At 46.0% G+C, this 144,179-nt stretch overlaps 1 protein-coding gene and 2 long non-coding RNA genes across 3 annotated transcripts; 2 read left to right on the forward strand and 1 right to left on the reverse strand.

Moving 5' to 3' along the window:
- Positions 1-12,687: 12,687 nt before the first annotated feature.
- TNIP2 (TNFAIP3 interacting protein 2) lies at positions 12,688-21,504 on the reverse strand. The gene is made up of 6 exons (XM_006262644.4): positions 21,007-21,504; positions 18,109-18,414; positions 16,218-16,301; positions 15,103-15,384; positions 14,470-14,589; positions 12,688-13,819 (listed from the first exon to the last, which is right to left on the reverse strand). The coding sequence occupies exons 1-6, from the start codon at positions 21,403-21,405 to the stop codon at positions 13,520-13,522; spliced, it is 1,491 nt and encodes a 496-aa protein (XP_006262706.2). The 5' UTR covers positions 21,406-21,504; the 3' UTR covers positions 12,688-13,519.
- A 131-nt stretch (positions 21,505-21,635) lies between these two features.
- LOC109281029 (uncharacterized) lies at positions 21,636-81,451 on the forward strand. Its single transcript, XR_002087537.2, has 3 exons — positions 21,636-23,178; positions 77,908-78,000; positions 81,198-81,451. It is a non-coding gene; the product is annotated as an uncharacterized LOC109281029 (long non-coding RNA).
- An 11,583-nt stretch (positions 81,452-93,034) lies between these two features.
- Positions 93,035-120,440, forward strand: LOC132248494 (uncharacterized). Its single transcript, XR_009459692.1, has 4 exons — positions 93,035-93,160; positions 103,963-105,298; positions 119,600-119,713; positions 120,282-120,440. It is a non-coding gene; the product is annotated as an uncharacterized LOC132248494 (long non-coding RNA).
- The last annotated feature ends 23,739 nt before the right edge of the window (positions 120,441-144,179 follow it).

Here is a 144,179-nt window from a genome sequence, read left to right on the forward strand (position 1 = left end):
ATAATTTTGTAAGCATTTAACAGAATGTTCAATCTGTTCTCACAAACTACAGCAAACTGGCGGCTGTAATCCCAGCACTCTTAGCAGCAAGTGGCTATTCCGTATAAAGAGTTCTGTTTTGGCCAAGATTAAGAATATGTGAATGAGTAAATAAATAGAAAGCTGTAGAAAACACAACTGTCCTCCAACACTGAGTTAAGTGTCACTAGCACTAGACTTTGAAAGTCAAGCAGAGATGAAGCTTAATTTAATCAATGTATATTAATGAGTGTATATTAAAGCGTAATGTTTCTTAGTTGTGCATGTCAGGACATTCCAGTATTTTAGTTTTTCTATACAAAATAACGGCGTCATTTTCAGATCAAGAATTTTGAACATGATGGGACTCGAGAGATGAAGGCTCAAGGAGTCCTCAGTTTGCTGTATATGCAGGTACCAGAAATACTTGGATGGAAATAAGATATTGGCTGAGATGAGATGTTTCAGGGAGCCCTGAAAAGGATTCTCTGTCCTTTGCTTCAGAGGAAAGACATGTGGCAACACTTACCACTTCACAGCTTTCAAAGCACTTGACCAACTGTAGTTAATCCTGTGACAGGTAAATATTATTTCACCATCGCTTTATACAGGGCAGAACACCAGTCAGAGAGAGGCAGTTTATCCATGACCATGTACTGTGTCTGCCTCAGAGATAACCTAGGGTTACAATTAATAAATTGCCTACCCCATGCTTGTACACTAGATCATAGTAACATTTCAAGTATAGCTGAAGTAGGCAAGACCATCACCACTTGTGCAACAGGACCTAAAACAGAGGCAGGCAATTATTTCAGGCAGAGGGCCACTTGCTGAGTTTTGGCAAGCCATTGAGGGCCGCATGACAGGCAGCCAGGGGAAGATATATATTAATTTTCTAAATTTTTTAGGGGCCCCGCAGGCCAGATACAATGGCCTGGTGGGCTGCATCTGGCCCATGGGCCGCACTTTGCCCACCCCTGACCTAAAGGCTTGCCCTGGTATTAGCACTGTTATATATTAAAGTCTAGCGGCATTCATGCATCTCACAGCTTAAAATACCAGATGCATATGTTAACACTTAAAATATCAGGCCCATATGTTTTCAGTGGGTTGGATGATGTGGAAGGCAGAAAAGCATGGGAATTTACCATAAAAAGTCAAGCCAGAGCCTAAATCTATCAATTGGTATAAGATCCTAAAACGGTATACAATCCCACAGAAAATATTCCCCAAAAACCCAGGAAAAGCACCAGAAGTGCTTTAAAAATAGTATCTCCAACCCTCCAGACAAAACCAAAACCTCATTCTTTATGAGTGTTGTGCTCTTTCCTAATAAGGGGGAGACATCTTATTCCTTCTCTTTTCTGGGTGGATGTTTGTCACTTCCACGTGGCTATTGCACCGCACCACAAAGGTCCCCATAAGAACAAATAAGTGCCGAGCCCTTTCTGGCAAGTCTTCTACACGCAAGCCGAGACAATATCTTGTAGTGGCCCAGATTTACAGTTTGAGGATTGTAATGCAGCTCTTTAAAACACGTGAGAGTTCAGGAGTAGTCCTTATAGCTGAGGGTAGAAATACAGCTACAGCCAAGATTGGCAAGGCTCCCTCCAGCCCACTTGCCTAACCTGTAGAAGCTACTTTTACTGTTATTCTGTTTCCCAATCTGTTGATGCATAGCTCGTGAGACAACTGCTTTAATGCAGGCACGAACACACAGTGCAGGCAGAAGAGAGTGTCTCCACACTGTATTGCAACACTGCAGACTCAAACTTCCTCAGCTGTGCTAAGAGGAAGTGGTTATTCAGTTTTGTTGCCATTTCGGGCAGGATGAAGCTCCAGCAAACTTTCCCTGTGAGAGTCACCTGGGTTACCACTAAAGTGAAGTGAACGTTTGTTGCATGTTTGTAAGGAGCTGCAGCCAGCCTAGAAAACTAAGGCTTAGAAAAAAGGTTTCATGTGAACCCTGGGATTCATGTGAGGGGGTGAAGGGAAGCCCATTGAAAGGCCAGTAAAGAAGAGTTAAGTTTTACAAACACCGTTCATCTGGTTTTCCCCCCTGCTGGTTATTTTGAGAGTTGTAACATTTGACATTCTGTGGGAGTTGGCACTGCTGCCACTTAATAGATGTGTAGGTGCTGAACAGAACAAAACTTAGAAACAGATCAGAGAACAAGTCACCGCTCTTGATGTGTCTGTCTGTGATGATGTGGATATACTAATCAATTTTTTCCACCGAAAGCTGTAACTCCCCAGAAGCTGTCACCATGGCTGGTTAGGGGATTCCGTGTCCAATTATAGATGGATATGCTTTGTGTGGGCGGGGGAACCCTATCTTTTCATTCTAGTACTTTTAGTGTCAGCCACAGAGCTGCTCAAAAAATGACAGGTCCCTGGGGTTTGAAACCTGTACCTTGACCCCTTCAGTCTGTCATGACTTTACCTTTTCTTCTTTCAAGTATCTTTCAAATAAGTTCCATTTATTCTGCCTTAACCCTGGGAGAATCACATCACTGCATCTTATGCAGGTGAGGAGTTCTGCATCTCCGCAGAATCACGCGGTGTCTGGCATGCAAAGTGCCATGATGCTCCCCGAAAGGGGTCCAGGTCTTGCATCTTCCCCACCGTGAGTGGCACATCTTCTGGCTAGTGTTTGGTATAGCATTCCCGTTTATGCCTCTTCAGTTGCCTCTGACTCTTCCTAAACCACAGATACTTAACAATCTGCCTGAAAGGAAGAGACCATTCCCTGTAATACCTTCATGCTTTCAGATGTCCTGGGGAAGAATTACCCACCACCTCAAGCACCACCATCTTCAGAATGTGGAAAGTGCTAATGCACATTTTTCTAGTACCTCATAATAGAGTTACTAGATTTAATGCGCATTACCTAAAGCACATTAATGAATGTGACTCCCTATAAAGATATTTCACTCAAAAAACACACTTGCTGTTCTCCCAAGCCACCACAGAATCACATTAACTTCCCCTTCTGGCACCTTCTTTCTGTATGATCACCTCTAGCTGCTTGTCCTTTTTTTGACTTATGGCCTTGTCCTGCTGCAGACTTGGCATTATGCTCATGTTCCCATTTAACAATTGCTTGCAGGGCATTAGTCTATAATGGGAGAGCTATTTTTTATTTTAAATTTGTAGTTCTTTCCTAATTCAATGCTTGAGTTGGCATTAGAGAAGTAGCTAGGCCAGACATACAAAATAACATTATCAGAGTTGTTTGTTTTTTTTTTCCAATGAGCTTTCAGTATCAGCAGGCTTAATGCCATGATTTCATAGAATCCTCTACCCTTGATTCCACAATACGTGATACTGACCCTCTCTCCCCACCGGCCTCTCATATGACTAAGAATATCTCCAGCCAGATTAATACTAGAAATTGGATGAGTTTCTTTTTACATGTAAGAACGAATACTTCATTTGAGTAGTCTAACAAGGGGAGAATCCACTGTGACTTCATATTATTACGGTAAAAGATAGGGTTTGAAACCTTTTCCCCATCTGCCACAGAAATGGAGAGTGAGAAAGAGATGTTCTCTGCCTCTTTTTCAATATTTTATTGTGAAATAAAAATTATGCAAAATATTAAAGCATAATATATTTTAATATATAGTAAAATATATAAACAAAAGGTGAAAGTGCAAACGTGTGGCCCTCCTAAGGGCACACTGGTCAGTAATAAAACATTCATATCACCAGAGATTGACATCCCCCCAAAACCTACGTGGGGTTACACATTTAGAACCAGCTCTCCATCTTCCGCCTTGCAGAGTCTTCCCCTCAGTGGACCAGGACAACACAAACTGGTCCACATTTTTTGTTACAAGAGGAAGCATGTTGTGTCGTTCCCCCCCTCCCCCGACCAAGAAACAGAAGAGTTGGAGGGTGTTGTCGGAGCCAGTCCATGCAAACCAATTTCTGCGGCTTTTCAAAGAGTGAAAACGATTCACTCTGTTGTGGCATTTATTGGTATCTTCCCCACTCCCTGCAAGCTCTGAAGCTTTGTAAAACTATAGGCACAGAAGTATAAAACCATGTGCGACAAACTTCCTGCAAGCTTCAGTGCTTTCCTGGTAACTCTTACCCCATTCAGTATGTTCCCAGTATTTGACCTAGCTTTTACCTTCCAAACATGGGCTTTGTTGGCTTTAAATCCCATGGATCATATGTTCCTGGAGAGCTGTTGAATGTTCAGCATTAAACAAGTACGTGTCGCCCTGGAACATCTACACTGATGAACAAATGGGAAGATGTACTGAAAGAGGTAAACCTACCCCACTGATCTCCGTTACACTGATGCAAAGTATCATTCCTGTTCTGCACTGGGAAGCGTACTGCACTTTAGAAGCAGCGTGGCCCAATGGATCGGGCACTGGACTACTCTGTAGTCAGATCTTTGGGTCCTAGTCCCAGCTCTGCTATTGAAAGGGAGAGCTTTGTAGTGGAGAACTGGCTCTGCTCTCATTAAGGTTGCCTGTTTTAAGGTCACTTCTTCCCTTTAAGATCCCTTTCTGTTTTAAGATCACTTCTTCCAAGTGCTCTAAGTTATACTTCCTTGGATTTGTATTCACATTGCCTTAAATGTGGTGTATCTTGTGGCAGTGAACAGAAGGGATTTTCATGAATATTTATGAAGATGGGTGCTGAATTATAGCCTCTTCCCCCCCCAAACTAAACTGTTTCCTGTCAGATTTGCGAGAGGCAAGGATTTCTTAGGGTCATCCACTGTACAGCTGGGATAGAGTGAGATAAACTCTGAATGTATGACATTTCTTATGCTAGACAGGCTAGCAATATGTCTGCTCCAATCTGAGATCAAACCAGCTCTGGTGTAAGCCCCATTTTTTGTCCTCCCCTTCCCCCACTGTGAGCCTAGAGGTGTCAAAGCCACACTACCTGTCTGCTTGCATGAATCGGGGTGTGAGGAAGCCTTGTTCTTCTGGAGACGTTAGGCCAGAAGCCTTCTTTTTGCACCCATCTGAGCTGATGTTTGAGGAACCCCTACCCCTCTATATAGGGAACTGAGAACAGGGACACTGGAAGCATGCACCAGGCCACACAGTGCTGAGTCTGGGGTGAGGTCAGAGCAGACCTGGCTGATGCCTATCATGAGCTCAGAAGCACTGATGTTGGGTGCGGGGATGAGAAAAGCTAGTGAGATGAACTGAAAAACTCACATCTGTAGCGAGGCTGGGGTGTTGGACCTCAACACGGCTGTTTTAGGCTGCATGCATCTCCTTCCTCAGGCAGCCTCATGCTTCTCCAGGAAACCCTTTCTACTTACAGAGCAATTCTGAATGCTCTACAATTTACCTACTTGCTTGCATTGTCTTGCAATATAGCATGTGACGTAGGTGTATGGCAGGGGGTGGGGGGGGAAGCATACACTCTTTAACATTTCTTATGGTTGACTTATCTTTAGAAACCCAGCCTTACCTGGACTTTAATCAAGCCTAAAGCATCTCAAGCACTTGACATTTCCCCCAACTAGCATGTGACACCTACTAACCCTGCTCTGAGCAGGGGGTCGGACTAGATGACATCCTGAGGTCCCTTCCAACCCTCGCTGTCTATGGTTCTATGAACCCTATGAGGACAAAAAATTGAATACAGAATCAACTAAAAGTTAAACCTTACAGACTGGTGTGAACCTAGTTTTCAGGATCTGGGGGAGGGGATTTCTGACTCTGTGGGGACCTGGGCTCTTTTCCCTGTCTCCTCACCCCCATGTCTCTCAAGTGGTCTGAGCCCACTTCCCTGCTCCTTTAGATGGTGCCAGGATCTCTAGTCACTCTGCCAGTCTGAGTGTCTGGGTCTCTCTCCCCCCCCCCCCCCCCCCCCCCACCTCCAGGGCATGTGGTGAGGTCTGGGGGGCAGGGAAAGCATCTTGTTCTCCCTTTAGTCTGAGCCCCTTTCCCATGTGAGGTAGGATGGTGCAAGTCATCAGGAAATACAAAGTTAAGGTACCCCCCTGCCACCTGGTTAAGCAGAGGTGAGGGAGGTGGACAGGCATGGAGTGGGGGCAACTGGTTCAGACAGGGCTGAGATGAGGGAGTCTGAAGGGGAAGCAATGAATTATAGTTGGTGTTAAGGCCTGAATCCCATTGCTCAGGGAAAGGCTCTTTCTCCATTCTCACCCCTCAAAAAATTACAGCTTCATCCTCACAGGCAAGGCAAGTTAGCCTGTCCATGAAGACAATGAGTTTCACTCTGAGAGAACTGAACTTTTCCTCCTGACATAATTACAGGCTCATGTTGCCCATGGACCTACTACCTAATGACAGCGGCCAGGCCGTGAAGCAGCGAATTTTCCACAAGGACCTGCAGGAGGAGCACAGAGACTTGAACTGGCAGATCACCCACCAAGGACTCTGTGTGGGCTTGGAAAAACAATGAGGGCCTGTCAAACTGCCCCAGGCAAACCTGCCAGTGGAAGGTGGAAACTATCAACCACCTCCTCTGCTACTGCCCATACACCAGGGAGTAGGCATATCCACCCTGATGGTGACACGGTTCACAACCCTGACCAGAGAGGTGGTTCTGTATGGGCACTTGACCAAGCAGCAAGGCTTGCTTCAACCAATTTATCTCCTGCTTCAGGAACGCCCTTTGGAAAACTAGGAACCTGCTCAAGAACAGACGGACAAATCTGTCGAGGGCTACATAAAAATGGGACTGAGTGAGATGTACCGATAATACAGAAAGATGGTAGAAGTTGATGGGGAAGAGATGGCGAACATTGCATGGAAGAGAGGGGACTGGCATAGACTCTTCAGAGGTGAGTCCTCTGAAGAGAGTAATGATGACGATGACAACAAATACAATGGCAGGTGAAAAGACTGGGGAAGCAGGCAGGGGAGTGGGCAGGGGGGAAGACACTGAGGTGGTCCTTTGTGTAATTGTGATGGTTAAAGGTGATGGTGATGGGCACATGGGAATGCTGGTGTGCAGTGCAGTTTCATAATGGGAATAAGGATGTGCAACTGTAAAGGTGTGCTTTGGACTGTCAAGTGAATCATAGTGGTCAAAAGACAAGTTGGTAGAGGAATGTGTGTGTAATAGATCTATATAAATATTTTTGGAAAAAAAAGATGTAATTATGGGCATGGTTAGCAGTAGTCGTAGCCTGGCTGGCCATTGTCTAAGAATTTATTCTCATGAAAAAAGGTGGGTTTGAACACTGATAATTTTGTGATGGTTCTTAACCAACTGCTCTGGTTAGTCTGCACTTAGCTGGCATGTTTCAAAGAGCTCAAAGCACAAAAGCAGACAAATCATCTCCGTCACAGAGCACTAAGAAATATTACTGTAGAAATACTTTGAATTCTTACATTAAATCATTGATCTTTTGCAGAGAAGTATATATGACTTCCCTTTTCTAGAAGAAGCAGCTCTGCTGTTCTGAGTCTAACAATGTGGCATGTTGTTTGGAATTTCCCTTGCTTTATATATATAATATATATATGCGTGTGCACACACAAGCCACAGGAAATGGAAGTGTTTTTTTTAAGTAATATAAAACCTAGGTGACTGCTGCCAGATTCTTATAGCTGGTTTTATATGTTCTGGAGACAACTGCATTTTTATTTATTTTTTTTTAGACAGTTAAAAAAAATATGTAAATGACTTGTTCTCCTCAATCATTGAAAAATGGCACATTAAATGTGACCCACACATTCACGTGGAAGAACTGAAAACCTTTGTAACCTCCCATTTCCAAAGTTCTGTGTTCCCCCTGTGAGAGGATACCCTGCTAATTATTAATCTGAGTGCACAGTGGCCTCTGTGATGTATTCTTTAGGGACCTGCTCCTGCAAGGCATACTGAGGCACATTAGCACCTCTAGACTCTACATTTTTATTTGTATTAATGTTCTATATTACCTATACTACTAATACTAATATCATCTGGGAGTACTGAGAACTGGTATGACATTACCTTGATGATCTATAGTCTAATAATGTGGCCTGTTGTTGGTGAGTTATGAAGTGCTAGCCACTGCACTAATGTTCATCCCTTGTTTGCACTCGCTATGTTTGCTAGGATGGACATTAGTCAATTGTTCATTGCTCATGGGCTTTGAGAGGCAAAGGATGGGCTCATTTCAGCTTTTGGGATATCACGGTGACAGGAGGAGTGCATCAGTGAAGGAGCATTTGTAGTGACACTGAAGTTTGTAGCGTGCCTTCTAGGGCTGTGCAAAATTTCAATAGGCGTTTCATTTCGAAGCAGTTTTGACGTGTTTCAAGCTTGAAACAGCAAAATCGAAACAAAGGTTTCAAAACAGCTTCAAAACTAAATGAGGGCACTCAAAACGCTTCGAAAGTTTCGAAGCAGCCCGGTGGCGGGAGGCGGGGAAGAGCCAGGGCTGCGCTATGGAGCTCAGCCCAGCAGTGGGAGAGCTAGTGGTGGAGCTGCTCCAAGAGCAGCCTTGGCCAGTGGCTCTCCCCTGCCTCCCACCCCCAGGCTCAGCTCCATGGGGCTGCAGAGCCTCCTGCCGCCAGGCTGTGCTCGCCAGAGCTGCTCTCTGGGCGGCTCTGCCACTAGCTCTCCCACTGCCTCCTGCCACTGGGCTGAGCTCCATGGGGCTGGTGGAGCTGCTCAGAGTGCAGCAGGAGGCAGGGAGAGACTGGAGGCTGGGCTCCAAGTGGCTCCACTGAGCTCAAGCAGCCCTTCCAGCACTGCCGGACTCCTCCCGGGCTGTGCCCAGTGCTGGTCCCAAGTGTCAACAGCAGCCTTCTGTCACCCCGTGCATCGATCTGAGGGTCCGTACCCCCAGGAGGAGTCCAGGATAGCCCCACAGTCCTCCAGAGGGTGTGGGCCCCCACATCTGCATGCGGGATGACAGGAGGCTGCTGCTGCTGGCAAGTGACATGAGTTTTGCTTTTAGCAGTTTGAGGTGTAATTTCACAAAAACACTTGCACCTATCTCCTTGAAATGTAGTAGGCTTCATGCTTTCAGAAGGGGTTACGATCCCTTCAATTTTCATCTGAATCAGGCAAGAAATGACAAAGTTTTAGGTATTTTCATGATTCCCCATTATAGCCTATGGGCAAAACATCAAAATGCATCAAAACAGCGAAACAGTTTCAATTAAATGAAACAGAAGTGCTTTGAAACTAAACAACAAAACTAAACACTGTCCCTTTGAAACCAGTGAAACAGAAGTCAAAATGAAATGGTGCAGTTTCAGACAGCCCTAATGCTGCCGCCTTCAACCTGGGTAGCAAGGAAGAGGCTCTTGTTACAGCTCCTAGGATCCATCTGACAGGAATGAGTGGATCCAATGTAATGTTGCTAGTTGCAGCCCCTAAAGTCTCATACAAACTTTGGCTGAATCACATGGTCCATGTTATCAAAAGTTGCAGATATCTAGCGATAGAAACTGCAGTCAGGCTTAGGGGAAAGTCTCCCATCAACACAGGCTTAATTATTTCTCCACCATGTCTTGGTGTGAAAACCAGTTGTGAGGGATCTAAGCTGATATGCTGTTTTCAGTAGCTGTACTGGAGAAGAAGATTCACTCTGAAAGACTGCCTGAAGGTTTCCAGCCATAGTTCCCTAGTGGTTTATTACAATGTGAATTTTCTGAAAGCATTTTGTGTTGTACACTTAAAAACTGACATTGGCATTTCCAAATGTAGGCCAGGGGAATGCATAGTTATTTTTCCTTATACATTACCTTGCCCTCATCTCAACATGGAAGTTCACTTGCCATTTTTTCCCCTCACTCAGATTTGAGATCTTTCTGCTGCTTTTCTCCATCACTTTGGGACTTGACTACCTGGAATAAATTAGTATCATCTGCAAATGTGTGGAGATTTTACTGTGCACCCCCCACATCCAGGTCATTTATGAAAATGTCCAGTAAAACTGGGCTGAGCACAGCTCCATGTAGGACCCTGTTTTTGACATCCCTCCTTCCTAAAAAGTAATCATTTAGCCCTACCCTTTGCTCCCTATCTTTTATATCAGCCCTCAGTCCATAAAAGAAACTTCCCTCTAAGCCTGTAGCAACTCAGCTTTGTAAAGCTTTTTGAAATGTCAACTAGATCTCCCTTGTCCATGCTTGTTAACCCCCTCAAAGAACTCTAGCAGATTGAGGCAGGACTTCCCTTTACAAAAGCCACGCTGACTCTTCCCCAGCAGATCATATTTGTTCACAGGACTGATGATTTTATTCATGATAAATGCTACTAACTAACCAGGGATGGAAGAAAGACTTACTGGTCTGCAGTTCCCAGGACCAGCTTTTGGAGCTGTTTTTGAAGATGGGTTATTGTCAAAGACAGTCTGTTGCATACTAGACATTAGGCCTGTGCGAGTCGGCAGCAATCCGATCCAGCTTCGGATCCGGCAGCTTTGGATGGCCATGATCCGATCTGGAGCTCTGGACTGGGTTTCCACCTCAATCCGGATGAACTGTCTGCGAAGCTTCAGAGGCGCCCCAGAGATCCAGCCATAGGGTATAATGGGGAATCAATTAAATATCTATAACTTTGTTGTTTCTTGTCTGATTTGGATTTGCAGGGATGATAGTCTCTGCTGAGAGCATGAAACCTGCCAAGTTTCGAGAATATCGGTGTAGGGGGTTGGGGAAACTGTACCCCAAATTCTTGAAAGCCAAACTCATGTCACAGCTGTGTCACACCACAGGGGGGTGAAAACTGCAGGGGTGGTAGCCCTTACTGAGGCCACAAAGCCTGCCAAGTTTCAAGGAGATTGGTGCAGGGGTTTGGGGGGGGACTGCACTTCAAGCTGCAGACAAGCAAAACATGCAGTGTCACCCATGGCACAAGTGTTCAGGTGCAGCAGGGTGACAGCTGCAGGGATGGTGGCCACTGCTGTGACGCCTGCCAGCTGTGGAGGAGATCGGTGCAGGGGGAGTCTGGGGCCCTGCACCCCCAGCTGCTGACAGGCAAAACTTGTGCCAAGCTGTCTCTGGCTTGGGGCAGTTGATTGTCTGCATTGATTCTTTCCGCTCCTTAGCCTGGTTTTGTTAGGTGCTAATTGATGCTCATTAAGTCATCGTGTAGTAGCTAGGTCCTGTGTATTGAGCCGGCCCCTGAGTGAATCATGACTGATTGATTGGTAACTGGTAACACAGTAGCTTAGCAGCCAGGCCTGCAGTAGTGTCTCCTGCCCCAAGACAGAAAAAGTCAGTCCCATAAGCACCCATGGCACGAGTTTTGCTTGACTGCAGCTTGAGGTGCAGTTCTCCCCAAACCCCTGCACCGATCTCCTTGAAACTTGGCAGGCTTTGTGGCCTCAGTAAGAGCTACCATCCCTGCAGTTTTCACCATGCTATGTTGTAATGTTTAGATGGGACAGGAGTTTTGCTTTCAAGAATTTGGGGTGCTGTTCCCCCCAAACCCTTGCACCAATCTTCTTGAAACTTAGTAGGCTTCATCCTCTCCGCAGAGTCTACCACCCTTGAAAATTTCATCCAAATCAGACAAAAAACAAAGGCATAGATACTTTATTGTTTCCCCATTATACCCTATGGCCGCGTCTCCTAGACAGCTCCGAAGCGGTTCGGAAGCTCCGAACCGCTTCAGGAAGCCTAAGGAGGCCAGCACTTTGACCTGGATGTGCCACTTCGGACCCCGAAGCTTCTCTGGATCAGAAGCTCTGTCCGAAGTCTTGCACAGCCTTACTGGGCACGTCTACGAATGCAGTTACAGTGCCTGAACAAACTGCAGAGCTTATTGTTCTGGAGTTTAAAGCTTCCAGGTGCACTTGTTTGAACCTAGTGCCTGGACAAAGCAGCCCTGGGTGGTAGGGGCCCCAGGGCATCAACTATTCCCATGGTGCTCCCTCTGGCTCAGTATGCTGTGGAGTGGCTGCCTGGGACATGAAGGAGCTTCAGTGTGAGGCTAGCCAGCAGGCAGGCCCTGCATTGAAGCACCCTTGTACCTGCTTGTTGGGCAGTGCCTGTGTGTGCTACTGCGGAGTAAATTAATGTATTCTAGCCTAATAGGGGTGCAAGTGTAGACATTGAGACGGTTACTGTGCAGCTAATTAGTCAACTGCACAGTAAATGTCTTGTGTGGATGCACCCACTGGGTACATCTATACGTGCAACTAATGCAATGCAATAAACTTCAGAGCAGTTTGAGCAGGAGTAAAAGTTCAAGATCCAGAGCAGTTTGGATCCCCCCCTCCCCACCAACTCCAGCAGTGCTGGAAATACTCTCCCTTCCTTTCTCCCCCTCCCAGAGACAGCAGCCACAGACAGAAATTAATTAAAGCTGCTCCACTCAATAAGGGTTAACTTGCTGCATGCTCAGAGGACTCTGCAACCAGGCTCTTCTGTTTAGGCCCAGCTTTAGAGCAATTTCAAGGGGCCAAACATATGACAAATGTTACTTCTGTTTATGCCCACAAGTGTTCTGCAGCAGCAGGGAAAATGGATGGTGGTCTTCCACATCCCAGCCCAAAACCCTGGTTGGGAGCTTGTCCATCCCCATATGTAAAAATTCTGTTATTTTTAACTTAATGTTTGGAAGTGGTGCATGACAAGACTATTTGTGAAAACAGGTTTCTTATTTTTATCTAATACAAACCTATGTTTGAAGTTATAAAACACTGAGCCAGACACAAGTTCAGCTATCTTCCACTAACATTCTTGCAATAAAATAGAACTCTTCCAATATTTTACCAACACAGCCTTCACTGTTATTTTTTATTATAAAAATAATATTTAGGCAGTTATAAAATATATTACACACACACACACACACACACACAGACACATGCATGCACACAATCATTGAAATAATTATACAATTATTTCAGACAGAAAAAAAAAATAAATAGCTCTATGCACTGTTAAGTGCAAACAAACAAGTTTAGTTCTAGTTGGATTGACCATCCTCTTGTTTCTACCTCTTTTGCTGAAGTACTTCTCATTGAATGTTTCTGGATTTCAAATTTAACTTCCTTTTCAGAGTTTTACTCTCATTCTGACAAGCATTGAGATCCCCACAAGGAACAATAGACTTTCAACCTAGCTTCCACTCCTGTGGACTTTCTTGTTGTAGGTGATTTTGGTGGTCCTCATGTTTGTTGAAAAGTTAACTGTTTTTCCATCCTTGGTCAGATCGCATGCTTTATCCTGAGGTCTTTTGTGCAGTCCAACAGATGGCGTGAAGGAAGAGGTAGACAGTTGATAGTCTGGTTCTTAGCATCGTGTACTGTATCCATTTAAAATTAGTTGATTCATTTTAATTACTATTCTTCAAGTCAGTTATCAACTAACTTCTTTCAGTGATAGAACCATAGGTATTTTAAATCAAAGATGCCAAACACTGAAATGGATAAGCATAACAATGTATTTTGATGTCAAACACCCAAACAGAATGATATGGTTATCAAAAGGATAACCAGTATTAATCAGTACTGTAGTTTACATGTTTATCAAAGTGTTATTTCCTTTGTTCTTTTAGTAGTGGTTATTATCCTGGCATTCCCCAGGTCTTATGATCACTGACAACATTCAGCAACATGCTTGAGAAATTCCTCGCTGAGTTCATCACTGAAGAACCTCATGCAATGTGGACATCGAAGTTCACCTTGGCCTCTTCCCTCTGCTGCTGAACTCCCATGGTCTATGGCTGCAGCAGCTTGTAATTCACCAGCCTGCAATGCAGATTGTGACCCTGCTCGCCTCGCACCCGACTGGGTCTGACTGGTCCCCAGAAAGTGTTCAACGTTTGTCTGTATGTACATGTGATTTTGACTGTCAATCTGAACTCTGAAATGACCAGCTGTCTCTCTTGAGTCCTACAAATAAAAGGCAAAGATTCCAGAGAGAAAAAAAGAAGTCAGAAAAATCTAGTTCTGGGACCAAGAGTAAATATATTTTATTATTATTGTTATTATTATTATTAATTTTTTTTTTACAGACAATGCTGAAAACTATTCAAGTGACATATCCTTTGTCTAAGAAGTGTTTGTAATAACATCCGAGTAATAAGGGATGTTCTTTTAGTCTCTACTTTTAAAAAGGTTTAAATGATCATAAAGAGAGCTATATAAAACACAAAGGATAGGCATTATGTATTTTACTTGTTTTTGTCTTTATAGTTGTTGTAAGAGTCTTCCTCCCTTCCCCCCACCCTGGCATTACACTGAACCAGCCCAAGTGTATAAGACAGCATTATTTCCAATTGTGCTGATTCAGCACAGAAGGAAACTTGAGACCAACAAGGGGGAATGTAAATGAATGTGGAAGCCGCTCCTTTGAAACTTAAAGTAACTCCTCCAGAACTGAAGTTCTGAGAGGGATACGAGTCTTCCAGCAGCTGGAGAGCTCTGAAATCAGGCTTTAAAGCATATTTAAGACACCAGGGATTAGTAAATTTCAGGTTTTTCACACCTGTTTCTGTAGGACCCCCAGCTAGAATATTTTGCTTTTTTTTTTTTTTTTTTACCTGTCTCCTGTTTAATTGATGCTGTAGACAAGCATTTTCTGCCTGCAGTTCTTGTATTTTACTCTGTGCACGCTCTCGATCTGCTCTTTCAGATGTAAAATCATCCTTGTAAACGAGGACCTGGAAGTGAATGTTCATTTTACTATATTAGTAACTGACTCAAGACTAGCAAGTTAGCACAAGTCATGGCTGAACTACAGACCCACCTCTAATACTGAAATAAATGCTTTACAAGACCCGCTCAAAGTACAAATATTATTTTCTATGCCAGACCTGTATTTAACAGCACTAGAAATACAGAATTAAAAAAAAAAAAAAAAATGCTGATATTCTGTGTTGGAGAAGAGTAAAGCCTCCACCAACTTCCTTAAATACTACATTTTAATTCTAATGTCTATATCCCTTTGTGTCTATATGCCAACCATGTGTCACCGGGGGGGGGGGAATAAATCAAGAAAAGAAAAAAGGAAAAAAAACAACAAAATACAACACCTCCCTCCCTCCCCCCCATTTAGGGGAGAAAAATCATCATAAAAAAGTGCAGCGAGTTGGTATTCGATATTCCATTTGTCTGAGAAACGCTGGAAAGTTACTAGATCGATCAAACCTGAACAAAGATAAAGAGTTAATAACCTGCTGCTCCAGCATCTGTATGCGTTCACTATCTCCAGCTCTTGCCTTCTGCACATCCTCTAACTCTCCCTTTGTTTTAATGCACTCATTCATTTTTTCTTCCAATAACTTGTTTAACCGAACAATCTCTTTTTGCATCAAATCTGAATTTGTTTGCAAGGATGTTATGCCAAGTTGTTGCTCTGGTTGTGACTTCAGTTCTTTCAACTGCAGGTGAAGTCGCTTCACATACTCATCTCTACTGGCATCATACTTCTGCCATTTTGCATTCAAGTCTTCTACCTATGGAAAAACCAAGAGAGACAGGATGACATTATGTATTTTAAAATGTTGTAAGCAAAAGCATTTCAATTTGAATACAGGTACACAAACAATTACTGCAAAGAAGGCTATGACTTTACAGCACATCAGCTACTCTAGTTAGTTGCCCATGCGTGCTCTTACCCTGTGGTACATATAAAATTGTTTGCCCAAAATGAAATTGAGCTAAGTTACCTTGTATGCATCACAGGGTAAGGAACTGAACCCCAAAGTTACCTCAGAGTGGCTGATGTACTACATGTTCACAAGCTAGCTTTTCTCCTGGTAATTAGTTTGTCTTGATGGGGTACTTTAGATGTGTAGTGAGGATTATTTTCTATAAGATAGGGGTTTGCAAAGCATGGGCCATGACAGTGGCTAAGGGTCCCCAGACAGCGCACAGATCACACCAGGCCCTGTGCTCAAAGCAGGTCTGCTAGGTGGCAAACCCCTCGGCTATAGCTAAACTTCTGCTGGCCCTTGAGAAAACAGACACCAAACAAGGGTTGGGCAAATGTTGGGGAAACCTCCTCCCCAGATAGTATGCATCAGGGGGATGTTTTCTAGGTATGGAGGGGAAACCTATCAGGTGGGAGGTTGGGATGGGTGGGCTGCCTGGAAACCACTGCTGCAAGTCAAGGAATCAGTACATGTTAAAAGATTTCAGAGCCCACTCAGGCACTGTATGAAAAAGTGGCATTATGGTTAAAATCCAGTAGTATTTGGATAGTAGGAGCTTATTATAGCTTAAATTAAAAATAAATAAATAAATAAATAAAATCTCAAAAAAAACTGTACCAAACTAAAGTACTCACATGAACCACTTTTTGTTTTAACATCCTGTTCTCCTCTTGTAGTTTGCAGATAATTGTTTGGAGTGAAGGTTCTTTTTCTGACAGCTACAATTTTCAGACAAAGTAAGTGTTACTTTAAGCAGAAACCCAGAAAGTTACATTATTCACAAATTCGCTAAATCATCAACCCCCTCCATTTTGCTCCTCTAAGCTATTCCCCCATGTCCTGCTTGCTTTTAAAAGCTATTGGGGAAAAAAAAAAAAAAGGCTTTTTACTCCATGAGATTAAGCCATACCATGAAACACGAATGATAGATTGAGAATTTAAGAGTCAAAATCTAGTTAATGAAAAGCATAGCAGAAAACAAGTGATATCAGACTTTCACTACACCAGTATTGCTTTTAAAGAAATCTAATACAGTTAATATACAAAAAAACTTGATGGGCCAAGTTCTTGTAATTAGTCTCAGTGAGACCAAACTACTGTACACTTCAAGGGGACCAGAATGCTAAGCCAAGGAACAGTTGCTACATGATCAGGACTTGCAAACAGCTCCCCTATCCACCTCAAAAAAAGCCCAGTCACAAACATTTCTTTATTTTGGATTTGCCATGTTGTTTCAAGTAAATGCCCACAAAAAAATAAAACTTCTCCATAAATTATTTTAATTTTTCAACCTTTGATTCAGTTATACGTTTTTGGATTTTTTTTTAATTGCTACGTCTGTTTAAAAAAAACCCACAGCACATGAGTAATATAGAGCATTTTAGTACAAAATTCCCTAGAATCATCTAGTAATTGCATCTGAATTTCTCTTCTGCAACAGGGAAGTCCCCACTGTATAAGGTATGCTAGATGAGAGACAGGAAACTTAACAGACTGATATCAGCTACACATAAAACAATCACAAGGCTACAAGTTTCAAGTCCCATTAAACAATCTATTTGTCCTTCCACTCAAGCCAACATTACCTATTTAATACAAATAGTCACACAAAGTCTCTTTGCAAAGGCTTCTATAATATTTAGAAAACCTGAAATATGCATAGCAATCACATGGACTGAAACATATAGAACACAGCAGCTCTTATACAATACCACTAAACAGTATATTAGTGTCTGAAAAATTGTTCCTTCATCTTTAAACTTCAGAAAGAATCTGGATGGATTGGTACTTTAAGCAGTGTTTGGCCACTGCACCATATTTAACCACTCCTACTTTTGTAAAGGTGATACCAACACATAGATATTTGTGTGCTGATATTTGTCTTGAGAGCAACTCATTGTTTCTGGAATAAATTCAGTGACATTCAAATATATGCTATTATTTTAGATCAGCATTTTTTGATTCTCCATAGTGTATTGTTTGTTACTATTTCACTTAATTATGTGTTGCAGGGGAGTTGTTTTCCCTTCTTTCAGAAAGAGAACCACATAGGACATCTGACAGGTCAAGGAGCTATGCCTATATGTTCAAAGTTTCCAGGCCAGTAACTTAGTTCTTCCCCATAAAAATAGTCCCTCTCCAAAAGGGAAGGCGAGGCCAAAATTGTACATGTATGCAAGCTGAACCTGAAACAATGGCAAAGTGGCTCAAAATTTATGTTTTCAATTTGTTTTTGTTGTAAAATGGTGATTAAGGTATTTTTGTTGTCCAAAGCCCTCATTAGTGAGTCATCCAAAAGATGTCACCTCCAAAAACATGGCACCCTCTAGCACTATATTCTAGGATCCATTCACTTGTTTAAGCACATGCAAATATGCATGATTTAGGAAAAGATGCTAACTGTGGCCTAGCTATTAAAGATAAAAGGATAAAGACATTGACTGTTAAGACAGAAAAATGAGTAAGAACAGTTTTTACCCTTCAGTTCTGAAAGCCAACAGTTCAAGTTCTATAGATTAAGTGTACCTGACTGGATCTTTCAATAGGAATCAGTTCCTTGGAATGCCTTCTCTCTTTTTTCTGTGTGTCCTCTAGACATTTTGCCAGGTGTTGACACATTTCTGCTGTTGACGCCAATTTACGCTGAAGTTGGTGAGTTTCATCAGTTAGAGAACGGCACAGTACTTCACTAGTGGCCTGGACTTTTTCTCTTTCTGCCAAGCTTCTCTTGAGTCTTAAGATTTCTCTCTCCCTTTCATGCGGAGGCTGGCTTACAATCTGCTGCATCTCTCTTTCTTTTTCTTCCAGTTGCTGTTTCAGCTGCTGCACTTCCTAATTAAGCAGAAAGAAGTTAGTGTATTTGTCAGAGACCTAAAAAAAACAAACAAACAAAACAACCCCAAAACCCCAATCCACAACTATTTAAATTTTAAAATTGTCTATTCAGGAATGTCAGCCATAGTAATATAAATGGTTAAATACCATTTATATAAAAAAACCTTTTCCATAAAGTTTTTGAACATGGAGCTGGACTTGGTCAATGAACCACTGCTTTTTCCAGTTTCCTCCTTCATTTTAGTATGCATATGGTTAGACATACTCTAGACCAGAAAGTGACTGGTATGCAGAAATGGATGTACCCCTAAAACTTAACTGCAAACTGTTTCCAACCTCTTACTTATGGACACACATTAGGTTTTGCATTTGTATTCCATTTTCTTAAAACACACTGTAGTTTGTCAGTAAGTCAGGACAACTGATTCTTAGTATTTTGAACTGACTAGTAATGACCATTTTCTAAACATATTTAGGTTTTTGGTAAGAGACATCAGAATTAGTATTAATGGTGTTCACTATCTTTATATGAATAACTTGGGTCACAAACACTGAAATAATCTGTTTTAAGGCAATAGCACCAGCCTATGGTAATCTGCCCACATTTAAAATACAATAAAAGATCCACTTCTGGCTCTGGGAAGAATATAAAATAACAAGAGTCTGGATTGCTGAGGATCACTGGGAGAACCATCACACACCACCTCCCCAATGGAAAACGTACCACATCCAGCAACACTCAAGTATTATGTAAGCAACAAATACAGATTATTAAGGAAACTTGGAAGGGCATGAAATACAGAGTAAAGAGGAATGACAACAGGTAAGGTAAGGTAACAAGACCAATTAAGAGAGAAACTGTCTATTCCCATTACCCAGATTACAAGGTAGTCTAAGGGAATGCATCAAACTAGGGATTTTAAACCTCTCCTCATAGTACTGAGGAAGCACTGTGCCTAACCCTGGGGTACAAATCCACTTATTTACAGGCAGCAACACTGCCACATTTCTTAGAAGTAAAATGAAACAGAACACTACAAACTTGAAGGAGAATTGGCAGTAAAGACAAGTGGACAGAATCAAACCCCCAACATCATGCAAGCATGGCCTTTCCTAGATGAGCCATAGTTGAGCAGACACTGTGTGAAGCTTCTCATGCCAACAAGGGATTCAGTGAACTGTAAGTTTTCATCTCCTTTGACATATGGGGTCCCTCTGCACTAGCTCTGAAGAGGCAGGGATCTGTCAGCAGCATGAGGATCATCAGCCACTCTTCTGGCATCATCCTGTATTCAAGTGTCAAGGAGGCTTGGCATACATCAATGGTGACTAAATCAGTCACCTAAACATCCCTTCTTCCTGTACACTCAGAGGCTGAAGGACAGCAGCTGTGAAGGAAGCCTGTGGAGCACAGCTCCTCCAGAATCAGCAAGTGTATGTACCCTTGGGGCGGGAAAAGGAAACAGAGGTATACCAATTCCAGATGGTTCTTCAGGAACTCAAATCTTAACATTGTGGAAGAGTGCAACGAAGACACAAAAGTAGATATTCTTGTTTCTAAGCTTCATCATTATGAATCTTTGTAGAAGCAGTATCTTGGCTTGGGAACAGTATTCTAGTACCACCGTGTACATTCGCTTTAAAAGAATGCAATCATTACAATATAGAATCTGCAAGGAAACAGGGCCTGTGATCACTTGAAAGAAAAGGGGATACTGCAAATGGAATTCATAAATCCAAAAAGTCCATTTTAAGGTCAAAAGGTTCTCTAGAGATGGGGGATTTTTTTGTGCTAAGTTTACACTTAATAGGCAGTTTGAGGCATGACTTCAACTCAAATAATAGTCAGGCAAGAGTGCCAGAGGGATCATTTGCAAGTTTCAAAACCTGAACTCATCCGTGGTGCATTTGAAAGTCTGTGGTGCTTGGGAAATGTTCTTGTTCAAGCATTAGGTCAAGAGATTGTTTCGTTTTGCAGCATTTTCTGATTTGGAAATTCCTTTGTGCAGCTTCAGACAGGAAAAGGGACTTTTAAAAATGTTCCCTTGAGAATATTTGAGCATATCCGTAACCAGAGCTGATCGGCAAGGGTCTAAAAAGTCCTCGTTTGTCCAGGCAGCTGGAAACAAAGCCATTTCACTCAGGAAGAAGGAAAATGCAAACACCCGCTGTTTCAACTTAAAGCAACCCACTACAGCTAAGATACAATCCTGGTGTACAAGGGTGTCAGGGAAAGAAAAATTAATAGGAAAGCCACCTAAAAGACAAGGAAGAACTCAGATATCCTGCTGAAATACTTCAGTAGAAAAGCACTGGCCCCAAGGACCTGCACATTGTTCCCACTGCAATGTCTCATCTCTCTCCATCCTTACACGTACGCCTTTCCCTCCACCTGTGCCAAAGTCCCAGGTACAGCAGACTGTGCTGCTCTCAAGCTGGCTCGACTGTGGCCAGCGCTGCCCTACCCGCGATGCTGCCTGGAAACTGCCCCTTTCCTACAAGGCTGAAGTGCAGGGGTGCCCCTGAGGGACACCTGGGAGGAGGCGCATCCACTCCCTGGCAGGTGTGTGCAGCCAGCCCCAGCCTTACCTGGCTCCGTGCCTCCGCCTCCTGCGCCGCGGCCCGGTCGCGCTCCCGCAGCTGCTGCTTCACTTGAGACAGCTGCTCCACCAGGCTGTCCACCAGCGACCGCGCCGGCGCCGCCGCCGCCGCCTCCCCCGCCAGCCCGGCCCGCAGCTCCCGGACCAGCGCGTCCTTGGCCGCCACCTGCACTTGCAGGTGCTTGAGCTGCTGCCCGGCCTCGTGATAGAGGCCGCAGAGCGCGTGGTAGCGCGGCACCTTGGCCCGCAGGCTGCGGTTCTCTCGCTGCAGCTTCTCCAGCGCCTCCTGCAGCGCCTCGGCGCCGCCGCCCTCGCCCATTGCCCGGCCCCGCGCCCGCTGCTGCTGCTCCAAGTCTGCCGGTGCCAGCGGGGTCCCCGCCAGCCGCATGGGGCCTCGGCCGCCGCCGCCACCCCGCGCCGCTTATCAACCCGCCCGCCCCGGGGCGGAGCCCGGCCGCGACTCGACGCGAGCGGGGAGCGGCCCGGCCTTGCGAAACCCTCGCGGGACCCGCCGTCTTCGCGGGAATTTCCTCGCGGGACTCCCCCGCCCCTTCCGGAGGGCGTGCGCAGGCGCAGTGCGCGAGGACTCCCTGCCCCCCCCCCAACTGTGACGCCTCAACCGTCGCCCGCCTGTAGGAGCAGCTCACGAAGGATGGAAGGGGGTGTGCGCAGGCGTAGTGCGCGAGGACCCCCCCCCCCTTCTCCGTCTCCCGCTCCTGTTCAACTGTGACGTCTCAGAAGTGCTCGCGACGGTTGGGGAGCCGCGTGTGCGCAGGCGCAGCGCGCGTGGTCACCTCTCCCCCACCTCAACGGCGGCGTGTCAACTGTCGCCCGCCTTGTGGGGTGTCGCGCGACGACCGTTGGTGGCAGGATGGGCGGGCCCCCCCGCACGGACCCCGCGGGACACAGGCAGGGGAGGCCACTCGTAGCCCCTGGTGCTCAGTGCCCCAGGCTGCCCTGAACGCCTCCCAAGGTGGCCTTAGGTTTTTTGGGGCCCTGAGTCTTTTGGAGCCCCTTAGAGGCATAAGTAGAAGAAGGAAGGAGTTTTTAATAAGTTGAAGAAATAAAGTTTTTTAACACTGAGCTATGTTCTAGGGTCATTGCATCTTCCATATGGGCCCGTCTACAACACAAACGCCTCCCAGGACATAAGCTGATAGCCTGCGTGGGACCTGGGGCCCTCAAGGCCACGCTGTGAGGCGCGCAGAAGGGATAACCCCAGAGTCTTCAAATAGGAACTGGTTGCTGCGGTCTTCCTCCAGTCTTTGAGAAACTCCTCTATTACCTTTCTGTAAACAAAAAGAATAGTGAATGCTAAGAGCTGGCACTTCCCAAGGTGCCCCCAGCCTTCCCAGGGTTGCCTCCAGTCTAGAAAGGTTGAGATCCACTCACCCAGTGCACACCTAGTTTGGCTGCTGCAAAGGAAATGCCTACGGGAGGCCCTGAGATCCTTTCAAGGGTGCCGCAGGTTGCCACGCAGCACTAGTGGTGCTCGGTGTAATGGCACAATTCATGTGACGGACGAGGAATCTGCAGCATCAAAAGCATGTTGACCTGGGATCTCTCCTGAGGTCTTTGCAAAGGAAGAATTGCTCTAGTAGTTGTCTGCACTCAAAGAACGAGCGAAAGCTGAGAGCTGGCATTTTCCAAGGGGGGCCTCAAATCTATCGAGGGGCACCTCAAATCTCCTGAGGGGTGCCCCGAGGCTAAAAAGGTTAAGAGCCACTAGTTCGCAACCTCTCAACCACTAGTTCTCGAGCTTTGAGGCTAAAAATGTTGAAAACACCTAGGAGACGTTTGTGTGAGCAAATGGACAGCAGGCAGTGTATTCTGGATGAAACAGCAGCCTATCTAGTCCTTTGAAAAGCACTATGAAGCTTAACCCCTGGCAGTGAAGCAATGGCTCCAAACAAGGGAGGTTGCACCAGTGCAAACTGGAGTAAAGATGCCAGCATTTGGTGCTTCAGAAAGAAACTTTAGGATTTGGGTTAGCAATGAGACAAAGTGGAGGAATTACGTCATTCTTTTGTCTCAAAGATTGCCAGCAAGAATCTCAAGCTTCATCAGAATAGTGTTGCTAAACACATTCAAAATACTGTACTGGTACAAACAGGTACATATGTATTAACAACACTTACGGGAAAGAAGACCCCTGGAACGAGTAAGTATAAGACATTTGCTCAAGATGCAGATTTACAATGCATTTAATGTTTATCCCAATAAATTATTTAGTACCATCATGAATATCTTTATAGTGCTAATCATGGTCACTGAAATATTATTAGAATGAAAGGTTATGGAAATTACAATTCTTGACCCTTATTAGAGAAGCATTTATTTTCGGTCTTCTGTAACATTTAAGTCCTTATCTTTGGAAGGAAAACAGTTTTTTTTTTTTTCAACCGAAGTTATTTTAAGGTAACATTGTAGGAACGATAAGGTACTTTGTAGTTTTTACAAATTGAGAGGCAGCGTGAAAGAAAACACAAGCCTAGAATTTACCGTATTATTATTTTAGAGTAGGCCTTGAATCCCGCTAACCCAAATAATATACAAATATTCTACACTTTATTTAAACAGCAGATTATTTTAATATGTTAAATATTGAAACCGATTAAGAATCAAACAGGAAGTTTGATTTGATTGGAATTTGAAATAGTTTTTTATTTGAAATAAAATATAAACATATTAAATATTGTATTTGATTATTAGGTTACAATAGTGTTGGTGAGACCTGCCAGCTTTCACCCAAGGAAAATACTATTAAGTTCAAGGGGAATTTGTCCTGAGTAAGAGTTTGATTCCGTAAGTTCTTGGAATGGTCCTGGGATGACTATCACCATTTGTTAAAACTAGGATTCAGACTTAACAGCCTAGGAATTCAGTAATAAGAAGCTGAAGCTAGAGAATGAGTCAGCACTTAACATTCATTTCTGTTACTGTACCTGGCTTTTCCTGGATTGCCTTGGGCATATCAGTTACCAGATACTTTTTCTGAGGTTTTTCATGGTCTACTGCATTGCATGTTTGTGCTTTTCAGTTTTATGCAATGAGATGCTGATATAGTCCGTTGCATGCTTCTCAGTAGCAGTAAGTGTGTGAACTCAAGGCACTCACTGCAACCCCTCTATATGATGAGACACCCTTATTTTATTTTATTTTATTTTATTACATGTTACCAGCTTCACCTGAAAATCTGACATGGACATGGACTGTGGTCCCCCTCCTGATGAGAAAAGCTGACTAAAATTTATCCGCAAACATCCTCAAATATAGGTTTTGTAGAAACCAATATTTACTCTTCAGATAATGATGGATAAAATGTTACCATGACATTTCAAAAAATTCCAATCAAAAGTTATTTTTAAATAAATAAACATTCCCCAGGAATGTTGCCACCGAAACCTTGTCATAGCCCATGAATAGTAGTGTCACAGTTCACAATAAACAGAAAATGACTAACTAGAAGCTCACTAGAAACAAAAACGAGAGTAAGTCTACTTTAACTGGGAAATGGGGAAAGAAAGTAGCACAGTTCTGTGTAACATAGTTTAACATAAATTAGTTTAGCATTTATTAAATTTGTTTTTAATGGTTTTTAATAAATTTGTAATACAGTACAGGAATATTTTTTAAAGTGCACTGCTGATAGTGAACTGATTCCAATTTACTAATGTAAATTGAGAATAATTGTACTGAAGTCGGTAGTTATACTTACATTACACTATCGTAAGTGATATCAAAACACATGCCAAGATTTTTTAATTGTGATTCTTTGAATAGCCTGTAAAAATAGCAGCTCAGGGTTCCATCTGTCTCTGTGATTATGCATCAGCTGTGCTCTGTTTGCAAGAAATCATGTTTTTCTGACTGCAAGTCATGCACATGCAACCTGAATTCAGAAAGCCAGGCTCAATGTTTTTTTTCTTTCCTGCATACCATCCCCTGTAATAAAATTACCAAATTATGCCCTCAGTGATACCTGTGCAACCCTATTTTCCAGAATTGATTTACAGAGGTATAATTGATAGAATTTAAAAAGCAATCCTGTGGAGGCTATGAGGTAAAAGAATAAGCAACAGCTTGTGATTCCTTAATTGTTGTCTCTGCTGGGCCAATGGGATTAAAAAGCAGTAAAAATGTACTTATGTCACTAAAGTCAGTACATACTTCCAGGCATCCAAAACTTATCATCTGTAGCACTCAGGTTGCTCATAATCTGTTCCATTGTACCAGAAAGAAATTTTGCAGATGGGCTTCCCTGTCTGTCTGGATACTTTTTAGTTTATGTTCTAACAGAGATTTAAGCTCCTATCTCATAGGGTACATATACACATGCAAGCACGTGCATTTGCAGCAGCTCAAATAGAAGTGGTGCAAATTTGAGCCAGGGTTTTTTGTCTCAGCGCAGGTTGTCAGACATGAACTTTGGTGTGGGACAAATTGTGCCACTTTGGGCCTGCCTGGCTCCTCCCAGATCTGCAGCCTGGGGCCAGCACCTGTGCTCTTGCTGTTGTTTCTGCTGCTGCCCCCTCTCAGGAGAGAGGGAGATTCCCTGCTGCACCACCTGACACCATACCTGCACTGGATCACTTCCTAATTGACTGGCTGCTCCTACCCTCCCACACAGCTACCTCACTGCATCTGATCCTGATTTGTCTTCTTGCTGACTGCTCTGCTTTTAAGTGACTGGCTGGAGGCCTGAGGGGTTTCTGGACAGATCTTCTACAAACAAAGCCCCTTCACTGCTCCAGCCATCTTTTACACCTGCCTTAGCAGCCTTCCCTGTATGCTTTTTTGCCCTTGTGTGGTAAGTCCTGTGGTCCACTCCCTCTGACCTGGTGTTTGTTGTGTGGCTGAGTAAGCTAGCTCAAGTTTCCCCAGCCCTTGTGTGTGTGGTTGTTTTTGTTTTTGTTCCCCTCCCCCCTCCCCCCCTCCGCCTCCATTCTCAAAGCATAGGCCTCCCATTTTTTTCCTGTGGGGCTGTGGCTCAGTGAGCTTCAACCCCTTTCCTCCCTTCCTCTCTAAACCCCTTCTGTCCCACAACCCCAGCCTGCACCTACTAGATTCACCAGCCCCATGGGATATTTTGTTTTTCTTTATTGTCTTTCCTGCTCTCATGTGAAACAATGGCAGGGCAGGAACCTTCAGGGGGGAGTTAGATGCCCCCACAGAGCTTCCCGCAGCCCCCAAGGTTTCCACCCCAAAGGCAGAGTCCAACAAACCTCTTCTGGGGGTGGAAAAGCCTGCAACCTCCGCTGCAGGGGCAGGTGGGACTCCGGTATGGAGCCAACAGGGCCAGGGGGTCACCCCTGGCCAGGCCTCCCCCAGAGGAGTTCCCAAGCCCCCTTTTCCATCACTGGGGACTAAGGGCAAGGGCAGTGGGAAGGGCTTCTCTTCAGCCTCCTTGACAGCTGGGGGTGGGAAGGACAAGGGCCCTGCCTTGAAGCCTAGACCACCAGTGCCTGAGGGGACCAGGTGCGCTATACTAGCCAGCACACCCACTCAGCCTGTCCCTGGCCCTAGTTCAGACCCCACCAACATGGCCCCCCCCGGGGGAAAACCACAGATATACACAGGCAGCTGTAGGGAGATGCAAAGCTAGGGGCCCTGGACCCTCTACTGCCAGCCCTTCCAGCTTGGGAAGCGGGGCCCCCTTTCTGGCACTCACCTGCAGGCATGGGGTGAAGTGCCAACTGCCCAAGTGGGAGAACCTGCACTTTGAGACCTGGGTGAAGGCCCTGGCTTGAGTAGTGGAGGGGGCCCCCAAAATCATGGTGACCTCCCATTTTCATGGCAAGGGGTCTTTTTCCTTGCCTCAGAGGCCGCTGTACAAAAGGCGGTGGAGAGGGGGCTCGTGGTAGAGAGTAAGTATGTTCTCCTCGAGCCTCTAGAAGACCTGGGGACCAGGGTGGTCCTCAGCTCCATCCCTCCCTAAATCCCCATTTGGAGCTGGAGGAGCAGGGCCTAATGCTGGGGAGAGTTATCTCCCCGGTGATGGCCATCTCACTGGGGTGCTGAGACCCTGGAAAGAGCGCACATGGTGGAGGCCATCACCAGATCATGATTCAACTGGCGGCGGGAGCGTGGCTGGAGGCTGAGCAGTGCCTGGTAATTCCTTAACAGGGACCCTGGTTAAGATTTTCTATACACTGGAGGACCTGTGGTGCTTCCAGTGCCGTGTCCCAGGGCACTCGCATCATGAGTGCCCCATGGGCCAAGCGGAGAGGGCATCTGCAGGTCCCACTGGAAAAAGGGGTGCCCCTACCATTGGTGCCCCACCCCTCTCAGGCCCCCCTGGCACCACCCACAGCTACAATTATGAGCAGGGCACCTGTGAGCACAAGGGACCCCGCCCCCCAACCAAATCTAATGGAGTCCCAGGGAGGGCACCAGCAACTGGGGGGAGAGAGGGAGCAGGGCCCTTCTGCCCCTAGTCATACCCCCATCGTGGCTGCCTTATTCCCCCAACCCTCACCTTCTCTTGCTGGACCCCTGTCCCAGGGGGCTGCAGAGCTCTCCCAATCCCAACCAGAGTCCAGGGTCTTAGTGGACTGGGGGGTTCTGATGGTGCCAGAAGAGCCCTCTGAGCTCCAGGACCAAGAGGAGGACACCTGAGAACCAGGAGGCTCCATGGAGCCTACAGACCTCTCAGTCCCAGTGGTCCCCAGGGATGAGCTACTTGCATTTGTTGACCGTGACTACACCTGTCGGTCCACCAGCAAGGTACAGCTAGCCTTGGACTGCTGGGGAGATTTTGACAGCATCCTTGCCACTGCGAGGGTGCTGGCAGGGGGAGGCAAGGGGCCCAAAAGCTGCAATGCCCGGATCTATAGGCAGGCCCACGGTTTCATAGATGCCCTCTATGCGCATGGGAGGGCACTACGCCAAGTGGCGGACTGCTCACCGGGCATTAAGATATGCGAGGCCCCTGCTGAACCATCTATTCCAACCCCCCAGCCATGAGGTCATTTAAGATTGCGACCCTCAACGTCCATGGCTGCAGGAAGGGTCTGGGGGGAGCCAGGTGCTCTCCTTCCTCTGGGCGGGGGGGTGGTACCCCATGGTACTCTTGCAGGAGACCCTGACAACTCCAGCCGGTGAACCAAATTGGCAGCTGGAGTGGAGAGGCAGGGTCTTTTTTAGTCACCTCTCAACCACCTCATCTGGTGCGGCCACCCTGTTCTCCCTGGGCCTGCAGCTGGAGGTTTTCAAGGACATTGAGGTGGTGCCGAGCCGCCTGCTGCATCTCCAGGTCCAGGTGTGGGGGCTGGTCCTGAACCTTCTGAACATGTACACCCCTGCGAAGGACCCGGTGTTGGTGGATTTCTTCCACCACGCGGCCACATATATCGGCACCCTCAACCCTTGTGAGTGCCTGGTCCTTGGCAGGGACTTTAACGTCACCCTAGATGCGCAAGACCGGTCAGGCAAGGTGTGGAACCAGGCTGCCGTGGGCATCCTCGAGGAGATCTTGGTGGACGTCTGGCATGCCTGTCACCCCACTGAGCCCCCTGCCTTCACTTATGTGAGAGTGGGGGAGGAGCAGGCATACCACTCCCTGTTAGACCGAGTTTATATCACTTTGCTCGGGCCCACTCCTCTGGCATCTGGCTGACCCCTTTCAGCGATCACCACCTTGTCTGGGCCCAGGCCACACTAGAGCCTGAGCATCCAGGGTTGGCCTACTAGTAGGCTTCAGGGAGGCTTTCCGGGAGTTCTGGATTGCGTGGTGGCAGCTTTCCCCTCAGTTCGGAGATTGTGGGATGTGGGGAAGGTGCACATCCAGCTTTTTTGCCATGGCTACACTTGGGGGCACACTCAGCAGAGGGAGGTGGTCCAGGAGCAGCTCGAACAGGAAGTGCTAGAGCTGGAGAGGCACCTAGCCGCTGACCCAACCAACCCGTCCCTCTGCGGAGTGTCGGGAAAGGCGGGAAGAGCTTCGTGCTCTGGACGACCTCCGCACCCACAGTTCATTTGTCCGCTCGCACATCCAGCTCCTTTGGGAGATGGACCACAGCTCCCACTTCTATGCCCTGAAGAGGAGATGCTGCAAGATGCATGTGCATGCTCGTCTGGATGCACCCTTAGACTTTTTTGGGAACACCCCCTAGTGCTGCTTTAATTCCTTTTATGAAGCCTTCAGTTCTGGTTTTGGATCTCGCTTTAACTCCTTTTGTAAGGTCTCTGACTGTTTAAAGTCTTACCTTCACTTCCTTATGGACATTTTTAATTTATATAAACATGCCATCTTGTTTCAGCTGGAATACTAGCTCACAATTTTTCTCCTTGGAAACTGGGCCCCAACTCTGTCAGTAGAGTTACACCTTTGACCTGAAGTGCTAGCCAAGCTTTGGGATCATTTTGGATAAAAAAAGAAATTGGTGCTGGATCCGGGTATCTTTGAAACAGTTCTGTTTGCAACAGTGTAGAGAATCCTGTTTTCTTGAACACAGAAGAAATTATACAAGAAAAGACACTTTCCCAGCTTGCAGACTGAGAGCTGTTCACCTTGCGCCCTTGTCCAAAAGCTCACTTCTTGCTTCTTCCAGGGTCACACATCAGTGTTGGTTTAGTGCTGAAGCTTCCTTCTCTACCTGTTCCTGAGCTCAGTCTGTCCTCCACCTGAGCTCTCTGCTCCATGGATATCCCTGCCCCCAAAACAACACTTTATACGCCTATCCAGGTCACTTACATTTCTGAACAGACTTGAATCCTTTGGGTAGAAACATCTATAGCTATCACGTAGAACTCTCTTAAGTGGTAGCTGAACCTCCAATTTCAACAAGGTTTAACCCATTTAATTGGAGTGCTCTTGAGGATCCTATGGCACATTGGTTTTGTGTAAAGTACTCAGCAGCTGCCACATTTGTCCAACAACAGGAAGATGATTTCATTAAGCTCATTTCATCAATTTTATTTAGAGGTTTGCTTGTGAATTAATAAAAGTTATTTTTTCTAAACTTGAGGTCAGAAGTGTTTCTTATCCAGACCAATCTTCTTAACTTGAAACAAAACAATTCACTAATGATTAATCTGTAATTATCAAACAGAGACCCATAAAAGTGCTGGAAGAAATTCAGTTAACTATATAATTTAGAATAGGGGTTAGCAATGTTTTCTGACAGCTTTTTTGATCAGCGGTTCCCAAACTCTGACAGATCGCGCACCAATTTAAAAAGATGCAGCCTTAAGTACCACCAGCAAGTTTTTCAGTTCAACCTTAAGTATAATATAACTTTTGTCGTATGAAGTAATTATAATAATCTGTTAATTTGTACCACTGACAGGTTTTCTGCACACCACTGATGGTACCTGTACCACAGATTGAGAACCACTGCTATAGATAATAGCACATGATATTTCTAAATATAGTGGAGTCTAGTTTTACAGTAACTTTGAATTTGGAAACAACTCCTATTAGACAAGCATTTTAATATCTGCCTACCTCTGCCTTTGCTGTCTTTGTGAGAATTTGTAAAATAAGGGTTCAGATAAGTGAAAAGGGATAGTTGCTCATAGGAGCTGACATATCAGCCTCCACTGAGACATGGGGTAAAGATAGTAACACACTCATGTTAATAATTTAGCAAATGGTGCAATATTTATTAACAGGTATTTTGATTAGAAATAAATAAAATGGGATGTGACAGGAAAGCTCTTACAAGGGAGTAAAAGATTTGCATGACCTGTTTCAATACAAATAGCATTATATCAAGCTTCAGTTAGGAAGTGCTCGCTCTATGATGAAGGGATGTTTATATACAGTTAATGATTGGGTGCTATATATAACATAATGTAATAGAAGGCAAATGACTGGCAATATGATAGCATTCTTGTAATGTAATTTTACCCTAAATCTGACCATATTACAGAAAGGGCCTTAGGGTGCAAAAGTTAAGTCCCTCTGCCCCAGGTTAAGCTAGCTGTCCCATTAGAATTCCAAGAAAGCGTTTGCTTGACCATGTGATTGGCTCCAAGTCTTCATTTAACAGACTGCCCTGACACTTAATTTTTCTTGCAGAACATACTGAACTTCCCATCTGAACAAAACACAGATATAATTAGGTCAGGAGCTGTCTCCTTGTTCCTAGAACTTGACTCCTGACCCTACTTTGACTGTCATGTGTCTGACCCCACTTCATGACTTCAGATGCTGACCTTGCTTGCTTCTTGGGTTCAGTACTCTGACTCAACTTGTTTCCTGGTTTCCAGTCTCTGGCTTTAGACCCTATTTACATATCTTCAGTTCCTGGTCTCAGCTTGCTATCCTAGATGTGCTTCTTGGCCTTGTTCTTCCCCAGCTCCCACTTACTTGCCCTGATCAGGCACTATGGCTACTGACCTTCAGCTCCAGAGCTCTGCTTGGATTCTAACCACACACTAGGGCAGGTGTGTGCAAAATACAGCCCACGGGCTGGATCTACCCCATGGAGGGACTTTGTCTAGTTGATGCCAGATCCCATAGTCCTGCCTGGCCCAGGCGCAGTCCGGCCTACGGCGCAGGGGTCACAGCCCCTAAAGTACCCATCCCAGACTCATCTGCCTAGGCTATGATGAGCAGTGGCAGCAGCAGGCAGGCAGGCAGAAGCTGCTGCTGAGTGTCAGATAAAAATGGGACCTGGCAGTGGGTGTGGGCACCTCTCCCTCATTACTGCTGGGCCCTTCTCACTGCTGCTGCTTGGAGACCACACAGGGTCTGCCCTATGGCTCCTCCCCACTGCTACCACCATTGCTGCCTCCAGGCTGTCCTGGGCCCTCACACCTAGTGGAGCAGCAGCAGCGGGGTAGGGAGTGGGGAGAGGAGAGCCCTGGCACAGGCTTTGGGCAGCAGCAGCAAGAAGGGCCTGGCAGTGGGGAAGGGGAGGCAGCTGCACCTGCTGTCAGGTCTCACTTTTTTCCCACACCCAGCTGCTGCTGCAGCTCATACTGGCTGGGTTTAGAGGAGGCACTGCAGAGACTTCAACCCCGCCTGCATGAGGTGGGCCTGGGCCAGGGCTGTGAACTCAGCCCAGGGCCAGACGGAAGCTGCTGCTGGGCACCAGGAAAAAGCAGGATCTGGCAGCAGGCACAGCCGCCTCCCCCTCACTGCTGCCAGGGTCTTCTCACTGAGGCCTCCCAGAGCCCATGCTAGAGCTGCCCTGTGGCTCCTCCCTGCCAGGCAAGGGAGCCCAGAGGTGGTGCTGGTGGCAGTGGTGGGGAGAAGAGCCCTGGCACAAGCTCTGGGTAGCCACGGCGAGAAGGCCCTGGTAACAGCCGGGGGGAGTCAGTCATTCCCACCGCCAGGTCCTGCTTTTTCCCAGTATCCAGCATCAGTTTCTGACCAGTCACCACTGCCTCTGTGCCTGGGCTACTGCTGCTGAAGCCAGGCAGCAACTCTAGCCCTGGCTTGGTGTAGAAGGGCAGCCCAGATGCAGTGCTGTTGGTGGCCCTGCTGAAGTTGCTATTCACCCGCTCCCATGCCAGCTCCCTACCCACCAACTGCCCAATCCCCGCAATGGGAGGTTTGGTACACTGTTGCATGGGAAAGGGAGGCTCTGACCTGGCTTGTGACAGCTCCCCAAAACTCCCTGTGGTGGGCCAGTAGGGGGTGTTCCTGCACTGAGCCGCCCACCTTACTGTGCCGATCCACCTACCAAGCTCTGGGTGCCTCATGTCCGGCCAACCCCCTTCCCAGAGCACACCTGCAAGCCTGGGGGTACCGCCGCCACCACCCTGGGGTTTAGACTGTTTCAGGGCCCTGTGCCCCCTCGGGTACACAGGCCTTGTAGCCCGTGAGGGTGCTTGACCCACTGTAAAAGCTTGGGGTACTTCCTTTAGCCAGAAGCACAAAAGGCTTGGGGAGGCTAGTAGCCTCCCCTAGTCAGCCGGACCCAGGGGGCACAAAGGCGTGCCTCTCCCAACAAGTCCACCATGGTTGGGGATGGGCACAGGATAGAGAAATACTACAGAATAACCTTAGAGTAAGCAGTGGTGCTGCAGCCTTTGATCACGCATCTGTGTTACTGCAGGCTATCTATCTAGTTGGCTTCCAAGTACTTTACTTACAAGTATCATTCAGAGACTGATATAACTTTCCTCTGGAGGCAGGCAGTTCATAGTGTGTCCATGTGTTTCAAGAAAAAGAGATGGAGAGCTGCAGATGTTCAGCTGCTCTCTGTGTCTTCATCGTGGCTGCTGCCACTCGTCCTGGGCAGTCTTGGCATATACAGGCAATCCTTGACTTACAACATTTCAAGTTGCAACGTTTTGCATTTACACTGTTTATAAATGGACAATGTTTCAACTTTCTGACGTCAGTTTTGACTTTGCACTTGATCCGACACGACGCAATGCCACACCAGTTTGCTGTGTTGCCTATCTCCCTGGAGACCATCTATCCAAACTTCCTTGGACAGTTTCTTTAAGAAAGCAGACAAGACCTATGATTCTATGACCCCAGCTGACTTCCTGCCCTTCGGGTGGGGGGCTGGAGTCAATGATCATCCGAGGTCCGTTCCAGCCCTAATGTCTATGAAATCTATGAAGACTCCAGAAAAACCTGCAGCCAAGACTCCTGAGAAGACTCCAGCCAAGAGACCTTCAAAAAGTCCAACCATGATCCCTTTAAAAAGTCCATAGATTCATAGAAGTAGAGTTGGAGGGGACCTGAGCAGATCACCTAGTCAACAGTCCAACCTCCTGTCCTGGGCGGGAATGAATACAGGGCTCTTATGACCCCTGCTAAGGTTAAGCTCAAATGACCCCAGCTAGGTAGTTATCAAGCCTCCTTTTAAAGATCTCTAAGGTAGGAGCTAGCACCACTTCCCTTGGAAGCTGGTTCCAGATCCTGGCTGCCCTGACTGTGAAGTAGTGCCTCCTGATGTCTAGCCTGAACCTACTCTCAATCAACTTGTGGCCGTTGTTCCTTATTACTCCGGGAGGTGTTGGGGGAACAGGGTCTCACCCAATCCCCTCTGGTCCCCCCTGTTAAGTTTATAGATGGCCACTAGATCCCCTCTCAGCCTTCTCTTGTGAAGGCTGAACAGATTCAAGTCCCTTAGCCTCTCCTCATAGGGCCTGCCTTGCTGCCCCCGATCATGTGAGTGGCCCTCCTCTGGACCCTCTCGATGCTGGCTCCTGAAGTGCGGTGCCCAGAACTGGACACAGTACTCCAACTATGGCCTGACCAGTGTTGCATAGAGAGGGAGGATCACCTCCTTGGTCCTGGTCATGACGCATCTGTGGATACACGACAAAGTGCGGTTAGCCTTGCTGACTGCGCCCTCACATTGGTAGCCCATATTCATTTTGGAATCAATAATGACTCCAAGATCCCTCTCTGCCACTGTGCTTAGATCCCTTTCTGCCACTGTCCAGCAAAGTCACCTCAAAGAAGTCCTTCCGAATCAATATGATTGCTATTTACAATATGAATACATTCATATAGCTATATTACTCATCTATAATTAATTGATTGAGTTCAAAATTCTAGGTTATTTTTGGTGAAAATAAGGTAGTGGGCCTTGGTTCAGGAACCAATCCCCCATTTATACCATTGTTTCCTATGGAAAAATTGGTTCCGAGTTACAATGTTTCAACTTAAGACATGGTTTTTAGGAACCAATTATTGACATCATCTACCTGATCTAATGAAGGCCAGAAGTTCATCCCCAGCTATGAGGTCATTGCTAAAACAATAGAGAGCTTAAGCCCCCACCCTGGTATCTGTCCCCAGGCACCTAGGCCAGGTTGATGGACAGGTGAGGAGACAATGCCCAAAGAAAAAAAAACTGGTAAAAGAGGAACTGGGAGGAGGCTGGGATAGAAATCCTCCATACTCCCTATGTGGTCTGTGGACCCAAATAATTGCTCGCTTCTGTGCTAGGGCCTTTAACCACTATGCTGAGCTACCCTAGCACTCTATGGCAGTAGGAATCCCACAGATAATACCCCCAGATATATAGTTTTCATTCAGATTCTTACTGAGTGCATCTATATGTGCACTTTAATGCGCATTAGCTTATTTTGATGTTCGTTAAAATGTCATGTAAAAAATGTGCTTTTTACTTAATGCATATTAAAATAGACTAATGCGTATTAAGCATCACTTTAAAAGTGTTCACTTTAGTTAATGCGCATTAAACCAGGCTAATGTGAATTGTCCTAGTACCTCGCAATGGAAGGCATTTTTACACATGCATGCATTGGACCTCTGGCATGTCTCAGCGTGAAAAAGTATGTGCACAAATGCCCAGAGGTACTAGGTTTAATGTGCATTAAATAAAGCACTTTAATGCATGTGTAGACATGCCCACTCAGATATGGTAATTGATGGAAAGCAAGTTGAGGGAGGCACATTAATTGAGTATGGGAATGAAATTTAGGAACTGCCAATTTCTCTATCTCTTTAAACTAATACTTGTGCTGCCTTCATTTATTTTATTTTTTTGTTACAATAGCGCTTGGGAGTAAGATTTGGAGCCATTATGCTAGGCACTGTATGAGAATAAAGTGGATTGCTCCTGCCCTGAAAAATCCTACAGTCTTGACTTTGTCAGTACTTGACAGTCTTGACCCCTATGGCTGGGAGACCACAGCTGAGGTGCTTCCACAGCTGGGAGCCCCATCAGCTGCCAGGGCTTTCAGTCACAGAGGGCTGGGAGCCAGCATCCGCTGGAAGCTCCTAAACTCATCAGTGCACATGGGCCTCTGAAGCTGGGAGCTGCGATCAGCTGACAGGGCTCACAACCACTGGGGCTGTGGTCACACATTCAATTAATGTCATGATTGGAAGTACCTACAAAATTATTACACATATTTTATGGAATAACTTGGGGTAAATCTAATGTCTTTTATTAGACCAACTCAAAAAGTTAGAAAAAATCTTCTTTGCCAGCTTCCGGTACAAATACCCATCATTAGGCTGAGGAAGCATTGGCAGTTGGTCTGTGCTCTTCCATCCATCCAGGAAGAGCACAGACCAACTGCTGATGCTTCCTCAGCCTGACAAAGAGTATTTGTACCAAAAAGCTGTCAAAGAAGAATTTTTCCAACTATATGAGTTGGTTTAATAGAAGATATCAGTTTTACCAAAAGAACCTTGTCTGTCTACATCCTTAAACCAACACAGCTACAACAAGGCTACAACCTATGCCCATGGAATAATGTTGTAACTTATTCCTCCTTTTATCACACCATTAATTGATTGAACTTTTAGGGTGACCACTTAGGGCATAATTAACTAGTTAATCATGCCTTAAATGTAATGTGTAGATGGGGCCTCAGAAGGCTGGCTGACGTCATATTCTTACAGTGGATGTTGCTAGCATTCTGTGGTTTAACAAGTTTATATTCTGTTGCTCATAGATAAAACATTTTGCCACAATAGTACATTTTATCTCACTATCTAAAGCTCTGCAGATGACCATTGGCTAGCATAATGCATTTAGAAAGTGAAACAATCTTTCTGATGACATTTATTTCCTGTGAACTATCCAAGAAGTGTCTCAAAATAAAACAATAACTGCAAATTTGACAGATTATAACCTCAGATACACAGCTTGTTCCAGTAGGCAGCTCCCAGATAGATTCAGAATTTTGTGCTTCTTGTAAACTTGAAAGAAGTAGAAGTTGAAAAGTCACTCTTTTATGGAAATAAAAATACCCAAATAGTTGATTAAGCTTTCCTATGACAATGACCAAGGCATTGGTGACATACTTGTTCCTTCTGCTCTTTAGCTACAGCATGTTGTAAGAGTCTCTTTAGGAGGATGCTTTGTGGCTGCAATGTGCCGGATATGCCACTGTGAATGTTCCTGTACACCTTTAGGACAAATATGTGCCTGGGAGTGCAGGGTGCTAGACCTAGTGACTTGGGAGGCCCCTTCCCATCCTATTTTCTTATGACAAGGAAAGTATGTTTTAAGCATTATTGATTTTTCATAAGTCTCATGTCAATAGAAGACTGTCGCAGGGCACCTCGGTGCCCCTGCTCCTAGAAAGGAGAAACTGCCAGGGAGCGAGTGAGCGCGCCCTGGCCTGACATAACGAGCCCAGCGCGCCCTGAGATTTACAGGGTGGTGTTGTGGGCTCAGTGGAGCTCAGAGAGGAGCGGTTAACCTCAGTCATAGGGGCCCCAGGGAGTGTGGGGTGCCCTAGCGCCAGTGAGGGCGCTGGCTAGTGCCAAGAGGGCGCATTAATTTCACAGCGCCGGTGAAGGCTCAGCTCGCACGCCAGTGCTGGAGCAACTGGCGGAGAGGAGTGCGACCAGTAGGTTGCGGGCGCAACCGGTAGGTTGCAGACAGGGAATGTAGACCCCGGATCGCGTGCGGGGGACGTAGACCCTGGCCCCAGGGAAAGGGGCTGTTTTATTGAGAAGCTCAGGGTGGGCACGGCGAGCCCCAAAGAGGGGGAGCGCCATAGTACATTATCGAGAAGCCCTGTGGGGGCACGGCGAGCCTCGAAGAGGGGGAGCGCCATAGTACATTATTGAGAAGCCCCGTGGGGGCACGGCGAGCCCCAAAGAGGGGGAGCGCCACATGGTATTATTGAGAAGCCCCGTGTGGGCACGGCGAGCCCCAAAGAGGGGGAGCGCCATACTGAGGAGCCCTAGAGAGAGGGGCAATTACTGAGGAGCCCGGCCGCAGGCTAGTGTGGTAACACCCCTCAGACCGAGGCAGGGTGCTGCGGTTGCCCTGAGAAGACGGGGAGTAGCAGCGCGGTGAGCCGGGGTCAGAGAGGGTATCCGTGCGGTTGGCCAGGGAAGGGCCGGGGCCCGCTAGGGAGTCCCTGAGCGGGACCGTACCATCAGGGGAGGCCCAGCGGTAGGCTGGGCACGAGAGAGAGAGAGCCCAGAGTGGGCTACACTATAGAGGAGGCCCGGGAAGCGGGCGTACAGACCTAACAACGTCTATTACATCTGCGAGGCTTGGGGCGTGGTATCAGGGGAGGTTGGAGCCACGCATAGCCCATAAAGCTAGGGTGTCTGGGGAACACCCACCATATCGGGAGACCCCCAGGGGGTCCGGAAGAACCGCGGGGACAGAGGTCCCGCATAGCCGTGCCCAGGGAAGACACAAGGCAGCCTCCCAACATTATATTTACCATCAAAGACGTGGCGGGCGAGAATTAGAGGGTGTCTTGGGCCGGCCTGACACGGAGCGAGGGACCTTAAGGAGATCATGGCCCTCCGAGAGGACCCTGCCATGACACTCCCCTACAACATGTCCCATGCCTCACAGATGGCCTCCTTATACATGTTCAAATAACTGCTGACACAGCCCCTCACTGGGCCTTCCGACACCTCAGCCTCTCAGTGCCACACTGGTTGCCAGACCCCTCGGTCTGTCCTCTGGCCCTTCTCTAGGCCCTCAGACCCCTCAGTCTCTCCCAACCACTTCTTAGGCTACTAGGCACCCTATCCTCATTGGGAAGCTAGCAGACTGTGGAGTGGATGCCTACACAGTCAGGTGGGTGGCCAACTGGCTTAGGGACTGCACCCAGAGAGTGGTGGTGGATGGTTCCTTCTCGGCCTGGAGAGAGGTGGGCAGTGGGGTCCCGCAGGGTTTGGTCCTCGGACCGATACTGTTCAATATCTTCATCAGCGATTTGGACGACAGCATGGAGAGCACCCTCTCCAAGTTCGCTGATGATACCAAGCTATGGGGCAAAGTTAGTACACCAGAGGGCAGGGAGCAGATTCCGGCTGACCTGGACAGGTTGGATCAATGGGCAGAGAGAAATAGGATGCAATTTAATAAAGATAAATGTAAGGTACTCCACCTGGGAAGGAGGAACCCCCAGCACACCTATAGGTTGGGGAGTGTCCTTCTCAGCAGCTCGGAAGCAGAGAGGGATCTTGGAGTCGTAATTGACTCCAAGATGAACATGAGCCGGCAGTGTAATGAGGCCATCAACAAGGCCAATCTCACCTTGTCTTGCATTAGTAGGTGCATGACTAATAGAACAAAGGAGGTGATGCTTCCCCTCTATGCAGCACTGGTCAGGCTGCAGTTGGAGTACTGTGTCCAGTTTTGGGCGCCACACCTCAAGAGGGACGCGGGGAATCTCAAGAGGGTCCAGAGGAGGGCCACTTGCATGATTAGTGGCCTTTGTGATAGACCCTATGGGGGGAGGTTGAGAGAGCTGAATCTCTTCAGCCTTCACAAGAGATGGCTGAGGGGAGATCTTGTGGCCGCCTATAAATTTATTAGAGGAGGTCAACGGGGAATAGGCAAAGTGCTGTTTACTAAGGTGCCCCAGGGTGTGACTAGGAATAACGGGTGTAAACTAGTTGAAAGTGGATTTAGGTTAGATATTAGGAAGAAATGTTTCACAGTAAGGATGGGCAAGATCTGGAATAGGCTTCCAAGAGAGGTGGTGCGATCACCTAGCTTGGAGGTCTTCAAGAGGAGGCTAGATAGACACCTGGCTGGGGTCATCTGACCTCGGTCCTCTCTCCTGCCAGGAGCAGGGGGTTGGACACAAAGATCCATTGTGGTCCCTTCTGACTCTACGATCTATGAATCTAGGCCCCTCAGTCTTTCTCCCAGCCCCTCTCCAGACTGTCAGCTCCATTCTGGTCCCTTGTCCTTCAGACCCATCTGGCCCTGTGTTCTATTCAGACTTCTACCAATTGCTGATACAGCCCCTCACTGGGCCTTCCAGCCCCTCAGCCTCTCAGTTCCACTCCAGTTGCCAGGCCCCTCCATCTCTCCTCTAGCCCCTTTGTGGGCTCTCATACCCCTTGGTCTCATTCAACCACTTGAACTACTAGGCCCCTCAGTCTTTCTCCCATCCCCTCTCCAGATTGTCAGCTTCTCTCTGGTCCCTTGTCACTCAGACCTATCTGGCCCTGCACTCCATTCCTGGTCCCACACTGGGCCACTGGACCCTTCTGGTCCTACCCTACTTGCTGGGCCTCATCATAGGTCTCAGGCATCCTGCTGGACCTCACAACTCCAGGCTGCTGGACCCCTCTGGTCCTGCCCTCTATGCCCTGGCCCCTCCCTGGGCCTCTAGACCCACATGGTCTACATGGTCTTCCCTGCCAAATGCTTTTTTGTTGGAGCATGCTCCCCAAGGCTTACCCCTCCATGGGGTCACCCACAAGGCAGTGGGAGCCAAGGCTTTGTGGCACCCCACTCTCACCTTTCCATGGAGTGGACCATGCATGGCATTTCATAGAAGCTACTTGCCACAGGCAGCCCCACCACACTTGCTAGCCCTTAATACAGTGACTGTATTAGACTTCTATTTCTCTGTTAATTTGTGCAGATACAGTGCATGTGCTCAGGACTCAGCAGACAGTAGGAAGTATTGGGACACGAGTTGAACCAAAACATGCAAGTGAGAAGATGTTAAAGTTAATAACAGTAGCTCAGGCTGACAAGCAGCCTTTTTGTGGTTATGTTCTTAACCAGAACATTTGTGTTTAACCTTTGCTGTGTGAGACTACACAAATATTTTTCTCAAGTTTATCTAAAACAAAACCCACCCTTCATAGAAACAAGAACCAGAATATCAGATATTTGCTTCTCCTTTGCCTTATGAGTGACTTACACTTAACTACAGAGTTTATTTCTCTCCTGACAAGGACCATGTATCAAATTTGGTTTTACTTTTGATATTTCATTTGCATCTGTAAGGGAATACTTTTGGAATACTTGCAGTGCAATCCTGCCTCTTCAGTAGGATTTTATAGGTTATCACTATCAGGGGTATTGCAAGAAACATGGAGTCATCATTTTCAGATAAAAATAGTTGTAATTGCTTTGTCTGGAAGAAAAACAAATACAAAACCCAGACCCCAAAATTATCAAGATTATACTGTTTTAGGGTATGGGATTTTTGTATCATTAACACCTGTAAAACAGTGAGGGAGTCCTGAATTTGTCAGTTGAGGAATAGTACCTTGTGACAGAACAGCAAATGTAGTATCTGCATTAAAAAAGGAGGCTGGGTTCACTGGAACAGATGGCTGTGTGAAGCCAAGTCTCCATGGGAGGGATGGTACAATCCACAAACATCACTAATCTCTGACTCCCCTTGGTCTCTAAAGGCATTTTCCCTGTTTATAGAATGTGCATCCCATGCAATGGATCAATTTGAAAAGCTATTGCCCCAGAAGAAACATACTGAAACTTTGTATCAGAACAGTTTTCAGGGTCTGCAAAATCACAGATGGCTGCTGCTGGAGGAAGCAGAACAGGCTAAGCAGAGAAAGTAGAAAGACAAAACAGTCCCTTTGACCAGAGAGGACTTCGGTGAGTCAGTCTCAGAAATCAGACTTTTAAAATACTCTGCGGAGTTTAAGTTTGATAAAACAAAAGTGGGAACTGGGGGACGTGGAGATAAAGGTGGAGGAAAACCTACAATCAGCAGTAAATCTTCAAATCAAAATTAAGATGATTGAAAAAAAAAAAAGAAAGAAAAGGATCCTGCAGAGAAAAATAAGATTATAGAAAATCACAAGAGAAGAAATAATATAAGAATAAGAGGACTCCCAGAAGGTGTGGAGAAGGGAGATCTAGCAAAATATTTACAGCAGGTATTCCACTCTTTTCTACAGGTAAAAAAAAAAAGCAACTGTCCTTGTAGGCAGAGAAATTTCTGATACTACTCTGGAAAAATAATAAAATACAAGTGTTTCAAGACTTGTCATAGGCAATGTTAAGGAGAAGGAAGGAATGAAGTGAAATTACAGCACCTCTCCGAGAAGCAAATATAAGATACAGGTGGGGTTTTCTTTTCAATTTTATCTTTACACATCAGGAACAGCAGCACTTTATTGTGAGTGTGTTCTTTTAGGGCACACAACAAGATGTTATAGCTTCGTCTTCCATTGTTTCAGTGTCAATCTCACCTGCCACAGCTTTGATGGGAGTAATTAAAGGGGGACACCACATGAGAGAAGTGCTCACTTAGTTTTAATAATGAGCATCAGCAATGCTTACTTACAAAAAGTGTAACTCAGCTAGCTGCCATCTGTAGATCCCTCAGCTGGCTCTCCCTACAAGTTCCCGGTTCACTTATCAATCCTGCAATGAACACTCACTGGGTGGGCGTTTGCAAGCCCACCCTGCTTATCAATTCACAGCAACAAAGTCCTGGTCACAGCTCCAGATGGAGCTGCAATTGTCCAGCTGAATCCACAATTCGTCTTCCAACAGGCCGGATGCCCGACACTCACTCCTCCATCAAGAAATTCTTGGTGAATCTCTCGCTCAATGCCTGCGCCTCCATGCAGGCTGCTTGCTGTCTCTGGTGTCTAAAGCCTCGGCTCCTCTTCCCCTTCTGGGGAAGAGCTGATTGCACTGACAGTCCTTTATTCAATGTTTCTACCCGGTTGTTGTCAGTCTCCGGTTGTCTGCCATCGGCCAGAAAGACTTAATTGGAAATTAAGCCTTTTGTTATCTCAATCTGATTGAGCACCTCATCACTGTCAGCAAGTAATGGACACTTCACCAAAGTCCATAGCATGTATTTAGCATCCTGGATGGGCAAACAGTCAATATGTCACCCAGTTCCACAGGTTGGACAGAAAGTTCTCAACAAAATGGGTACTTTTCCCGAACATTTCCGTAACAGGTCAGAGTCTCCCTGTTACAATTGTAAAAGAGAAAAAAGGTCTTAAAATCTTTGGGGAACTAAACTTAATGGAAAGTACCCTGCAGTCTCAGCCTGAGGTTGACACTGACGGCAAGAAGCAACACCTTCATACTGCATGGCAAACTGCTCAGCCCAGGAGAAAGAAAAACAAAAGGAGACATAGAGAAGTCATAAAACAGGGCTATTCAAGAAGATTTGAGTGGGACTGAATAATAGTATGAGGAACAAGAAAAGAAAAAATGGAAGGAGGAATATCATGGCGGGGGGAGAGATAAAACAGCAACGTTTACAACTGAAATGATTAGGAAAATGGGGAAGTACTGGGATGGGGTTGGGGAGAGAATGGGGAGAGGCCTGACATGGCTCTGCACAATTCCCTCCATGAATAGGGATCACTTTAATTCAGTTCCAGTGGAGGGAAAAGCAGGGTCCCTGCAGGCTTGCCAGAGCCATTCACAGGTGTTTTTCAGGGTGGGTTTTCCCTTGCCTCTGATTGGCTGAGGGAGCCTGCCATGGGGCTGATTATCATTGAAAAGCAGCACACCAGCTGTTCTTCAGCTGTTTTGCAAGCATCTGTATGAAGAATGCTTGCAGGAAACTGCTTTGCTTCATCTGTGGCAGAATTTTCTTTGCTACGCAGGGCATCTTCACACTGCTTTTGCTCATCTTTTCAGCTTGCACAGTGCAAAACGCTGAAATTGTAGAATTTTAGGGTTGGATGGGACCTCAGGAGGTCATCTAGTCCATCCCTCTGCTCAAAGTAGGACCAGCCCCAACTACATCATCCCAGCCAAGGCTTTGCTTAGCTGGCTGGATGTGTGGTAAGTGGGATGAGGTTGGAAGCAGGGGGGAAGGGTTTCTCCCCGCCAAGTGCCTGCCCCCATAGCTAGGTGTGGGGCAGAGGTTTCCCCTGGCCTAGACCAGGGTCTCCTGAGCCCTACTTTACTCTTCTGCTATGCCAGAGAGGAAAGGAATTCCCCCCTCCCCTTTTCCATGCAGTGGGGTAGAGCAGGGCTCCAGAGACCTGTGTGGGTGCATCCCCCATAGCTGGGTGTGGGGTACAGGGTGCCCCTGCCACAGGGGCTTCCCCCTGCCTGGCACAGGTCCCCAAGCCCTCTCTGCTCTGCCACTCACAGAAGGAGAGGGGGAAATTCCAAACCAAAGTGTGTCTCGGGAGAGCCGTGCTGCGCGGGGGGAAGTCCCTGTAGTAGGGACACCCTTCACCCCAGGCCTGGCTGTGGAAGCAGGCACCCGGCATGTCTATGCCTGCAGCCCCTGCTCCACGCTGAGCATGGCTTTTAAACTCCCCACCAAAGTGGGGAATTGAACAACCTGATTGAATGACCCCACCCAGCAGGGGCTCAGCCTGTACTGCCTCTGGAAACATGGGGCTTCCACAGTACTTCCAAGGCTCTGCTGCCTTTCTTCTCTGCACTTCAGGTAAGATTTTTTTAAACTTTTCCCTCCACCCTCCCTGCCATTTCAGGCTATTTACAGCCAAATCACAGTTTTCTGGGGCTTCAGAGGAAACACTAAATGTCAGGCTTTCCCCTAAAGCCTGAATTACAGTGGTCCCTATCCATGAAACAGTATCTGACAAACTATAACGTAGTGCATGACTCAACTAAGCTGGGAGTCAGGAAGGTGTTCATTACTCAAGGTGTGTAGGGATTAAATATTCCTTTCTGCGTGAGAGTTAGGATAAATCTCCACATTAGAATCTTGTCACCTCAGTTCCTGAAAAAATCATGGAGCAGGTCCTCATGGAGTCCATTTCTAAGCACTAGGAGGAGGAGAAGGTTATTAGGAACAGTTAATATGGATTCAACAGTGGCAAGTCATGCCTGACCAACCTGAGTGCCTTGTACGATGAGATGACTGGCTCTGTGGATGTGGGGGAAGCAGTAGACATGATATACTTTGACTTTAACAAGGTTTTGGTATGGTCTCCCACAACATTCTTGCATGTAAGTTAAGGAAATGTGGGCTGGATGAATGGACTGTAAGGTGGCTAAAACCCTGGCTGGATTGTCGGGCTGAAAGGATAGCAAGCACTTGTTCAATTTTGGCAACCAGTATCAAGAGGAGTGCCCCAGGGGTTGGTCCTAGGGCTAGTTTTGTTCAATATCTTCATCAGCGATCTGAAAGATGGGATGGAATGCACCTCAGCAAGTTTGCAGGTGACACCAAGCTGGAGAAGAAGTTGATATGGTGGAGGTAATGCTAGGAATCAAAGGGACCTAGACAAATTGGAGGATTGGACCAAAAAAAATCTCATAACATTCAATAAGAAAAAGTGCAAAGTCCTGCATTTAGGAAGGAACAATCCCGTGCACAGGTACAGACTGGGGACCAACTAACTAAGCAGAAAAGGACCTAGGGTTTACAGTGAACAATAAGCTGCATTTGAACCAACAGTGTGCACTTCTTATGAAGAAGGCTAATGGCATAATGGGCTGTATTAGTAAGAGTGTTGCCAGCAGATCAAAGGAAGTGATTATTCCCCTCTATTTAGCACTGGTGAGGCCACATCCGGAATATTGTGTCCAGTTTTGGGTCCTCCACTATAGAAAGGATTTAGAGGAATTGGAGAGCATCCAGTGGAAGGCAATGAAAATGGTTAGAGGGCTGAGAAACATGACTTACGAGGAGAGGCTGAGGGAAGAGAAGACTGAGAGGGGACTTAATAACAGCCTTCAACTACCTGAAGAGGATGGAGCTAGACTGTTATCAGTGATGGCAGATGACAGAATGAGGAGCAATGGCCTCAAGTTGCAGCATGGGAAGTTTAGGTTAGTTATTAGGAATTACTTTCCCACTAGGAGGGTAGTAAAGCACTGGAACAGATTACCCAGAGAAGTTGTGGAATCTGCATCTTTGGAGGTTTTTAAGACCCAGCTAGACAAAGCCTTTGCTGGGATGATCTACTTGGGGATAGTCCTGCTTTGACTAGATGACCTCCTGAGATCCCTTCCAACCCTAATTTTCATAAAAGAGGTAAAGAGTACAAAATTAAGGATTGGTTAGGGATCCAAAAGGGAGGGAAATTGGATTGGGTAGAAATGGCAGGGAGTGGAGCCTTTAGGACTTAAAGTAAATTTTAGGGTGAAAGAAGACACGGGAACCAAGACAGTATTGCTGGTATATTAAATAGACCCAAAGTAACCTAGCTATGCTTTATTTCATAAGCTCAGGGCTCATACACTGGAGGCAAAAGAGGAAGAGAGGAAGGTAGATGTGCTAGTCAACTGTAGAATGACTATGAGCCACCAGTGTGATGTGGCTGTGTGTTATTTTTAGTAGGAACAACAAAGTATTAGTATCATTGTACTCGGCATTAATATGACCTTCTTTAGAATATTGTATATAGTACTTGTCAGCAGTCTTACAAACAAATAATTTAAATAGGAATAGATACAAACAAAGAAATGCAGTTCTCCATTCCCCTACACATCTGATTGTGAAAGGAGATTAAGAGAAGCATGTTGCAGCAGCTAGGTTCTTCAGGCCCCCTCCACATGTGCTGATACATACACAATTGAATCTAATATAGGATCCACACAATCATGTTCCTCCCATGACACACATGCATGGCAGGAGGTATGATTATGGGATCGCACGTTAGATTCAGTTGTGCCTTTTTGCTGGTGCAGGCAACCTCTGCCCCCTGACTCTCACCCGCCATGCAAGCAGCCCAGTGTGCCACCCCTGCTGCATGCGCTACATGGGCTCCTGCACTGGCGAGAAGAAGGATCCCATGGATGGGAGCCCCCTTTGCTGAGAGAGCTCCCAGCCATAGGGGCCACGTGTAGTCAAGGCTGAGTCCAGCAACTGATGGAGCTCCTGGCCCCAGCTGCAACTCACATGAGGTGCAGACAGGATGGGAACCCCATCAGTTTCAGGACTCTAGGTCCCAGCCATGCATGAAGCACAGCCAGGGCCAAGAGCCCTGTGTGGGCTAGGGGTTTCATGTACCCCCGAGCCTTGGGAATTACCACAGCTATGATTCCCAGGGCTCAAGAGTTTCAGGCTGGGCAAGGTGCACCCTTGCAACTGGGAGCCCTGTCAAGTGATGGGTACTCCCAGCCACAGGGGAGATGCTGCTACATGAGCAAATTAAAGCTCAATAGCAACCAGCTATAAAGTTAGTACACATTTTTGAGGTATAACTATAGCTGATTGGAGATTTTTATCATGTGATAGCCACTTTGCACATATAGCTGTCTTAAGGTAATTATGCAATTAGTTAATTGTGCAATACCTGTAATGTGTAGAGGAGGCCTCAGGTTCCACCACCCACCTCTAGCTTCTACCTTCTTCTCTAACTGCTGTGGGGGATGGTGTAATACAAATATACTTTTTGCCTATTGCTTTTAATCTTATGTATTTTCTTGAGTTTTGCATTGCCTTAAGAAACTCTATTTTGTATTGCTCTGTAGCTTGACATAAGTGCTTAACCTTTGTATGCTGTATGTACGAGAGAATAGGTGAGAGTATGTCTGTGGAAAAGGAAAACATCAGCTGGCTGGCGACTAGCTGAAGAATGCAGACAGATAAAAGACCAAACAAGAAGACTCCGCCCCAGGACAGTGAGAGAACAATGGCAATCAACCTTCAAGAAAGAACACAGTGATAACACAGCAAAATCCCAAAGGACTGGGTGAATTGACAAGGCTATAAAAGGTCGGGCAAGACATATTGATTTTGGGTCTTGTTCTGTATGTCATCCTGGAGCATAGGTTTGTCTGATGAGATGGACTGGCAGGAGTCTGGCTCCTACTTATGATCAATTTGGCTGGCCACTAAGTTGATCCGAATACTGATAAGCCTGGTAATGTATACCAGCGCAGGACAGAAACTGGGGTATGAATGTGGTGCGTGTGTGTGTGTGTGTGTGTATTGTTTAATCAATAAACACGGCAACTTGCCTTATCCTCCCTCATAAGGTCTCACTTGTGATTTGAGCAATTGGCAATTTGTGTAACAAGGGCAATGCACTGGGAGGGGCCTGGGGGGCTTGAGCTGCACATGCAGTGAGGGGTCTAGTCTGCTCTTGCTGTGTGCACAGCAGGACAGGGATCCAGGCTCCTTGTACTGCTGGGAGGCAGTGCATATGGCTGGGAGGAGATGGGGGGTGCTATGTATGCAGCATGGGGGAGCCAGGGTACCTGTGCTGTAGGTTTTGAGGGGAATGGCTGCCCACATTGCACATGCATCTGGGGGGCACATTGGGCTGCCTGCATGGTGGCTGAGAGTTTGGGGGCAGGGGTTGCCTGCATGGAGAGTAGTAGCCCCCAGGACAGGGGCCTGCATGGCATGTGGTCCTAGGCTGCCCATAAGTTAGACAGCCCTGGCTTAGAGGAATTCATAGTCCTGGGTTGGATTGCATTGTTGTGGGCAGAGCTAAATGCCTACCAATGGGCTTCATAGCTGCCAAACAGTTTAGCAGGGAGCAGTCTAAGTTGGCCAGAAAGAGATCCTGAGAAGTGGTGGTGAGGCAGAAACTAGGTTATTCTTTTCTTATGAATACCAAATAGTGGTAGGTTTTTTTTCCTACCCTATATTCAGTCACTGAGTGCTTAAAGTGCTCCCCTGGAGATTCCAGAGTCAAAAAAACCCACACCAAAAAAAAACAAGGGGGTGCACATGGCAGCAGTGCACACCATCCAAAACTGAAATCTGGCTAGCTGGAGTCATGGTCTAGCTGCCAGTCAGGCTCCCTGGTGCAGGAGCACTGCAGATGCAGCTTCCAGAGGCCCTCAACACCCCAGGTAAGGCTGCCGGGGCCAGCACAGTTGCTGGCCCCAGCCTCCCCTATCCTACCCAGGATAACCTATTACATGCCGGAGCATGCATGGCATGGGCATCCCTGGATAAACACACATTCCCACTCATGGGGACATGGTCCCATAGGGTATTCTGAAGTGGGTAAATCTGAGTTTTTCCTGTGAAAGATGTCCCACTTTCTGTAAAAGCAATTCACTAATCATTGAATCAGTGTGTTTGAGCATATAAACTCCACACAGAATCATTAAGGATTATAAACTCAAGGACCCAGTTAGCCCATTTTATTTGAACATGAAAGCTAAATTTAGTATCCACCTGCACTGAAGAGGCACTGGGTGGTGACAATTAAGGGAGTAACACAGAGTCATAGGAGAAAGGAGCTGGGGATGAAGATGTTGGGGCTCTATAGCTGGTTTGGAAGAGCTAAACTAGTTAGCAGTTCTTTTTCCTAGGATGGGGGCACCACAAAGAAGCTCAAAGAATGGAAGCTGTAAGAATAGCATTGACTTCTTTGTAAGTAGTCAAGGAAAAAGGCATAAGCCTGGGGCAAAGAAAATACTTTAACTTGCATTTTGTTTGGCTTTTGCGGTATCTATACATGTGCTCTGATGCGTTTGATTAGAATGTGTCAGAGTAGACTGTGTTCTCATTGAGCCTGCTGAAGTGTTCGAATCGGAACAGTCCAGCGTATCTGCAGCATCTCATGTATTCAGAATCCTGCATTTCAAAATGGTGACCGGGGTGCTTTAACTATAGCTCATCAAACAAGCTTTAGTTAAAGCACCCCCACTGCCATTTTGAAACAAGGGACATTGAACAGATAAGACACTGTGGGTGTTTTAATTAGAGCGGCTCCCAAGAGCTGCTAATTAAAATGCCCCTACCCCAGACCAGAGGGGAGCACATGTATAGGCACCTGTAATGGGCAAACTGAGTTATGCTAAGGCTTTTAGCCATAGTCCAGGCCTTCCCAGAACTAAGCAACAAAATTGAACAGACCACCTTATAAGGCATAGGGAAAAGGGAGTGCTGTGATTGGGCACTAGGCGAGCAAAAGACAGCAGTTTCCCTACAAAGAATGTGGCTGACAGTGCCAGAGGATTGGTGCACCATATAAGGAATGCTTGGCATAGAGCCAGAGGATTCGACAATTTGGGATGAGAGAAGTTACAAAAATGGTGGACAAAGGAACATGTTCTGTGTTGCCACTCTGGGGAGACAGGAACAACCTTAGACTTCTTGTTTGAACATCGAGGAATCCAGAAACTAACATCCTGTACACCCAGCAGAGGATCTGAAGCTGCTACCACCAAAGGTTGCTGCTGTAACACCTGAAGGAACCGCTTGCCAGGTTGTATTACAAGGAAGTATACTTGTAGTAAGCCTAGGGGTTACTATTAAAAGTTCACTTCATACCAAATCGGACGAGGAGCCGTGTCAATCCTTCAGGGTCTCTAGTAAAAGGAATCCTAGGGGCAACAGCCCCCGTGAGGTTTGGGTGTTTTGTTTGTTTGCTTGTTGAGAGACATGCCAGGAGGAAACCTTGGAGCTAGTAATCTGAAAGAAGAGAGAAACCAAGGGGATCCCTGAAGGTTTGGAATAAAAGATTAAAAGATATCTTTCTGTTTGATACCATAAACATACACAACACTTTAAAATAATAACAGTTACAATAATAATTTAGCATTATATAAACCTAAGAATAAATTTATATTCAATGATCTGGACAAGGGTCAGTATTTAAAAGACAGGAATCACACCTGTGACCATACATTCAATGGTAACTGAACCCAGCTGTCAAGTGGGTCAGCTCTGCACTGTTCAGTATTGCATTAGGCATATTACTGGTACTCTGCACTTATAGATTCATAGATTGCAAGGCCGGAAGGGGCCTCAGAAGATCATTGGGTTCAGCCCCCTGCACCAAGCAGGAAAGATAACTGGGTGTCAGATGACCCCAGCGAGGTGACTGTGTAGTCTCCTCTTGAAGATTTCCAGGGTAGGTGATTGCACCACCTCTGGAGGGATCTTATTCCACAGTCTGAACACCCTGACTGTGAAGAAGTTTTTCCTAATGTTGAGCCTGACTCGATCTTCTAGGAGTTTGTGGCCATTACTCCTAGTTTTCCCCTCGGGTGCCCTGGTGACCAGTTGCTCACTGAGCCCTTGATGTACTGCCCTAGCGTAGCAGTAAGCTGCTACCAGGTCCCCTCTCGGCCTTCTTTTCCTTAGGCTGAAGGGTCCCAGATCCCTCAGCCTTTCCTCATATGGCTTGCCTTTTAAGACTCTGATCATATGGGTGGCTCTTTGGACTCTCTCAAGCTTGTCCACGTCCTTGTTAAAGTGTGGTGCCTAGAACTGGACACAGTACTCCAGCTGTGGTCTCACCAGTGCTGAATAGAGCAGAAGAATCACCTCCTTGGCTTTGCTGGAGATGCATTGATTGATGCATGCCAGAGTATTATTTGCCTTACTGGCTACAGCATTGCACTGCTGGCTCATAGTCATACTGTGGTCTATTATTACCCCCAGGTCCCTTTCATTTGTGGTGCTAGTCAGTTTGGTGCTACCAAGCCTATAGTGGAGGTTGCTTATCCCAAGGTGGACCACTTTACATTTCTCGACGTCGAACTTCATCAGGTTCTGATCTGCCCAACTTACCAGCCTGTCTAGGTCCACCTGTAACTGTAGCCTATTTTCAAGCATGACCAACTTCCCCATAACTTGGTGTCATCCACAAGGTCACGAGGACTTCTGTAGTACTGTCCATTTGAAACTCTTCAAGCCTTAGGCCAGCTATTCTGACTTGTAACTGGGGTCCCAGGAGATCTTTGTAGAGGTGTGGCAGGGTGCAAGGAGGTAAGCACAGGTTTGTCCCCAGCAGCTGCTCCTGCACTTCCTGGAACAGGGGCTGGGTTGTGGTGTCTGGACTTGACCCCGCCTGGCCCTTGTGTGTGGAAATAAGCACTATAATAAACTTTGTTTTAGAAATGGGGTGTCACTTTACAAAAATGATGGAGGGGGTCTGGAGTCTGAAAAGGTTGAGAATCACTCCTGTAGAAGCTAGACAGTGTTGTTTGAATAAATAGTCCATTGAGGTGTGTAAAAATCCTTCATTGTGCCAACCTGTGATAAATATCATATATCCCCCTACTATTGACCGTCTTGTTGAAACTGTACTAGGTCATGCTTTGAGCTCTGGACGTCCCCGAGTCATCCCTCAGTGTGTCACAGCTGTACTTAGGACTTTCTGAAATTTTCTCACCAGTGCTAGTATAGTTGAGGCTGCCCCATGCCAGTGCAGTTAGGGGAGACTTAGAGGAATTTCAGGATGGACAATAGTCAGTTTCTCAGCCCTTAGTCATAGCCACTTGAAAGTTAATAGGCTACTCAGTGTTTCCTGTTAGTATGTTACTGCAAATCAAAATAATTAGTTCCCTCTGTTATGTATGACTGTGGAGTCATGAGGTTACCATTCTGGCCTAGATTGCTGACAATGATTTTTTTGGAACAGCAACATACATATGTAAATGACGACAGCAGAAAAACACCATTTTGTGATAAGGAACTCAGTGTGCCTTTACAATTGCACAGCACAAACAAGAGGCATTATTCTCTTAATGATAATCCCTGCCTCAGTGATAAGTGGCAGGAGCAAAATGATGAAGAACAGGAGGTAATTTTAAGCTTGTTATTTATAGTGAGTGGGCCTCAGTCTTTGCTACGACCTTCTTTTCTTCTGGGTGTTCTGTCTGGGAGCCAGACAGACAGACTGTTCAAAATAAAAGTCAACAAAAAAGGAAATCTGGGTGTGCATGGGTCTTTGTTTTGTGTGTCATGGGCCTTGGCTTTTGTTGCAAATAGTGTTTGCTTGTTTGTGTATCTGTTTTCTAAATTCATTATTTACAAATTCTTTTGGAGGTGTTTTGTATTAAGTGATTCTCAGTGAGGAAAGCCTTGCAGTCCTCAAGAAACGGAAGTCAAATCTTGGAAATCTCTAAACTCTTACTGAACTGGTGTCCTTCTCAAACAAAAGGCAAGCAAATTCTCATGCAGTAATGTGAAAAGGTTCAATCATACTTTACAGTAAGATTTGTAAACATTTCCCCAGTACCCGTCATTCCTTTTCTCTTTCTCACTTTGTACTTTTGGCTGATCTAAATAGGGGACTATGACATGTACAGTTTTCAGTAAATTAAAAGGAAGTGCAAGCAGTGAATTTACCAAGTATGTCAGTATCACAACCCCCAGCTTAAGGCTGCTTATGGATTTACTTACCCCATCTCTACAAGAGACCAACTCCTCTGAAGAGTCAATTTAACAAGCTTGCTTAGTAATATACCTAATAAAATACTGAACAGAGCAGAGCTGACCCACTTGACAGCTGGGTCCAGTTACCATCAAATGTATGGTCACAGATGTGATTCCTGTGTTTTAAATACAGACCCTTTCTAGATCATTGAGTATAAATTTACACTTAGGATTATATAATGCTAAATTATTATTGTAAAATGTTGTGTATGTTTATGGTACCATACAGACAGGTATTTTTTAATGTTATCACCTTTATCTGAGGATCTCTGTGTCTAACAAAGGTGGGTAAACATTTTTATTTCCCACATTATGAATGGGGAAACTGAAAAATGAACAGAACAGAGGGAAGACTTGGAGATAAATTAACACAAGAAAAAAAGCATTGATCCCAAGCTGAAAAGTTCAGTCTTTTTATTTAAAATTTTCTGAAAGTTTAGAGGTTTGGAGCAGGAATTTGCTTCAGATCATTTCTCAGGAAGGATAAGAGTCAAAATTACGGTTAGTAATAGTAACTATTCTCCGTGAAGACAGAGAATCCAGTTTCACTGCATAATGGTATACATGCAACAGCAGTTCTGATGACGACATTCACTTTTCCATACTATTTCCATGTGTTTTTCTCTAGAAAGAACATTGACAATATGTTTAATAAAAATGTAAGACTGATAGAAGCATTCACATTATAAAGGAGAATGTGTCCTCATGCAGGTTTCTTTTGTGTCATCAGTTTCCCATCATAAATTCTGTATTTCATACACTGCCTCTCAGTTTCCTTCTTTGTTACCAGTAAAGTGTAGTGCATTTTCAGTGATGTTATTTACTGTAGCACTGGTAGGAAAAACCTCCAACCTCTGTGCCGGAGAAAAGGCAACCCATATGCCAAAATATTCATTGTGCACGCGTTCTCTTTTCCGCCTTCCGCCCTTTTTCCATACCATTTTAAATATAACCTTTGCTTCAGAACAGCTCACATAAACTTAAAATGAGAAAGCCATTGAAACTGAACTTATCGTTCATCGGAGATCATACCCACGCCCTGAAGATGATGTCCTTTCCCACAATTGCTCAGCTTTCTGTTTCTATCCTTGTAACTCTTTCTTTTTCAGTCCTCTGCCATTTCCCTTCTGCCATTATTACTAACTTCAGTATTAAGCTTTCTTGCTATATATTAAAATTCAACTTTTCTGTACTTTAAAAAAGACTTCATATTGCTTCTGAGAATTTAAATGCTGACCAAGATTATGCCGTAAGCTAAGGGAGAAGTAATGTGGGAACTTTTGTTTTCAATAACAGCTAATCATCAGTTTTTGTAAACCATAGATTAGGAAAATAATAATACATTTCAATGACAAATTCATACTGAAATCTGAATCATCATCTTTATTCATATATGGCATCTATGAAGCTTTTCTAAAGCAATCTCCACAAAAGTATTGAAGTTGTGAACCAGTAAATCAGATCTCTCTCTCTCTCTCTCTGCCACTCCTATCTGATATTTTTGGTGTGGTTTCCTTGCTGTGTACATACTAAGCCAAAAAAGGGATTTTGACAACAACAAATTGGTTGAAGTCTCTTTTGGATCAAGATAATGCATGCCGGCAGGGGGAAAATATAGGAGCTGTGACTCCGTCACTCACCTCCTTCCTCCAAAGCACTGTTGTACCCATGTGGCATTTGGGTAAAACTACAAGAACTTCTTTTCCTTTCTTTTTTTTCATAGTTATTAAAGATGTTCTTCATCCAAGTCCATGTTAACTGGTGCTTTTTGTTTTCCCCAAAAGGTAACTGCAAGGTACTCTGTGCTCAGACCCACCTTAAACTTTATGTCTTTTTGAACCATTAGTAGTTGGCATAATATCCTAAAGCCAATTTATCTAGGGATTGTCCTTGATCTCATACAAATATCACTTCACTAAAGTAGCTGAGAAAATCAAGGGCAGAAACTGTGTCCTGGACAAACCCCACCTGGGTTGGTTTCTAGGTGGATCCAAGTTACAAATAGTTCAAAGTTCAGTTTTTGCTACTCAGAGAATATGTTCTCCAGTTTGGTTAAATACTGCCAGTACCAAACTACTAGTGCTGAATCATACCATGAAAAGTGTCACAGGCAGGCTAAAGCCAAAAACAGTTATGTGGTTTCTGGTACCGGCCAGGATCCCTTCTCCTAGCAGCTGGTGTCACAGTGCAGTCAATAAACCGATAGCCAAGGTAAAGCCAGTGCCACAGTTGCCAATCTTCAAGCATCCCATTCCTGACTGCATAGTAGAAGTTCAAACTGAGCAGCTGCTTCTTCTCTCCTCAGCTGAGAACATTTCTGTATCTGTATAATAGTGGAAATGGGAGGGAGCATCTGCCAGGAACTCCCACATCATCAACAGGTTGGATGAAAGCTTCCTGGCTTTAGCTTTTTATACCTCTAGAGTCCACTTAGGTTCAGATGTGGTGTGGTCTGCTGTATGACTGGGACATCTCAAACAGTACACTGTGCATATGCAGGGCCTTGAAGGATGGCTGCTGTTTTGTGTTGGTCTCTCTGCTCCTCTAAAACTGATCACTGCTAATTTGTGGATCAAGCCAGCCTGTCTCAAGGCAGTTTAGCTGTCTGGGTTTTATGTATGTGTGAAATCTTTCCTTGTTGGTTTTGTCCACATGCAATCACTGATATAATAACAAAAAACTTTCGGCCTTAGGTGATACAGAGTTCATCAGTCATCCACACCTTTGTCACATCTGCTACAATGTGGTAATGGGGTTACACTTGAAGCCTTCTCAAAAGTTTCAACTAGTATAGCACCCCTGCTTGCTTGGAGTGATTCAGTTAGTTTCTATCTAATTCTAGATAGGGTTCAAGGCATTGGTTTTAATCTATAGGTTATTTAGTGATTCATCTGCATCAAACCGTCATGGCTACACCATTCCTAAAGGAAAGTGCCTAAGGATTTAGTGAAGTTTCTAAATGTATGTAGTGCACTGACCTTCAAAGCATGGTACAAGGCAAAAGTTTGTGGTCAAGCCTTTGAGTGACTTTCCATTATCACTGTGGTGGTTTCCCTTATGATGACTGGGGTAGTTTGGGGATAGGACTCATTTTGTACTTTTTAGTTGTGGGCAGTTTCATATAACATATTATGTAAATGTAATTCTTCTTCTCATGTCTCTACAATACATTTGACCATTTTGTTATGCGTGCTTGTGCTTGTTTATTGTACTTTGCAAAATCTCTCATTATATATCCGCCTTCAGGTAGTGGGCATTACAGCAGATATTGCATAGTCTGAGACTGTGCCGTAGACACAAGTGATTGAACCAATGATATAGCCCCACTTCTTCATTAGTCCCTTGGAGTGTCTGGTGTGTAGGAGGTTGAGACATGACCACCTTTGCCATTGTTCCTCATCCCCTAGTAGTAAAGACTCAGTGTCTGGGGGTCCCTTTTTTTGCTGTCAGCTATCTTTTTCAGCCTCTTCTTCCACATCTATAGTTGTTCAAAGCACAATTTTTATTTTGTAAGTGTAATGTATCTTATGTTACAGTGATGGTCACCTAAGTAATTTCTATAAATCATTACGTCTGTGACAGGGTGCCAGGATATTGTTCAGCTTCTGATGCATAACTCTATAGTTTTTCATAGTTATACAATTTCTTCCACTCTGATTAGTTGTGGGCATCTAGTTTGCATCTTTATATCTGAAAAACTCAGCAGCAGGCAAATTTGTCTGGCAACTACTAGTTATGCAGAGAGCAGGAAGTTGAATAATTTCTTAGGTACTGTACTGTGAAGATACAAATCTCACTACTTTAGGCTTTATTTACACAGAACCAATCTAGCGAATGAATCTGAATTAAATAAACTGTGACTGTAATGTGGGTGAATTGAATTGTATTTCTATGTGGATACTTTTGTTATTAAGTGGCCTTAATTTGATTTATTTTACTTCACCTTGAAATCAAATTAAGGCCCCTTTACCTGAATAAGTATATCTGCATTAGGATTTGATGTAGTTAAACTAATCAGCTTTAAAGTTGCACCTTTAGCTAGTTCAGATTACTTTCTCTGGATGACCCTATATAGACATACCCTCTGACTACTACAGTTCCTCTATCATTGTACATACACTCCAAATTTTTTAACAGTTTTCAATCAGTGGACCCAGTGCCTCTGCCTCTTATTCTCTTTTAGGTTGGAATCACATGGACCATTGATTCTAAAATAAGCCTACTTTAGTTACTATATTTTTTCCACTGTTTCAGCCCTACCCCATTTATCTAATTAATTTGTTGAGACTTATAGATTGTGGTCTTGTTAGATTGTAACTCTGAGGCAGGGACCCTTGTTTTAGGATTCATGGTACCATATTAGTAGTTTAGCTAAGACTTTTAAATTTAAAATTTAAAAGCCAAATTTCTGTCCTGTGGCTACTTTTTTAAGCATACCCCTAAACGTTACTATGAATGCTAGATACACGTTTATTCAATGTTCTTATAATGTCAGTTATAGTCTGTACCTGAATAACCAGTCATCACCAGAATTTATTAGATGCTTGCAACAGGAGTAATGTTTGTGGGAATTGTAGTAGGGTCCCTTAATCCCTGCTATTTAGATAATAAGGCAATATTAAAAGGCTACAATGTGTTGTAGGCAGCTAGGTTTTGTGGGGCTGCAAGGTAGCGGTTTAGGAGCTAGCTGCAAGACTATAGGACAGAACTCCAGACAAGTAGGAAGCCAAACTGCAGCAAATGAAGGCAGGCTGTTCATTAAGCTGAGGGAATGGCACCTGCAACTAGTCAGGGGATTGCATGACTGGAAGAGGTAGAGCTCCAGGTATATAAATCTGGGTTACTGAGATAGAGTGGTCAGGCTGGCCTGAATTTTAGAAAAGAGAAAAACTCCTATCAGCCTAATCTGGAATAGAGAAGAAGAGCAGGTACTCTAACGGTTTGGGGGGGGGGGGGGGGCAGCTGAGTGGGGGTGAGGGCCTAGCAGAGGTATGGGGAACCCAGGGTGGGTCTGAGTTTAGATTAGAGACTGGTGGGTCTATGCTTGTTTTTTGTTGAATGGAGGTTTAGGCTGTGGCTGTAGAGGTAGGTGGGAGAACATGCAGTAGTGTGCCTGTGGCACTCTGGGTACTAATATAGGACCAGAAGGTCCAGTGAAGACTGACTGAGTGAAATGTGTGAGGACTGGATGTGGTTAGGGGGTCAGCTAGGTGATTAGTGCTGCAAGATTTGTAGGGCCATGATTGAGAGAAGATGGGGATTAGGAATAAGTGACTGAGGTCAATTGGAGGAGCATCCAGGGCTCACTGAGTCTCCATGGGCAGTTTCCCAAATATATATGGGACATCTAAAGAGGCATAACATGTGAGGAAAAGGCCTTGGGAGACTGGAGCAGGTGGGCAGGATCAGTTTGGTTACCAGGGGTTGTGGCAGGATGTATTCTGTGACACGTTATATTCTGTAGCAGGACCTCTTCTGCAGTGGGTCTTACTAAAGAATATAACACTCATGCTGGCTGGTTTTAAGAGACATCTACTTGCATTAGCAGATGATCTCTTTCTCCCAGCTTCTTTTACTTATCTAAGTTTCTGAATGAGCCCATCTTCCAGAACCTGGTTATAACTACCCCGTTGTTTTTTCTTTCCAGGGCACCACAATCCACAAAGTTACTTCCTGTCTGTCTTTCTATATTTTTTTTTTCAAAGACACATTGCTCTCCCTGCACCACGTCTTCCCCACCCCCACCTTCCCCCAGAGTCATGGCTGATTGTGTGATATATTAAATGCTCCTGGAAATGGTGTCCAGGAAATGTGGCATCCCTGGAGATGGTCTGGGTGAGGCAGCAGGAACTTCCTGGTGTGTCAGCACAGCAGAAGGCTAAACCCAGCCCCTGTGAGGGCAGTAGCAAGACAGTTCCTATGCTGTAAGCAGTTCTCTATATAACTGCCCGTAAACAATAACATGTTTCCATACCACAAGCCTCATCAAGGTAATACAGACTGCATGGAACAGATTATTGAGCCTCAGCCAGATTAGGAGCTCTTCAGCCAAGTGTTACTGCCTCACCTGTGGCTGAGAGGATTAACATTGGATTCTGCCCCTGACACTTGCAGCTTCAGGGAGATCCTGGCAGTCAGGAATCGGTGTCTGTTTCCTTTTCTTCCAGTGAAGAAAAATCAGGTTCTGTTGCACACCTCAACTTTGGAGGGCTGACTTTAGAGGGAAAGCTGCATGTGCTATGTGAGTAAATGCAGTATGCCTTGCAACATCACACTTGAACCCTCATCTGTGCTTTAGCTTCTAGGCTTAGCTGAAAACCATTCCAAAATGTGCATGAAAGAAGGAATAAAAATTGCAAAAATAGGCAAAGGTGCAAGTGACAGAATGGAAGGAACAGGTATTTGTCAAACCCGGAGGATGTTCTTGAAAGAACAAGTTGCATCCATTCAACTCCCATCCAGCTTTATGCCTGTCAGTGGCCCCATTGGGTGCATCCACACATGCAAGCATGTACGCGTGCAGCAGCTCAAATAGAAGTGGTGCAAATTTGAGCCAGGGCTTTTTGCCTTGGTACATGTGCCTGGATGTGCACTTTGGTGTGGGGCAAATTGTGCCACTTGAGGCAAAATAACCTGCCTGGCTCCTCCTGGATCTGCAGCCAAGGGGAGCTAGAGCCTGGGGCCAGCACCTGTGCTGTCCCCAGCAGTATAAAAAGCTGCCCTGTCCTGGTCCCATCAGTACAAAAAGCTGCTCTGGCTAGTAGCTCAGGGCTACTTGCTCTCAGGAGCTTCTGGGGCATGGCCAATTGGTACCTGGGGACACTACCCCTTGTGCCAGCTGGATGGCTGAAACATCCCTGAGAGTTCCTTGCACCTTATACCCACTGCAGCCATCTGGCAGTAGAGGCATCTGCCCCTCTGGGCCAGTTGCCAGTGGGCTGTGGGTGCAGAGTTGGCTTTTGTGTGGCACTACTGCCATGTGTCCCCCTGCATGGCTATCTGGGCAGCTATCGTCCAGAAGATGTTTCCAATGTGGTGGCCTGCTTTGAACTGCCAAACATGTCCTCCTGGCCCCAGTTGGCCAGGAGGTCAGCCACCTCCAGCTGGGTCCAAGATACCAGCTCTGAGCAGACACCTCTGCCTGGGTCCTGCCACTTGCCTCCCTAGGAGGAATTCTGGTGTTCCCGATTTGAAAACTGAAAAATCCCTGATAAAAAAATCCCAAAGTCACTCTGTAAAATACCCAAAATCCATGTTCCTCCACAATTAAAACAAAAGACCACTAATATATATATACACAGAGAGAGAGAATGAAAGGCAGAGAGACGATGATCAGTTGGGCAATGTTTTACTGATATATCTACAGTGTTAAAGCAGTTTGGAAGCCTACCAGTGTCTCTATCTTCATAATAAAACCTTTTGGTTTTCTTACCACAGAGCAGTTAGAGCTTCCTGTGACCCCTTCATTAACCAGGATGTGGGGACAGCTGCCCCTGCAGCCACAGCTTCTGCCAGCAGGTCTAGCAGCTGGGCATGCAGGGTGTGTGCTGAGGGGATGTGGGGTTTGCAGGAGGGGAGTGGAAAGTGGAGTGGGGGGCTGTGGGGTGTGTGGATGGATTGTAGAGGGACTGTGCGGGGGGCTGCTCAGGAGGGGTGGGTCCCCGGCCCCCCAACAGGGGCCACATGTTGCCCCATCCCCATTTGCTCCTCCAGCCCCCCCCAGATTTCTGCCCTGCCTGGCCCCATTCCCTGCTGGCTCCTGCTGCCCCCCCAGCCCTCCCCCCACTTGCACCTCCAGCCCCCTGATGACTGCCCCACCTGGCCACAGCCTCCTGACACAAAAAAGAAAAGAAAAAAAACTCAGACTCACTGGCAGTAGCAGGGGCTGTGGGGGCTCTGGGGCCTCATGACAGACCCCCCCTTCACAGCATGGGGCAGTAGGGGGCAGCAGGGCCCGGCCCCAGCCAGCTGGCACCTGCACTGCCGCTGCCCCGGTGGGTGGGAGCGGCCGGAGTTGACAGGGCATCATGCAGCTCTGTGTGCTGTCAAGCAGCTGGGGGCACTGTGGCTATCATCTGGACCTGTGCTGCATGGGGGGGCTCTGCTACGAGACCCCAGTGACCCTGATGGCAGCTGCTACTGCTGGTGAGTGCAGGCTTTTTTTCTTGTTTTTTTTAATTGCAGGAATGCTGGGACTGGGTGGGGCAATGACTGGGGGGGGCTCAGGGGGCAGGCGGGGGCTGGGGCTGGGCAAGACAAGGATTGGGGGGTTTTGAGAGACAGGCAGGGGCTGGGTGGGGCAGTGATTCAGGGGGCTTAGGGGCAGGCGGGGGATGGGACTGGGTGGAGAAGCCATTGGAGGGCTGGGGGAGTGGGTAGGGCAAGCAAGGGTCCCCCCATGGTCCCCTCCCTCCTCCAGCCCCCCCACCCCTTACTTACTGGCAGGAGCCTGGGTCCAGTTCCCTGTAGCTGGTACATTGCCTGCCCTGTATGCTGCCTGCCCTGCTGGCTACCAGAGCATCTCTGTGGAGGACCCAGCCTCCGGTTGCCTCAGGGCACAGTCCAGAACCATGCAGCCAGCCTACTTCCAAGCACATGGGTACATTCTTGCTAAATTATGAAGTCTCCTTCCTCATGTTTATGTTGTCTGCTTCTCAAGCTAAGTCATTGTTACAGGGAGCCTGTGGCCCTGTTACTGTAAACAGTCAAAGAAAAAGAAACTTACCTGAGCACCGGTGAGACACCAGAGACAGTGACGTCATTAGCTGGTGCCGGGAATGTCTACCGCACCGGGAGACTTGAAAATTAGTAATTGAAACTGACCGGCTTTAAAAGCCGAGGAGTGCATCAAGACAACCCCCGAAAGGGGAATAGAGAGATCTGTGGCCCCAAGATGGAGAGCAACGGAGCTGAGTTCGTACAGAGGTACAAGAGAAGCCAGGGAGTGACATCCCCTTGGAAGGCAAATACTGAGAAGCAGCTGAGGTAAACCACAACTGGAGATTGTTCTGTTTACCCCTGGAACCAGGTAGACTGACTTTAATTAGAGCCTTTTTTGTCTGAATTGTTGGCCAGCTGGCCAGATTATAAATAGACTGTGTCAAGTTGTTTCACAGAGCAGAGGGGAGGGGCAGAAGCCTGAAACCCCACTTTGCAAAGAGACCTTTGAACACTAGAAGGGAGGGCCAGGCTACAACTAGATCTGGACAGGTTACAGGGGTGGGCAGATGAGAATAGGATGGGATTCAATACTGACAAGTGCAGGGTACTGCATCTAGGGAGAAAGAATCAGCAGCACACCTATAGGCTGGGGAACTCCCTTCTCATCAGCACAGAGGCAGAAAGGGATCTTGGAGTCATTATTGATTCCAAGATGAACATGGGCCGCCAATGTGAGGATGTGGTCAGTAAGGCTAACCACACCTTGTCATACATCCACAGATGCATCACGAGCAGGTCCAAGGAGGTGATCCTCCCCCTCTATGCGACATTGGTAAGGCTGCAGTTGGAGTACTACGTCCAGTTCTGGGCTTCAGGAGGGATGTGGCCAGCATTGACAGTGTCTGGAGGAGGGCCACTCACACAGTCAGGGGGCAGCAGGGAAGGCCCTCTGAGGAGAGGCTATGGGACCTGAACCTGTTCAGCCTTCACAAGAGAAGGCTGAGAGGGAATCTGGTGGCTATCTCTAAACTTACGAGGGGGGACCAGTGGGGAATGGGAGAGGCCCTGTTCCCCTGAGCACTACCCAGATTAACTAGGAATAATGGCCACAAGATGATTGAGAGTAGGTTCAGGCTAGACATCAGGAGGCACTACTTCATACTCAGGGTGGCTAGGATCTGGAACCAACTTCCAAGGGAAGTGGTGCTCGCTCCTACCCTGGGGGTCTTCAGAAGGAGGCTAGATAATCACCTAGCCAGGGTCATTCGATCCCAGCATTCATTCCTGCCAATGGCAGGGGGTTGGACTTGGTGATCTGCTCAGGTCCCTTCCAACCCTACCAACTATGAAACTATGAAACCTATTAGTGATTAGACCCACATATTATTTTTGTGGGTTTATCCATTAAGGGCATGGTACCCTGAAGTATTGTGTTGCCTAATAACCAGCCTTGGCATCGCTCTTAGAGAGTAAATGAACATCCAGATACAGTGACAGAGAAATAAGTGTAAGAAGACCAACTTCAACTGTAATTAAGAACACTGAACTATCCGTGTGTTATATTTTGCATTAACTCCCATCAAGTCATGGCAGGCAAGAAAAACACATGTGGGATGCTCTGAATTGAAGTTTTTCCCTTTTTTATAATAATTTTTTAGAAACACCCACTCACAATCATATTTCAGCTTTTCCAGGGACAATAATAGAAGAAGGAAGTAGAGTCCAAGGGGGATTTTAAATTAAAAAAAAAAAAAAAAGGAAGCAGCTTTTCTTTGTCACTCTTTTACCTTTCAGGACTTTATTACCCCCTTTAAAGCATTTAACAGATTTTCTTCTCTTTGAACTGCTCATTCTTTTAAATTCATAATTTAAAAAAAATGTCCAAAATGCTCCCTACTGTCAGAAATAACCATATTCTTGACTAATTCTGTTCTTTTTCTCTTTTGATTTTTTCTTTTTTAAGCCAGGGTGAATGTTAAAAAAAGCACTTCAGTGTTTTAAAATCATGTTAGCTCTATTTGATCTGGTGATAATTCTAAACTGATGAACAAAAAGCAAAACTTGAAGGCAAAAATAAATCTTCCAGCAGCAGCGGGGAGGGCAGGGAGCAGGTGGGGGCATGGGTTGGGGGCAGGGAAAGGGGCTGGACAGGAGAGCAGCAGCCAGCTGAGAACTTCTGCACATAGCTTGGTTGAGCTGATGCCACCATGTGTGCTCTGCCCACTCTTGCTCTGTTTCTCTGAAAGCAAGAGCAGCTGGGAACTGTTTTGGAGCTCTTGGTGTGGGAATGCTGCTGGGTACAGACTCTGTGGGAGTGGGAGGAGATTCCAGTGCACCTCCTAACTTGGTGCCTGGGGTGGGTTCCCTTCTCACCTACTCCTTGTTACACTACTACTTGTGCAGCAGGGTTGATTGTGTAGTTTTAGGAATAGGTTTGATAAGGACTTAATGGGATGATTTAGATACAGCTGATCCTGCTTCAAGGAGGAAGCAGACTTCCAGGCCCTACTTGTATGATTCTAAGCAGACTTTGATCATGAAGAAAATGTTTACATAATCCTGTCGTTTCAAGTGCGGGTGTGCGTGATATAATCTATTTATTATAGATTTATAATGTACGCAACACTGTTATAGTATGCATGATGTGGAAAAGACTGCATATTGGACAATACTTATTTTTCTTCTTTTTTGTTAACTGAACATTGAAAAAAATCTTTTAAAGATGAAACTAGGAGAAGTTAGTGATACTGTACTATTTGGGAGCTTGCAAAAAAAGTCTGAAAAAACTCTCTGCTTGACTTGGCCTGTCAGAAGAGCCTGTTTATATACTATAAACTATCCAGCAGAGCTGACTATAGATTTGTCATGTGCTCATTTAAGTCAATGTCAAAACTCTTCGATTCAGTGGCACAGGAAATCATGGAGGACTAGCTCATGGCTTAAAAAGTCCCAGAGTAGTTTGAAGGCCCGATGCCCCTCTGTATTACCATGGTTTTATTCCATAGCTCTCATCATATTGTAACACTACTGCACTTAGCCCTTACTGACTCCAGAGATATATGAGTAGTCAGGATTATTCAAAAAGCCACAATCTATGCATTAGTAGGCAGATTGTAGCATGCACACTTCAATTCAAAAGAAAAGTGACAGTCCATTCACTTACTTTTAACACAGTACAATGGGGGGGGATGATATATGTAGTAAACATGATCACCCTCCTTTAAATATGTATGTACTTTACCTGTGTGTACAGTATAAACCACTTTTGATAAGGCTTGTTGTGAACAGTCACTTGTCCCCATCCTCAAGGAGAAGTATGAGCAAAGAGGGGTGGTGAAGCTTTAAGATGACCAGCAGGTGCAGAAAGCTGTCTAATTTTATTAGAGCTACGCCCCTGCAGAAGGCCTTATTGTCTGCTTGCTTCTGCTAGATGCTTGCATCAGCTCCCTGCTGATAAAGTAATGAACAGAACCAAAATCTTGCCGGGCAAAACCGAAATGCTTGGGAAAATCAGGAGGGTATGGTGGGGAGAGGAAAACTGGGAAAGAAACAAGCATGCGTGTACAGTGGTGGAGAAGCAGTTTTATGTTTATATTTGCCCAGATCCTAGAAATCCAAGATGTGCTCCGCTTTTCACCACTTGGATCAGCAGAACTGAGGGCTGCAATGATTTTGGTTGGACCTGTGGAATAGTCTTTTGCCTTTTTCCTCTCTTCAAGATATAACTAGTCCTGGGCAACCATATTCTGCTCAGATATGGTCAGAAATTCTGAGGAGGATAAGGGAGGTGCTTCTTAGTTTGGTTTGGTGTGTAGCCCACAGAGCTTTCACTTCTAGTTGACCCATATTAGATGGGGAAGATGCTGCTAGCTCCTCAAATCCAGGGTGTAGTACTGTAAAAAATAAAAAGATTACCCTCCTTGCATATAGTCTTTGAGGCCTTCACTTGCCCTCTAGTGGCAGGCTAGACTCAGAACAAGCTACAGAACTGCAGTCTCGCAAAGAAAGCAAGCTTGCTTGTTCTCAGGCCTTTTTTGAGAAAACGGGACCAGCAGGGTCAGTGTGTTTCCAGTGTGCTCATGCTCTATGGCAGTCGGCACAATATAAATGCCAAGAAAGATTGTGGAGTTAACATTTTTACTCTTATAATTGGTGTATTGAGTTTGAATGATAAATCATGCATGTGCCCACATGCATCAAGGCTTCTTGTATACACTGAAAAATTAAATATAACTGCTGTATTTATTATTTATTGTTGTTTGTTCTTTAGCAGCCCATACAGGCCCAGAAAGCTTGTCCTGGTTTGGTGAGGCTGGAAGCCAGCCCCACGTCAGGGGGATTTCTGTTTCTATAAAGGAAGGGAGCAAGGAAATGAACAAGATGAAATTCCCAGGATGAATGACCAAGAAAACCCCCTAGTCTTTTCCAGCCTACACACGAGCCTTGCTTTGACTAAACTGCACAAGGCTGTAAACCTCCATCCACAATGGAAAATTCATTGTACTCGGAAATCTTTGTAAAAATGGATCAAAATAACCAATTTCAGTTCTCCAGTTAAAATGGCTGAACCTATCTTTTATGTAAGCAACCTATTACACATTTCTTGTCTCTCTTTGACTCCCCCTTATATCTAATCATCCATTAGGTTTTATTTTTGACTGTTTTAGTATATCATAATTTAGAAAAATAGTTTTTATTCCTCAACTCGTAATAGAAATGGGTTGGTTATTTATTAATTAAATAACAGATAATGAATTATTAATAATTTAATTAAACCCTAAGGCTAAAAAAGACCACTAGTCATATAATTGCTTTTTAAAGTTTCTTCCTTTATAGGATGCACCCTGAAGTCTGACATTGTTCTATGTGCAATGCTGCTGCTGTGGGCAATCAAGGGAAGAACCCCAGTGAACATGGACAGGAAAGGACATTTGCACTGAACATCATGACCAGGATATGAGTTCTCTTTAAAATCCCTTTAAAAAACAAACGCCATCCTCTCTCAGGTTTTCCTGTGGGGCTCAGCATTGGTAAGCACTGAACAGTCCCTATAATGGATTCTACACTTCACTGCTGACCTCCCCTGGGTTTCAGGAGCTCTGTCAAGAATTTTGTTTTGCTCTTTTCATGTTTGTGCTTACTTTGTTTCTATATCATATGAAGGCCTTGCAGCAGACTCTGAAGGTGACTAGATTTTTTGTCTTATTTTCACTTTCCCTAGGACAGGGGTAGGCAATGTTTTTGGCTGGAGTGTCAAAAAACCCACAATGTCTACCTTGTAAGGTGCCAGAGTGCCAGTATACCAGGAAAACAAAACCAGAGTGGAGATGCATGCCAGGATGCACTGCATATTAACGTAGTTAATAATCATCAATGCTCCTTTTTTTTCTTTTTTTCTTTTTTTTACAGTAAATACCAGGTTTTTCTAAAAATTCTAAACCTGGCATAATAAATAAAACTTCATATACTACATGTGCACACACAGAACCAGACACACAGATGCCCACAGACACGTACACACATATGTGGCCAGGCTGCTGGGCAACAGGACAAAAGTCTGACCCGATGAGGACACACCCCAGCCAGACTTTGTGCCAGTGCCAGACCCTGCCCTGAGCACCCGGCCCCGGCACCCTGGTGCTGCTCCCAACCAGGTAGGACAGGGCGTCCATCTGCCTGAGCCCCAGGCCCAGGGCTCGCCCACTCATTGGGAGTCTCCAGCACAGAGCCTCCCTGGACTCTGGCCCTGCCCCCCTGCAGCTTCCCTCCAGTTTTTTTTTAAAAACAATTTCCTTGCACATCTTCTGGTGTGCTGGGGAAAATGTCTTTATGTGCCACTAATTGGCACATGTGCCGAGGGTTGCCAATCCCTGGCCTAGGAGATGAGAAGCTGAGCATGCTTGATTGAGACCACAAACAGCCATTCTGTTCCAACCCATTAGGCATCTGAGTGGGCTAATACACATAGCTGCAATTCTATTATACCCTATTCAAGTCCTGAACATTCATTAATGCATCTCCTTCTGTAATATACCATCACCTTGTCCTCAAGTTGAGTGATAAAAAGTAGTGAGAAGGAGTAGTATCTACCCACCTTTTGTACTACCTGTGTACCTGCTTTATATACTTATTAGGTAGAAGAGAATCTGGCCCTAAGGCCAGATAGTGCATATTTTATGCAATTAACTGTTAATTGTGCAAATCATGCAATAGGTGCAGATCAATTATCACACAATTAACTGGGTAACTGTGCAATATAATTAGACCAGCCACAGGTGAGAAGTAATTATCACACCATAAAAATGACTATCAAGGTATCAAAGCCACCTAGATACAAAGTTAGTTCTGGAAAAAATGTGTAACAACCCTATATCTGGTTTCTATCCAGCTTTACTTTAAATGTGTGGCAGGGCCCTTGTGTATCTTTAATCACTCCTGTTCTTCCTTGCCCTGGTTAGTTGTGCCTCTCTGGAACAATTCAGCTATCTTAGAAGGTTATGAATGAAGAAGCGGACTGCAACATGTTCTGATCTGTTGATAACTTTGAAAAGGCCAAAGCCTGTGCTCCCCAATCCAGTTTGTGTCTTCCGTCTCTCCTTCAAAGATCTAGGTAAAAGTACTTCTTGTGAATGGCCTTCAGACCCTAGTCTTCTCTTAAAAGAAGCGCTAAGAAGAGTTAAAAAAACCCACATACTGGTAAAAACTAGTAAGACATAAGATAGTACCACACTTTCATGTGCTTTTTATAGCTTGTCTACTCTCCTTTGCTTGGTTAGATAGCAATAAGTTTATTGGGCAAATGCCTGTCTGCTTAGCCATTAAACAAGTATATCTGTCTTTCTCTTCGTGAATGTACATTGTGATATGGTACTGGTCACTGTAGTATCTCAGTAATTAACATGTTTTTTTTAAATAAGGCCATCAGTACTTTATAAATCATTGTCTCAAGAATGGTTTCCAGGAGCTTAAAAATATTTTTTTCCATTGCTGCCAGCTAGCAAAGGTATATTATGTTGAAATCAATTTTATGGTCTTGCTTCTAAGTTTACTGATTTAAGGCTATACTTTCTAGTATTGGCAGAACTTATACTGGTATAAAAGTAATTTTGTTGGCATGTTGCTCCTCTGTATTTTGGCAGGTAAAATAAGTTCTCTCAGAGTTAAAGTGCTTTTATTCTTTTAGTATAATCTACAGTGAGGCTTATGCTGCCATAGTTGTGCTGGTAAAGTATCATGGCCCACACAGATACACACCAATTTAACTTGTTTGTGTGCAGAAGAGTATAAGACACTTCTATAATGGAGTCAGAGTGCACTGTTACATAATTTTAATTGAATTGACACTAGGGCTTTTACCTGTACAGACTACTGTATATACTCAAATAAAAGACAACCCTGATTATAAGATGTCCTCCTAATAGTTGGAGTTTATAGGTAGAAAATTTATAAATGTGTTATAATATTCCAGGTATAGAATTTAATTATTGGAGGTTTGCCTTCAATTTGTACCCTTTCTACTATTACAACAGGGGAAATAACTCAGGGGAAGGGGGGGAATCAAATAGCCCCTTTGCTCTCTGCTTCCCCTCAACTTTTTCCCCTGGCAGCCCCATCCTCCTATCCTTATGGTCAGGCCCTTCTCTTCCTGAGCAAATTAGAAAACAATTTTTGCAGTCATATTTAATTTCAAAGTTATTTGCATATAGTACCCAGGCACTTGGTTCATCTAGAATTGATGTATGATATTTTTCTTTTTGAAGCTGCTTCAAGATTTAGCATAGCACTTTTGAGCAGCATTTTGGTACCTACTTATATGTAGTACAAACATTTTTATTTTTTTTACTTACAAATTTTATTTAAAAGACACTTAGCACCCTATATTAACAAAGCTTCACAGATTGAGTATCCTTGTTTTACTAAAACTTCATACCACAAAAACAACTACATATCCAAAAGCATACAACTACATATGTTAATCCCTTGAACAAGATACATCAACTTCCCACAAAAAACTTACAGACTCTGTCTTCATACAAAACACCATGAAAAACTGTTACCTCAGTAACCACCAGAAACTCTCCACTCCTCCCATCAGTCCTTTCTGTTGGTTCAGTGAAACAAGATGCATCTAGTCCTTTTTCCTCCACTTGTTCTCTGCCTCTTCTTCAATCTCTTCCTTGTCCCAGTCGAGGTAGTATTTCAGTTCATGCAGCCCCAGCTTCAGGCACTCTCTTTTAGTAAGCCAACCCCTTAAACACCCAAAGCTTTCTTACTTTCCATAAACTAGTTTTAACAAATGCTAATAAAGTCCTCAATAACTTTTCCTTTGGTCTCTTTGGTATGAGTATATCTAGTACCATATGTATTCCCTTGCTAACAGATTTATTCTAGTGGCACTAAGAAAGCAGAGGATCCTTTCCCACACCCGCTTCGCACATGTACATTCCCAAAATTCATGTCCCACTATTTCTTCTTCCCCACACCTCTCCCTTGGGTACCTTGATGAGCGTCTTGAGGCCCCTCTGTGTTACACTTCTCTCATGGGCAAAATATTTATTACAGCCATCCTTGCTAGGTCAGTATGTTCCCTTTTTAGTTGTGTACCCATCACCTCTCCCCACACTTTCTTCACTAGTCCTTCTGTGAAGTTTCCCACTGGTGCCCTCCTGTCTCTCTCCCTTACTGCTTTCATCAATTTCTTATGATCCTTCACAACCTCCAGCCCTGCCTTCACTATTTTATACCTCTGCACAAATCCTTCTATCCTTGTGTAATGAGGATGGAAGGCCTCTCTCTCTCATTTGAAGGGCCAAGTTCTCCAGGTCCTTTCAGTTCCCTGCTCCCATTGTGGTGCTTTTTAATCTATTTAGTTTAGCCCCTGTTGTTTGTCCATGCTCTGATGTATGCTTTAGCACCCTTTCCATCAAAAGTCTCTCTCCAAATGCTATGCTTATATCATCCATATATAATATGCATTTACCTCACCCCTTTCCAGTATCTTTACTCCACTTATGACCTTGCCTTTTCTTATTCTTTCTGCCAACAATCCCATGCCACACACAAATAGTAGTGGTGACAGGAGGCACCCTTGTCTTACTCCTGTATGGATTTTAAAAGCCCCATTTAGATGGCCATTACTTTGGACTTGACTCTCCGTATCTCTGTACAATAACCTTATCCAATATATACATTTCTCTGGGAAGCCCATTTTTCCCTAGCACCTTGAATCCATGATCCACTTGGTCATATGCTTTTTGTAAATCTAGGTTTGCTATAACTGTGTTTGTTTTTCTCTCTTCCACACGGGACAGTGCATCTCTGATCACTCTGACTGCTCTGGAGATCCTTCTACCTGGTACTGGACATATTTGGTCTTCAGGTATTATCTCCTGGAGGTTTTTTCTCATCCTCAAAGCCAGCACCTTGGCCATTAACTTATAGTCCATATTAAGGAGTGTAATCAGCCTCCAGTTTTTCAGGAGTTCCTTCTCCCCTTTCTTGAAGATTAAGATCACAGTGCCTCTTATAAAATCTTTCCCTACCTCTCCTGTTTCCACTATTTCCTTGAAAACTTCTGCTATATCCCTTTCTACCCATGCCAAAACTTCATAAAATTACATAGGTAGCCCATCTGATCCTGGCAATTTCCCACTTTTAAAGGTTTTTAAGCACTCCTCCACTTTCTCTAAGCTTATCTTTTCTTCCATCTTCTTTGTTTCCTCCACCTCTACTTTCTCTTCAGTCTCTTCCTGCAAAACCTTCATCTTTTTCCTGTCTACTTCCTTCTCTTGATAGAGTTCTTCATGAAATCTTCTTGTTTCCTAAAACACTTTCTCCTGCTTTTCCACTCAGGTACAACTTTCTTCCTGCACTGCCATTAGCTTTCCTTTTGCCATCTGCTCTCCTAGGCAAAAAGTATCAGGACCACTCTTTATTTTTGCTCATCTAGGTTGCTTGTGCTAAGAACACTCTCTCATATCTTCCTTTTAAACTAGCTTTCTATCTCCTGCATTGTTTCTTTTTGTTCAGGAATGGGCAGTTATTTCAGCTGGATGTTCTGCTTTTTGTTCTGCCCTTTCTGACACTGTGCTGCCTGTGTCCTCCCCAGTCTGCTGCGTACCAGTCACAGAGGCTGCCAGTGCTACTTATGGCAAGGGTTACCTGGTCATTATGGCACCTGTGCCACTGAGGCCAAGTACAGACAGTCAAAAAGCCCAAGGCAAAATCAATTCAGTTTTTGCAGGTTACTCTAACCTGCAAAGACTGAACTGATTTGCAAGTGAATAGACATTCACTTTTGATTCAGGAAATGCAGGCACATGCCTTCAGTGGCTCAAGCCAGAAGCCATGGGGAACTAGAACATACTTCCCAGCTCCAATTCTTTCCCCCTGCTTCTCTGCTCTATAAGAAGGGGTGTGGCCAAGCCCCAGCCCAGAGCTAGCTGGAGGATCTGCTGGGGGGAAGAGGGCGTGGGTGGGGGAAAAGGTAGTGGCATTGAATTCATAAAAGCTTGAACACTTTTCTCTGAAGTAAGCATGTATTGAACAGAAGGGAATAACCCTGTAGAGGCACCTGGAAACAGGAAGAGAAAGTGATGAGCAACCCTACAGAGTCCTGCTGCTGTGGGTTGGGATTGCAAATCCCAGAGACCTCAGGGGCAGCAGGAAGAGGAAGTGAACACACAGCCGATGCTGGAATCCTGAAGGATTTAACTTGAACCAGGAAGGGGTCTGGGACAGAAGTTTCATAAGCCAGTTTGACCTGAATCAGTAAAGTCTGTAGCATCTCATCACGGGGGTCCTCTTCGGGTGGAGCAGGGTCATCCATTGTTGAAGAATCCTCTCGAAGTGAAGGTCCATCTGGTGTAGAGGTGGGGTTCAGGTGGTCCCCTCTGGGTCCGGTCCGGCGGCGGTTCATCTGGTGGGGTCAGTGTACTGGCGGTGGCCCGTGATGTGTTCCACGTAGATGTCACAGGACCAACGGATGGTGTCGGACACCATGAGGCAGCGCATGAGCTTGGCGTAGCGGCGAGAGACATGGCAGGCATGCAGGACGTTCTCAGTGCTGGGGTCCCAGGTTCATTCAACCAGGTTCATCTTAAACCAGGTAGTTTCAGCCATTTTGAAACTAGTTTATGTGTACCGATCTTCTGTTCTGTTACAGGTTTAAACTAAAGTTTAAACTAAAGACACTAAAGTTTCTGAAGACTTAAACTAGTTTATGTATAACTTCTGGCCCTAGCTCGATTGGCCACTCCTGGTGTAACTTATTAAAATCTGTTGGAAAAATCAGATGTAAAGCTGCATTGGTCTAAGTTACACCACCTGATGTAGGTGTTGTCTATTTGTTCATTTGATCCTCATAACCGGACTATTTTTGATTCCCCTGCCATCTAGTGACAAATTGCTGTAATAGTACCTACTATGGAAGCTATTTTTGAAGAGTTAGTCATCTGTCCTCTCTGGACACTGGTGTAATTTATAATCAGTGGGCAAAACCACAGCAAGTTTCATCTGTACTTAGTGTGTCATGTGTCCTAGCCTGAGACCACTGATTCTCCTAGGAACACAGAACCCTCACAAACCTCATCATTTTCCACTTCAAAGAAAGGCACACTTTTTTTACCTTGCTTTTTCTAATATTAATACAAGCAAGATGTGCATCTTTAAAAACACATTAGCAGACAAACATAAAATCTACCATAACACAGTATTCCCATGCACATGCTTCTCCCTGTAGGCAGAAATGAGAGAGCAAGTGACAGGAGAGCGATTTTAGTCACCCTGCTGAATACCTTACTGGAAGGTGTTCACATGCTACAGTAGCAAGGCCTGCTACGGACAATGTTGAATAAAATAAAATAGAAAATCCAGAATGATTCCATAGAGGTTGTGGGACAGAACTTAGATTTTAAGGGGGGTTTTTCTTGCTTAAAAGTCAGACATTGAAATATATTTTAGAGAGGGCTTCTGGGGTGTTTCCAGACCCAGTCAGAAGTCCAACTCCCAGAATTACTGTAGCTCATTAAAGTGAGCAACTCTGTAAAGTCCCATGGCCACTTCCTTCTGCTTTTGATCACTGCTAGGTAAAGTTCTCTATTCTTTGTTTAGTTCTCTGCATAAATTTATATTCTTAATGTTAAGAATAGGTATATCTGCTGCATCAAGATTTCATCCTAGGATTTCAAAAACAACTTGGCAACCATTAACTGATGGAAACTTACAATACCTTGTTGGGCAGGAAAATTGTGTACAACAGATAGACCAAATGAAACATAACTGACAGAAGTAGGAAAAGAACCTAGAAATCATGATCTCCCATCAGTCTTAAATAATAACGATACTGAAACTAGATGGCTACTTATTTTTAATAAGTCACTTTCCATCCTGCATCTTAGTCTCCCTCCCTGTAAGCTAGTAAAAAGTAATACCTACCTGCTTCACAGCTGTTGAAGCAATTAAAAATGGAATTATTAGTGGGCGCATCTACATGCGCACTAGACTGTGCAGTTTTTACTGCTCAGTCATTTATTCTGCAAGTAGAAAACAACTGCGTAGTAACCAGTGTTACTGCACAGTCCCAACACTACACGGCTATTTTTAGCACCTATTGCATAGCAGCAAGTTGCTACTGTGCAGTAGCATCGGCATCACAGTCCATGCCCGGCAATGCTATGTTGCCGTACCAATGAGCTACAGTAACGTAGCTCATCGCTATAGTGATGTAGCATCTCGTGTAGATGCACCCACTGAGTTGATATTGTAATACCACTTTGAAAAGCATATGAATGTTAAGGATCATTGCGATAGTAATGAATCTTCATTTTCAAAGGGCCTGAGCAATTACTATGGGCTGTTATAATGAGTTTTTTTTAACTCATTCATTATGCAGAACATATATTCATAGAAAAACTTTTGCTCAGGCTGAAGACCTAATGATTTGGTTTGGAAACCACCAGCCCTACCATCCATAATTGGGCATCATCCCTTTGGCTTCTACAATCAGTGGTGACATGTAGGGGGTGCACGTGCACCCCCTGACAGGCAGCATTCCCTGCTTAGGTGACGGGCACGGGGGCAGGTGAGAGTGCTGGTGCCCCCCCTGAGAGCACCGGCTGGGGAGTGAGGGCATCAGGAGAAGCAATCCCCATGGTCCTCCCATGGCCGATCATGCTGACGGGGGGGGGGTGGGGGAGTTCCCCTGCTGCTGATAGCACCGACCCAGATTGGCTGTGGGGGGACCCCCTCGGTCAGTGCTTTTGCCTGTGGGGGGACCCCCCCATTGCTGACTCACCGCTGGGGGGACAAGTGCCCCGCCTGACTCAGGAGGCACCAGTCGCCCATGTTACGGTTATTGCTTTCACAGGATTCTCCTTTTCCAGAGATAGCTAATAGTGTCCTCTCCACTCTTAGCTCCAAACACTGAAAATGGTTGCCGTTTCCTCTCTTCCTGTTCTTTCAGGGCTGTGAAACCTAGTAGAGGTATCCAAGCTTGCTCTTTCTCCTTTTCTAGTTGCTTCACTAAAAGTAAGAGCCTGGAAGCTAGTGAGAATTAGTTGCAAACAAAGGAGAGCCACATGATCAGCCAGTTCTTCATGCACCCTCCCAAGTGGTCTGGATGTTAGGAAGAAAGGAACAGTAGGATTTGGCCACAGTCTAGATAGAGTGGAGACACAGCTAGAATTTGAGGGCCTTGTTACACCTTGTGCTGTAAGCCACACAAATGCTAATCAGCTTAGTGTTGTTTGGCTTAGTGGAGCAGTTGCACCTTAAGGTGAAACACCACCTCTGACGGTCCTTCACCTGCACAACTGTGACTTGCCGCTAGAGGCTTGGTGAGCAGGGGCAGGACCAGCTTGCTACTCTTGCTGGTCAGAGTGAGTGCCACAGCTCTGGAGCACCCCATGGCCATGGTGTCTGCTGCCACGTGGACTGCCTCACTGCTCATACAGGGCAAAGTGAGCGCTGGAGCCCCAGAGCACCCAGCAGCCACAGTGCCTTTTGCCACCTGGACTGTCTCACTGGTCACACAGGGCAGAGTGAATGCCACAGCCCTGGAGTGCCTGGCAGCCACGGTGCTTTCCACCACTGCTCAGACTGTAGCTCACTTTGCCCAGTGGGAGCAGCAAGGCAGTCCAGGCAGCAGGAAGCACTGTAGCCACTGTGTGTTCCGGGGCTACAGCACTCACTCTGCCAGGCAGGAGCAGGAAGGTAGTCCAGGTGGTGGTGGGAGGCATCGCAGCTGCCAGGCACTTCAGGGCTATGGCAAGCAGTGGGGCAGAGGCATTGTGCCCAGCCCTGCTGTGCCCCAGCTTCCACACTCACCGTGTCTCAGGAGAAGTCACTGTGTCCTGTGGTACTAGAAGACTTCAACTTGGGCAGAAGAGTGTGGAGTGATTACACCTTAATGAAACAGGAGCAAGGTTATGTGAATTAGATCTCTTTTTGCTATTAAAGCTATTTTAAATAGCTTTAAACAGTCAATGGTTTTGCTCCTAGTAGGCAGTGATAGGGAGGGAGAGCAGAAAGAGATCCAGGACTCAGAATTTGAGTCAAGTGGGAGAGTTAAACTCCTCTTCAAACTCTGGAAACAGAACTGGTTCTTTCCAAGTTTTGATCCTGGATCCAGAAACTGGGTCATGAGATAGCATTGTGGGTCTAGACATATCCTAAGTCCAGAGTTCTGGGATCCTTCATTCTACTTTTGGTCCAAAACTGATGGTTTGCGGCCATTTAAACTCTGTCTTATCTCAGGTTATCAGCAACCAACAGAAGCCAGTACTTAGCCTCTACTGCTTTTATGAAGTAACTAAAATAACCAAGACATTAAAAGAGCACAGGATTTGCCTGATGGTTATTCTATATACAGTCTCTAGGTGGTGCAATTACTTCACACATTGCCTTCAACAATGTGCCTATGGCAGATGAGATTCTTTGGGTAAATGTGATACCTTTTATTAGACCAACTGAATAGCTGAAAAAATTGTTCTTTGCCTAAGTCCTTAGACCCATGGCTAGAACCAACAACCCTACAATGTGCCTATGACACTTCAAATGTCATATATTGCTTTTCAGTCTGGTTAGATTCATTAACTTTAAATGATTGCTGCTGCTGTTGTAATAGGATTGAGTAAGAATCACCCAAATCTTTACTTCCCAGATAAATGCTTTGCAACCTCTTGCAAGCAGTAGTACATCTATGCTGCACAGTACCAAGGTGTTAAACTGGGCTCCCCATGCCACCTTCTGGGTTTGTATTCTATATACTGCAAATCCTGCAACTGAATACGATTAGTCAGTTTAAAATAATCTGATGGTGTATTTGCTAATCAAGTCAGTGGACCTGGATGAATTAATGTAAAGACACATCTTCTGATATAATGGGTCAAGCAAGCAGGAGAAAAAGCAGGAAATAATACTTAAAGAAAGGTTAAGTTCCAAAACTGCTGTTTCCTCATTTTGATGAAACAATTTGAATTGATGTTGATAGATATCATTTGCACAGCCCAACTTATAGCCTGGGAAATACATTTCCATTAACTTTTGCAGTTCCTAAAATTTTGTTATGCAGCACTATGGCTAGAACATCAGCAATACAATAAGATCATGAAATTAATTTATGAATAAAGCCTACATGACTACTGACTATAGCCGATGTGACATACAGATTCTGAGAAGTACTACCAGATGACCACATTATATTCTGCAGTATAAGCCTGCTCACATAAAGTCAGTAGGAGTTTTGGTGTTCAATTCAATGATAGCCGGATTGAGTCCTTACCTTGCCTGGGGATGAAGTAGACCTGAATGTTATTTGTTTTCCTTGTAGCTAAGGTCAGCCAGCAAACTACCTGGGACTTCTAAAGTAAATGTCAGCCCAAGGGCATGCCTAGAAAACTATCTAGATAAGATAGTAATGAGACTGTAGGTTGTAATTAAATATCTATTGTAAACTTGTTTTGCCCAGAGATTCCCATTTGTAACATAAGACTAATTTTCCCTTTTTCACATGGGTGTTGTGAGAATTTATTCAATAATGTCTGTAATGTGGCTGGAGTAGTATTCAGCTAGAAAACTCTATAGAAGTGTTTAAGGGGTGGATGTCATGCCACCCACAGCCATGTCACCTCCCGACTGAAATAGTAGTGCCTCATCATCGGAAAGATTGCCTGCCATGCCTTTGATGTTATGGGAGATATGTCTAGACACTCCTGGGAGACAACTGAGAATGGTCATACGCTCAGGATGTTGGTGGCTCTTCGCAGGGCTCCACCATCCCCATCCCCTGCCCTCACCACACCTGGTGCTCTGGGCGCTGTTATGTGCTTCTGAGACCAATGTTCCTACCCTCATTGGAAGGACCCTCAGCTGGGGTCCATGGTTAAGTGACTGCTTGCGCCGTTCTTCCCCACATGAGTCCCAAGACAGCTACCTCCCTCTCTTCTGGTTCCCCCATTGCCCTCCTGTAACTGGGGCCAACTCTCTCTTCTTCTCCACCTCTTCAGGGAGTAATTCTGCCTATGCTTTCTTCTTCCCCTAGGTCACCGGAGTGGTTCCCTTCACCCACTGGTACTGGATTCACTGGCTGATTGAGTCTCTCCATTGGATCACATTCCTCACTGGGTCTTGCCAGGTAAGTTGCAAAGCTGGAGCTCTCCCTTTGGCTCTGGGGTCAGTCTTCTCCCCTCGCCTGCTCTCGGATCTCCTCTTCTCTGTTCTCTTGTTTCCTCTGAACCCTGGATACTCCCTCAGCATCCCTTAAATCTTTCTTTCTTTTCCCAGCTGGGTCCACTGTGGCAGCCTCCTATTTGCTGCCCATCTGACCCAGCTGTTCCTCTCCAGCGTGGTCTCTTTTATTTTCTCCCGTGCCATTTTCCTCTTCCCGGGTTCAAACCCCAGTGGCTGGGTTTGCTGTGGCAGCCTTTGATCTGCCGCAGCCCCAGCCGACTCCTCTGGTCGTTTTGAGCGTGGCACTTTCTGTATCTGGGTTTGCCGTGGCTTCTCCTGCTCCTTGAGGTAAGTTTTTTTCCTTTTGTTTCTCTCTCATCATTCCCATGGCAGGGTGCTTCAGGCACCATCACAAAGTGCATATTATTATTGTTATGCTAAATACTGGAATCCACTAAAATTGGAGAGATAACATAACCTTTTGGAGTATTTGGTCTATAGCAGTGGTCTCCAGCCTTTTAAGCAGGAGATCTCCTTTGGCATTTAAAAGCAACCCAAGATCTACTGTGTGCCACTGTACCTCCCCCCACCCTGCCTAGCAGGTTCATAGATTGTGAGGCTGGAAGGGACCTTGGGAGATTAATCAGGTCCAGCCCCCCTGGACCAGGCAGGAAAGCTAACTGGGAGTCAGGTGACTCCAGCAAGGTCTCCTCTTGAAGATTTCCAAAGTAGGAATAGGCTCTGGAGGGAGCCTATTCCACAGTCTGGACACCCTGACTGTGAAGAAGTTTTTCCTAATATTGAGCCTGAAACAGTCTTTCAGGACTTCGTGGCTATTACTCCTGGTTTTCCCCAAGGTTGCCCTGGTGAACAGTTGCTCACTGAGCCCTTGATGTACACCCCTGATGTAGCAGTAAGCCACTATCAAGTCCCCTCTCAGCCTTCTCTTTTTCAGGCTGAAGAGTCCCAGGCCCTTCAGTCTTTCCTTGTATGGCTTGCCATGCAAATCTTTGATCATACAGGTGGCCCTTCTCTGGACTCTCTTGAGCTTTACCACGTCCTTGTTGAAGTGTGGTGTCCAAAACTGGACGCAGTACTCCAGCTGCATTCTCACCAGTGCCAAGTAGAGTGGAAGAATCACTTCCCTACTTTTGCTGGATATGCATCAATTCATGCATGCCAGGGTATTATTTGCCCTGTTGGCTACAGTATTGTGCTGCCGGCTCATATTCATGCTGTGGTCTATTATTAACCCCAGGTCCCTTTCATTCATGGTGCTGGTAAGTTTGGTATTGTCAAGCCTGTAGGTGTGTAGGGGGTTTTTTTGTCCCCAGGTGGAGCACTTTACATTTCTCAATGTTGAACTTCAATTGATTCTGATCCGCCCAACTTGGGGTGGGGTTGCTCTCTATGTAAAGGAGCATTATACATCTACCCTAATCAAAATGGGATCAGAGAAGAAAAAGTTGAGGCATTGTGGGTTACGATACATGGAGGTTGTGGGGAAAGGGACTTGGTGGTGGGGGTCTGCTACAGACCACCACACCAAGAGGAAAAGCTAGATTTGGAATTCTTGAGGCAGTTCTCAGAGGCTGTACAGTCTAGGGACATGGTTGTCATGGGGAACCTAAATTACCCTGACATCTGCTGGGAGGAGCAGTCAGCCAATTCCAACCTTTCACATAGGTTTTTAACCTGCATGCAGGACCTTCACCTAACACAGGAGGTACAATGTCCCACTAGGAGGAATGCCTTACTGGACTTGGTGTTGGCCATGGGGGAGGACCTGGTAAGGGAGCTGCAGATTTGTGGTCACCTTGGGGACAGTGACCACCAATCAAATTCACCATATGACCTAGGGTGGATAAGATAAACTAGTAGGGTGGAAGTGCTTGACTTTAGGAAGGCTAACTTCAGTGTGCTTAGGAGTCTATTCAATGATGCACTGCAGGAGAAGAGTATTGGTGAGACAGGAAGGGTGGTTGTTCCTAAAGGAAGCAATTCTTCAGGCACAGAGGGAGACTATCCCAGTACGAGGGAAAAGGAGCCAAAAAACTTCCTTGGCTAAACAGGTAAATCCAGGGGATCCTAAGGGCAAAAAAGAAGGCATATAGATAGTGAAAGCAGGGGGAAGCTACCAAGGAAGAGTACAGCTACTTGGCCCACACTTGCAGGGAGGCAGTTAGAAAGGCCAAAGGAACTACAGAGCTGAAGCTGGCAACACAAATTAAAGTCAACAAAAAGACTTTTTTTAGGTATATAGGGAGTAAAAGGAAGGTGCTGGGCAGCATAGGACCCCTACTGAACAAGGAGAAGCAATTAGTGATAGAGAGGGGGGACAAGGCTGAGCTATTCAATGAGTTTTTTGCCTCAGTGTTCCTGAACAGGACTCAAGATAAGTCTTCTAATGGCTTCTTAGACGGGCAGAAGGACACCAGCCTACCAACTGTCAACACTGACTTAGTGCAGAGTCATTTGGATGGACTGGATGTGTTCAAGTCAGCAGGCTCAGATGAGCTGCATCTGAGGGTACTGAAGGAATTGGCTGGTGTCATAGCAAACCACTGACACGGCCAATATGGTCCCTATTTTCAAGAAGGAGAGGAAGGAGGATCTGAGTAATTATAGGCCAGTCAGTCTCACCTCCATCCTTGGAAAGGTCTTTGAAAAGATTATAAAGGATCATATTTGTGGGAGTCCAACAGGAAAAATAATGCAGCAGGGAAATCAGCATGGATTTGTAGCAGGTACATCATGCCTGACCAATCTGGTTTTGTTTTATGACAGGGTCACGAAATGCTTAGACGCAGGAGTAGAGATGGAAGTGGTTTTCTTGGACTTTAACAAGGCCTTCGATACAGTATCTTATCCTATTCTCATAAATAAATTAAGAGGCTGTGTCTTAGATGTTACATGGTCTGGTGGGTGGCAAATTGGCTTAGTGGTCACACCCAGAGAGTTTTTTTCCCCCCAGGGTCCTCAAGTCCATCAGTTCAGGGTTGAGCCCAGTGATTCAAAAGGGCTATGTACACAATAGCACAATCCATCAGATAACTCAGTCCTTGACGAATGCTACTGAGCATTAACTGCTCTCTTCCCAGGGAAGCTGCACCCATGCATAACTGACTGTTAGTTTACTCCTCGATTCCTTTCCTGCTCCAGGTTACTGGCCCAAGAGGGCTCACTCACCGGTGTGATCTTCGCTGGACCTTCCAGGATGCTCTACCACCACAAGCCTCACCTCTGGTAAGTTGATTCCTTTCCACCACCTGTCCTCTCAGGTGGCTTGGGCGGTCACTGCACCTCCATGCAGTCACACTTTCCTCTGGTCTAGGATGGGGTTTTAATTTCATGGCTGTTTTTCTGAGCCAATCAATGCCACTTCTGGTCTGCCACAGCAGCTGCTACTAATTATAGTCCCAGGCTTCATGCCCTTTGTAGCCCCGAGACTGATTGGGTAGACGTTTCCCACTTCAGGGAATCTGTCCATCTCATTCCTTCATACCATAGCTTACATGCCACTCTGTCAGTGTCCAAAACCAGAATGTCTGAGAACCTTCAATCTTTCTTCTATGCTATGCCTTATGCTTGGGAGTTGCTCCCAACCATGACTAAAAGTCTCTTCCTACAAAAGACCTGATGATATTGGATGCATCAGGACCGTGGTCTGTCATAGGACATTGTCACATGTTCACCAGTTGCAAATCATTGGAATGTTAAGGTGTATTAAAGTTAATGTGTGTTAGGATGACATCACATGTTCATTTGCAAGTTACCAATCATTGGGATAGAGTGACCTATTAAAATTAGGATGCGTTAAGGATAGAATCCTTACCTGAAAGGGAATAACTCTGACATGATAAGAGGACAAATAACACATATTAAACTGTTTACCCTGTGGATGCTTGAAGTTTAACTATGTGCAGTAAGTGTTAAGTTGAACGTGTGGCACCAGCCATACTGACCAATTTTGTCTATGTCCGTCAGTTTTGTCATGCTATATACTTAGCTTGTAAGTGCTTTTTCTGTGGCTGTACAGTATCAAAGAATCATATAAAATTAGGGTTGGAAGGGACCTCAGGAGGACATCTAGTCCAACCCCCTGCTCAAAGCAGGACCACCCCAACTAGATCATCCCAGCCAAGGCTTTATCTACCTGGGTCTTAAAAACCTCCAAGGATAGAGATTCCACAACCTCTCTGGGTAACCTGTTCCAGTGTTTTACTACCTTCCTAGTGAGAGAGTTTTTCCTAATATCTAACCTAAACTTCCCTTGCTGCAACTTGAGACCATTGCTCCTCGTTGTGTCATTTGCCACCACTAAGAACAGTCAACCTCAATCTTCTTTGGAACCCCCCTTCAGGTAGTTGAAGGCTGCTATTAAATCCCATCTCACTCATCTCTTCTCTAAAGTAAATAAGCCCAGTTCCCTCAGCCTTTCTTGACTTGGCTGATCCTAACTCTCTCTCCTGTTAAGTGGGTCTTTCTGGCCTGCACATGCCCCAAGGCACCCATTGCCTTATAGGCTAATCACAGCCTCCAAATTTCCCCTACAGCTATGCCCATGCCTTGCAGGTGTTTCCAATAATCACTTAGTTGGGCACTTTATCCCAAACCACCATGTCACCTCAGGCCTTCACTCTGTTGTTGGGGCCTCAGCCTTCCTCTAGCTGTCCCCCCTGTTAAGTGTATTATATCTTAATACATGAAGAAATGCCATCAACCAGGAGTCCAAATGTCTGTTTAGACCTCCCAGACGCTTGCAGTTACTGAATGACAAGAAGAATGAAGAAAATTGTTAACTCGGGTGGCATTATGGGGGATAACCATGCCACATCTACTGAGGTGGGAAGCGTAGGCAATATAAGTGAAAAGTGACTACGTAGCCTGGACAACCATGGAACATCTCATCCACCCAACTCATCTTTAAAATTCAAGTATTCAGACTAATAGACCTATTGGAAAAAGCTTTGAGAATATATGTCAATAAAATATAGAAGGCCTATCTAGGGCAAAGGCTGAAATATTAAGTAAAATGATGACTAAAAAAAACATTGAAGTAATTGCCTTGCAGGAACCACATGTCTCTGACAGTTCACCCAATAAGCTAGAAGTCTCAGGTTTTATATTAATAACTTGTTAACTCTACCCCAAACATGGACTGGCCACTTACATGGGACATGGACTCAGAAGTGAAGCTTTTGCCTTAGAGGGTGGCCAGTATGTGATGATAGAAATAAAAATTCAGAAGCACAAGACACTCAACATATAAGCCCTCCTCATAGAGATGTCATTCACATACACTTCCAGTGGAGCAACATCCAGCATTGTATGTTGGTTACTTCAATTCTCATCATACTTTATGGAAACATTCTACAAACCATGAAAACAGCTTTCAAGTGATGGACTGGGCTACAGCTAATAAACTTCAGTTCATCTATGATGCAGATTTAAGAGAAACATTCTATTCTGCATGATGGAAAAGATCTTATAATCCTGATCTCTGTTTTGTCTCAACAGATGATAACAATACCCCTTTACTGGCCTCACAAGAAGTACTTAATATTTTTCCTAATTGCCAGCATAGTTCTACTATAACCATGGGCGACTGGTATCACCTTAGTTAGGGGGGCATGTGACCCCACAGCAACAAGTTAATGACCGGGGAGGGGGGGTTCCCCCCACAGCCAATAACTCCAACTGGGAAGCGGCCACAGTGCTCCTGGAAGTGGCCGCAACACTTCATCCAACGCTCACACTTCCTGGCTGGCACTCACAGGGTGGGGGCACTGGCACTCCCTCCTGCCCATCACCTAAGCAGGGAGTGTGGCCTATCAGGGTACACCAGCACTCTCAGGGGGTGCACGTGTACCCCCTACACGTCACCACTGATTATAACTGAAATTGGTATTACCCTCCCAGTTATTGATAGTCCTCCCCTCCTGTGCTGAAATACTGATAAAGTTGATTGGACTACCTTCCATAATATTACAGAAACTAACATCAACAGGATCCTGCTACTCCAAAAATATTTTAGATTTATCAAATTAATTAAATCAACTGCAAAGAAAACTATCCCAAGAGGCTTCAGAAAGGAATATATCCCCTGCTGCGATAGTGTTTGAGAGAGGCTTTTAAAGAATGGAGTAAGAAAGAAGACCCAGCCCCAGCACCTAAATTGAACCATAGCCTTAACAAAGCCAGAAGGGATAATTGAACAAAAACAGTCAAGGACCTGGATTTTACTCATTCAAGTCACAAAAGCTAGAAACTTACTTCAAAGATTAGGTGGAGTCAAACCCTCAGAATTACACCACTTCACCCATAACCCCGTCCAAATACCTACCAACCTACTCAAGACCTCAAAGCTAAAAATGAACAAATCAAGGAGCCTGAAAATAAAATCAGTTTAGAAGGAAGAGGTGTCTAACTGTCTGAACAACACAGACCTTTCTAAACCTACAGAGGCCAGAAAGATAGGCATTGTTCTAACACAGGGGTGGTCAATTATTTTGGGTGGAGGGATGCTTACTGAGTTTTGGCAAGCTGTTGAGGGCCACATAGGTAGTCCCATCCCTTGACAGTTTCCCCACCCCCTGGTTGCCATCTTGGAGCCAGAAGTCCCACCCCCTAACCTCTGACCTTTGCTACCAGAAGTCCCTCCCCTTGCCCCCCAGAAATATTCCTTTCAGCAAGGGTTTTTTCCACCTCAGAACCAGAAAAATACCAAATCATATTCTAAAAAAAAAAATCAAACATCTACAACATTCATTAATTTGATTTCAAAAAATATTTTGTCCTGATTTACATGCGTTTGTATAGTGTACACAGAGGTGATTGCACAATAGCTAAAAATGAAGTCCTACTTTTGTATACTGTGGGGGGTGAGGGGTATGGGAGGTAAGTATAGGTTTGTGGGGGGCTGTTGGTGTGTGGGTCTGTGGGGTGTGAGGAGGGTGTGGGTGTGTGCATGGGGGTTTTCTGGGGGGTGGATAGGTGTGGGGGGTGTGAGATAATATGCGTGTGGTTATGTGGGGTGTGGGTGTGTATGGGCTTTGTGGTAGGGCGTGGGGATCTGCTTGTATGGCAGTGCGAGGGGGGGTATGGGTGCATGTGTATAGTGGGGTGTGCTTGTGGGACTCACCCTATGAACACACACACACACTCTGTGCCTCCCTCACCACACACACTCACACACCCCCTCCGGCTCCTGACCCCAGGGTACTGGCATGGCCCTGTGCTCCCAGGGTCCAGTGATGCATCTGGGGGCCATGTATTGCTGGAACAGGTGGGCAGGGAAGCAGTGAAAGCCAGAGCAGGCAGAGGCTTCTGATTGGGGGGGCAGGGGTGGGAGGAGACTTGGGGGGGGAACAGGGCCAGGCTAGCCTTGCTCCCGAGTCCTGCCAGCTTCCCCTGGAAGCTACTGCCCCTGGCTCCGTTCATTTTTGACAGGCAGCCAGGAGCAGATAAATATTAATTTTCTAAACTTTGTAGGTGCCTGTAACAGGTCGCCCTCCCCAGTGTCATCTTTTGCGTTATCCACGACCTATGTGGGGTGCCCTTGAAGCCCCCTTAAGGTTTCTCATGTCCCGCTTTCTACTCGCCTGCCACATCTTGATGGAAATATTATACTGATGTTTTTGTAAGTGGGAGACTGCCTATTGTATTTTATATGTTGTGGTTCTCCACCACCATGGGCCTTGACCCCCATCTTTCTCTAGCTAGGCCTCCCCGTCTAAACCCACCAGATAGGGTTTGACCTTGATGCTCTAGCTCCTTGGTCTTGGGGCTCATGGCCTTCCCTTTTGCCCTAATCTGGAGTCTAGCCCCACAGCCAGGAGGCTGCAATTTCAAAACTGGGCAGCAGCCCTGAACCTCTACAGTCCCAATCCAAAAATGCACAGCTGCACCAGGCCACTTTGGCCTTTTATGACTGCGCCCTCTGGTGCCAGGGCCTGTGCACCCCAAATACTGCGCCCTCTCTGGCACCAGGGCCTGTGCACCCTGAATACTGTGCCCTCTCTGGCACCAGGGTCCCCATGCTGTAATGGGCCCCCAATGAGGCCTCCTCCTTCCCCAATAGCCTCACCCAAACCATTGGTGGTTAAATCAATCAAAAGTTATGAACAGTGTGTCCATGGGCTATAACCACCACCAAAAATATGATTAAAGAAGGCAGCATGCCAGTGTACATTTTCTCAGGGGTTTATGCTTCTGGTCCCCACCATCTGCTATGGTCCTTCTTCTGGGGCTGCCACTGCTTCTCCAAGAGTCCTTGGTAGTTCCCCTTCTGCAGCAGCTGGACCTCTCACCAAGCCTCTCCCTGAAGCTCTTATATGCACTCCTTCCCCTTTGGAAGGGGGTGGCTGGCAAAACTCTTCACAAACATCATAGACTCAAGTCACATCCCTAAAATTTGGAAAGGGCCAATAATTATTGCAGTTCTCAAACCAGGAGAACCCCCAGATGCTGTAAACAGTTTCAGGCCTGTTTCCCTTCTGTGCATGACTTTCAGTGCCCTTGTCAAGAATAAGCCCTATCCTGGAGCCCAGGTTTCCTGCAGACCAGGCAGACTTTAGACTGGGGAGGAGCTGCTGTGATCAAGTTCTTGCTCTTGCCTCCTTTATTGAAGTGGGATTTCAAAGAAAACTGGAGCAACCTTTATTGATCTCATTTCATCTTATGACACAGTATGGATAAGGGGTCTTAGGGTTAAATTGATAAAAACTATTAGGTACAAAAATATTACTACAATACTGTTTAACATCTTGTCCAACCACAAGCTCAGAGCTTGCCTTGATGGTAAAATAAGTAGACCCAGATTCATCAACAATGGTACACATCCTCTTCAATTGGTATATACATAATAGTCCCCAAACAAAATCAAGAAAATGTATTTATGCTGACAATATTGCCATCCTAGCACAGGACTCTGATTCTAGCACTATTAAAACTAAACTCAGTAATGATTCAGCAAAATTAGAAGACTATTTTAATCACTGGTGTTTGAAGCTGAACCCTGACAAAAAAGTTTATTCCTTTGTTTCATCTCACTAATGCCCAGGTGAATACCCAGTTAAAAATCAGCTTTTCTGGAAAACCAATCAACTATGAATCCAACCCCAAATATTTAGACGTTCACCATGACCATAGTATCATCTATAGGCATTATCTACAAATAACTAAAAACAAACTTCATTCCATCCAGGAAGAGCACAGACCAACTGCAGGTGCTTCTTCAGCCTGATGAAGGGTATGTGTACTTGAAAGCTTGCAAAGAATTTTACATTCAATTCACTATCAATTTTTGAGGAACTCAATGACCACTCCCTAGGCCAAGGTTTAAGAAGGCCATTTTGGAGTGTGGGAGAAGAGCTGAATATCAAAAATGTTGACACTATTCATCCTGGTGTCATCCAGCCTGCAAGTTGAAAAGGTTGGGCACCGCTGATCTAGTCCAACCCCATGTACAGGCGTAGGATTCACAGTTCCTAAACCAACCCAGAAGGAGGCCTCACCAACCTTTTCTTAGTCAGGTACAACAGGCCTTCACTCCACTAGACTCCACAAGCCTCTCTGTCCCATTCTTGGCATGTCTTCTGTCCTGTCCTTATGCTGGGGCTCTGAGTAATCTGTGGCATGAGTCAGTGAAGCTGCTTCTGTGATATTTATGCCTACTGAGAGATTTCCCACTAACCATTTGTAGCAACTTGTTAAGGCCCAAAGAATCTGGCTCACTAACCTTATTGTAATGGTGAAGGTGATTATGGAGTTTCTCTGTCTAGGACACCTTGCTGCATGGTTACTGGACTGTGTGAAATGTTTTTGTCATTTCTGATGATATTTGGCTTGGTAGAATTTATTTTCTTCTGATTTAGAATAAACAGAAAACACAAAGCCTGACTTTCCTGCTGATAACTTAAAATTACAGGACCAAGATATTATACCATTAGGTACCATACAGGACCAAGATATCACCCTTCCACAAGGCCACTGTCATGCTCAAATGTTACCTCCTTTTATAATTATTTCATTAAGGTCCTGATTGTGGAAAGCACATGCTTAATTCTCTTTGGAGTTTAGCTGGTTAAGTGCTTTGCGGAAATCTCTAACCAGTTAGTCTCTAAGGAGCCACCCTTCCCTGCCTTCTGACAATAATCTCTTGGCATACTACTTGATCCTTAGAACACTGTTACCTGGGAGTATTACAGTAAGTGCCCTATTGTCCTCATGTCACAGTTAAGGAAATAGAGTCAGAGAAGCTAAATCTGATTAAATGTCATAAGGGGACTTAGAAGCAGAGCCAAAATTAGAACCCTAAAGTTGATGGCACCTGGTAGAGTAGGGATACAGCCAGGAACCCAGGGCTAAGAAGAAGTGGTGGCTTCTGGTTGTTGCTGTCAATATAAACACGTGGCTACTGACAGAAGCTGGTTTTTTCACCCCCATCCCTCAGGTTAGTTCCTGGGGTGGTTGCTCCTATTGCTTCCCTTTTACCCACCACCGTGGAAGAATCACCCCCCGCCCCAGTCTGCCTCACTGCTGTAAGCAGGAGCCCCTCCCCCATCCGTCCCATTTACCACTGAGCGGTGCCCTGGGCTGGAGACATTCCTGAGGGAGGGGGGACCTGCTCCCTTTGTCTCAGTTTCCTGCCCTTGCAGGTCACGTGACTAGTTCTCTCACCTGGTCAGTCTGATATCATTTGGAAGCACCGGTCAGCAGCCAATGGGACTGCTTCTGGTGGGAACTTAGTGATGAGGTCACAACAGGTGTATAAAACAGCCCCTCCATGAGAAAGTAGGGGGAGACATATATGGGAACATGAAGCAAGCGCACGACCTCTGGAGCTCTTTTAGACTTCAAATGAACATGTGAATAACCTACCAGAAACTTAGCCAGTAATGTAGGATTGAGTATTTTAGAAGCATATCAAAAGGCTACCAAGGCACTTCAGTACACTCAGGGTTATTCTTTTGATACCTCTCTGATGTGTGCCCCTCCCCATGCCTACCCTCTCTGCCCAATAAAGGTATCCATTATAGTAAACCTTATTGTATATGCTTGAGAGGGATTGGGCAAGCCTGTTTGCTCCCTTTGCTCAGCTGACTAAGGGAGGCTACTTTCTATGCTTCAGGCTATAAGCAGCCCTCAGACATATCCTGCTCAGGCTGAGCAACCCCTTAGTCTACAGGGCCTGTGTACCCTGAGCAGCACAGAGCCCTAACAGAGACTGGAGCTTGGATGGTGGCAGTGGTTACCCCATGCTTGTGGATGTGCTCCAGGAAGGGAGTTGACCAGAAGTTGGCACCCCTAGGGAGGCATCCTAAGCTAGATTTTGGTCGGGTGCAGTGAGGTGGGTGGCTCAGTGCCGGAGCACGCCCTGCTGTCCTGCCACACCCTCCCCCCTCGCCAGTTATGCCACTGCTGATCTTGTGTTCATCATGCTGTAGTCCCAGGTGCCCTTGTAAATGTGGCGCCCAGGAACAATAATAAATGCCAGAGTTTATCACTTCACCTTAATAGTATATGTAAATGTACCCAGCGAAAGTGCTGCTGCCAGATTTCAGGTTCCTGCTCCAGAGCATGCAGGTGCCAGAGCTACTCAACAAAGCTGTCATAAAAATACATTAGTGTGTGTGAAATGACACCTTTCTCTCATTCTGAGAAACACCTGACCTGTTTTTGATAAAGCTTAAAAAGAATCAACTGGAGGCAAATGCACAGCATAGAAAATTTCAGCCCAAACAATTTAAGTTTGACAAAATAATAAGCAACTGAAAAAGGGTTCTTAAAATGGGAAGATCTTCATAATGCTCACATGATTTTCTACAGTAAAAATACTCCAGAAGACTCTGTGGAACTTGCAGAACTAATGTTATTTCATGTCTAAAAGATATATGTATCACACCTGTCTTAGGTAAGAGATCTGTACACGGCAAACTAAAGTGGTGGTTATCTCCCGTGGCAAAGAAAACATGAAAAGGTTCATGACCAAAATGCATTGTGGTTTCATCAGGAGTTTAATTATTGACTTGGAGTAGATGATGAATCCATGAGCCAAAGGAAGTTCACAAAGGCTGTGCACTGAAGCATTGCACTAACAAGTCTGCTGACATCACTGCAGGAGGCATGTGAACTATCAACAGTTTCTGTTATTTCCTTTTTGTCCTGGGTCAACATGGAACATAAGCATGTGTCTGTCTTTAAACACATGAACACTCCCAATGTAGTATTTTTAGCTTTGACATTTTTGTTTGGTTAAACTTGAATTACCAGTTCCTGTCCTTCTCTCCTGTTTGGTTCTCTACATGCCAACAACTGTTTAAAGGTCTGTTTCAAAGAAAAAAAATAATGTGCCTTTATGATGAAGGAATCCTGACAGCAGTTTAGAAAGATAGATCGATAACTATAAGTGTGTGTGTGTGTGTGTGTGTGTGAATGATTCTTAACCATAGTGCTGTGGCACCTTGGAGTGCCATGAGATCCTTTTAAGGGTGCCAAGATAACCCCAGAGATTTTAACTAGGAATCCATAGTGTCAAAATATTTCCGACCTGCTGTGGTCTTTCTGAGCACTTTGCAATGGAAGAATTGCTCTATTATTTTTCTGTAGTAAAAAGACAGAAAGCTAAGAACTGGCACTTTCTGAGGAGTGTCTTGAATTTAATGAAGGGTGCCTCAAGTCTAAAAGGTTGAGAACCACCTGTATATATAGATGTATTAAATAAGACGTGGGGGCATGTGGGCCAAAGGGTGTACACACATAGATTATTATGTTAAAATACCATGATTAAGATTGAGAAGTGAAGCACTCAAATGTAATGTTAGGAAATTCCAGCATGCTCCTGAAACTGTAATTGGTCCCCATGCATATATTTTTATATAATTTTATATGCTTTTTTATATGCTTTTTTCCACTTGAGTTCTGCCTCATTGGAGCTCTGCCTCATTCAGTGAATGGGTTATTAGTAAGGATTGCTTTTTATATTTCTCAGGCAAGCATAGTCCAAGTCTTACTTAACACACATGCATCATCCACATTTTTTCCTCAATATAAAATTAATAACAGAACCACTAGTTGTCATTTTTGAGAACTAGTAGAGGTCAGGTGAGGTTCTGGCTGACTGGGAAAGAGTAAATATAGTCCCCATTTTTAAGAAGGTAAGAAGGAGGAGTTATAAAGTAATCAGTCTGACCTTGACAGAACATCCTGACATAACAAGGAGCAATGGTCTCAAATTGCAGCAAGGGAAGTTCAGATTGGCTATTAGGACAAACTTTCTTACTAGGAAGGTGGTGAAGCACTGGAACAGGTTATCTAGAGAGGTGGTGGAATCTCCATCCTTTGGGGCCTTTAAGGCCTAGCTCAACAAAGCCCTGGCTGGAATGATTTAATTGGGGATGGTTTTGCTTTGAGCAGGGGGTTGGACTAGGTGACCTCCTGAGGTCCCTTCCAACCTTAATTGTCTATGATTCTGTGATACCAGGAAAGATCACTAGGAGGAGAGCAGAGATCAGGAAAAGTTAGTGTCGATTCATGAAGAGCAAGTTGTGGTTGACCAACTTGATTTCCTTCTGTGGTAATGTGACAGGTTCTGTGAATAGGAGAGAGAGCAATGGATGTGCTATACCTCAATTTTAGTAACACTTTTGACTCTGTCTTCCACAACAGTCTCATTAGTAGATAGAGAAATACAAACCAGATTGAAGTACTATAAAGTAGATACATAGCAGTTGGATCATCTGAGTTCACAATGAGTAGTCCTCAATGGTCAGTGTCCAGTTGGAATGAGGTATCAAATGGAGTTTGGCCTGGGTCCAGTATTGTTTAACTTCTTCATTAATGATTTGGATGATGGGATTAAGTGCACCTTTAGCAAATTTGCAGATGATATAAATTTGGGTGGATTTGCAGACCCTCTGGAGTTAGGATTTAGAATAAACTTGATAAACTGAAAAAATGGTCTGAAATCAATTGAATGAACATTGACAAAGACAAGTGCATTAAACATGAAACAATTGCATGCACAAATGCAGACTGGAGAATGATTGGCTCTGCTGAAGTGTCTCAGAAAAGGACCTGGGAATTGTAGTGGACCATAAATTGAATATGAGGCAACAGTGTGCTCTTGTTGCAAAAAAGCTGTGCTATATTAACAGTTCACATGCAAAGCACAAAAAGTCATCTTTTTGCTCTATTCAGCACTGGTGAGCCTTCACATGAAGTACTGTGTCCTGTGTTGGGCCCTGTACTTCAAGACATGGACAGATGAGAAAAAGTCCAGGAGAGATTAACAAAAATTATTATGAATCTGAGAAACATGATTTACAAACACTGGGATTATGTATTCTGGAGCAGAGAAGACTGAAGAGATAACAGTCTTCAAATAGTTGAAGACTAGTTATAAAGAAGATAGTGATCAATTATTCCCTACATCCGCAGAAGACAGGACTAGAAATAATGGTCTTAAATTGTAACAAAGGATTTCGATTGGCTATTAGGAAAAGCCCTCATATGAGGGTGGTTGAACCCAGGAACAAATTACATAGAGAGGCTGCAGAATTACCATCCTCTGAAGTTTTCAAAAGCAGGTTAGGGAGGCACTTGACTGGGATGGTTTAGTCAGGGGTGATCCTGCCTTGAGCAGTAGTTCGACTAGATGGCTTCTGAAAGTCCCCTCCAGCCTTTTTTTTCTATGATTCCTCAATGCACTTTTGAAAGTTTGACCCTTCTCCATGTATGCCTCCAGTTTGTCTGTACCTTTTATTCCTGTTTTCCCCACTGTGGCACCTGTTCTTGCCTCCCTCTTTTCCCATCCAGCACATCTTCTTGTGGATCTAATATACCCAGCCCTCAGTTCCTGCTGTCATCCCCATCTGTTTGTATTTAGCCCCATATACAGGGGCCCCTGCCTCCCTTCCACTCTTTCTTCCTTTACCATTCTCCAGTTGCCTTGCCTCTGGCACTCATATATGACTAGGGACCACTATCATTCAGGCTCTGGCAGCCGCTCTGGCGGCTTCGGCAGTGGTGTCTCGAGGCAGGCTTCGGCTTCCTGGACAATGACCCGCACATCACGACAAGGGACATGCTCAGCTGGGATGGGCTTCACCTGTCCCCCAAAGGTAAGCGTGTGTTTTCTTCTAGGTTGGCAGATCTCCTCCGGCGGGCTTTAAACTAGGCTTGTCGGGGGGAGGGAAGTACGAGGGCAGGGGAAGCTGTGGACCACCAAACCATGTGGCACCCACAAGGACAGCCCAGCCTGAAGAAAGAGAGCATTGGAAACCTGAAAGCCATGGGGAGACCAGCACTACAGCACAGGTAAGAAACAAGAAGGTAAGAAACAATGGGCCCCTTGGGACTTGGAGTGGGGGGGTGGCAAAGGCACCAGTCGCAGGGCTCAAGTGCCTATATACTAATGCTAGGAGCATGGGAAACAAGGAGGATGAACTAGTGCTCCTGCTTGCACTAAACATCTATGACTTAGTGGGGCTAACGGAAACCTGGTGGGATTCATCCCACGACTGGGCGGTACATATTGAGGGCTATAGATTGTACAGAAAGGACAGGTCGGGGAAGAAAGGGGGAGGGGTTGCACTTTAAGTCAGTGAGCAATATACATCAAACCTCATCGAGACAGAATCCAAGGTTGAGGAAGTAGAAGGATTGTGGGTTAGGCTACATGGGGGGCAAGGAGAAAGGGATTTGGTGGTAGGGGTCTGCTACAGACCCCCACATCAAGGGGAAGAAATAGTTGCGGGGCTCCTGAGGCAACTCTCGGAGACCATAAAAGCTAAAGAGGCGGTAGTCATGGGGGACCTAAACTACCCGGACATCTGCTGGGAGACGCAGACAGCAAAGTCTCACCACTCACGCAGGTTTCTAACCTGTGTACAGGACCTCCACCTGACACAGGAGGTACATGGTCCCACTAGGGGGAATGCCATACTGGATCTGGTATTGGCAACAGGGGATGACATGGTAGGGGACCTCCAGATCGGTAGCCATTTGGGGGACAGTGATCACCTAATAATAGAATTCAACATAAGACGTCGAGTGGGTAAGGTAACCAGTAGGGTGAAAGTGCTAGACTTTAGGAAAGCTGATCTCAATGAACTCAGGCGATTAGTCAAGGACACACTGCAGAGTAGGAGTTTTGAAGGGATGGGAGCCCAAGAAGGGTGGCTGTGCCTTAAGGAAATGATCCTTCAGGCACAAAGCAAGACGATCCCCGAGCGAGGCAAAAAAGGGAAAGGGGCCAGGAGGCTTCCATGGCTGACCAGAGAAATCCAGGGCAGCCTAAGGGACAAAAGGGGAGCACATAAAAAGTGGAAACAGGGTGAGATCACTAAAGATGAATATACCTCCTCTGCTCGTGTTTGTAGGGAGGCAGTTAGGCGGGCAAAAGCTACCATGGAGCTGAGGATGGCAACCCAAGTAAAAGACAATAAGAAATTGTTTTTTAGATATATAGGGAGTAAAAGGAAGGCCCAGGGAGGAATAGGACCCCTGCTAAATGGGCAGAAACAATTGGTGACAGACAGGGGGGACAAGGCTGAACTCCTCAACGAGTTCTTTGCCTCAGTGTTCCTAAGTGAGGGACACGACAAGTCTCTCACTGGGGTTGTAGAGAGGCAGCAGCAAGGCGCCAGACTTCCATGCGTAGACCCTGAGATGGTGCAGAGTCACTTGGAAGAACTGGATACCTTTAAGTCGGCAGGCCCGGATGGGCTCCATCCGAGGGTGCTGAAGGCACTGGCCGACATCATTGCAGAGCCACTGGCGGGAATATTCGAACGCTCGTGGCGCATGGGCCAAGTCCCGGAGGACTGGAAAAGGGCTAACGTGGTCCCCATTTTCAAAAAGGGGAGGAAGGAGGACCCGGGCAACTATAGGCCAGTCAGTCTCACCTCCATCCTAGGCAAAGTCTTTGAAAAAATTATCAAGGCTCACATTTGTGAGAGCCCAGCAGGGCAAATTATGCTGAGGGGAAACCAGCACGGGTTTGTGGTGGGCAGATCGTGCCTGAACAATCTAGTTTCTTTCTATGACCAGGTTACGAAATGCCTGGACACAGGAGGAGGGGTGGATGTCGTATACTTAAACTTCAGGAAGGCCTTCGATATGGTATCCCACCCCATACTGGTGAACAAGAGGCTGTGACGTGAATGACTACACAGTCCGGTGGGTGGCGAATTGGCTAGAGGGTCGCACCCAGAGAGTCGTGGTGGATGGGTCGGTCTCGACCTGGAAGGGTGTAGGCAGTGGGGTCCCGCAGGGCTCGGTCCTTGGACCGATACTCTTTAATGTCTTCATCAGTGACTTGGACGAGGGAGTGAAATGTACTCTGTCCAAGTTTGCAGATGACACAAAGCTATGGGGAGATGTGGACACGCCGGAGGGCAGGGAACAGCTGCAGGCAGACCTGGACAGGTTGGACAAGTGGGCAGAAAACAACAGAATGCAGTTCAACAAGGAGAAATGCAAAGTGCTGCACCTAGGGAGGAAAAATGTCCAGCACACCTACAGCCTAGGGAATGACCTGCTGGGTGGCACAGAGGTGGAAAGGGATCTTGGAGTCCTAGTGGACTCCAAGATGAACATGAGTCGGCAGTGTGACGAAGCCATCAAAAAAGCCAATGGCACTTTATCGTGCATCAGCAGATGCATGACGAATAGGTCCAAGGAGGTGATACTTCCCCTCTATCGGGCGCTGGTCAGACCGCAGTTGGAGTACTGCGTGCAATTCTGGGCGCCGCACTTCAAGAAGGATGCGGATAACCTGGAGAGGGTCCAGAGAAGGGCCACTCGTATGGTCAAAGGCCTGCAGACCAAGCCCTACGAGGAGAGACTAGAGAAACTGGATCTTTTCAGCCTCCGCAAGAGAAGGTTGAGAGGCGACCTTGTGGCTGCCTATAAGTTCATCACGGGGGCACAGAAGGGAATTGGTGAGTATTTATTCACCAAGGCGCCCCCAGGGGTTACAAGAAACAATGGCCACAAGCTAGCAGAGAGCAGATTTAGATTGGACATTATGAAGAACTTCTTCACAGTTCTTCACCCTGCTTCCATTTTCTATGCTGGATGCCACAGCCTCCTCTGGAAGGAGGAAATGCAGAAAATATTCAGCCCCTCTGATCTTGATCAGGCTCTATACAGGGGGAATAAACTCTAACAAACCTGTACTGAGCATATGCAAACTGTGATTGTTATAGGTTTGAGAGGTAGACAGATTTTCACAGAAATGTCAAAAGGCAAAAATCTCTTGCACAGAGGGTATGCCTACATGAGATATATACTGCAGAGTAGACTAATTAGCTCCACAGAAAGTGTCTCGTGTCTACATGTGTGGACCAGGAAACTAATTAACTTCACAATAGGGTCATATTTGTAAATACAAGTACTATCCTACTGCAGAGTTTTTTACTCCCCAGCACTGCACATATAGATGCTAATGTGGCTGGCTGGGGCACAAGGGTGCTTCAGTACAGGGGCTGCCTGCCGGCTAGCCCAACACTGGAGCACCGTCATGTCCCACCCAGCTGCTCTGCAGCACACTGAGCCAGGTCAGAGCAGCCTCAAGTTGGCAGACTGATCCTCCTGGATCGTCCGCCAGCTGGGGCTACTCCAACCCAGTTCAGCATGCTGTAGTGCCGGATGCACCTGTAAACGTGGCACCCAGGATCAATAATAATAAGTGCCTAAGTTTATCACTTCACCTTAATAGTACATGTAAATGCGCCCAGTGAAAGCGCCTCTGCCATATTACAGGTTCCTGCTCCAGAGCATGCAGGTGCCAGAGCTACTCAACAAAGCTGTCATAAAAATACATTAGTGTGTGTGAAATGACACCCTTCTCTCGTTCTGAGAAACAGCTGACCTGTTTTTGGTGAAGCTTAAAAAAATCAACTGGAGGCAGACAAACAGCATAGAAAATTTCAGCCCAAACAATTTAAGTGTGGCAAAATAATAAGCAACTGAAAAAAGGTTCTTAAAATGGGAAGATCTGTACAACCTTCATAACAGTCAGATGGTTTTCTACAATAAAAATGCTCCAGAAGATTCTGTGGAACTCGCAGAACTAGTGTTATTTCGTGACTAAAAGATATGTGCATCACTGACCTCTGGAATATCAGACCTGCTTGCACAGCAGCGTAGTGGCTGCTATTTGTAGTTGGTGAAAGCTCTAGTACAGGGGTTGTCAATGAGGGGTATGCATACTCCTGGGGGTACTTGGGAAGGCCCCAGGGGTATGCAGCGGCAGCGTAGAGAAGCAGGGGTACTTGGAAGCAGTGGCACGGAGGATGGGGCTGCCACCGCCATCCACCGCGCACTGCTTCCCTGCGCCCAAGTACCCCCGGTTCTCTGCATCACTGGCTTTGCGTCTGGCTCGCAGTGGTGGGGAGGTTGCTGAAGGCTGGCCGGACACAAAGCTGGAAGTGTGGAGAAGCAGGGGTACTTGGGAAGCACCGGCATAAGCAGGTGGGTGGTGCTGCCATCCATCACTCTGTGCTGCCACAGGTGCCGTGTGCTGCTTTCCTACGCTCAAGTATCCCTGCTTCTCCACACCACCGGCATTGCATGTGGTTGGCCGTCAGCACCCCGTCTTCCCTGGTGTGTGGCAGCGGTGCTGAGTGTATAGATGGCGGCAGGGGCAGCCATTGCATGTGAGCTCCCTGTGCTGCCATTGCCTGCCAGGGGGGATGGATTGTTGACAGCCAGCTGCACATGAAGCTGGCGGTGCAGAGAAGCGGGGCTACTTGGGTGTGGGAAAGCAGCATCTGGCACCTGGCAGTGGCACAGATTGTATAGATGGCTGTGGTGGTGTGCAAGCTTCCCGCGCTGCTGGCTTCGTGTGTGGCCATTTGTCAATGTACCCCCGATCTGCGCAGGGCAGGGCAGGCTACCACTGCTGGCTGGGGCCGGGGCCAGGGCTGCACCAGGCTGTTACCAGTGTGGGAGGACAGACTGCACTGGGGAGGGCAGCAGTGGCACTGGCAGGGTGCTGCAGCCACCCCAAGATTTGCCATAGCCCACCTGACCCCCACACCCAGCACCAATACCGCCTAACCGGAGCGCAGCATGCCCTCTGCCCCCCACCTGGAAGAGCCCGGCATTGCCCTGGCCACAGCCCGAAGTGGCAGCCTGTCCTGTCCCACACAGATCTGGGGGCACATGACCCCCATGTCCTCCTGGGACATGTGCAGTAGCAGGAGCTACCACCCCTCCCTGCACCCCCTAGATGAGCCGTGGCTTTGTCCCGTGCCCTGCCCCAGCTGTGCAGGGCCTGGCAGGGTGGGTGCAGGGGTCCCACAGGCTCTATCCCCTCTATCCTAACAGCACAGCCAAGGCTGGCCCTGTTCTGGTCCCCGGCTGGGGGCCCTGGGCAGTGAGGGGCTGGTGCTGGGGTAGGAGGGAAGCCGGGGGTGATAGATTTGCTGGTGTGGGGGGTGCCAGTGCTGGACAATGACCCTGGGTGAGGGGGAAGGGAGGAGCTCAGCAGACCCCGGTCCAATCTGGGACATGGCTCAGCTCGGCTCCGTCCCTATCCCTGCTGGGTCCCGGCCCCTTCTCCCTTCCTCTCCCCCTCTCCCTGCAGCCCTTTCTCCTTCCCTGTAGACTTTCCTGCACCCGACAGGGGGGGTACTGATGTCACCCCCTCCCCCACTGCCTGGCTGGGAGGGGGTACAGTCCAGGTGGGGTACACTCCTTTAAAAAAGGTTGAAAACCCCTGCTCTAGTACTTCTACAGCTGAGAATCTCATTTAGTTGAAGGAGTGGAAACTTACGGTTTTGGAAGTGGAAACAAGGATCCTCAGTCCTATTTACAATGCCACAAAACGTGCAGTTTGTAAGTGGTGTTAGGTTTTTTGATCATTGAACTTGCAGCTGTATCTTTTGGGATACAATTCTGATGATTGCTTTCAAAATTTGGCCCAAAGCAGTAATTTCTCAGCAGTGCGAGTCCCTGTCATAGAGTTTCCATGACTCCGTTCTCTGGGTTTGCAGTAGTTTTCGTCAGGGAGAATGGAGAGTATAATCTGACACCATTTACCTTGCACATGACCTTGGTCAGAAGTAAATGTTTACCTTGCAAAGTCCAGCAATTCCTTTCTTCCAACAGGGTGCTATATTCAAAGCCAAGCCAAGTTCCTCAAGAGATCTTAGAGAAAATAGGAGGGAAGATAACATGACCTGTGGGTCTTGAAAAAACAGTGTGATAAAGTCAGAAAAGTTTTTTGAAAGTGAACTAAAAACTATATGACTGTCAGCCAGATGAGGAAATTTATTTTCTCACTATCCCCTAGTGTTAATCTGCTTTGAAATCCTTTGGAACCACATGCTAACAGTTAAAGATACTGAGACAGACAACCTGTTCTTTCCTTTACCATGTAAATGATATCAGATTAATAGTCACTCAGCAGCAGTTTCTGAGGCACATTCTGAACTGCAATCTGGCCCAAAGGACCAGTAACTGGATCCCGCCCTTTAAGAATTCCTTTTGCTGACCAGACCGCAGCAGTCCCTCACAGCTTGTGTCAGGACTTTCCTGGTAGAAAGGCTCATGGCAGCATGCTTTTATCTCTCAGTGATCTCACTGCCACAATAGCGTGCTGGTCTTGGCACTTCTTATATTCCTGTATGCATGGTCCTGTAGGACTGGGCCTAAACTTTGCAAGTATTATCTCATCACTTGTAAACTGAAGCCATAAGCCAAAAACTATTATACTTGATTGAACTTCCTCTTACTAATGCTGCTAACAAAGCACAGAACTTCTGCTTTACATGTCTCACAAAAGTTCACATAAGATCATTTATGGTTAGGATGCATGTGGGTGGAGTGATTAAGACAGAAAAGAGAAATAGATAGTTTTGTGTACAAAACATGCATCCCACACATACAGATCACACACAGGAGCTGCTATATTTAGCTACAAATTTAAAACCACAGTCAAAAAATAGAAAAGAGTTACTTCAAATATTAAAATTAAGATGAAGATGTCAAACGTGGGCTGTTGCCTTCTTTAAAAAATGTGGATATGTGTGGGTTGTAATTCACTTCTGAGAGTGAAAAAGTAATAACGGAAAGCATCAAAGGAAATGGGTTGGGGACAGTTGTTTTTATGAAAAAAGGAAATGAAGAAAAGAATGGAACATATTAGTAAAATTCAAATATAGAAGTCTAAACTCTTAAAGTGACTAATGATTTTGCATGCCCAACTTGAAATTACTTACGAGGGCCAAGACCCTCAAAATTGCTAACTGCTTTTGAAAATAGGCCGCTGCATTTAGGAAGGGGATGTATGTCCCATGGAATGGAGCTTGCCAGTGTCCCACTGCAAGGATCTGTGTAAGAGGACAACATTTGGACTTCATTCGTATACTTCTTTATATTTCACTAAAAGAATTATTTGTGTTTGATCATATACATTGTACGCTATATTTACTTCCCCAAACTGCATGAGCAGGCATTCTTAACCCAAATACCAAGCATCTAAACACCTGGCCTACCCCATAGTTTTCTTAGAAGACTTAAAAACTGGGAGTTTGCCATACTCAGAGGTCTTACGTGGCAGCAAAGCCATTTCTTCTGCCAGTAGAGTAACAGCAGGGCTGCAAGAGACTGGAAACTTCTGCTGCCACCCAGCAGCTGAGGGAAGATGCACATAAACATAGACACACTGGGCGTCTTTACATGTGTACCAGGGATCAGGAGGGGACGATTTTATTAGAGTGACTCCGAAAGCCACTCTAATTAAAGTGCCCACAACGTCTCATGTATTCAGCATCCTGCACTTCAAAATGGTGGTGAGGGTGCTTTAACTAAAGCTCATTCGACGAGCTTTTGTTAAAGTGCCCCCGCTGCCATTTTGAAGCATGGAGACCCTGAATACACAAGGTGCAGAGACATAGCAGGCAGAAGGCCAGGCTAACAGGGCTTAGCCCTCCAAATTAATCTTTTGGTGGCCGGTGACAGCAGCAGCACCATGGTGCTGCTCCTCTGCCACCGCATACAGCACCAGCATGTGCTGGCCCTGCAATGGCTCTGTGGGAGGGAGCGCTGGTGGTCAGCTCCCCCAAATAATATTTTCTCCTGTCGTCTATGCGCAGAGGCTACTGGAGCACGCTAATTAGCATGCTCCAGTAGACTCAGTTAACTGAGTCTGTTCTGATGTGCTGTAATCACAGCGCATTGGAGAAGCATCCCCACATGTCTACAGGCACCCGCTGGTGCTTGCTGCTGGCTGCCACAGCCCATTTAACAGCCAGTGCCTCCCAGGGTGCGCTGCGTGCCCTACAAGCACAGTTGCTATAGAGGAGCTCTGTGGTTCTGGCAAGAGCTGGGTGGAGCTGCCAAATATTGCACAGGTGTGTGTGTACTCTGGCACCTTCATGAAGACTGCTTTAAGGGCCTACCTTAATTATAATAGGGTATAATTATGGGCTCAACCCCAGCTGTAGATGGGGGTAACAGTAGGGAATGTAATGGGAATTACTACTCCAGAGGTGGCAGTGAAACTTAGATTTCTTACTGTGATGAAACTGGAGAGGGGGAAGAGGGGGCTAGACAGCATCCCTCCCAGACTATTAAAAGAACTGGCACATCAAGTAGCAGCTCTTGGAGCACAACTCTCCGGTGAACTGCCTCTTGGAGGTGGAATCCTAGGACTGCAAAGTAGCAAATGCTGTGTCTATACTCAAAAACGGGGAAAAAAGAGACTCAGGCAACTGTCAGCCTATTAGTTGGGCCTCAATACTAAGACCTCAGAACAGACATAGAAAGAAATAATAATTAAGGACATGGATGTAAATGGAAAATGGCATAAAATGCAGCCTGCTTTTCCCCAAGGATGAGTATGTCAAACCATCTCAATATCACTCTGTGACAGGATAACTTACTCCTTAAGTAAAACGAGTTTTGTTTGGTAACATCTTTTATTGGACTGACTATGCTGTTGGGAAAGATGCAAGAGAAGCTTTCAGGCACAAAATGCTCTTACTGGGAAAGAAACGACACAGCCTAAATGGGTCTAATTTATCTAGATTCAAACCTCTCACATAGATTCAAGCAAGGCAATTGATTCAGGCTAGGCACAGCCAGCCACCGCCCGTGCAAGCCAGGCCAGGCTACTCTCACTGGCAGGGCTCAGCTTCCCTTTCACTGGGCTGACCCAGGCTGTGTGGGTGGGCCAGCCCTGCCTTGGCCAGGGCTGAGTGGGGCCAGCCCAGGCTGCAGGGGCAGAGGCCTCCTTAAGCTGCAGCTCAGTGACAGCCACTCCCCACGTCCAGGCTGGGCCAGGCTGGGCTGGGCAGCACAGCATGCAGCCCCCCTTCCCACCCCAGGGCAGCAGGGGTAGGGGGGGAACGAGGAAGGGGAAGAATCCCCCTCCAGCACCACACAGAGCCCCCCTCCCCACCCCACGGCAGCAGTGGTGGGAGGCGGGGAGGAGGGGGAAGAGTACCCTCTGGGGCCAGGCAGCACCACAGAGAGCCCCCCTCCCTGCCCCACAGCAGCAGGCGGCAGGGAAGAGGAGGAGGGGGAAGAGTCCCCCGCTGGGGCTGGGCAGCGCCATGAGCCCCCCTCCCCACCCTGCAGTGGTGGGGGAGGAGGGGAAGGGGGAAGAGCCCCCTTCCAGCACTGCACAGAGCCCCCCTCCCCACCACACGGTGGGGGAGGGAAGAGTCCCCCTCTGGGGCTGAGCATCACCACACAGAGCCTCCCTCTTCCTCCTGTGGTCATAGGGGAGGAGGGGGGCTGCTCTGCCCCAGCTGTGGTCCCCCAATGAGAGAAGGGGGTAAAACTAACCCACTCCCTGCCCCCTTAGCCTTAACAAGGCCAGGGCCATGCTGTGGTCCCTGCCAGTGGGACAGGGAAGGGAGCAGAGGAATAAACCTCCTTCTGGGCACCCTGAGAGAAGCTGCTGCCCCTCCCCATCCCCTTACTGCTCCAGCGGCTGGGGCGGGGCACAAGGGGAAGCATGACCCCATTAAGGTGAAGGGGGCAGGGAGAGGTTTAATTCCTCCCTCCTCCCTTCTGCCCCTGAGGACCGCAACTGGGGTCTGCCAGCCCCGGCCACTGCCTCCACCTCCCCCCTTACTCACAGACAGGTAGACCCTGACTGCAGGGAAGGGGAAGGGAAGGAGGGAAGAATTCACCCTCTCTCTGCCCACTTTGCTTACAGGGCCATGCTGGGACTTGTTTGGCCACACCCCCACCCCTGCTCTAGCTAGAAAACAGAGGGGTGGGGCCAGCCCTGCTCTCTGGAGCAGAAAGTACAACCCATCCCAGGGTTGCACAGCATGCTGGGATGCTGGAGGACTCTGGTTTAACCTAAACCAGGAAGGGGTCTGGGACAGAAGTTACAAAGACCGGTTTGACCCAAATCAGTTAAGTCTGATATTACATTCAACCAGGTTTATCTTAAACCAGTTTTGGCCATTTTGAAACTGGTTTATGTGCACTGAACTTCTGTTCAGTTACAGGTTTAAACCAGTTTCTGATCACTTAAACTGGTTTATGTGTAACTTCCTAGCCATAATGTCTCATGGTAAATTGTTAGCTAGAATGAAGAAGATAAGAATTACTATTATGATTGTAAAGTGGATAATGAGTTATTTAAAAGGGAGACTATAACGGGTTATGTTGAAATGGGAGAGCTGGGGCCTATAAATCCATTAATGTATCTTACCCTTAAGACTGAATCATAAATAAGCAGCAAGGAGGAAGAGGACCCATTCACCTTCTGTATTAACAAATTTTCAGGGACTCCAGCCTGCTGGAATAGACTCATACTTAGGTGCATAAATCATTTACATGTAGGATAAGTGCAAGAGAATCTCAGAGATCTGTCCTGGGACCCCTTTGTTTAATATTTTCCTTTGTGATGTTAACCCATAAACTAAATGTGCACATCTGAAATTCACAGATGACACAAAGCTGGAAGGAGTGGATTATCATACAGGAAGAATGAGAAAACCTTGTGGATTGAAGTAACAGAAACTATATGAAAGGTAATACTATAAATTTTTGTTGTAAATTCATAGATTAAAGGCAACAAAAGAAGAAAGCAACTTGGGTGTATTGGTTGATTATGGGATGTTGCAATGAAAAAGGCTAATGCAATCCTAGGGTGTATTAGGCAACAGTATTTTTAGTAGAGAAGTAAATATTAATACCATGTACACATAAAGAATAATTGTATGCCTTTCACCGTTTGTTTTTGCTAACCTAAACAAGCCAAACTCTTTTAATTTTCTCTAAAATTTTCTCAGACACCTCCCACATGTGCAGCAACTCATCTAGAGATCAAATTTCATATTAACTTCCCATTAATCCATGGGAACACCAAACCTTCAAAGTTTCATATCACATGTTCTGTATGAGGAAGAAGGCACAGGGTAACATAGGGCTGTTACAGAATGAACTAGGGCAACTCATAACTGATAGGATGGAAAAAGCAGAGCTCTTAAATAATTTCTTTGCTTCTGTTTCCCTGGACATGGATACAAATACACCTCCCAATTGTCACAACCCAAAGTTGTGATTTTTGTTTGTGTTTGCTTCGGCATCGCTAAATTATTTTTCCCGCTGAATTGCAGCTTCCTTGCACGGTGGGGTTCTCTGCTGCAAAAGAGAACTCAGGTGCAACAGAGTATTTCCCGCCAAATGTGTAGCTTTCTTTGCATGGTGCATTTCTTTTGCATCTAAGAAATGCACGGTGCAAGGAATTCCCGCCATTTGTATGAGGATTTGTGCCACATTATTGGCCGATTCTAAATTATGCACACGTGGTGGCTAGCAATTGGCTTGCTAGCCGTATAAAGAGCTTGGGTAGTTTCCGCCCAAGTTGGAGAGAGAAACAAACTGGAGAGAGGAGGAGAAATTGGAGAACTCACCAGGAGGAGGATCTTCACGCTGTGTGAAGATCTCTAAGCGCTGCGGACCCTTACGGACCCAACGCATCTCTTAAAAAGGCAACAGAGGTCTAAACAGCCTCTGACCTCTCCCCATCGCCGAGCGCAATCCTAGACGTATCCCTTTTCCTGTATACTAAATATTCGAACCCGTGGAGCTTTAACCACTCCATGGGAGGGAACCGGACCGAACCCACGGAGCTTCAGCAACTCCAGGGGAAAGAAATTACCGAACCCGCGGAGCTTCACAACTCCGGGGCTAGAACAGATTTGTCGTAGTCCTCCAACGAGGATTTAAGCAGAACTGCGCCTGGATGCTGACCAGCCTACATCACTACCACCATTGGTGTAAGTAAACAATCTTTGAATCAACCACTAAGCGTCCTTGACTAATTCTAGTTCGCCCCCTCGGTCTTCTCCGGCCCCGCGTGCCCGGGCTGCTGGCCACAGCCCGCGTGCGCAAAGACGGGCCCAGCTCGCCCCTGGCCCGCACACCAATGAGTCTTTAGTCTGGAGCATGATTAATAGCAATCCACCAGTGGTTAGCACTGACCTAGTGAAGGGGCACTTGGAAGGGCTGTACGTATTTAAGTCAGTGGGTCCCAACAATCTTCACCCAAGGGTACTAAAGGAATTGGCTGATGTCATAGCAAAACCACTGGCGCAACTGTTCGAGCGCTCATGGCACTTGGGACAGGTCCCAGAGGACTGGAAAAAGGCCAACATGGTCCCTATTTTCAAGAAGGGGAGGAAGGAGGACCTAGGTAATTATAGGGCAGTTAGCCTCACCTCTATTCTCGGCAAGACCTTAGAAAAAATCATAAAGGATCACATTTGCAGGGGGCCAGTGAGTCACACTATGGTAAGGGGCAACCAGCATGGGTTTACAACAGGCAGATCCTGCCTGACTAACTGGTCTCCTTTTATGACCAGGTCACAAAGTGCTTAGATGCAGGAATGGAAGTAGATATTATTTACCTGGATTTTAAAAAGGCTTTTGATACAGTGTTGCACCCAATTCTTATGAGCAAACTGAGAAGCTGTGATGTGGATTTTTTTCACAGTAAGGTGGGTGAAAAGCTGGCTCACAGGACTCATCCAGAGAGTGGGTGGATGGCTCAGTTTCTCCCTGGAGGGATGTGGGCAGTGGTGTCCCCCAACGCTCTGTCCTTGGACCAGTGCTGTTTAATATCTTCATCAGTGATTTGGATGAAGGTGTTGAAAGCACCTTGTCCAACTTCACAGATGATGCTAAACTATGGGGTACACTTAACACACTCCAAGGCAAGGAGCGAATTCAGGCAGATTTGAACAGACTGGGAAAGTGGTCAGATCAGAATAGGATGCAACTTAACAAGGATAAATGCAAGATGCTGCACCTGGGGAGAAAGAATCTCCAACACACCTATAGACTGGGGGGTACCATTCTGAGCACCACAACCGTGGAAAGAGATCTCGGAGTCCTGGTTGACGCAAAAATGAACATGAGCCACCAGTGTGATGAGGTAATAAGCAAGGCTAACCGCACTCTTTCTTGCATCAGCAGGTGCATCACAAGCAGGTCTAGGGAAGTGATAATTCCCCTCTACGTGGCATTGGTGAGGCCGCAGATGGAGTACTGCATCCAGTTTTGGGCGTCGCACTTCAAGAGGGATGTGGATAACCTGGAAAGGTTTCAGAGGAGGGCTACACATATGGTTGAGGGCCTGCAGGTAGGACCCTATGAAGACAGACTGAGGGACCTGAATCTCTTCAGCCTTCACAAGAGAAGGCTGAAAGGTGATCTTGTGGCTGTCTACAAACTCATTGGGGGGGCCAGCAGGGAATAGGGGGCACTCTGTTTACCAGGGCACCCCTCGGGGTTACCATAAATAATGGCCACAAACTGAAGGAGAACAGATTTAGATTGGACATAAGGAAGAAATTATTTACGGTGAGGGATGCCAAAATATGGAATGGGCTTCCAAGGGAGGTGATGCTTTCCCCTACTTTGGAGGTGTTCAAGAAGAGATTGGATAGGCATCTGGGGTTACTTAACCCCAGCGCTCTTTCCTGCCTGGAGCAGAGGGTTGGACCCAATGATCTGCCAGGTCCCTTCCAACCCTAGAAATTTATGAAATCTATGAAACCTACATCTGGAGGAAAAATTAGGGAAGAAGACCTGCTTAAAATAAAAGGACAGTACTTGTACAAGATGATATGGAAACAAACTGGTCAGGAATAAATTTAAAGCGGAAAATAGAAAAAGATTGTTGACCATTTGAAAAATGAATTCTTCCAAACAAAATGGGGGCGGGGGTGAGGGGGGTAAGGAGTCACATATCACTTTAAAATATATGGAAGGGATAGTATGGTAGGATAGGCATGTTCTTGAAGCAATATAAGAACATGTGATATGAAACTTTGAAGGTTTGGTGTTCCCATGGGTTAATGGTAGGTTAATATGAAACTTGATCTCTAGGTGAGCTGCACATGTGGGAGGTGTCTGCTGGGCTGCTGGGCCTTAGTTTACTCTGCTGTTTTCTTAGCTTCACAGGCATAAGAATATAACAATTGCCATGTACTGGGTCAGACCAGAGGTCTGTCTTGTCTAGTATCCTGTGTCACACAAGTGGCAGAGTGATGCTGAAAGAAAGTGTGAACTGGGTATGACTGGGGTTTTTTCCACTGTTCCTCTGTCATTTGCAGCATCCAGCATTTAAGGTTTAGGACAGTGAGAACAGGATTTGGAAGGCAAAGACTGAAGGTGGAAAAAGTAGTCACTGGTGAGACAGCTTCCTGGAGCTCAGAAGAGATTGAGTGTCAAACCAGGTTTGCACAGGGATGCTCAGCTTCCAATAACCCAGGTGTTTTGAGGGAGGTTTTTCTAAAGTTTAGATTATAAGGGATTTTGCAAATAAAGAAGGCTGTGTTTGGTAACTGTGGTAGCTCTTTTTGGATTCAGGTTACTTCCCTTGTTCATTCTTTTGCCTCAATTTTTTCGATACCAAGAAGAAACGTTTCCCCCTTGAAGGCAGTATTTGGCTTCTGAGTTTTCAATTTGTTTCTTGGCTTCCTTAGAACCTTTGGATATCGGCCATTGTTGGAAGATTGGGTGGGATGAACTTGTGTTCAGAATGGTACTGAAAACCTCTCAGGGCCTAGCTGGTGAATCGGAGTCATGCTAATTTACTCATGGTTAAACTGTTTGCCAGGGTTGCAGTCAGGAAGGAATTTTCCCCAATGTTAAAGTGGCTGGGAGGGAAAGAAGAGACTTGCTTTCCTCAGTTCACTTCCTAGATAAAATATGTTCATGTGATCCTAACAAATTCTCTCTCGCTGCAAGATTTTTTCAAATTAATTTATTTTCATCAAGTGCTTTGTGGCTATGATATGCATGAGGGAGTAGCCGGGATATTCTTGTAGATCCTTTTGGACAAATGTTTACTGTGTGGTTTCTTGAGATCATAGGGGATTTGCCCTGGGAAGTCCCTTCAATCCAGTCCTTCTTTCCATCTTCACAGTTGACTGTATTTACAGACAGTTTTATTGCTGTTGCATGTCAGAATGAGGAACCTGATGATATGAAAGGCTCCTGAGTTGGTGGTGCTCCTATCTCACAATCTGTGATCAGCACAGCCTTCACGGAATAAAACTAAAGGAAGGAGATGGTTAAAAGAAACTTGAATTAGTAAAGAAGGAGCCTCATTTAGATTTTGCTGACTCTTGAGACCGATTTTGATGTTTGCTTTGTTCAGTTTTTTATTTCCATCATGACTCAAAAACCTGCAGTTTGAGTTTCTGTTGATTTCCTTTAGTTTGGCCAGTTAGCACTTTAACTGCTTAAAAGACTGAGTCCCAACTCTCATGTCAGCTGTATTGGTGTAAAACTGGAGTAACGCCATTGCATTCAGTGGAGTCGGGATTTACAGCAAAAAAAAAAAATGGTTGAAATTTGGCCCTAAATCATTTACAGGAGTGTTTTAAGCCACATATATTTTCCTGTTGTGTTTTTTTGGGGATGTTGTTATTTTTTTCCCTAGTAGAACCCTATGGAAAGTACTTGACTGGCAGCCCTGAGGACCAAAGCTACAGGACACACCCAACATTAGAAGCAGCAGTATGACCTTCCATACATTGCTTTGTCAAAGTGCCTCAAGGGCCTATGTCTAAGAATTCAATGGCAGTTCAGTCTCCAAACCCAAACCCATCCAAGCACCATCCATACAGCCAGAAACAAAGTCCATACAGTCACTTTCCAGGCTCTTCCATCTTTGTTTTCCTCTTACCATGTCAGGTTTTTTCCAAACCCCAACTGATAAGTTTACTTGTTCTTTGAAACAGCTATTAACTATCAATCAACTTCCACTCCTTTGTGTGTCTATGGAATACCACACACGTTTTTATTTCCCCACTTTTCTTCGGAGATCCAAGCTGTGATGCCATCAAGTCGTTTTATGTTCTGGAAATCATATGATGCTTCATGTTGTGACAGATTAGTCACACTCCATATCCCACATTTATTTCTTGCCTTATTTTTGTACTAACTTCTTCCTTGCTGCCACAAATAATTTTCTTCCCCTTTTTGTTCTAGTTGGATCATTTTAGATCCAACTCTTTGGATTTGGTTTCTGAGAGATGGCAAGTTTATCTTGGATTTTGAATCATGTATACCAATTAACATCCCTATGATGGCTTTCTGAATTGCTGGTATGATTAGAATGCAAGTTAGAAACAACACTAAGACCTAAATTCATCCACATCTTACACCACATTAATGTATCTCTCTTCTTATTATATGGCTCCATCACCATAAGACCTGAGCTTCTTAGACGTATTCATGCATTTATGCTCCAATTCCCTTGTGGGGTAAGGAAGCATTATTATCAGATGGAGCACTGAAGCAGAGAGAGATCATTATTTCCCTACAGTCACAGGAAAGAGCTGTAGTAGAACTGAAGATTTAGCTCAGAACTGAGGTTTAGCCCAGAACTCCTGACTATTTGTATCATCCAATTATTGTGGGCCCTGAGGCCCATGCAGCTAACTAATAGCTCCTATTGTAAAGGGCCAGGTTGCAGTGGAACAAGTTAAGCTGCTACCTCCCTGTGTAGGAGAGGCAGAAGACTAGTGTAGCTCTAACTAGAAGGATGAACTGCTTACGTTGATTAAAGAGTGCTGATACAATGCCTGCCCTCAGCAGCTGTCAACCACAGAGATCCCAATAGGAGTTCATGTTGCAGAAAGCATGGCAGCAGTAAAAGCACTGCTTGGCTGTTTCCAGAGTAAATGTCTTGAGAAGTATAGACACTTTTCAATTACAATTTCATAGCCCTTGCTCAGTCCAGGTCTTTGCTTACTGGGAAAATTAGGAGATTTAAACCTCCTCAAATTATTGGTACAATGGCTTTCAGCATGTTGAGGGTAGCAACATGGATTGCTTTGATCAGAGAGCATTATCTTATCCTTCAATTGCAAAGTTTTCAAAAGCATCTGGGATCTGTACTATGCCAGGTAGATCTACCCTAAACATTAGCAATTGACTTCAGAGAAGTTTTCCCTGAGTAGCAGGCCAGTGTTGGGTGGAAGCTAAGGTGTGATACTTTCCCTACATAAAGCTTAGCTCTGATTTAAGTCAATGGAAACTGAAATTGCTTAGTTCCTTTCAGAACAGGCATTATAGACTCAAGCACAGGGAACTGAAAATAAAACAAACTAATGTAAGAGACACCAAACATTTTACAAACACTGGTAGCTAGGTTTTTTATTCTTTGCTTCTCATCATAGCAGCCAAGCTCCCTGTAAGTAGATGAATGTTGCAAATGGTCTGTGAACTAGAGGTGAGAACAGACATCACCTTTGTGTTGCCATAAAAATTGTTATGGTGGTACAAAGACCAAGCAAACAGACATCCACATCCCTTGTCACACCACAAATGCCCAAAATTTGTGGCTATGACAAAAGGTAGTAATAGTTTCTACCACTTTATTGTAGCAAATGTCTTCCTGCTTTATGGTGCAAGAGCACAAGCAGGCCGGAGCTGTCTGTGCTCTCCAGCCACCCCCGGCAGCCACTCCTGGGGCTTTAGGGGCCCGATCCTGTATGTGTCAGGAATTTCCGCACAGGATTGGGCTCCTCAAGCTGTGAGCACCCGTTCCGCTTTTGTCTGGGTAATCACCAGGGTATGACTCTATAAGCAGGGAATACGTAGCCCATTGACCGACATGATCAGTTTCCTGCCTGACATGGGACAATGAGTGATGTGTTTCACACAGTGAATTACCTACAGCAGGGCACATCCTGCCACAGCTGATCTGCTTAACTTTGTGACATCTGTTTATACCCTAACTTCCTACCTCCCTTGAGAAAATCTGAACAAATTTATGCATAGCACTTCCACCAAACCATTTTTTCATATGATAAGCATTATTCAAGACACTTTAAAAGTGAATGGTACTTCTGCCTGAGTAAGGATGGAAATATGTTGGCCATGATTTTGTATAGTAATGACCGCCCTTTATCTCACCTCCCCAAGCAGTATATGGTGTTAATCATATTCCTCAGTGATGCTCTGAGAGAGATCCTGTCATTTGAAACATTTGTGTAATGAAGGATTTTAACCATTATCTTTACATAGCTCTCAGTGCCTATGAATAAAGACATTCCAATGAAATATTGAAACAATAGGCACAGCAGGCTGTATGACAGACTAGAAAATATACTAGAAGAAAGGGATTTCCAGATGGGCTGCCTGCTGAGTAAATATAAACCACAGAGAAAAGGAAAATGAAAAACACTTCATCCAGACTTATGATCAATTATGCATGGGCTTTATAAAAGGGTTGAAGCAGCACAATTAGTTATGAATAATTCACTTTAACTGTCTTTAAAATATAAAGTACATTTAAAATCAGATTATTGAAAAGAAAGAAACACTATAAAATTTCTTTGGAGCTGCTAGAAATCAAAATGAACCCTGCTGTGCTGAAATCTGTATTAAAAATCACAATGAATGTTAGTGAGCACAGAGAAAGGAATAAAGGCTCAAGAGACCGAACATTTACTCTAACCTGGTACAGGGGCCTCATTTTAGTCAGTTGCAGTCAGGCTTCCAGACAGAACAGGGAGGAAATATGTCTCTGCAGGAAAGAGGGAGTGTTGTCTCTCTGATCATTTATTTGCCAAAGGTCTCCCCCAGGCTGAAAACATTTTTTTATTAATTATCCTAATTTATAGGCTCTTGCCCAGAGAGAAGTACTATAATTACATAGTATCAGTTTGACTTAATGGTTCCGTATAGGCCGAGCTAGGACTGATACAACGTAGCCACAACAGCATCTAAACAATAAAGAAAATCCCTTACCTAACACAGCACCCCCTCCCTCCCCCCTCCGGACCCCTGGTTTTTTTTCTGAGCCAGTGCTAAAACTGGTGGGAACACCATTGTAGACAGACTTCCAGCAGGACAAGACATTTTCATTGCTGTTTTAGTCAAACAGTGGTAGAATGATTACAGCTGACAAGGTCTTGTCCATCGTGCTTATGTTGGTTTTAACACCAGTTTAAATGAACCAGTGGGACATTTTAGTGGAGATAAAAATTAAGAATCAAGATTTGAACAAGTGGGTATTGGAAGAAATGTTAAACAGAGTGGTTGGCTGGCACACATGGTGTTGCAGATGTTAATGAGTAGATTACAAGGTTCTTTGTATGAATCTGATATCTTTTATTAGACCAAATTAAATAGTTGGAAAAAATTTTCTTAGCAAGCTTTCAGGTTTCAAAACCCTTCATCAGGCTGAGGAAGCATCTGCAGTTGGTGTGTGCTCTTCCTGGATGGAATGAATAAGAAAGAATCCAGAGGCTGGTATGCATGCAAGAAAGGCAGTCAGTGAAAATGTAAGTTGAGGAGTCAGTGAGTAAGAGATAGGCTGTGGGGGGGAGAAGGGGAATGAATGTAGCAAGTAAACAGTGGAGAGGTACCTGGGGAGTCAGATGATAGGAAGGTTATAATGTGTCATAAATCCAATGTTTATATTTAGTCCATGACTTTTTGTATCCCAGAGGTTGATGAAGTGGAGTTCATAGGCTCATCTGTGAAAAGTGTTTTGTAAGTTCCCTTTGAGGATTAGAACTGAGAGATTGGAGAGAGAGTGGTTTTCTTGTGAGAAATGTGCCCCCACAGGCAATTAGGTGTTCTCATCTTTAATAGATTTCCGGTGTGCATTCATTCTGATGCACAGCTGTTTGGTCTCGCCTACATATTTTCCATCAGGTCATTTGGTGCATTGGATGAGATATATTACATTTCTGGAGGTGCAGCTGTAAGATCCAGGAATGCTGATGGTTCTGTTGTGGAGTTTAGTAATTGTGAGAGCAGTGGAGATATGTTGACAGATTTTGCATTTCTTGTCCTGGCATGGTATGGACCCATTCAGTGTGTTCTGGGCTGTAGGTAGTTTGCTTCTGGTGATGAGGTTAGTGAGGTTCGGTGCTTGTTTGAAGGCTAGGATGGGTGGCTCTGGGAAGATCTCTTTGAGGCATTCTAGAGAAGTCACTGAACTCTTGGTCACAGTTGTGCTCCTGTGCAGTTTTATATATTCATGTAAATGTTAGCCCAACAATTTTACTTTCCTTCGTACAATTAAATATACGCAGCACTTCAAGAATATGAAATACTATTTAAGATTCTGATCTAAACCTATACCAATAAATATTTATGCCAAACTGTACACAGTGCAGGATATATGAGGGCTGTAAACAAAACAAGCATGCCTGAATTTTTAGGACTGTGCATAAAGGTATCTTTCAAGTACTCTTTATGGAGGCCAGGAGGGAACATTAAATCATCTTGTTGCATATCACAGGCTATCATATTTCACCCAGTTGCCTCTGGATTGAGCCCAATAACTTGCATTTAACTAAAGTATTACTCATGTTATACCAAAACATATCCTGTATTTAGCTAAAGCAGATTGTAACACGGCCGGAGCTGGGGCCCAGCTGGCTCTCCTGTTACCTTCTTCAAGTGAGTTTTTGATCTCTGCAAATGATTCACCCTCTACAACTTATGAAATGGTAGAAATTGCTCATTGAGGCCTCCACCTTACCTGACTTGTGTCTTAAGTTTATCTTTGCTTTTCAGAGTCCATGGGATTCCCCATGGTCTTAGTCCCATCCCCACTAGGTTCTGTACCAAGAGGATGTGGCACACAGGCATCGCAAAACTCCTCCAAGACCATTACAGGCTGGACATAAGGAAAAACTTTACTGTCCAAGCCCCAGAATAGACTGCCTCCAGAGGTGGTACAGGCACCTACTCTGGACTCTTTTAAAAAACATTTGGATGTCTATCTTGCTGGTATCCTGTGACCCCAGCTGACTTCCTGTCCCTGGGGCAGGGGGCTGGACTCAATGATCTTCCGAAGTCTCTTCCAGCCCTAATGTCTATGAAATCTATGAAAATGCTAACTGAGGGCCTTTACTCCACATCAGTTGGCATGGCCCTGTATGGGACACGACTGGGAGCTCTTCCGCCCCTACGCTCCCACCACAAACCTCTGTATCTATATACAGTCTCTTGAGCTCCTGGATTTGGTCAGAAGGATTCACCGGACACCTGGCTCTCCAGTCTTGGCCTGGAAGTGTCCCTTTGCAATAGGTTCCAGGCTTCATGCCTGGAATCCCCAAGAATCTGTTCTTTACAAAAAAGAGAAAATGTGGCAGTATGCTTGCCACTCACCGTCTGCTGGTATGTGTCCTTATGTTGGTGGCTGGAGCTTTCTCCGCTCATTTCCAGCATTCTCTTATTGCCGCCTCTCAGGGAACCCAGCCCAACAGGGGCGGCGTTCTCTGACCCACTGGCACTCGTGTTTCCTGCAGGTGAGCCCAAGGGTGTTCAGTGGGGGGAGTTCTTAGCACCACTGGGGACTCAGTGCTCCCCCGGTCCCAGCATGCTGTCGGAATTATCTGAGTCCCTGCCTGAGGCTTCCCCTGCCGGATGCTGGGTGCTCTCCCTCCAGGCTTCCAGGCAGCCTGACACAAGCGGCTGACTTGGTGCCTCATTCCAGCAGTGCCAGCAGCTGGGGTGGCAGACCCTCACACACATCCCAGTAAGGGGGAGGGTGTGAGTGGGGCTATTTCCCCCGTGCATCCCTCTCACCATCTTACACAAATCATCTGGAAAGATTTAAAGACATCCAGAGAAGGAAAATCCATTACTCTCATAGATAGTTTCTTGCAGTAGTTAAAGACCCGCTGTCTCTCAACAAGTTATACCTAATTTGGACAGAGGCATAACTAGCTATTTTGGCAACCTAAACAGAGCTTGGGCGGGGTTGTGCTGAGACAGGAAAGCAGGGTGAGGGGGTGGGCAGTTTTACGTGCTGCAATAAAGGCTAGCCCATGGGCTGAAGTCTCCCACTGCAGAGAGCAAGGGCAGGGTCTCCTCATCAGCCTCACTCCCCTTCCTCTGTGGGAGAGGCCAGTGCTGCAACAGCTATAAGATTAACCCTCTCACTGCTGCCACTAAGTGATATGCAACACCATGAAAGTCTCAATTTAGCAGCATCTCTGAGAGGGTTAACCCAGTAGCTGCTAGCTGCACAACAGGAAGGGCAGTGTGGCTGGGAGGAGACTCCTGCCTCTGGTCTGTGAGACAGCAGCCTCCAGCCCCAGGGTGAGGCTCTGCTGAGCACAGCCCCCTGGTGCCACTTAGACACCCTCCTGCCTCCATTCCAGTGCCTCCTCGTAGTCAGTGCCTGAGGCAGTCCTGCCCAGTCACCCAGCCTCAGTTACGCTACCGGATTTGGATTAGTGTTGGATCCTGTTAGACCTTTGTCCACTAGATAAAAGAGCTCTTAGTACCATCACAGGCAAGAGGCATCGACAGTAATCAAGCAATATCTTAGCCTATTTTTGGAAGACCTAAGCAGATTGAGTGCTTCGTGTTTCTCTATAAAGCTTTTTTGTGACTCTTTTCCGTGCCCTCTTCAATATATTAATATTATTTTTCAAAGAAAATTATATAACTAGATTCAGCATTCTGGCACCAGACTCATCAATGCCATGCTCCTTTTCCTACTCACTACTCCATTTATATACCAAAGGATTACCACAGGATTAATAGGAGCCCATGTTCATTTGCTTGTCCATAACAACTCCTTACATTCTTTTCATAGTCACTACTTCCAAGATTCTTTTTGTTTGAAGGGGCCCAGATTACCATGCAACTGGTCCATATCACTTTATGACAATCTGTTCTCATCATTATTTGCTATTGCACCATTCTTTCTAGATTGTAAATCTACAAATTTTATCATCAGTAATTATATATTTAATGAAAAAGTTGAACAATATGAAGCCTAGCACTGATCCCTAGAGAACCCATTACAAACATCACATTGAATGATGATTCTCTTTTCATGCCTACTTTTTGAGATCAGTTATCCAGTGCTTGTCCTGTCAATTTTATATATGTTATATATATATATATATATATATATATATATATATACATATATATATTCGCCTTGAATTCTTTACAGCCTGATTCAGCTTTAATTTTTTTTGTATACCTTGTGTGATAGGGGGCTGTCCCAAGGCCAGTCACAATGTTGGCCTGCCCACCTGTCTAGGGTAGTCTGCCCACCTGACTTGTCTGCCATACCTTTGTTGGAATTAAACCGTTGTTCCTAGGTGAGAGGCTGCTTATTTAGTGCCCCAATGCCATAACACGTGGCTCCAAACCACCTCTACACCGAGTCCCATGCCTCGCAGATGGCATCCAGATCCACTATTTATCTCCTGGCCCCTTAGCTGGCGCTCACTCAGATTCTGGCCCAAACTTGGCCTCAGCTGTCCTCAGACATACCACATGCCCCCTCACTGGGGCCTCTACTCCAGCCAGTCTTTGGGCAGTCCTTCAGGCCACCATAGACCTTACTCTACATGGCCTCTGGTTGCCACTACTCTGGCCAGCCTATGTGCAGTCCTTCAGGTCCCCACAGACCCTACTTCATGTAGCCTCTGTGGGCTTTCTGTCCCACAACGGACCAAACTTGGCCTCTAGCCCCTCTCTGGGCCGCTACTCCACCTATCACTGGGGCCACTTCTCTGTCCCTCACTGGACTGCTGGGCCTTAGGCCTCTTGGACCTCAAGTCCCTTTTTTGTGGACCTTGGCCCTGTCTCAGGACCTTGTGCTTTTCTGTCAGGGTATGCTCCCCTAACTTTTCCCCTCCACAGGGTACCCACAAGGCAATAGGGGCTGAGGCTTTCTGGTGCCCCCATCCTTGCATTTCACTGGGGAGGCACAGGTGTGGCATTTCCTGGAGACTGTCCCACCACACCATCCAACCCCAGCAGGGTGTAGTTTCAGGTCAGGCTCCAGGACCAGGAACTTCCTCTATCCCCATAGTTCCTACCCTGACCTCCAGGTGTTCTGGGAGCTGCGGTCTGCAGGAACTGCCCACTTAGCTCCTAGGGCTTATACTGAAGCTGCCCAGCCCTCCTCTAATCCGGAGGCCCTCTTGCAGGTATGTGACCACCTAATTGGGTCTAACTGAACCTGCTGGCTGCTCTTCAGCTTGCTCAAGCCCCATTAAAGTGGCAGATATCAAAAGTGCACCGCCACACCCTGATTCAGTTTTCAATTTTGCCTGGAACTGATGTCAGACTAATGAGCCTATATTTTCTTGGGCTATTTTGCTTGCTGTTTCTGAATACTGACACCCTGTAAGTTCCTTTTTAGACTTCTGCAATTTGTCCCATGTAATAGAAGATTTATTACAATTTAACCTCAAGATGTCAGAAATCATTTCAGACAATTCTTTAGGATTCTTGAATGCAAATTTTCTGGACCTGCTTATTTAAAACATTTATTCCCCATATGTGTTGTTTATCATGTTTTTTAGTCACTAATGTAGTTCATCGTCCTCATGGATACGTGTATAACACATCCTTCTTTGTTCCAGATATAGATATACTGAACACTTGTGCTTTTTCTGCACCATTTTTAATATCTCAATTGAGTAATGGACATGACCATTACTGAGAATTCTATTTTTGCTAAGAAAGGCATTCCCTAAAACGCCTTTCTTAGTGTCCTTAGGCCTGTCAGCCAAGGACCAGGTTATCTTTATCAATGTCCCTTATAAATGTTCTACACATTATAACTTTTAGTTTATATTGATAGCTATCTATTTAATTTTTCCTATTTATTGTACTGTATTTTCTTGCATGCAGCATCCACCTTTTTCCCTAAAATCGGCCCCCCAAAATTGGGGTCTGTGTGTTAAGTGGGAAACTGATTTTTGTGTGAAATAAAAGCACCCTGCTGTGATTCCTGTTTCACAGTGAAGCAGCTTTGGTATTACTATTCAGGCATCTGAGGAAGTCATAGATTCATAGATGCTAGGGTTGGAAGGGACCTCAACAAATCATCGAGTCCAACCCCCTGCCTAGGCAGGAAAGAGCACTGGGGTCAGATGACCCCAGCCAGATGCCTATCCAGCCTTCTCTTAAAGACCCCCAAGGTAGGGGAGGGCACCACCTCCCTTGGAAGCCCATTCTAAATTTTGGCCACCCTTACCATGAAGAAATTTTTCCTGTTATCTAGTCTAAATCTTCTCTCTGCCAGTTTGTGACCATTGTTCCTTGTTACCCCAAGAGGCACCCTGGTGAACAGAGCATCTCTGATCCCTTGCTGTGTCCCCCTAATTAATTTGTAGGCAGCCACAAGATCACCTCTCAGCCTTCTCTTGTGGAGGCTGAAGAGATCCAGGTCCCTCAGTCTCTCCTCATAGGGCTTGTCCTTTAAGCCCCTAAGCATATGAGTGGCCCTCCTCTGGACCCTCTCAAGTCTATCAACATACTTCTTGAAGTACGGCGCCCAAAACTGGATGCAGTACTCCAACTGCAGTCTGACCAATGCCGCATAGAGGGAAAGTATCATCTTCTTGGATCTATTTGTCATGCATCTGCTGATGCATGATAAAGTGCAGTTAGCTTTGTCACACTGGTGACTCATGTTCATCTTAGAGTCCACTATGACTCCGAGATCCCTTTCCACTTCTGTGCTGCTGAGAGGGTCACTTCCCAGCCAGTAGGTGTCCTGGATATTTTTGTGCCCTAGGTGCAGCACTCTGCACTTGTTGTACTGCATCCTATTGTGTACTGCCCACTTTTCTAATGTGTCCAGTCTGCCTGCAATCATTCCCTACCCTCTGGAGTGTGCACTTCACCCCACAATTTAGTATCATCTGCAAACTTGGACAGAGTACACTTCACACCCACATCCAAGTCACTGATGAAGATATTGAAGAGTACAGGTCCAAGGACCGAACCCTGCGGGACCCCACTACCCACATCCTTTCAGTTCAATACCAGCCCGTCTACTACCACTCTCTAGGTGTAACCACTAAGCCAATTTGCCACCCACCGGACCGTGTAAAAATCTATGTCACAGCTTCTTAATTTATTTATGAGAGTAGGATGAGATACCGTATCAAAGGCCTTGCTGAAGTCCAAGAAAAAAACATCCACCTCTACTCCTGCATCTAAGCATTTTGTGGCCCTGTCATAAAATGAAATGCACTTCCATGCAAGGGACCTCCTGGGATGCATTGGGCTTCATCTCTCCACAAAAGGTACAAGAGTCTCTTCTCTTACAGTTTGGCTGACCTCCCACGTCGGGCTTTAAACTAAGTATGACAGGGGATTGGGAGGCAGCAGATGGAGATAATCTAGAACCTACAAACTGTGAGACATGCAGCAGTACACCCCAGGTAAGTACCAAGGGGCCCTTTGGCCATCAGAACGGCGGGGGGAGGGGTGCATCAAGGCACCATTCGGAGGGCTCAAGTGCCTCTATATTAATGTTGGAGCATGGGGAACAAGCAGGAAGAACTCGCACTTCTGCTTGCAGATAATAACTTTGATTTAGTGGGGCTAACAATAACCTGGTGGGACCCTACCCATAACTGGGCGGTACACAGTGAGGGCTACAGGTTGTACAGAAGGGACAGAGTAGGGAGGAAAGGGGGTGGGGTTTCTCTCTATGTAAAGGAGCATTATACATCTGCCCTAATCAAAATGGGATCAGAGGAGGAGAAAGTTGAGGCATTGTGGGTTAGGATACATGGAGGTCATGGGGAAAGGGACTTGGTGGTGGGGGTCTGCTACAGACCACCACACCAAGAGGAAAAGCTAGACTTGAAATTCTTGACGCAGCTCTCAGAGGCTGTACAGTCTAGGGACATGGTTGGCAGGGGGGACCTGAACTACCCTGACATCCGCTGAGAGGAGCGGTCAGCCAAATCCAACTGCTCACATAGGTTCTTAACCTGCATGCAGGACCTTCACCTAACACAGGAGGTATACAGTACCACTAGCAGAAATGCCTTACTGGACTTGGTGTTGGCTTCAGGGGAGGACCTGATAGGGGAGCTGCAGATTCGTGGTCACCTTGGGGACAGTGAACACCAATCAATCAAATTCACCATACGGCCTAAGGTGGGTAAGATAACTAGTAAGGTGGAAGTGCTTGACTTTAGGAAAGCTAACTTGGTCTGTTGTTTTTCATTTCACAGGTATTAATGCTTCTCTCTCCTTTTTAATAGTCTTTTTGGGCACAGACAGAAGTGCAGCTCCCCACTGTAACTCAGAATACTTTGTAGGAAGTGTTCTGAGTTACAACGATCTCCTGGAACAACCGAGTTACAAGGATCTCCTGTTGGTTCCAGGAGGAAGAAGGGAACCTAGCTGCTGGCTGTGAGCTTGCAGCCAGTTTCCCCATAGCAATGGCCCCTCTTGTCTCCCAGCCTGTTCCTGTTTCAGAATGGGAGTGGGTAAAAGGGGGAGAGGGAGTTAATTCTAGGGGTTCCCCGGCTGGCACTGGAGGGTGGGGTGAGTGAATTGGAGCCTCCAACCTCAGGGGGGCTCTAATACACCCACCCCACCCTCCAGCATGGGCTGAAAAACTCCAAAACCAAACTTCCTCTGCTCCCTTTCCCCCCTCCCATTCTAAAAACAGCTTGAGGGTGGCAGGCAGTGCAGACAGAAGTTACAGAAGATGCTTTGTTTTGAAACATCTTCATCTGACCCCTCATACAATCAGGGGTCACATTTTTACCTGACTGGCCATTTTTAAACTGTCTGCAGCCATGCACCTGCATTTGGTCACAGCTATAAACTACTTTCTGTGGCCAGATCAGGCAAAAATTGTCAATTCTGTTTCCGCCCTTTAATATACTACTAATCAAGCTAACCTTTCTTGGGGGAATTTTGCTATCTACCAGGGCATCTGGTCTTTTCTCCTATTGTACTGTTCTTCAGCTCTTTTCAAGAGAATAAATCCACCCATAGAGATCAGTCTTCAGCAGCCCCTAGGGTTTTAGTTTAGCAGGAAAGGAAGGGTAAGTTAGCTGAAGATTAGGCTTTTGTCCCTGCTGTCTGCAGCTATAACTCTGGGGGAAAAAATCCTCTTCATAATGACTTTCAAAAACAAGGTGAAAATTAGATTTGGGGGCATGTATATGTGAGAAAATATGGTGTATTGGTTTTTTATTTCTAATTACTATCTTCACTTAGCTATTGAATCATGATGATCTTTAACCAAAATTCCCATCTTTTTTCATTATGAAATATTGTTCTTTGGCCATATGGTAAGCTCTTAAGAAACTCCCCATTCTCATTTATATAGTTGTATACATATGTATATGTATACAACTATATATAAAACTATATATAACTACACACACACACACACATGGTTAGCTAATTTGGATTGCCCTCTCTTTATTAATACTGAAAACAACCAGGTACATCAACAACCAACAGTTTCCAGTCCAAACCAGAGTTGTCTTCATATAATATCATCTGTAATGTTGTGTTCATAATACCACCTGCATTTTTTAGAACTGTTGGGTGCTTGCACACATGACACCATTACCCTGCACACATAGTGAACATGTCACTTGTTGTGGCTTAATGGCATCACACTGTATACATGCAGGAGTTTTGGGGGGTTTAAATGAGTTTGCATTGTTGCAAACTAAACTACATCCTGATATAGTTTAGTTTGCCATGATGCGTTGCAGCTATTAGTCAACTAACCCCCCCAGCCACGGGAGACGCAGTTTGATTCTGCAGTAAAGAAAGGATCAAGCCCCTCACCATTTCTGCCTTCAGCAGGCACCTGCTGAAGGCAGAAGCAGTAGGGAGCCTGATCCTTTTTTATTTTCAGCAGAGTCTGCCCACCTCTCCCATAGCCATGGGCAAGCTGCTAGCGGGCCAAGCAGCCCCTGAGCTGCAGGGAGCCCCAGTTGTTCCCTCTATGGTGGTGGTGCCTCATGGGGCTGCCCAGGTGGGTTGCTAGTGGGCTGGGTGCTACCCCAGCTTGGAGTCGGGGACGAGTTGGATTGGGCCAGGTGCTGCCTCTGAGCTGGGGCAGCACCCAACCCACTAGCAGCCCACCTGAGCAGCCCCGGGGGGTGCAGCCATCATGGAGGGAAGAACCAGAGCCCCTCCACAGCTCAGGGGTCACTCGGCCTGCCAGCAGCTCAACCCCCAGCCACAGGCAGGCTCTGCCAAAAAAAGAAAAAACAGGAATGGCCCCCTTGCTATAACGGTGGTGGAAACCCCTAAATTGAAATGGTGGGTTTCAATTAAAACCCACCATGTCAATGTAGGGGGCATAGATTGCAACCGTAAGGACTAAACCTCACTTACTTGTACAAACTCCTGTTGATGCTTATGAGATGTATGAGATCTCCAGCATATCTTTCCCAAGTTGAAGTCCTTCAACATCAATAGATTTTATCTCCTCACACATTTCAGACAACAGTTTAAAGCAATGGTTTTCGACCTGTGGTCCATGGACCCCTGGGGGTCCGCAGACTGTAAGGGGTCTGTGAAAGATGACTATGATCAATCAAAAAGTATGTGAATACCTACACTTACAATTCAAAGGGGTCTGCATCTCCATTTGACATTTTTTAGGGGTCTGCAAATAAAGAAATGTTGAAAACCACTGCCTTAAGGAGTTCTTCATTCTGTTCTGTAGTTTGATTTAGTGTTCTGTACTAGACTCCTACTAGAACCCCCTTCCTGCGCTCGTTAATTAGCACATTGAGCCACAGACATTCAAGACCTTTGGTTCTGATTTATCTTACTCTAGCCTTTCTGTTTGTTATAGAAATTGTAGACGTTCTGACTGCTGGTTAATAAGGCTTTTGTTGATTGTTATAATGTTCTAGCATTTGGTGGTGCACAGTGATCTGGCAAAAAGCAGGTGGTTGGCATTCCTCCTCTTGTATCCTCATCTGACTTTTGTGTTACTTCATAAGCAACAGTTCTACTGTCAAGTTATTTCCCATTACTCCACTAAGTCTTGTGCCTCTAGTGGTTTATACTGTATTATTCCTGCTCATGCCTTTTTAGAGCATAAGGCACATGGATTCTGTTCCTTGTTGGGTAACATTAACAATGATAAGTATAACCTTCCTTAATAGTGCTATAAAGATAATAATAAAATCATCTTCAAGAGACAAATCATAGAAAATTTCAACCTCATTTCTCCCTTGCTTCTCAACCCCTGTTTTCAGTGTAATATAATTTTGCAGGGGGGATTATTACAGTTGAGTTCTGATAGCATTAATGTGGGCAAATTTGCTTGGAAAATAAACCTAGAAATAATATCTCAAGAGTAATAAGTCAGGAATTTCCATTAATCTCTGTTCCATTATGCAGGCAATACTTACTGAGTACATGCTTTTCTGAATTAGACTGAACAGTACCGCATAATTTCCCTGATGAGACAAAACTGCCTTGTTCATCTCTTGTCCTGTTTTTTGCTTATTAGTTGAATTCTTGGCATGCTTTTTGGACAGATGTCCACATTAGTTATAAACACAACACTGTTTGGGGGCTTCTGGTTGTTAGATTTGGCTTCCTGGGAACTCTTAGTCCCCCTTTCATTGCCCAGCAGGGGATCCAGGCCCCTTTTTTCAGTGACTTGCTTCATCCTCCACCATGCTGATCAAGGGCAAGGAAGGTTTGTGAGGAAATGTGAAGAACTTACCTTTAGAGGTGACACCTCCAGGTCAAGATTGGGGTTACTGAGTAGTTTAGTCAACATTTCCTCTGCACAGCTATTTCTGATTCAACCTTTCAAACTGTCCATTTAAAACTTAGTGGCCTCCAAAGGCTCTAACCTTGCAGAAGCTTTTAATGCTTTTCCAGACCCTGATCCAGTGGCAAAATTTTTGTTGGATTCAGCGAGCACGTATCCTGGGTGAACTCAATGTGATAGTTGAGGCATGGGTGGATCTAGGATTCTGAAAAGTGGGGTTGTGGCAGAGTACCTTTGGTGCCAGCACTTTAACGTTTGAGAGCCGGCACCAGGGCAGCCAGCAGGTGTGGACCAGCCTTAATGAGGAGGGCCCTGGGATTGGAGGAGGGGGCGGAACGGCCTTCATTTTAACCCAGGCCCTCAGAGCTGGGGCAGCAGTTCGCTGCTAACAGCTGAGGAGGCAACATCCAGCTAAGCTGCTGCTCGGGACGTCTTGGAGGTAAAGGCAGGAGCTATGGGGATGGCAGAAGACTCCTGGTCCTGGGTATGACTGAAAACTGCTTCCTGCTGGAGAAGGGTGGCCTGGTGGGGATGTCTGTGGTGGAACAGTCCCCCAGAAATGCCAGGCCAGTTACCATCCACGATGAAAGGCGGTTAGGGGTGCCTTAAAACCCCAGCCCCCACATCCTGGTGGGTTATCCCAAGGTAGGGACAGGCATGGAGCCAGGCACAAACTAAAGAGAGGCACCTAAGCCCATAGGGTAAAAGACCCTGATGACATGGGGCCAGACACACCCAGTGAGAGGTACCTGAGCCCATAGGGGGAAAGGCTCCAATGACATGAGGCCAAGCACACCCTAGGAAGGGACATCTGAGCCCATACGGTGAGAGACCAGTGCTAGGAGGGCCAGGCACACTTAGGAGAAGCACCTGAGCCCCATAGGGTGAAAGACCCCAGTGGCCCCAGTGAGGGGGCAGAAGTACACAAAGGCCTGCATAAAGTAGGGGTGCAACGGCAACCCAAAGTGCTGTGCATGAGAGGGGCCAGCAGCTGCATTCAGCCTGGAGTACAGCATAAGGCTGTGGGTCACATAGAGTAGTTTGTGAGAGAATGACCTGAAGTGCTGTGTGCACCCCGGCTGGAGAGTGAGTAGTGAAGCCAAAGTGCCTCATAGACAGGGCCATTTTTGTGGGGGGTGAATCGGGGTGACTGCCCCTGGGTTCTGCTCTTGGGGGGGCCGCAGAGCTGGGCAGAGCGACCGCAGTGACTCAGCACCACCACTTGCTTAACATTCAGCCACTCAGCACCCCCCCTGCCAAATTCACCGCCAGCTTCTTCGCGTCCAGGGTGCACGGGGCAGGGCTCAGCACAGGCTGATTTGCCCCGGGCCTGCACCCTGCTCAGGTCATCTCTGCATGTAGAGTAGGGCCTGAGGGGGACCCAAAGTGCTGCATGGAGTAAGGCAGGTTGAGAGTGGTCCAGGAAGTGGACAGTATGTGAAAGGCCTGGTGAGAACAGGTGGAGTACAAGAGGCCCTGTGAGAGAGGGTGGTGTGAAAGAGGCCCAGTGGGAGGCAACATGCATGCATTGAATGTTAGAGGCCTTACAAGGGAAGGAACTTGGCCCAGACTTAGGCTAGAGCTATTCATCAACTTAGGTTGTCATCTGCGAGGCATGGGACATGATAAGGGAAGGTCGGAGTTGTGTGTAATGTTTTTGTCACCAGGGCAAGCAATGGGCAGCCTCCTGTGTTAGTAACATCTCTCATAATCATTACCATCAAGGCGTGGCAGATGAGGAAGGTGGGTGGGGAGCCCAGAAACAGGCGGGTGGGCCGACATTGTGGTTGAGCCCTGAGAGAGCCCCCTGTCACAGGGATGAAGATCATTGAATCATAGAAAATTAGGGTTGGTCACCTAGTCCAGCCCCCTGCTCAAAGCAGGACCAGCCCCAACTAGATAATCCCAGCCAGGGCTTTGTCTAGCCGGGTCTTAAAAACCTCCAAGGATGGAGAGCCCACAACCTCCCTGGGTAACCTGTTCCAGTGTTTTACTACTTTCCTAATGACAAAATTCTTCCTAATATCTAACCTAAACTTCCCTTGCTGCTACTTGAGACCACTGCTCCTTGTTCTGTCATCTGTCACCACTGAGAACAATCTAGCTCCATCTTCTTTCAAACCTGCCTTCAGGTAGTTAAAGACTGCTATTAAATCCCCTCTCAGTCTTCTCTTCTCCTGACTAAATAAGCCCAGTTCCCTCAGCCTCTCCTCATAAATCATGTGCCCCAGCCTGTTCACCATTTTCATTGCCCTTCACTAAACTCTCTCCAATTTGTCCACATCCTTTCTGTAGTGGGGGGCCCAAAACTGGACCCAGTACTCCAGATGTGGCCTCACCAGTGCTGAATAGAGGGAAAGAATCACTTCCCTCCTTATCCTGCTGGCAATGTTCCTGCCAATGCAGCTCAGTATGCCATTAGCCTTCTTGGCAACAAGGGTACACTGTTGGCTCATTCAGTTTATTGTCCTAGCACATCATCACACATAACACAACACACATTTCTCTTCAGTTAGAACAAAACTAGATGCTTTACTAATATGTTAGTGGGCTATCCCTATGCTATTTTGTTTAAAACCAAAGCAAAAACAAATATAACTGTTGGAATGTGCACTGATTTGCTAGATTATATATAAAGTTTTTAAAAAATTACAACTAAGCAAAATATAGTCAAAATAGTCAAAAGATATTGTCTCTTTAGTCCTGAGTTCATGTGGCCACAACTGAGATCAGGTTTTTAGCTAGAGCTAAAAACAGTCAGCAGGGCTGTGAAATAGCTGAGACACACATTACCAGGAATGGCTAACAGACAGCAAAACTGCAAAAGGATAGTTTGAATAGTGAAACATCAATACTATTAAAAGGATAGAGGGTCATTAACACCTAGAGAGTGGAGAGAGATTAGCAGGAAGGAGGGAGATTATAATAAACCAGAAAGTCATTTGACTCCTTCAGCACTGCCTGAACAAAAATGTTGCTGCCCTTCTCAGGAAAGGTTTTAATGTTTGGGTGGAGGAGTAGTTTGCATCTGCACCAGGGTCTGAGGCATGAAGACCCAACTAAAGCTGCAGGCAGAATTTATGAGGTGGCTACAGTGAAAACAGCCCAAGCACTTTAGACTATGAGGAAACTATTTCTGAGTTGTGCTGACGACTTCAGTTGTCTCTCTAGTTTTAATCCTTGGATTTCTCCTCTATTTGAATCCAGCTTCCTATTCCAAATAGAATTATTTCCTCCATCCTCTGCTTCTAACTTCATTTCTTCCAGCTCAGACTTTTGCTGCATTTCAGTATACACCAGTCACAGATTTTGATTAACTATTTCTGCCTCAGCATCTCTTTGTTGTTCTTCTAGTTTCTTTTCCCCTCTTCTACCCAGGGAATTACTTTCCTGAACAGATCTGAAGTGTGGTTACCCTTTTCTCCTCCAACTTCTTGCTAGTTGATGCTACCAGCAATCAGCTAATTAGGATAAAGGGCAGCCAAGAGATTGAAGACAATTTGTTTTTTATTTTAAAAAATCTACCTGTATATTAGAATATAGTCAGAACTAAACTTTATCTTGCACATCCTTTGTATGCTGTTTGGATTCCTAGCAAGTCCTGCAAGCAGTTATGCAGATGTTTTACCTAAGTCAAACTCTCATTGACATCAACAGATTTGCTCACGTGTGTAAAATTACACATGTGATGGATCGAAACCATAGCCTATAAGCTCTGACACAAAAACCTGGTTCACTGATGCTCATGAGGACCTGCATGGCATTGAAATATAAACAGTAATAGTTTTAAGTTCTGCTCTTGATTCTCAGATGCCTTTTTTTTTTCTTCTAGTAGTTGGTTCCCCATTCTCTCCACGTAGTTTACTTCTTTGAAATTATGCATTAATGAGAAAAGAGGAAAGGGATATTCCAAACACAGCATCACCAGACATAACTTTTTAGTGGATAGGACTGGGGTGGTCCAGGCTCAGAGGGGTGCATGCATCCTGCATAGCGGACTGTAACCACTATTCCAGGGTAGGGCCCATACTGATGTTGTTAAACAGCTGCTGGGGGCTATGTGGGAAGAAACTAACGTGCCATAAAACCTCCATGTTTCTTGTGCTCCCTAGAAACATAGTGGATGAGTAAAGTTACCTGTTAGTCTGTCCACATGATACTACTGTGACATGGTTCATATAAATTCACAGGTATTTTCAGGCCCACACCCAGGATATGAGGACATATTGCCACTCTGGAGGGCAGGGCTAGGATCCAGAAGGACCTGGATAGACTGGAAAAATGGTCTGAAATCAATCAGATGAGATTCAACAAGGACAAGTGCAAAGTCCTGCACTGTGGACAGAATTCTTGCATGCACAAGCACAAACCGGGGAATGATTAGCTAGGCCACAGTACTTGGGGCACCAGAGTAGAGCATAAGCTGAATGTGAGCCAATGTGTTCTTGTTACCAAAAAAAAAAAAAGCCAAAAAAATACTGGGTTTTATTGATAGGAGTGTCATTTACAAATTAAGGGTAAGCAATTCTTCTGCTCTATTCAGCACTGGTGAGGCCTAACCTGTGGTACTCTTGTCCAGTTTTAGAGCCCACACTTCAAGAAGGATGTGGGCAGTTTGGAAAGAGTCTAGTGGTGAACAACAAAAATGATTAGGGGCCTGAAAGGCAAGGCTTATGAGGAACGGCTGAAAGAACTGGGGTTATTTAGTCTGGAGAAGAGAGAGGCTGAGGGTGGATTTGACAACAGTCTTCAAACACCTGAAGGATGATTACAGAGAGGATGGAGTTAGTCCTTTTCCTGGGACCAAAGGGGACAGGATGAGATGCAGTAGCTTCAAGCTGCAACAAAGGATATTTAGGTTACAGATTAGGAGGAACTTTATGATTATGATTACGAGACTAGTTAAGCATTGGAACAGGCTACCTGGAGAACTTTTGGAATCTCTAACCTTGAAAATTTTCAGAAGCCTGTTGGACAGACACTTGGCTCGGATGGTATAGTCAAGAACGATCCTGCCTTGAGCAAGGGGCTAGACTAGATCTTGTGAGATTCCTTCTAGCCCTACTTTCCTATGATCTTGTAATGCAAACATGGCTACTTGATAGAATTAAAGCCCCCTTATCCTCCTACCACCAGTAGACAGAGTCTGTTCTCTTCTCCAGTTGCACCCTTCACTGGAATTTGAGACTTCTCCTCTCTCTGCAGATTGGCTGAAATTTTCAAAGGCTCCTAACTACAGGTGCACTGATACATCAGTCCCATATCAGATCAGCACCAATATAGAGAAAATTGACAGTACCGGAAATTGGCTTTTTTTGCCTGATGAGGCCAATAATGTGGATGATAAATGACCATGCATGTGCATAGACACAGCATGCATGGGGCTAGGAGCGCAGCCTGGCAGCTTAGAGACCAACGTCAGACTGGTAAATCTGTTGTGGGTGAAGGGTAGGGGAAGGGAACGGGCATGGGGGTCGCAGTTTGAGGCCCCCGTGGTGAGGGAGGGAGTGGGGCAGGGGCAGGCACTGCACAGCCAGTTCAGGGCAGGCGCGGGATGGAGCCATGAGAGGCTCCTCTGGGGGCACGGTTCCTGCCACTGTGCACACCCCAGGAGGGCATGGGGGGGGGGGTGTGCCCCTTGATTTGTGCGTGGAGTGGGGCAGGCTGCTGCTGTGGGATGGGCGGGGGCTGTGTGGGGCTCTTCCTGGCATGGGTGTTGGGCTGTACTGCGTTCAGGGTGGGCAGTGGTGATAGCAATGGGAGGTGGGATTGAGGGGGCTACGGTGAATTTTGGACTGGCTGCAGCGCCCCCCCCCCCCCCCCCCGCCACATAATCCCCTTCCAGCAACACCGCTGCCCACCCTGAGTGAAGCCCAGCCCAACACATGCCCCCCCCCCCCGCACCACCACTGGGAAGAGCCCAGTGCAGCCCTGGCCCTAGCCTACAGTGGCAGCCCACCCTTGTCCCGCATGCAGATTCAGGGGCACACCCCCCCCCCATGTCCTCCTGGGACGTGCACAGTGCTGGGAGCCACTCCCCATACACTCAGACAAGCTACTCATGGCTCTGTCCTGCACCCTGCCCCACCCTGGTTGTACAGTGCCTGCCCCTGCCCCAACTCTCTCCCTCACTGCGGGGACCTCAATCTGCACCCCCTACGCCCCTTCCTTCCCCCCACCCTTTCCCCCGCACCAGACTTACCAGCCTGACGCTGGTCTCTAAGCTGCCCGGCTGCATATCAGAATCAGACTGGTATTGGCCGATATGGCTCCTTAAAAATCAGCCACTGGTATCAGCCCAAAAATTCTCTATCAGTGCACCCCTACTCCTGACAGATTTGGATACCCAATTCCCATTATTTTTATGGAAATTCTGTTTTCAAATACCCTCGTTTGTTTTGAAATTTTCAGCCACTACATTGCCTGATCTTCATGCTTTTATAAGAACAAACCACCTGGGGACAGACCCAGTCCAGGCCCAGGAGAGTATAAAAGCATACTCTCCTATTAACCGGGTAACAAATGACCAGGGTCAGCAAACAGGGCAGTTTGCAAGCAGTTCGCAAGTCAGTTTGCAGCTCAGATTGCTGCCCCCTCTTTGAAGGGGAGCCTTTAAGGTAAGTTATTTCTTTAATTAAAAGTAACTAACCTACATATATTTAGTGTAAGTAACTACAACTCAGCAGTTAGACCAAGGGAACAAAATCCAGCCCATGGACTGGATCCAGGCATCAACTGATTGGATCTGGACCTGGCAGCAACTTCAGCTCCAGCAGCTGCATGGTGCTGGGAGGCCAGGACCGGTGTGCCAGATACTCACTCACTGGCTCTCTGGGCTGGAGCTGCCACCAGTGCGGAAACAGAAACATGAACCTGCCTACAGTTGTAATATGCCCAACTCCACCCCCAGTCTGGATTCAGCAACTGCCTCCACAGTTGCCCAAATACAGCTGGCAGCTTCCAGGTTGGAGCTCTGGGTGTCAGGGGGAGGGTATGCTAAAGCTGCAGGCAGGTATAGGCTTCCACATTGGTTCCAACCCCAGGAGGGAGGGTTGAGAGAGAGGGAGCAGGATGGAGGAGGCAGAAGCAGGAGAGAGAGACAGACACACAGATAGACAGACTGAGGGGTATGGTCCTCGACAGGTCATCAAAGCTCATTAAATGGTCTGTCAACTAAAATAATTGTCCAGCCCCAAGTTAGACATTAGACCAATACTTAAGTCCCTTGTTTAACTACAGCCCACAGTGAGGGGAAGTTCAAGGGGGAGTTCACCTGGAAGCGCTCTCTCACCTTCTTTTACTGTAAGCAGGAAGCGGGTTAGCAGGGAAAGGGGGACCTTTTGGAACCAAGAAGAAGTGAACAGGCCAGCTTACAAGGGAGTTTGATAGGGAAGGTCTGCTTCAAAAGGGTGCAGAAGAAAGAGGCAGCAGATTAAGAGATGTAGAGAAATGGTTGGAGGATGTCACTATGCCAGAGCCACTGCCTTTACCAGCTCTTCATCTGCTTTCACCTGTGAGGTGTCTGCCCAGGCAGGACAGCTCACCATTGAGGCATGCACCCAGGTTCTGGTTTGGTGCTGTGAAGACTGTGCTTCCAAGGACAGCCAGGTGGGGAAAGTGGCTACAATGCAAGTAGTGCCTCCTAGTGATGTCCCTCAGGAAGCAGGCAAGAGAGCTACAGGTGGACATGGTGAGGCTCTGAAACATCCTCTGCCATGAGGACTTCATCAATTCAGTGCTGGAGGAGACCTGAAGGACTGCCAGAGGCAGTTCTAGACAAGGAAGAGGACATGGAATCCCAGGAAGGTGGAAGATGGAACCTCGCTGTGGCAAAATGCCTTGCCAGCGTCTTCCCAGACCTGTCTTTGGGTTTCTTCTTGCCATTGTTCTATTACCTGTCTGTCAATTTGGTTACCATGGTCAATGTGGTGGGCAGGAAGCTCTCCCCACACCCTGCTTCAGGTAATCCTGAGGTGTAACCTGAGCCAGATACATTCCTGAGGGAGGGGAGAACCTGCTCCATCTCAAGTTTCCTGCCCTTGCAGATCAAGTGACCAGTTCTCTCACCTGACTGTCAACCTATTTGCTGGGATGCTCTAAGCCCTATTGTCTGGGCCAGCAGCCACACATAAGGGGTACATGGGGATGCACGTGCACCCCCTGAGAGTGCTGGTGTACCCCCTCACAGCAGCATTCCCTGCTTAGGCAGTGGGGGCAGGTGAGAGTGCTGGTGCCCCCCCTGAGAGTGTCAGCCAGGGAGTGAGGGCGCCAGCAGAAGTGCCGCTGGCCCTTCTGGGCACATCCCTGGCCCTTCTGGGTGTGCTGCTGGCTCTTCCAATCAGCATTCCTCTTACAGCCAGGTTAGAGGGAACGCCGCTTCCAGGTCAGTGCGTGCGATTGGCCACCGGGGGGGCAAGTGCCCCTCATGACTCAGGAGACACCAGTAGCCCATGGGCTGGGCACTTACCTCATAGTTTGGAGAAAGGGGCTTGACTAGTATTGCTTTTTATTTGATGCCAACCAATCAGTTTAACACCTGCCTGGTTGGACCGTGAAAGTGAGGTCATATGAAAGCACCAGGCTTCAGCCAGTGGGGTGCTGCTGGTGGGACCTTAGTGATGAGATCACAACAGGGGATAAAAGGAGTCGCCATGAGGAAGGAGGAGGAGAGCCATTTTTGACAGAGCCATGCTGGAGACAGCCATGCTGGAAAGCAGGGAGAGAGCTTCCATGCTGGAGCCCTAGGGCTCCTAAGGAGAGAGTAAGAGCAGCTGTACGCTGCAGCCCTCTCCTTCTCTCTTGAAATTGGACACACAAGAAACTGCCTGCCTCCGGAGGAAAGCTACCAGCCTCTGGATGATACTTGTGAGTAAGTTACTTGAGATCTATCTAGATATATAGCTTGCAGCACAGCAGTTGCATAACCAATGGCTACCTAGCCACACTGTTTGCTCAAAGGTTATTCTGTGATACCTCTCTATCCAGTACCCTACCCCAAACCTACTCCCTGTAACCAATAAAGTTCTCCCTCGTTCTAAGCATGGTGAACTGGCTGGGAGAGGGAAAGGGGCGTGACTTTGTGTCCCCTTGGTCTGGCTGACTAAGGGAGAACACTATTTATGCTTCAGGCTAAAGGAAGCACCCCAAATTCTAGCAGTGGGTCAAGCACCCTCTAGGATTACACGGCCTATGTTTCTCAGGGGGCACAGGACCAAGAACAGTCCAGACCCTAGGTGGCAGCAGCAGTACCCCCAGGCTCGCAGGTGTGTTTCAGGAAAGGGGTCGACCGGATGTGAGGTGCCCCAGAGAGGCATTCGGAGCCTGGTAGGTGGTCAGGTGTGATGAGGTGGGTGGCTCAGCGCAGGAGTGCCCCCTACTGGCCTGCCACACTCATGACCTCTGACAGTAAGCAGAAGTCTTCATATCCACCTGCAGCACTTTGCCTGGAGAACAGATATGGAGCTCTAGCAACAGAGGAGGAGGAGGAGTACATTCTGTTGGTGGAAGAGGCCAGGTCAAGGCATCCCCAAGCTTGGGAGGATCAAGACCATTGCCACCAAGAGGAAGTGATGGGTGGTGATGATGCATAGATTCATAGATTTCTAGGGTCGGCAAGGACCTATTAGATCATCAAGTCTGACCCCCTGCTCTGGGCAGGAAAGAGCGCTGGGGTCAAGTAACCCCAGCCAGGTACTTGTCTAATCTCCTCTTGAACACCTCCAAGGTAGGAGAAAGCACCACCTTTCTGGGAAGTCCATTCTATATTTTGGCAATCCTCACCATAAAGAATTTCTTCTTGATGTCCAATCTAAATCTAGTCTCCTTCAGTTTATGGCCATTGTTTCTAGTAACCCCAAGGGGTCCCCTGGTAAACAGAGTATCCCCTATTCGCTGCTGACCTCCCCGATGAGCTTGCAGACAGCCACAAGATCACCTCTCAGCCTTCTCTTGCGGAGGCTGAAGAGATTCATGTCCTTCAGTCTGTCTTCATAGGATTTTACCTGCAGGCCGTCAACCATATGAGTAGTCCTCCTCTGAACCCTTTCCAGGTTATCCACATCCCTCTTGAAGTGCAGCGCCCAAAACTGGACACAGTACTCCAGTTGCAGCTTCACCAATGCCACATAGAGGGGAAGAATCACCTCCCTAGACCTGCTCGTGATGTGCCTGCTAATGCAAGACAGTGTGCAGTTAGCCTTGCTTATTACCTCATCACATTGGTGACTCATGTTCATTTTTGCATCGACGGTGACTCCGAGATTCCTTTCTACTGCTGTGCAACATAGAATGGTACTTCTGAGTCTATAGGTGTGTTGGTGATTTTTTTCTCCCCAGGTGCAGCACTTTGCACTTATCTTTGTTAAATTGCATCCTATTCTCATCCACCCATTTCCCCAGCCAATCCAAATCCACCTGAATTCACTCCCTACCCTCTAGTATGTTTACTATACCCCATAGTTTGGTGTTGTTTGTGAATTTGGACCGAGTGCTTTCTATACCCTCATCCAGATCGCTGATGAAGATATTGAACAGTACTGGTCCAAGGGCCAAGCCCTGGGGGACACCACTGCCCACATCTCTGAAGACTCCTTTCTGCAGCGGCTGGAGGCATCCATCTGCTGGCCTGACCAGTTGCATATTAGTAAAGCATCTAGTTTTGTTCTAACTGGAGAAAAATGTGTGTTGTGTTATGTGTGATGATGCGCTGGGACAATAAACTGAATGAGCCAGCAGTGTGCCCTTGTTGCCAAGAAGGCAAACAGCATACTGAGCTGCATTGGTAGGAGCACTGCCAGCGGGTTAAGGAGGGAAGTGATTACTCCCCTCTATTCAGCACTGGTTAATTGGTTTCTAAAGTCCTGATTGTCACACAGTTTCATAATCTTCAAGATAGACAGGGTGTCTAACCCAGGCAAGCAAGAAGGCCAGTGGATATACACATAGCCTGGGAAATTTGTGATCATGTATCATACTGTTCCATAACATGAGATAAGGTGGCACCAGCTCACAAAGCCCAAGAGTTGGGGGCCTGAGTTCCAGTTTTGGAGAAGCAGACCAAATTAGGAAAAGACCCAGAAAGCCCAAATTAGGATGTGTACATGTGATGGGCTTGTGAAACAAAGGAATATGCTGACAGGACAGAATGTGGCCAGTATGATGACCACAGAAAGACCAATCAGCAATAGCCATGGATGAAGCATCATTGGGAGGGGGAAAGAATACAAAAGAAGGGACAAGGGACTTTAGAACAGCAAGGGGTCCCTGAGAGAGGAACCCGAGGCACGATGGACAGAGGGCATAGCACCAGCCCATCTCATCCACCTCACTGTGGAGGGCTAGCCTTGGCCTCCAGCCTCCAGACTACTGACATCTGACATTCAAGAGAGAACCACAGAGTGAAACTAGCATCCTGGCCAGACATTCCTTGACTTTGAGACAGCCCTAGGATTGGTAGATATATAGAATTGTTTGCATTATTCTTTTTGTTATCACTGTGTATCAATAAAAGTTGCCTATTATTGTATGGAAAGGTCATGGTCGGTCTGAGGGTTTGGGTCTGTTTGGAACAAGGGTATCTGGGTCATAAATCCAGTGCCAATATTCAGGAATACTAGTAAGTATGGCAAAAGACCAGCTTGGCTTAGCAGGAAACTCTCCAGTGAATTAAAACACAAAAAGGAAGCTTACAAGAAATGGAAACTTGGACAAACAACTAGGGAAGAGTATAAAAGTATTGCTTGGGCATGCAGGGATGAAGTCAGGAAGGCCTTCTATTATGAGATGACTGGCTCTGTGGATGCAGGGAGAATAGTGGATATGCTATGCCTTGCTTTTAGCAAGGCTTTCAATGCAGTCTCCCACAACATTCTCACAAGCAAGCTAAGGAAGTGTGGTTTGGATGAATGGACTGTAAAGTGGATAGAAAACTGGCTGGATCATTGGGCTAAAAGGGTAGCAATCAATGGCTCAATGTCTAGTTGGCAGCCGGTATCAAGTGGATTGCCCCAAGGGTCAGTCCTGGGAGCAGTTTTGTTCAATATCTTCATCATCGAGGTGAAAGATGGGATGGAGTGCACCCTAAGCAAGTTTGCAGATGACACAAAACTAAGGGGATTAGTAGAGGTAGGGCAAGGATTCAGAGAAACCTTGACAAATTGGAGGATTGGTCCAAAGGAAATTTCAATAAGGACAAGTGTAAAGTGCTACGCTTAGGATGGAAGAATCTCATGTACTGCTACAGCCTGGGGATTGACTGGCTAAGCAGCAGCCCTGCAGAAAAGGACCTGGGGGTTACAGTGGACAATAAGCTGAATATGAGCCAACAGTGTACCCTTGTTGCAAAGAAAGCTAACAGCATACTGGGCGGCATTAGTAGGAGTGTTGCCAGGAAATTAATGGAAGTGATTATTCCCTTTTATTCATCACTGGTGAGGCCACATCTGGAGTACTGTGTCCAGTTTTGGGCCTCCCATGACAGAAAGGATGTGGACAAATTGGAGAGTTCAGCAGAGGGCATCAAAAATGGTTAGGGGCTAGGGGACATGACATATGAGGATAGGCTGAGAGAACTGGGCTTGCTTAGTTCAGAGAAGACTGAGAGGGGATTTGGTAACAGCCTTCCACTCCATTAAGGGTAGTTACAAAGAGGATGGAGCTAGACTGTTCTCAGTGATGGGAGATGACAGAACAAAGAGCAATGATCTTAAGTTGCAGGTAGGGAATTTCCAGTTAGGTATTAAGAAAAACTCTCTCACTAGGAAGGTAATTAAGCACTGGAATAGGCTACCTAGAGAGGTTATGGAATCTCTATCCTTAGAGGTTTTTAAGACCCAGCTAGACAAATCCTTGGCTGGAATGGTGTAGTTGGTGATGATCCTGCTGAGGAGGAATCCTGCAGAGGATTGAACTACGTGACCTCCTGAGGTCCCTTCTAAACCTTCTAGTGCAAGATAGACAGCATTTCTTATGTAAAGCTTTATCCCATCCTTTGACTTTATGGTGCACCCAGAAACCCTTTTGTTATAAGCTAATATATAAAGATTTTATTTATGCTAACAGTAATTTCCTGTTGGAAACTTTGCAGCTCTGAAAGCTTTATGACTTTCACTGTGTGAGAATAATTTACTCATTAGTAACAGACTGGAATGGTTCTGATATTTTCCATTACTATGCAATTTTTTGTAAGAGAATGGAAAAAGTAGGAGGAGATCACAGTGTGATATGGGACATTCAGATTATGAAATACCTTTTGGGGTTTATCAGGAGATTATCTGGAATTCTCTGCCCTTGAATATTCTGGTAGAATCTACTCAGATTCAGAGCAGAAAAAGAACAATTATTTACAGACCTGGTTCTTTATGGAGTTATGCGTGGTTCTGTGTATTTAAACATTATGATTCTTCTTGAAACATTCAGGAGTTAATCGTTCACTGTTTTCTGAGGCTAGGAATATTGGGCCCTGGTATTTTTTACCTGTCTTTGTAGATCAGGTGGTTATGCCCCATGCAATCGCAGTGGGCTTTGGTGGAACCTAGCCCTTCCCATCTGTTCTCATGTGTGGACTTGCCAGATATGCATTGCCCAATCCCATCCTGCTAGAAAAAAGAACAGGCGTTCATTTTATACATACACTCATCTTGCTTGCCACAGCCTTTCACTACTTTGGGAAACAGTGCTAGAGGGAAGAAATATGGATACTGTTATTTGTATGTATCCTAGTCAACTGGAACATCCAGCTACCTGAAATGTAATTATTTCCTCCCAAAGCAAAAGATTGCTTCCCCATAAATGTTATTACTGTATTTACTTGAATGTAAGGTAACTGCTCCAATAAGTAGATTCTATGTATGGAAAAATTATAAATTTGTTATTATATTCCAGGTATACAATCTAATTATTGGAGATTTGCCTTGAATTTGTACCCCTCTCAGTGCTAGAGCAAGGAAAATAAGTCTGGGGGGGCCAGGTACCTGCTTTGCCCCCCAAACTTCTTTCCCTTGCAACCCCTTCCTCTCCTCCTTACTGCCAGGCCCTGCCCCACCTGGGCACATGAAAGTGAGAAACACATTTGTAAACATATTTGTGGGAATTTGCATGTAGTGCCCATAGATTTAGTTCACCCCCAGAATTAATGCTGCAATTTTTTGAAACTGCTACAAGTTTTAGCACAGGTACTCCATAAACACACCTTGAAGCAGCGTTTTGGCACTTACATATAGCACAAACTTTCCTTTTTTCTCTCACACACATACCCCTATACCCATTACCATCCTCTCTCATGACCAACATGGCTCACTTGACAGTCCGTAATATACATCTACTGTTAACCATCATCTCCCATACAATAACTGCACCTGCATGCCCATCATTATCTCCTTTAACCATTGCAAACATGCAAAACCACCTCCATGCCCTTTACTCTCCCCTCCCCACCTCCCACCCTCCTGCTCCACAACCCCTTTGTTTCTTTCCCCAATCCTTAGTCCATGTCATCTTCGTTATCCTCCTCCCTGTCATCCTCATCACTCACGTCCTCTTTGTCATGATCATCATCCTCTTCCACGTCATCAGTGTCTTCTTTGGGGATCCCGGACAGTCTGTGCCATTCTTTCCTCTTCCGTGTGACTTCTGCTGTCTTCTCCCTGTTGTCTCTTTCTGTCTTCTTATAGTATAGCTGTAGCTCAGTCATTCCTGTTCTGATGCAGTCATCAACTGGGAGGTTTGTGTGCCTATACATGAGCAGGTTCCTAGTCTTTCACAGAGTATTTCTGAACCAAAACATGAACTAGTCAAAGTGGACTGTCAGGTCCCTGGCTGCTTGGTCAGGTATCTAAACAGTGCCATCTCTCTGGTTCCTGTGACCCTTGTCACCACCTAGAGGAGTTTGCTTACTCTCCCCCACACTTCCCTCCTGGCTATCTGCCAGCTCAAGTCCCTGTGCTCCTTTTGCATATCCTTTTGGAAGATTCATTCCCACATGCCTGTGGACATACTACCTGGTGATGGCTGCTAGGCCAACAGTATGTTTTTTGCCCTTATCACCTTACACTGGTTTGTCACGGTCATTGGGGTCTCGGTGTGTAACTCATATCTGTTCCAGAAGCAATCCAGGACTTTGTAGAACCATGGCAGGTCCATGGTCCGTGGGTGCACATATGCCCTGCAAAATACTTCATGAAGCAGGCTGTATTAGAGTCTGCTCCAGCTGCCAGTTTGCAGATCTAGCTCGTATACTTCCCTGGCAGGGGAAATACCATGACCACTAAGGTGGTTTTCCTACTGGCAGGGGAAAACCAGGGAGTAGTACCCTGATCAAGTTAGCTTCCCACATTCACTTCCAGTGGGAAGATCTTGGCTACATGCAACTTTGTGAAAATGGGAGACTCCTCTCTAGCTTGCTCCTGTGGCCATACAGCTGAGGGCAAGCAAAACTCTAGGGCATCTGAACCCCAAGCCTCCTGGCTTGGGCTTGCACATAGGATCTGGCCAAAGGATTTGGAAGTATCTGAAGATCCAGGCTGGGATGGAGGATACTTGCCAGGAGCAGGGCCACATATGGTTCTTGCATGATTCAAATGGATTTGGATCTGATCTGGCTAATTTGACCTGGGACATGAATTTTTTTAAAGGAAAAAGTTAGGTTCTATTGAGTTTTGCTCACTCAGTAAGATTCAAAACTGATTTATACACAGATTCACAGAAGTTTAGGGCTGGAAGGAACCTCATGAGATCATGAGAGATTACCAAAGAGGAGTATACCTCCTCTGCTCGTGATTGTAGGGAGGCAGTTAGATGGGCCAAAGCTACCATGGAGCTGAGGATGGCATCCCAAGTTAAGGATAACAAGAAATTGTTTTTCAGCTATATAGGGAGTAAAAGGAAGGCCCAGGGTGGAATAGGACCCCTACTAAATGGGCAGAAGCAATTGGTGATGGACAGGGGGGACAAGGCTGAACTCCTCAACGAGTTCTTTGCCTCAGTGTTCCTAAGTGAGGGGCAAGACAAGTCTCTCACTGGGATTGTAGAGAGGCAGCAGCAGGGCGCCAGACTACCATGCGTAGACCCTGAGATGGTGCAGAGTCACTTGGAGGAACTGGATGCGTTTAAGTCGGCAGGCCCGGATGAGCTCCATCCAAGGATACTGAAGGCACTGGCCGACATCATTGCAGAGCCACTGGCGGGAATATTTGAACACTCATGGCGCGCGGGCCAGGTCCCAGAGGACTGGAAAAGGGCCAGTGTGGTCCCCATTTTCAAGAAGGGGAGGAAGGAGGACCCGGGCAACTATAGGCCAGTCAGTCTCACCTCCATCCTAGGCAAAGTCTTTGAAAAAATTATCAAGGCTCACATTTGCGAGAGCCCGGCAGGACAAATTATGCTGAGGGGGAACCAGCACGGGTTTGTAGCAGGCAGATCATGCCTGACTAATCTAGTCTCTTTTTATGACCAGGTCACAAAACGTCTGGATGCAGGAGTAGGGGTTGACGTCATAAACTTAGGCTTCAGGAAGGCCTTTGATATGGTATCCCACACCATTCTGGTGAACAAGTTAAGAGGCTGTGACGTGGATGACTACACAGTCCACTGGGTGGCAAATTGGCTAGAGGGCTGCACCCAGAGAGTCATAGGGGATGGGTCGGTATTGACCTGGAAGGGTGTGGGCAGCGGGGTCCCGCAGGGCTCGGTCCTTGGACCGATACTCTTCAATGTCTTCATCAGCGACTTGAACGAGGGAGAGAAGTGTACTCTGTCCAAGTTTGCGGATGACACAAAACTGTGGGGAGAAGTGGACACGCCAGAGGGCAGGGAACAACTACAAGCAGACCTGGACAGGTTGGACATATGGACAGAAAACAACAGAATGCAGTTCAACAAGGAGAAATGCAAAGTGCTGCACCTAGGGAGGAAAAATGTCCAGCATACCTACTGCCTAGGAAATGACCTGCGTGGTGGAATGGAAGCGGAAAGGGATCTTGGAGTCCTAGTGGACTCCAAGATGAACATGAGTCGGCAGTGTGACGAAGCCATCAGAAAAGCTAATGGCACTTTATCGTGCATCAGTAGATGCATGACGAACAGATCCAAGGAGGTGATACTTCCCCTCTATCGGGTGCTGGTCAGACTGCAGTTGGAATACTGCATGCAGTTTTGGGCGCCACACTTCAAGAGAGATGTGGATAACTTGGAGAGGGTCCAGAGAAGGGCCACTCGTATGGTTAAGGGCTTTCAGGCCAAGCCCTATGAGGAGAGACTGGGGCACCTGGACCTCTTCAGCCTCCGCAAGAGAAGGTTGAGAGGCGACCTTGTGGCTGCCTATAAGTTCATCACGGGGGCACAGAAGGGAATTGGTGAGGTTTTATTCACCAAGGCACCCCCGGGGGTTACAAGAAATAATGGCCACAAGCTAGCAGAGAGCAGATTTAGACTGGACATTAGGAAGAACTTCACAGTTCGAGTGGCCAAGGTCTGGAATGGGCTCCCAAGGGAGGTGGTGCTCTCCCCTACCCTGGGGGGTCTTCAAGAGGAGGTTAGATAAGCATCTAGCTGGGGTCATCTAAACCCAGAACTCTTTCCTGCCTATGCAGGGGGTCGGACTCGATGATCTATTGAGGTCCCTTCCAACCCTAGCATCTATGAATCATCAGGTCCAGCCACCCTGCTCCGGGGAGGGAAGACTGCTGGGGTCAAATAACCCAATTTGGCTAATTTGACCTGGAATACGGAAAATTCCCTTCCCCTCCCTCCCCCCCAAAAGTAGGTTCCTTTGATCCTTGCTCCACCCAAATTTTAAAGCCAAGCGCCCAGGAGGGACTGCAGCATTTCTATTTGGGCAGAATTGAGTTAATTGATTTCATGGCTCTTTGTCATCTCCCTGATTCCTGCTAATCTCCCTCCACTCCACATGTACACAGTAGATCTTGGGTTGCTTTTAAATACCAAAGGTGATCTCCTACTTAAAAAGGTTGGAGACCACTGCTGTACATGCAAGTACTTGCTTGTATGTTATTCATTTTATCTTTGCTGCCTGGCATGTTCCTATCTCTGTGGAGTTTCAAGCAACACATATGCAGCATCTTTACAGTTTAAAATAATAAATATTTCAAATGCTATGTTTCTTGGGGGAACAGTTGGAATCTTCTTAAATCCACAAAGAGAATATTGCTAACTTGTATTATGATAGCACTCTGAGGCCCCACTAAGGGCGTCATCATGCTGGTGTCCCTGCAGTCTTGTTTATGCTACTTCAATTGCAGCATGTTCCCCAGTTGTGACAGAAACAACAGGAAGCTGTACTGGCTCTGATCCCGACACAACTCAATGGATTGTTCATTACCTGAAAAATGCTTGAGATCCAAGAGAACCTAAAGATTTAAATTACTGACCTAGCCCAGAGTTTAAAAACTGAGAATTTGCTAGTTTTGCATTATCTCAGCTGTTAAAAGGACATTCTGTGTTGTTACAACTGCGTCAGCACTTCTCTGACATTTTATTTTCAGCTAGAATTTTAATTCATGAGTTGGTATCAGTGTCTGAGCATATTTTAAAATATATATTCCCAGTGAAAAATACGGAATGATGGTTGTGCATATAAAAAAAATTAGTAGGTTTTTTTCGTCCTTTGGGTGAAGTGAGCAGACTTAGACAAGATGACCCCCACCATTTCAGTCTTACATTAATGACTTGGGGCCAGTCCCTTCAAAGGCTTAAGTGCATTTGTGAATCAATGCAATCGTGTCAATGTGACTTTCTCTTCTTGTTAATCAGGCATGTACAGAACTGTTTGTGGGATAAGGGTCTAAAAGTGAGCTCCACTGAAGGCTCAGACCATATTGGGACAGGATTTGATTCTCAGGGTAGTAATGGGGGCAATTTGCAAGGCCTTATGTGTGACAGAAATGGGCCACAGGAGCAGCCATGATGCCCCAGTGGTTCATGCCTTCAGGTACCCTCCCTTTTCTCTCACCTACCATGCCTTGATGGAGTTACTTGATTATAAAAAGGGAGGTTGCCCCCGGATCCCAGAGTGAGCCTTCATCAGGTCTTCGGCCAGCCGGTCCCTCCCAGACCCAGTTGATCCCAGTCCTGCTCCTGAAACACTAAGTGGCCCTCCTGGCTCTCTGTCCATGGCCCAGGGCACCCTTTGTCTTAAGGCCTCCTTTTGCTACTCATGGCCCCCTTTTGCCACTACAGCCATGCCCATGCCTCTCAGATGTGACTCTGTCCACAGTTCAGTCCTTGTGTAGGGGCCTCAGCCACAGCCCACTGATTTGGGCCCAGCTCTCTCTGCCCTAGCCCTTGCTGTGTTTGTGGTCTCTGGGCCCCTTGGCCCTGCCTTGTACCTAGTCTCAGTCCCCTCCAGTATCTCTGACCCAGAGTAAAGCTGCTCTCAGTTTGGTTCAGCCCCCACCTCCGAGTCCCTGACCCAGGGCGAGGCTCTAAGCTGGGTGCCCCTGCAACATCCCTGTGGCCTCCTCTTCATCCCTTACAGCAGGGACAGGCAATTATTTCGGGTGGAGAGCTGCTTACCGAGTTTTGGCAAGCTGTCAAAGGCCGCATGGGTAGCCCCACCCCTTGACAGGTGCCCCACCCCCTGGTCATCATCTCATGACCGTAAGTGCCAGCCCCTAACCCCGAACCTTTGCCACCAGAAGTCTCTCTCCTTGCCCCCAGAAGTACTCCTTTCAGCAAGGGGTGTTGCCATCTCAGAACCAGAAAAATACCACAGTATATTCTAAAAATCAAACATCTACAAGATTCATTAATTTGATTTAAAAAATATTTTTGTCCTGATTTACATGCGTTTGTGTAGTGTACATAGAGGTGATTGCACAATAGCTTAAAATGAAGTCTTACTCTTGTATATTGTGGGGGGGGCATGAGGGGTGGGTATAGGTTTGTGGGGGACTGTGGGTGTGTTAAGGGGGCTTGTAGGTGGTGGATAGGTGTGGGGGGAGGGAGCATGTGGGGGGTGGGTGGCTATGGGTGTTGGTGTGCCTGTGGGGGTTTGTGGGGGGCGGCAGATAGGTGTGGGGGTGGGGTGAGGGAGCATGTGTGTGTGGATATGTGGGGAGAAGTATGCGGTTTGTGGGAAGCTGTGTGTGGGGTGGAGGGTGGCTGGG

The sequence above is a fragment of the Alligator mississippiensis genome, chromosome 2 (assembly GCF_030867095.1).
Source record: "Alligator mississippiensis isolate rAllMis1 chromosome 2, rAllMis1, whole genome shotgun sequence".
Lineage (NCBI taxonomy): Eukaryota > Metazoa > Chordata > Crocodylia > Alligatoridae > Alligator > Alligator mississippiensis.

Coding starts and splice junctions, on each gene's coding strand:
- TNIP2 (XM_006262644.4), bottom strand. CDS start 21,405: ATGCGGCTGGCGGGGACCCCGCTGGCACCGGCAGACTTGGAGCAGCAG. Junction 18,415..21,006: donor AGGCGGAGGCACGGAGCCAG/GTAAGGCTGGGG, acceptor CTGCTTAATTAG/GAAGTGCAGCAGCTGAAACA. Junction 14,590..15,102: donor TACAGATGCTGGAGCAGCAG/GTTATTAACTCT, acceptor ATTCACTTCCAG/GTCCTCGTTTACAAGGATGA.